General features: G+C 36.8%; 2 protein-coding genes across 2 annotated transcripts in view; both read right to left on the bottom strand.

The window, feature by feature from the left end:
• BDH2 (3-hydroxybutyrate dehydrogenase 2) overlaps positions 1 to 2,686 on the bottom strand; it is a 20,669-nt gene extending 17,983 nt beyond the window's left edge. The window contains exon 1 of the mRNA XM_025384951.1: positions 2,565 to 2,686. The gene's annotated coding sequence lies outside the window, so the exon portion shown is untranslated. The remainder of the gene's footprint in view (positions 1 to 2,564) is intronic.
• Positions 2,687 to 8,616: 5,930 nt separating this feature from the next.
• CENPE (centromere protein E) lies at positions 8,617 to 102,669 on the bottom strand. Its single transcript, XM_025384835.1, has 50 exons — positions 102,525 to 102,669; positions 101,013 to 101,104; positions 100,419 to 100,508; positions 100,176 to 100,294; positions 99,152 to 99,271; positions 98,646 to 98,727; positions 98,422 to 98,489; positions 98,274 to 98,339; positions 94,650 to 94,701; positions 92,029 to 92,116; positions 91,586 to 91,715; positions 90,204 to 90,323; positions 89,198 to 89,356; positions 85,805 to 85,952; positions 84,882 to 84,970; positions 83,654 to 83,821; positions 71,464 to 71,538; positions 71,122 to 71,241; positions 69,325 to 69,447; positions 69,076 to 69,241; positions 68,643 to 68,768; positions 67,665 to 67,681; positions 67,254 to 67,568; positions 66,858 to 67,130; positions 66,436 to 66,594; positions 61,239 to 61,442; positions 59,491 to 59,649; positions 57,391 to 57,681; positions 57,117 to 57,272; positions 55,614 to 55,904; positions 54,082 to 54,360; positions 53,775 to 53,933; positions 53,316 to 53,600; positions 52,598 to 52,885; positions 51,865 to 52,023; positions 50,406 to 50,564; positions 49,470 to 49,760; positions 48,892 to 49,050; positions 48,426 to 48,716; positions 46,974 to 47,069; positions 44,780 to 44,998; positions 42,311 to 42,508; positions 41,312 to 41,515; positions 24,766 to 24,984; positions 22,051 to 22,236; positions 18,186 to 18,298; positions 16,755 to 16,852; positions 13,601 to 13,784; positions 11,584 to 11,870; positions 8,617 to 9,128 (listed from the first exon to the last, which is right to left on the bottom strand). Exons 1-50 carry the CDS (start codon positions 102,578 to 102,580, stop codon positions 9,034 to 9,036), a joined length of 8,091 nt encoding a protein of 2,696 aa, XP_025240620.1. The 5' UTR covers positions 102,581 to 102,669; the 3' UTR covers positions 8,617 to 9,033.
• Between the last annotated feature and the right edge of the window lie 41,510 nt (positions 102,670 to 144,179).

The following is a 144,179-nucleotide window of genomic DNA, read 5'->3' on the forward strand; positions in this document are numbered from 1 at the left end:
CTTCCTGACTCTTTTGCTATGGGAACAGTCCAGCCCACAATGCTGCTGATCCTCTTACAAAGTTTAAGCTTGCAGTAGTAACACATTAACAGGCATAATCAGTAATTTCTAAAAGATTGAGAAACACTGACACAGGGGCTTATATGCATGAGATATTTTGCCAGTGCTTGGATTGTAGATCACAAGGGGAGAGAAAGAGCTAGTGGTGAGGCTGGGGGTGGAGAAGAGTCAAATGACCGTCAAAAGAGGCTCTCTTCAAGGACACAAGCTCAGACTCTTGCCGGGCTCTGTCATTAATGTGTGCCTCTGACCTCATATGAACTCACAAAGTGGCTGCTTTGTCCAAGGCATCATATCCACATTTCAGGCAAAAAGGGAGGAACAAAAGTCAAAAGGCTTTCAGAGAGGCCTCATCTTTCTACTTAAGAAGGAAACCTTCTTAGAAATTCCCATCTGCAGTTCATTCGCCAGATCTATGCTACTTGGCCACTCCTAGCTGCAAAGAGGTTGAGAAGTTGGGACTTTTGTTTCCAGCTTTGATAAAGTGAAGAATAGGGGAAAGTGAGTTGGATGGTGTTGATGAACCAACTTACAGTACATGCACAACTAGCCTACACAATCACTCTGCTCCATTATCTGCCTGATTTTGTACAGGTTGATAGCCTTGCCTGGAGGGCTTCTATTATCTAGTCCATTCTCTTTGAACTTATCACAGTTCTCTCTTTAGCCAAACTTTTTTTTTCTGTTTTTCTTTCTTAATACCCAATATGCTCTTCCACTTCAAACCTCCACACTTGGTCCAGTGTCCACATGGTGAAGGGCAAGTTACTCCTATAGGCAGCAGCCACTGAAGGATTTATAGAAAGGGTGTGACATGATCAGATTCGTATTTTGGAAGGATTGCTGTGGAGAACATACCTGGGCAGGAGCATGGGGTGCCATTAGGAAGCTTCTAGGGTTATCTAGGGGGGCACTGGTGAAATAGCAGGCTGGAGAAAATAGCAGGGATGGAGAGATAGGTGGATTGCAGAAGTGTTTCAGAGATAAGAGATAGGCAGGGCCTGATCACCAATGGGGCTAATTTCAAAGAAATGTGATTTGCCCAGTGTTTTACAGCTATGAATTCAAACCTAGGCCTTCTTGTTGCAGGTCCAAGGGAAGGTCTCATGGAATTGTCTCACGGTACTCAAAGCCCTGAGGGCCTCTCTAAATCCTCACTGTGGCACCATGAGCCTATGCCTTGCAGACTGCTGACCCCAGAAAGTAATGGACAATGAGGCGCAGCTGCTGCTGCATCTCTGCGCTTGTGCTTAGGCCACCTTCTTGGGGCCGTTACAAGGCAGTGCCTGAGCATGCATGCTTACTAAGGCAGACCCATTTCTGGGAGACATAGAGCTCCTCCCCAATGGATGACTGGCTGGAGAAGCTCCTTACTACCTTGCTGAAGTTCTCTTAGACTGCACAGCTGTCTGGGATGCTTCCACTCAACCTGGCTTCCTTCTCTTCCTCCCTCGCAGGTGGATTTGCATCGAGGTCTGATGGCTCTCACAGCCTTACCTAATTCTCTCCTCATTCTCTCTCACACCAGCATTTCCCCTGATAAAATCCATGCATATTTAATTCTATCTTGGAGTCTGCTTCTTGGAGGAGCAGACTAACACAATTATGTAAGAACTGGCTCCAGGGATCACCTTACAGCTCACTGACTTCCTCTGAATTTGTCCACATTTTTTAGGCGATGGGGAAGCTGGGCTTTAACAGTGCCTGACCTACTTTGATGAAATGAATTTTTGCTTTTTTTCTTCTTACACAAAAGAGAAACTTTCGCTTTCAACATGGAATGATATACTTCAGAAAGATATACTTTATCTTTACCCTCCTTGAATCCTAAGCATGGTGTATAAAAAACTATTTTACAACACTGTCATTAGTGATATTGGGTGTATGGCCCTGTAAAACCTCCAGTTAAAGGTTTTGCTAGGAATCTTTGACACCGGAAGAAGCATTTCCAGAACCATTGCTGAAGCACAGAGCAGCCTTTCTACGCACTCTGAAAACCTCCTCTTAGCTGGCCTTCCTGTCTTTCTGGGACCAGATTTTGGGGTCAAAGCCTTAACATTTAATAGACTGTAATCTCAAACTAAAACAGATTTATTTGAGAAAACGAGTGCAAACATGGCCTGAAATGGTAAATCAAGGCATCTCTCAATATATCCAAAGTGAAAACCATACACGTTGGCTTCCTTAGTCCAAAAGTTGGAATCAAAATGTTGATTTTTGATTAGCAGAGACACAAACAGCATATTCAGGAAGTCATTGTTTTCAAGAGCCAGGAAGAAAAATGTTCACTTAGGATACCGTAAGAATCCTTTTTTCTTGGGCTACTTTATAAAACATACATACGACAGAGTTTCAGGCTCGTTAAAAACCCATCTTTACACTGATCCAACTGCTCAGATTAATTTTGAAATAGGCAACGTGCAGAACAAAACAACATCTAAAAATTAAACCTCCCCTGTTTCCTTTCTAAAGTTTCATTTCAAAAGTATTAGAAGAAATCTTACTTTAAGCAGCGAGGTGATGGCGTTCTCCAGAACCCGGTGGGAGCAACAAGCTTGAGACCTTTGTAAAGAAGAAAGTCAAGCGCTTAATAAAGCATGCTGGGATTTGTAGTTTCCCTGCTTTCAGAGTTTAGTGGCTCCATCCGTGCACTTTATAAATGTGTGTGCTGCCATCTAGTGGAGTTCAGGTAGAACTGTAAATTCCAAGTAGAAGGTGAAAAGTGGAAAAGCACCTTACTTAGGATGTGGAAATCATTTCCTTCACTTCAGCCTCTCCACTTCTGTGTTTTGTTTATGCCTACTATGTGCGGTGCCAGGGTAGACAAGATTGGCTGAGCTGGAAACTGTGTGTGGAAGATAGCAGAGCAACAAAATAGAGGGACTCCAGGTCACTGAAAATCCTGGAGCCTTCTTGGCACTTGGCCTGGACTGCTTTAAGGGAGAGAAATAAAAAAAAAATTCCTTTGTGTTTAAGATACAGTTGTGATTTTTATTTTTTTCATACTCAGACTATTCTAACACTAATGCACATTTAGTGGCAGAATGCCAGGAGCCTTACTACACTGGGAATGGGGTCGGGGAGAACGTGAAACTTGGATGACAGGGTGGAGGCTTAAAAGGGAACATGTTGAGTTAACAGCAAAAAACCCCAGTTTGGCTGAAGAGAACAGAGATATAAGGCCAAAAAGAAAGGACTAGATCTCATGAGCCCTCTAGGTTAGAATAGCAACATGTGCTTTATCTGTAGTGCCACTGAGCAGAGTGATTGTGTAGGCTACTTGTATATGTACCGTATAAATTGGTTTCCTCAGCACCCATCCAACTCACTTCCCCCCTTTTTCATTTGTCAAAGTTGGAAAACAAAAGTCTCGACTTCATAGCCTTGTTTGCCGCTAAGGGTGGCCAAGCAGCATAGATCTAGCCAATGAAATGCAGGTGGGAATTTCTGAGGAGGGCTTCCTTCTTAAATAGAAAAGTAAGCCCTTTTGAAAGGCTGTTAGCTTTTGCTCCTCCCTTTCTTTTTGCCTGGAATGAAGATAGGATGCGTGGGACAGAGCAGCCTTTAGTGAGTTCGTCTGAGGTCAGAGGCACACATTAATGACAAGACCCAGCAAGAGAAGGAGCCTGTGTCCTCCATGACAGCCTCAAGGCAACAACTCCTCTGGACTTCTTACGTGAGGACAATAAACTTTAGACTAGTGTTTTTCAGGTTTTTTGTTACATGGAGCTAAGTGATTTCTAACAGTCACAGTGGATAAGAACAAAGACCGTGGTGTCAGAAAGACTAGAGCAAGTCCCATATCTTTCTCTCACTAGCTGAGTGAGTAAATCACTTAAATCTCTGAACCTCTCATGTTTCTCATCTGTAAAATGAAGGTAAAATAGCACGTACCTCAGGGATGTGGTGAGGAGGAACGACTAAGCCTATGAATCCATCAGCACAATGGTTGCCACACAGGTACTTAATACATGTTAGTGATTATTATGATGAATACATTTTTGGAGAAATTTAATTATAATGGATGGTAAAAGTTGCCCTTTTTAGTTCTTTAACAAACTGGACTTTCTGCATGTGTCCATGCAAGGTCTTTGGTAAAATTGTCCCTCCTTGTTCCTTGTTTCAGCAACTTCTAACGCTGGCTCTAACAATCTGTAATCACATAGAGCTTTGTTCCTGCTTTACTAATAATGCCCTTTGACTCTTGAGGCTTTTGGAACAGACTATTCATGAGTTTGAGAGTTCTCTAATCAAAGCCAACTCCAATGCTTTTCTTTTTTTTGAGACGGAGTCTCGCTCTGTCGCCCAGGCTGGAGGGCAGTGGCGCGATCTCCACTCACTGCAAGCTCCGCCTCCCGCGTTCACGCCATTCTCCTGCCTCAGCCTCCCGTGTGGCTGGGACTACAGGCGCCCGCCACCGTGCCCGGCTAATTTTTGTATTTTTAGTAGAGACGGGGTTTCACCGTGTTAGCCAGGATGGTCTCGATCTCCTGACCTCGTGATCCGCCCGTCTCGGCCTCCCAAAGTGCTGGGATTACAGGCGTGAGCCACTGCCCCCGGCTAATGCTTGTTGATGTAGCTTTCTTCAGCCTCCCTCTGTAATCTTCAGCAATAATGCTTACTGGGTGATAACAGCCTAAGTCACATGGTATTGCACATACTTGCTTACCCATTTGTATTGTCAGCAGACTAAATTTCTTCAAGGGTGGGGACTATATATTTTACTCCTTTACATTGTGATTAGGTCGTATTAAAAGAATATTAGTTTCTTGTTTTCTTATCTACAATATGAGTCCCACATTGGTAGTGCCTTTCAGTGCCTAAAACAGTAATTGGCAGAGAGTAGATGCTCATTAAATACTTGCTGAGTGAATGGCAGTTCCTTAAGTTTCCTGAGTATAATTCTGCCAGGCTCTCAAGTCAATGTTTGTGATAGTTAATTTTAGGTGTCAACTTGACTGGATTTACAGATCCCCAGAGAGCTGGTAAGCATTATTTCTGGGACATCCATGAGTGTTTCTGGAAGAGATCGGCATTGGAATCAGTGAACTGGGTAAGGATCTTCACCCAATGTGGGCAGGCACTATCCAATTGGCTGAGGGCCCAGATAAAACACAAAGGCAGAGAAAAGGTGAATTCTCTCTCTTCCAGAACTGGGACATCCATCTTCTCCTGCCCTTGGATACCTGAACTCCAACCAGATTCTCAGGCCTTCTGACTTGGACTGAGCCACACTCCTAGTTTCCCTGGCTCTCCAGCTTGCAGACAGCCTATGGTGGGACTTCTTAGCCTCCCCAATTGTGTAAGCCAATTCCTCTAATAAACATCCTCTCTCTCTCTCTCTCTAAATATATATATATATATATTTAGAATATATATATATATATATTCCTCAACCTTCAATGGGGTTACATCCCAAAATCCCATTGTAAATTGAAAATACTGTCAGTTGAAAAATGTATTTAATATACCTAATTCACTGAACATAGAGCTTAGCCAAGCCTACTTAAATGTGCTCAGAACCCTTGTTAGCCTACAGTTAATACAAAGCCTATTTTATAACAAGGTGTTGACTGACTCTTGGAATTTATTGAACAGAGTACACTGAACAGTGACAGTTGTTTACTCATGATCCATGGCTGACTGAGAGCCGTGTCGTGACGCCACTGCCCATGATCACAGCAGAGTATTGCTATCTTGTGAAGAGATCAGAATTCAAAGTAAACTTTTCACTGAATGCGTATTGTTCTCACACCATCCTAAAGTTGAAACATCACAAGTTGAACCATGATAAGTTGGGGACCATCTGTATATATTCTATTGGTTCTGTCTCTCTGGAAAATCCTAAGACAGATTTTGGTACCAGGAGAGGTTCTAGAGGAACAAAATTTTAAGGATGAGTTTCCTGAGTTGGTTTTGGGGTTCCTGGAATTGGCTCTCTAGTCTGATTAGAATTGAAAATGCTAAAGGCTCTACTTTTTATTTTTGAGATGGGGTCCCACTCTTGAACAGGTTGGAGTGCAGTGGCACCATCACAGCTGACTGCAGCCTTGAATACCTGGGCTCAGGCCATCCTCCTGCCTCAGCCCTCCAAATTATTATTTTTTTGGTAGAGATGAGGTCTCACTATGTTGCCCAGGCTGGTCTCAAACTCCTGGTCTCAAGTGCTCCTCCTGCCTCAGTTTCCCAAAGTGTTGGGATTACAGATATGAGTCACTGTGCTCAGTCTGGCTCTTTCAATAGTACAGAGAGCACTGACTGTCCAAGAAATGAACTGTTCATAGAGGTATGCAAAATATCTGCACTGGATACTCCTTATCAACCACTTGTTAGAGGTGAGGCACTTAAGTGACTCTGTATATATAATACCTTTTTTTTTTTTTTTTCGAGACAGAGTCTTGCTCTGTCGCCCAGGCTGGAGTGCAGTGGCATGATCTTGGCTCGCTGCAACCTCTGCCTCCCGGGTTCAAGCGATTCGTCTGCCTCAGCCTCTCGAGTAGCTGGGATTACAGGCATGCACCACCATGCCCGGCTAATTTTTGTTTTGTTAGTAGAGATGGGGTTTCACCATGTTGGCCAGGCTGGTCTCGAACTCTTGACCTCATGATCCGCCCGCCTTGGCCTCCCTATGTGCTGGGATTACAGGCGTGAACCACTGTGCCCGGCCCTGTAATACTTTCAAATGTTTATGGAAAACTAAGAAATATACCAATGTTGGTTGGCTGCTCCTAATGTTGTTGGGCAAAGTTATTTAAAAAAAAAAAAAAAAAAAAAAAAAAAAAGAATGACTTCAGGGATTCAAATTCCTGGCTCAAGCTCCACATAAGTAACCTAAGAACTTCTAGGCGTGCCCTGAAAGAGGATCTTCTCTCCTGTAGACATGAGGCTAAAATTGCTGAAAATCAAACACCAGTCTTCATCATTTGATTGATGCAATTGCAAAAGGTGAACTCTGCCTCAGTGTGTCTACTGGTAACATGAGCCACAGTGACTGGGAGAGTGAGATTCTGTAAGTTGGGATGGGGACGTGTGGGAAGACCCTGTAGCCAGGAACACTGAGCTACATTTTTCTTCCTTTTCCTTTTCTTTTTTTCAGTTTCACGCTGCCGGCCAGGCTGGAGTACAAAGGCACTCCTGCATTGTCTGAGGAAATAATAATGGCCTCCCCTGAGGCAGCTGCCAAGCAAGACAATGCTGATTCTCCTCAGGACCTACCCCTCCAGCCCTCTATGCTCCTAGACCTGACTAGACTCAAGTCCCAGCAGATCCCTAATGTGAGGTACAAAGTGTGGCCCATGAGGACCTGCGTCACAATCAAAAGAACCACTTGAGTTTTCTAACTTATACAAGCCAAAAAATCTGAGAAAAATGTGTGGGAATAGATATTAAGGGTGTGGGATAATGGTGGCAGCAAAAGGGACACAGCTTATTTGAAGAAATAATGGTCACAAACTTCCCATATTTGAGGAATAAAATGGACACCCAAATTCAAAAGTTAAAAATATTCTACTAGGCTGGCTACCTGACAACTAGTAGATTTTTAATGACTTTAAACTAGTAGATTTTTAATGACTTTAATGTAGTTTTATCATCCAGGTGAACTTAACCACTACTTTGGGTTACTTTTGTTCGGTGGAGAAGCAGACATAAAGAATCAAACCTACAGGTGTGTTAGTGTTTTGTTTGGATAAGGGTGGGAAGCAGAAGACAGACTCTTAAGGTACAGGTCTAGGGGAAAAGATTTTAGGAAGGGATAGTTTCCCCTTAGTCCTAGTTAATTCCTTTGGTGGTATGTTAAGATATGGGAAAAAATGCACTCCACATACTTTAAAATACTAGATATGATGCAATCAATAATCTCTCCCTTTGACTGAATCTTACCAAAGAGCCGAGAATGCCTTGAAATCACTTTACCTCTGTTCTATAACCTAATGCAACTTGTTTTAAGTGTTTTTTCAAAGTCATATGGTATAAAAGTAATATCAAATATCCTCTAAAGCCATAGTTCTTAGATTTTTACAGGATCACGGGCCCCTCTAAGAATCTGACAAAACAAAGTATAAACCCTAGTATCCCCTCCCCCAAAATAAATCCACACAAAAAAGTTCACAAAAAAGTTCAAAAGTTTTACAGATTACAAGAAGCCCATCCATATATGCTTCATCTATCTGTGGGGACTCCAGGTTTAGAAAACTTTACTTTGATAAAAACTCTGGTACTGTTTCCTTATGTCTACAATGAAGAGGTAGAATAAATGATCTATAGGTTCCTCCAGGCTGGGAGTGAGGGGCAATGAAAAACAAAATCTAATAATAAACCAACCAATTTAGAGAGTTTGTATAGGGATTGGGATAGGTAGGTTACCAGGAATGTGAGAAGGAACTTCTGTGGTTATTACAGCAAAAGGAATGTTAGAACTGGAAAGTTAAGAGGACATAGCCTCCGCTATCCTTTAAGAATTTAAATCCAGAAAGCTTGTGTGTATTTTCATAGCAAAATATTGAGTCAACAAGAGAGACTACCTCACCAAGAAACCATTAACATTGCATAGAAAAGTGGTGATTCAGAACTACTAAACATTTATTGAATGTGTAAGGTATTAAAAATGTTTACAATTTTGTTAATAAAATGTTTTATATTAATGTATGTGTTATGCTTTGGAATATGCTAAGTCATGTAGGTAACTTTACATTCCTTTCAATAACTTTATTCTTTATAAAATATACAAATAAATAAAACAATTCAACTTTTAAAAGTATTACCATATGCAAGAAGAAGAAGGTATTGCTATCACCATTCTAAATTACCACAATGCATTCATTTCCTGTTCCCTTATATTTCAACTCTAGTGGCAAAGTAAAGCCTGAATTGAAATTAAGCTGCACTACGACATCATTACCAGGGACAGACACATAAACAAAGTCATTTCCAAACAAGGAATGCTGGACCTCCAGAGAAGTGACGAAGAGGAGTCTACTGAGTTTTGCACTCAGGCACATCTTTTCCTGAGGAGGCGTGCCAAGGACCTGGCTGAGAATCCACGCTCTCTGCTCCTGCATTTTGTACCTCTGAGAAAGAAAATGGAAACATTCATCCTATTACAAAAATACACAAGAACCAAGCACAGCTGGAAGTGGAAAGGATGTTACGACAGGAGAGATGTGAACAATGAAAAAGGGCAACATGGTTCATCATGTTTGGTCATGAAGACGGTGTATTTCACCTTAGAGTTGGAGAAGTTGACTCCCCATTTTGTCCTAAAACAAACTATTAGACAAACCATAGTTAAACTGAGAGATAATAAAGTTTTATTTGGAATTCTTCAATTTGAAATTCAAAGTGAATCAAACATGGACTGATTGAGTTTTCTTTCGTCCTGTTTCTCAAAATAAATGGTGTGCTAAACAAATAGTATTTTAGAGAATATTTAGTCATCTTTGGAAAGCTTTCTGTGAGCCTTTAAAAAGGACTTTAGCTGCATCTATTTGCTTATAAACAATATTTATTTTATAATTATTATATTTATAAAAGTAAATCTAGTATAACTGGTCTTAGCAATTACCTTAGTCTGTTAAGGTAATTTAGATTACCTTTTATAATTAAAAGTAAAAACTCACATTTACTTTTTAAAAGACTGGTATTAATTCAAGCTGGGACTATCTCATTTAATTCTGAATTGGTCAGTTTTTGATTTATGTATTCTTCTAGGCTACTCTTTTATTTATCTAAAAACAGTACCAGAGAGATCCATATATTAAAAAAGGACTCAAACACTTTTATTTGCAGTTTGATGAATTCACATTATGCATACACCTCTGGCACCAGCAGACAAAACCAAAAGGTGATTACAGCTGGGTGCGGTAGCATGCACCTGTAGTCCTTGATGCTTATGATTGCTTGAACCTAGGAGTTCAAGGACAGCCTGGGCAACATAGCGAGACAGTTCCATGCAAGTGTTAGCTAGCTAATAGAAGTCCTTAAATGTTTGTTAAATACTATTTCATGAAGAGAATATTTCAAACTTTTCTTATTCCAAATGTTTCTGTGCCTACCTATCTCCCTAAGAACACTTTTAGACTGTCAACTTGATCTAATTTTGATATAGTTGATGAGAATGGATAGATTTTTTCTTAATCACAAAGTAGAGGTTTATAAACTCTGGCAAATATTGCTAAAGGTTTTAAATGATTTGGCAACTGCCTTTCTTAGTGTACAATTTTGTTGCTTTAGATTTCTACAGTTGCATAACAGGGTACCTCTGGTAGGGTAGGCAGATACACTGTCGCAAAGGGCTGTGCACAATAGATGCTACGTGGTGAGAAAGACTACAAGAAATGCCATGTTACAGTTTCTCCTGCAAGTCCCCCCACTTCTGTGGACAACCTCCATGCAGAGCTGGGGGTGATCCTTGATACCTCCCCACTCCTTTGTTCAATCAGGTGCCTGGTGTTGCTGATTTTACTCCAAAATCTCTCCTGTCGGTCTACTTCTCTCCATCTCTACTCCAAGTCCACACTACCATCATGTCTTATTTAGACAACTGTCAAACTCTTGCTCCTACTATTTGCTGGTCACCTTAGAGACGAGGTGATGTTTTCAAAATGTGTGACTCACATTCTCCTGCCATTGCTTAAGATCTTTCAAAGTCTTCCTCTACACAATAAATGAAAAAATTCCTTTATATAATTTATAAAAGTCCAGCATTTCTGGCTCTTAATTCTCCCTTTGGCCTCACTGACTTCACCCACACAAGCTTGTACTCACCGTGCTCTGACCACACCACATTTCTTTCAACTCTTTCCCTGGTCATGTTCCCACCTACCCTAACGCTGTTGCTGTTCCATCTGCCTGAGATGCTTTTACCTCTGCTCTTTGTTAAGATAACTCATGTTAACCTTTTAGATCTGATCTCAGTTTCCTTCCTCAATATTCCTCAAATACTTATTATATTCCTCATAGTCTTTTGTAGTTGCACGGCTTGAATTTCACTTTTTTTTTTTTTTTTTTTTAAACCACTTGATTACTGTCTGTATCTTCCATCAGAACTAAGCTCTATGAAGGGAGGGACCACGTCTGGTTTTGCTTATCAATGTGCCATCAGGATCTAATCCTTAACACATAGAAAGGGCTCAAAACAATTTTGCTGATTGAATAAATGAATAAGTAAATGATTCATCTATTATCTGGCTTGGGTAAAGTAAATGTAATGCTATTGGATATTCTGGTCCATTGAATTGATAAGACTTTTCAGTAAAAGTTGCTTTTTAGGGTAGTATCTTCATGTCCTTGCGAAAGTTGCTTGCCTCTCTTTGGACAAAACTAAGGGCTTAAAGGGTAGACTGAAGACTTCACTTGGGATAAAAGTGAATTGCACTTCATTGCTATGCCTTGGAGAAACCAACTTTCTTACACAGAGTCAGCAAATGAAGCCTGACATTGTAGCTTACTTGACCAAATCACTAATCGACTAGTAAGTTCCAACTGTTACCTTCTGATTTTAAAGTAACCAGTATATTTACTTACCTGGACAAAGACCTAAATTTGAGTTATCAAAATAGCGAACTGGATGAGGTGATGGTAAAGACTTTGATCGGCTATCAAAAAACCAAGATTTTGGTGATTCCTTTGGCGTAGGATCATGTAAATTCCGTTCCTTGCATTGAGAGGGTGTATTTTGTTTCTTTTTAGAAGCTGTTCCAGTCACTTTAGGAGACTTCGGAGAATTCTCACAAGTTACTTGTTTGTAAGCCTCTCTTTTAAGTGTTCTTTCCTTCCAAGTTTTGACCTCATTGGAAAGATGCTGATTATTGCTTAAATGTGGGGGAAAAAAAGAGACACTGTAAGACTTCTTGATTCTTAAGATGTATTCACATTTATATTTAAAAATTAAATTGTGATGAAATATATATAACATCAAATACACCATTTTATCACATTTACATTTTAATTTCAACCTCATGCTTCCTGTTTTGACTATTTCCAAAGTTCAGAAAACAAAATGGATCTATATCAATTGAATAATGTAGTAAGTTTCCATGATCATGGAGTCTTGAAAAGAAAGCTCTAAGTACAACATTAGGTTTTCAAATAAATCAATGATATAATCCAGAGTGGCTTATCTATTGATGCTTTGCCACAATAATTTGATAAATTAGTCTCCTGGATAGATGAATCTTTGATGTACCTTTCTTACTGTAAAAGAAAGATTACACTGTGCTTTTCTAGTTACAGTGCTGCTTCTTACAGAAGATGCCACCAGCATTTATCCAGTTCCTCCAGAGACAAACCTGGGAAACAATCCTAGAGACCTCACTCTCTTTCATTTTAACAGTCATCCAAGTCTCTTGATACAATCTCATCCTATCTATCAAATTCACTTCCTTGTTTTTATCCCTATTGGAGCCAAGCTAGTCCATGCTAAAATTATGTTTTGCCTGAATTACCATAAACACATTCTAAGATTGGGTCCCTCCATAATGCTCTAGCAGCCAAACATGCTATAAGATCTCATCAGGGCACTAGCTTAAAACCCTCCAGTGCAGGTAATCCTGCCATTACATTTAGGATACCACTCCACATTCTTCAAAATGAACTATAGGGGCCCATGTAATCTGAATCCATTTACCTCTGGCACCTTGTCTTGCACTTTATTCTGTCTCATTCTCTACACCCTGGCCACACTGGATGTCTTTCAGTTCCACCAATTAGTTATTCTTCTTCACTCAAAGACCATGAACACGTTGTCCCCTGGCCTAGAAAACTTACCCTTCTTCTCTCATCTAGCCTAATTCCCATTCATTTTTCATATGTATTCTGATATAGGCATACCTTGGAGATATTGCAGGTTTGGTTATAGATCACTGTAATAAAGCAAACTGCAGAAATCTTTTGGGTTCCCAGTGTATATAGTAGAAAGATTAGTGCAATAAAACGAGGTATGCCTGTTTGTTGGCTTCTTGATCAACCAACCCTCTACCCCTAACACCTAGATAATGTTGGATTTCTCTTTCATAATACAACCCTTTTATAATCTCCTTTTTGTTTTTGTTTCCTTTTTAATAGCTTTCATGGCAAAGAGTCATTCGTAAAATTATTTAACCCTTTTTTTTCCTACTGTATCATAGTAGAGTGCTTGGGGAAAAGATTCTAATCTTCCACTGTGCTAGAAGCCAAATAATTTGTTAGATCTGTTTATAAAGTAAAAAGCCTACAATAATGGATGTAAAGAGTTCCTAAGTAAAGCCTCACTGGCTTGGGTATATGGACTTGTGGTGTATTTCAGCTGCCCCCTCAAAGGTCTTTGTTTCTTCCCTGTTTCTTGGCTTGGTTAGGAATTGTCAGTTGATAGACAGCAAACACTGGAATAGTGTACCCATATTCTCATTTTTTAAAAAAGACACTTATTACATGAGCTCTAAAAATTACTGTCCCCATAATGACTGAAGTGTTACCACCTGCAAAAAATATGTGCATATACCATGTCCCTACATATATGTAATAGCCATAAGCATAATATCTGTATCATGTAAGCAGATCTTACCTTAACAAGTCATTCTTTTGCTTTATTAGCTGTTCATTTTGCTGCTTTAACTTAGAAATTTCCTTTTCTAGCCTTATATGTTCACTTTTCAAAATAAGAGCTTTTGTGTTTTGTACAATGCCGCTGCCACCTCCACAAGTTAAGGGTTTATTTGAAGGCTGAGAATCAGTATGTTCTGATATCACTGTGGGAGGAAAATACACAAATAGGTGATAATTTTAATGGTCTCCAAAGTTCAAAATAAAAGAAATACTATTAAGTACAATAAGCCATTATAGAGACCAAAACACCTCAAGTCTTGTTTCCCTGGAAGTCACCCTTGACTTCAGCCTTCTACCATACTCCCTCTGTTTATTTGACCAACCATCAATTCTATGCCTCTAGAATCCCCCTCCACCAATTTCACTAACATATCCCGATCACCAAGATCTTTCACGGGGACTGCAGCAATAGCAATCCTCTCCACTTACAGCTGTCCTTTGTTGATCTATATTTTCCCCTGGAGGGCTTGTTACAACACAGTGCATGTATGGCGGGGAGGTGAGGTAGGGTGAGAGGGCCACCCCGTCATTCAGTGCATTATATATATTCAATACATATTATTAACTAAATATATGTTAGGATAATATTGAAGCACATATTAAATATTCTACACTATGTGTGTAAAGAGACTGTTTTGTAAATTGTAGGCAAAGTTGCATAAAAATGTGAGATAGTTATGAAGTGGATTAATCCATTAGGTCACTGGGAATTCACAAAAGAGGGATAGTGTGTGTGTGTAGGGCAATTCTTGATGTCTATTTTATTTTGAATTCATCTACACTATGTACCTGAAAGTCATCTACAAATCAACAATAATTATCCTCAACCTTCTGAAACAAAGAATCCTCACTTCTGTTTTTAGCTCTTTAAGTTTCTTGGTAGGTGCTATGGTTATCCTGTAACAGACACTAGGGAAGTTTAAGCTACAATAGGTACTAGACAACACCTTAACACCTTTAGCACCTTTTTTTTTTTTTTATGAAATGATACAATAATACAAGCAAAACAAGCAGATATCTTGTTTTGCTTAGTATTTGAAATTTTCAATGTGCTTTTACCCACAACTTTTGGTTTGATCTTTATGTATGTGTGTGTGTGCGTGCATGCATATAAATAAGTGTATATGTATATATGCTTTTTTAAAAAAGACACTTATTACATGAGCTCTAAAAATTACTTTCCCCATAATGACTGAAGTGTTACCACCTGCCAAAAATATGTGCATATACCATGTCCATATATATGTGTGCGTTTAACTATATATGTGTGCGCGTGTGTATATATATGTACATACACTTATATATATCCTGTAACATGTAATATATGGAATTCAATATATTCTGTAAATATGTATTATATACAAGTAATATATATTGCACATTGAAAATTCCAAATACTAAGCAAAACAAGATATCTGCTTGTATTATATACGCTTATTTATAAGTATATACACTTATATATACATGTGCATGCACAAATATGTATACTTACATATGTATATATGTATATACTTGTATATACTTATACATACATATACTTACATATACACTATATATACTTATAAGTATACTTATGTATAAGTATATATACATACATACATACATACACTTATAAGTATATGTATACATATATACATACATACACATAAGTATATATACACACATATACACACTTATAAGTACATATACACATATAAATACATATACACATATGTATATAAGTGTATATAAAAGTGTATAAGTGTATATAAAAGTGCATATATAAGTGTATATGTACTTACAGGTATATAGAAGTGTGTATATATACTTAAGGATATGTAAGTATATATATGCTTATAAGTATATATAGGTGTATATATAAGTATATATGTATATATGTGTGTGTATATATACACTTATGAGTATATATAAGTGTGCATATATATAAGTATATATTAGCAAATCCTTCACAGTCATTCTGTTTATTCTCCTGTAAAAAAGTATATATAAGGAGGCAATAGGAGATATACCTAATGTAAATGATGAGTTAATGGGTGCAGCACACCAACATGGCACACGTATACATATGTAACCTGCACATTGTGCCCATGTACCCTAGAACATAAAGTATAACAATATCAAAAAAAGAAAGTGAAAAGACAACCACAGAAATGAGATAAAATATTGTCCCATCATATATCTTGTATGTGACCTGCATCCAAAATACATAAAGAATTCTTACTAAATAATAAAAAGACAACCAAATAAAAAAAGTATATGAGTATATAAGTATACTCACATATACATTTAAGTATATATATACTCACATATACATATAAGTATATATACTCACACATACATATAAGTACATAGTATATACACTCACATATACTTGTAAATATATACTATAAGTATATATATAAGCATATATATATACATCTATAAGTTAGAAGATCAGGTGCTAACCCCACGATTTCACATAGCCATTGAGATCTGCACCTGACTTAGTTCAGTACTTGTTCTACTGCACAGCTATCTCAAGTACTGTTAAAGCATTCTTTCTTTTCAAATGGGACCGACAGAATATGAAAAAAGGTAGTTTGAGGATTGCATATATATTGAGAAATTTGACCAACAGATCTAAAAAGCGTATCTCAGATAAATTTCAAAGACCTTTGCAAATAAATATTAACTTGGTATTTTTAGTTTCAAGAACAAACAGAATAGTATTTATTTTTACTGCACACCAATTATAACTTATGAAATGTATACACTTAAAATCTATGAAGATGTGTTTCATTTTATTGGGAAGCATAATTCTACATTAGTACAGTATAAGTCATTCCTTTATTGCCTGAAGGTATCTTCACTAATAGGCAAAGATTTGACAATACAAAAGCAGAGTTAATATTTTTCAAGAATCTATAATGGATAAGCATCTAAGATTACAACAAACTAAGATGTCACAAGATATTTGGAAACACGGTTCCAATAAATTCATTTAAAAATATATTGGTGGTCAACTTCTGTTTATTCTCGACTGTCACATACTACATAATATTAGTCTTCAAAGTCTGTTGTGTGTTGAGAAGTAAAATTTAAAGGATCTGAAAATATCTGCATTTTCTACTTACTTGAGGTATCTTGGGCCTGTTGACTTCTTCTGAGATTTTCTCTCAATAGCCGTATAACTTCCTTTTGATATTCTACAGTGGCTTTTGTAGCACTGATTCTAACAAAAACAATAAAAAGATGTAAAAAGTTCAGCAACTAATTTTTTACAGGAGAATAAACAGAGCTGCTGTGAAGGATTTTCTAATACATCACATTGACGTAATGCCCATAAGTGGCAGTAGATAAGCCCTCATGATACCTCTCTGGTGCCATGTGCCTTATGGCATTAATGCCATCAAATTAGAAGCATTCTGCTTGGGTGCAGGGACAGTCTGGTTTTCTTATATTGAGAAACCCCAGTTCTTTTGAAGCTTCTGGAGGCCTAATTCATTGGATATTGAACAAAATTATAACTACCTAATTATTTTTTACCATGAGGTCCTAGAAATATCTTGAAGGTATAAGGAGCATGAAAGAGAAAGTGCAGCTTTATTGCTATATGGTCAGGAAAGCAAACCCTGACTGCAGCTCTGGTCTAAGATGCTACAAAGGTCAAATTCTGATCACTGTTCTCTGGTAGAAAGAGATATTTTATGAGAGTTGCTAGTTTAGGCATTAATCAGCAATGATAAATTATGACTTTCTGCCTTTCTTAATGACTATGAATGTATCTGTATCTGCTGACCCTATTCTTTTTTTTTTTTTTTTGAGATGAAGTCTCGCTCTTGTACCCCAGGCTGGAGTGCAGTGGCATAATCTCAGCTCATTGCAACCTCTGCCTCCCGAGTTCAAGCGATTCTCCTGCCTCAGCCTGCCGAGTAGCTGCGGTTACAGGCACCTGCCACCATGCCCGACTAATTTTTGTATTTTTAGTAGAGACAGGGTTTCACCATATTGGCCAGGCTGGTCTCAAACTCCTGACCTCAGGTGATCTGCCTGCCTTGGCCTCCCAAAGTACTGGGACTACAGGCGTGAGCCACTGCACCTGGCCCTGCTGACCTTATTCTACAAGTAAAATTGTTTTTATAATTGAGAATCTAATAGATTTATGTTTCACTAAAACCAATAGGCTGCTTAGAGAGCATGAAAATTCCAAGTTACTTCCTGGGCAAAATAAGAAATCATTAAATATTTATTCAAGATCCTTAGGAAGAATGAAAAGTGTTAAAAGACAGGAAGCATCTTAACAAATCCTCTAATATAAAACTTTCTTTACTGAGTATGAATGCGAGGACCAGAGAGAATAAACAGTATAAGGTGATGCATTAGTAAGTGAGAACGTATTTCATTTTTTTTTTTGAGTCTTAAAATCTATGGATGTTTATACTTTTTAAAGAAGAGCAGTAACAATGTTTTCATAACTTTTATTTTAAAAATTTAACTAATGAAAAGTATATGTAGTTTAGGAAGAAAAGCTATTAAAATAACATTAAATTAAGACAAATACGTACTCCTTTTCAAATTCTTTGGCATTTTTCATTTTCTCTAGGTCTATTTTCACAAGCTTCGTTTTGAGATCTTCAATTTCTTCTTTATACGGCTTAGCTCCTAAAGCAACTTTGTCCTAATTTTTTTTTTAGAGAAAATAAAAATAATTATTAGAGGAGCTTCAATTTCTCCAATTTTAAAGAATGGTTAGCTGTCTTTGCTCTAATTAAGGACATTTTAAAATAGCAAACAATTCCAAATATATCAAAAAGCATCAATTTTAACTGAATAACTAGATATTGATATGAAGTCTATTTGAAGCTAATATGCAATTAGAAACACGATTTTCGCAATTAGAAACATGATTTTTGGCCGGGCGCAGTGGCTCAAGCCTGTAATCCCAGCACTTTGGGAGGCCGAGACGGGCGGATCATGAGGTCAGGAGATCGAGACCATCCTGGCTAACACGGTGAAACCCTGTCTCTACTAAAAAATACAAAAAACTAGCCGGGCGAGGTGCCGGGCGCCTGTAGTCCCAGCTACTCGGGAGGTTGAGGCAGGAAAATGGCATAAACCCGGGAGGCGGAGCTTGCAGTGAGCTGAGATCCGGCCACTGCACTCCAGCCTGGGTGACAGAGCAAGACTCCGTCTCAAAAAAAAAAAAAAAAAAAAAAGAAACATGATTTTTATTTCTTAAAATAAATACATTTTTTTCAATTGAAAATACCTACAAAATGAAAAACGTTGGAAATAATGAAAAGGCCAGTGGAAAAAGGTAAATCAGAAAACGAAACAAAAAGATTTTGGAGCAGTGATGTAAACATCAAACTAGAACTAAATTCAAGCCACAAAACAGAGCATTACTAGGTATATTTTGTATTGAAACATAGTTCCATCCAGTGATACAAAACACTATATTTGACAGCAGCAGTTTTAGTTTCCAGAAAAATGGAATGGAAAACACTGGGAGTTCCTACATACCCAGTGTTCCCTATTCCTTTTTCCCCATATTAACATCATGTATTAGTATGGCACATGTTATAAGTGATGAATATTGATACATTATTAAGATCTATAATTTCCATGACAGTTTATTTGTATTGTTCATTAGGTGGGTTTTGACAAATGTAAAATGGCACATGTCCATCATTACAGTATCATACAGAATAGTTTCACTGTCCTAAAAAACCCTGTGCTCTGCCTATTCATCCCTCTCTTCTGCATTATCCCTGGTAACTGTTTATTTTGTTTTTACTGTCTCTTAGTTTTGCCTTTCTAAAAATGTCATATACTTGAAATCATACAGTATGTAGCCTTTTCAGATTGGCTTCTTCCACTAAGCAATGTGTACTAAAGGTCCTATCATTCCTTTCTTTTTTTTTTTTTAAGACAAAGTTTTGCTCTTGTAGCCTAGGCTGGGGTGCAGTGGTGCGATCTTGGCTCACTGCAACCTTCGCCTCCTGGGTTCAAGCGATTCTCCTGCCTCAGCCCCCTCAGTAGGTGGGATTACAGGCACTCACCACCATGCCTGGCTACTTTTTTTGTATTTTTAGTAGAGACAGGGTTTGCCATGTCGGGGAGGATGGTCTTGAAATCCTGATCTCAGGTGATCTGCCTGCCTTGGCCTCCCAAAGTGCTGGGATTACAGGCGTGAGTCACTGCACCCGGCCCTCTCATTTAATTGCTGAAAACTATTCCATTGTATGAATGTACCAGTTTATCCATTTACCCACTGAAAGACAGCTTGGGTGTGTCTAAGTCTTAGCAATTATGAACACAGCTGCTATTAACATACACATGCGGCCTTTTGTGTGTACATACTTTCTCAGCTCATCTGAGTAAATACCAAGGAATACAACTGCTCAATCATACAAGTATGCTTAGTTTTGTAAGAAACTGCCAAACCATCTTCCACAGTGGCTGTAGCATTTTGCATGTCCACCAGCAATTAGTAAGAATTCCTTCTGCTCCATACACCAGCATTTGGTGTTCTTGGTGTTTTGGATTTTGGCTATTCTGGTAGGTTTGTAATTGTCTATTATTTTAATTTGTGATTCTCTAATGACATATGATACGAAGCATCTTTTCATATGGTTATTTGTCATCTGGGTATTTCGCCAATTAAAAGATTGACTGGTTGTTTCTTATTGTTGGTTTTAAGAGTTCTTTGTCTATTTTGTATAACATTCCTTCACCAGATTCATCTTTTGTATATAGTTTCTGCCAGTCTGTGGCTTCTCTTTATTCTCTGGACAGCGTCTTTTGCAAAGCAGAAGTTTGTCTCAAAAAAAATCCAACTTACCAGTTTTTTTTCTTTATGGATTGTACTTCTTGTATTATATCTAAAAAAATCGCCAAACCCAAGGTCACTTAGAACTGCTATGTCATCTTTCTTGAGTTTTCTAGTTTTGCATTTTACATGTATGTCTATGCTCTATTTTGAGTTAATTTTTGTGAAAAGTATAAGTTCTTTGTCTTTTTTTTGCTTGTGGATGGATATTTAGTTATCTAGCATCATTAATTGATCAGACTATCCTTTTCCCATTGAGAAGCCTTTGTTTCCATCTCTCCCAGAATAGAAACGAGAGTTCTGAAAATAGCTTACAGGGCCTTTATGATCTGGTCCTCGGCTACCTCTCACCTTATTTTCTACCTTTATCCTCTTGCTCATTCTGCTCTGGATGCACTACCTTGCTTGTTGTTTTCAGTTTGCTATTTCCTTTGCCTGGAACATTTCTCCCTGGCCACACAGTTTGCCCTATCACTTCCTTCAGATCATCTTACTGGTGTGACATTCTTCAACTCCTCTATATACAATCATCTCCCTTCCCACACATGTCCACCTTCACCCAGAACCATGTACCCCCTTGTCTGGCTTAATTTTTTTCCATTTCACTTTTCACCACTTGAGATATAATATACTTCTTAATATATGTAACATATATAAAAATATACCTTCTATATTTTACATTTTAAGTTAATATTCTGTCTCCTTCAACTAGAATGTAAGTTCTTTGCTGGCATGGGCTTTGTTTTTTCATTGGCCTCTAGAACAGTGAGTGACACATAGATGGTGCTCAGCAAATATTTGTGGAATGAATAAAAATTGTGATCAATATTTGTAATATTAAAAAATTACAACATTCTAAAACTTTATACTTGAATTTTTTAGTTTCTAGCTATAACAATAATTGTCAAAAAAATTAATTTTTTCTTTTGCCTCTCTACTCATGTCTCACTGAATAGACCAGAATTTTTAGAACAATGTTAAATATGAATAAAGCAGGCATTCTTGATGTGTTCCTAATTTTAACTGGAATGAAAAGACACTGGAGCAGAACAGCAAATTTAAATATGCCAATTCGGATCAGACTCGAGTAGAAGAAATGTGAGAAGTGGCTAGAACTAAACCAAAAGGGAGTAGTGATTAATGAGTGTGTGGTTTGTCTAATGACATTCAAGTTGAAAAACGTTTAAATTATGGTTTTTCCCCCCAAAACAGGTCAGATTCAGCCCATGGGACATCAGGTGGGACTCAGTAACAGGGGCAGTAAGTAGAAAGAAAAGAATTTAAAAATATACTTATCTAACAGTATTATATATTTTGATATGCAATTTTTTTGAAAAATGAAAAAAATATACACTTTAAACTGTAAACATGTATGTCTTTTAAAAATTATTTTTCCAACATAATAAAAATTACATTTTACATGACAATACGCTCCTACATTTCACTTATAAGTTAAGTTGCTTCTGCATGAGTATTGAACTTCAGACACACATAGGTAATAGGAAGTTGTCGTGAGACGGAAGAACAGAGCACCAAGAGATTTGCTGAATTCAATATGCTAAACAAACAAACAACTTTTATTTTTATGTTTAAGTTACCTGAAGTACTTGAATTGTCTCTTTTGTTGTTTCAAGGCATTTATTTGATTCATTAACTTTGGCCTGAAGTTTTGCTATTATGTCATTAGTCACCTCAAGTTCTTTCTGCATCTTTATAATCTTGCTTTCCTTATACATAGCACTTTCTTTAGCTTCATGTAGTGAATTTTCCAGTTCTCGAATTTTCTATTAGAAAAAGCACACATTCATAAGCTCTATCATCAAGACAGAATCACAGTATACAAATTTGAGACAGAGATGATCATATTTAGGTATTGTTAACTTTTCACAGATTATATTAACAAAGAGAGGCCAAACATCATTCAATCTATAGACATGTTATTTCCCTCATTTAGATGATGATTTTTGGATTGAAAATGTCAAAGGTTTATATTATAATCTGTCTGCAAATTCTTAAAACATGCAGTAAAAACAGCACAGTGGTTATGTGATTTATTAGTCAGCATAGTGCTAAGCATATTAAACAGGCACTCATAGTTTAAATGAACACTACTTAAACAAACGACATTTGTTAATTGACTCTCTAAAGTAATATATATAACTTATCTTTCCCTTTACTTTTATTAATTTTTATTTATTTATTTATTTTGGAGATGGAGTTTTGCTCCGTTGCCCAGGCTGGAATGCATTGGCACAATCTCGGCTCTCTGCACTCCACCTCCTGGATTCCAGTGATTGTCCTGCCTCAGCCTTCCGAGTAGCTGGGACTACACGTGTGTGCCAACACGCCTGGCTAATTTTTGTACTTTTAGTAGAGATGGTGTTTCACCACGTTGGCCAGGCCAGTATTGAATTCCTGACCTCAGGTGATCTGCCCGCCTTGGCCTCCCAAAGTGCTGGGATTACAGGCATGAACCATCATGCCCACCCTTATTAATCTTAAATAGAAAAACACAAATATGTGGAAAAAAATTCAAAGACATATAATGAAGAGTAAGTCTCTCCTCCTCAGTCCCCAAGTTGACCCTGAAGCAATCACTACTAAACTTTTTCAAGTATATTCTTCCAGAAATTTTCTATCTATAACTAAACATACATGAATATAGTTTCTAAAAATAGTATACACACAATATACTAAATATAGTTCTGCTTTATTTTAAAACTTGAGAACATATTTTTTCCAGATCTTTCCATTATCAACACATAGATTTCTCCTATTTTTTGTCATCATGGACATATAGAATCTCATTTCATAGAGGTATCACATTATTCACACATACACACCACACTCTTTTTTTTTTTTTTTTGGCAAAATGTCTGGATTTTGGGGGGCCCATTTAGAATTCATTTTTGTTTAATGAGTGAGACAGGAATCCAGTCTTATTTTTTTCCAGTTGGCTATCCTGTTGTATCAAAATCATGCATTAAGCAAACCGTCTTTTCTTTCTTTTCTTTTTTTGAGACAATGTCTCACTCTGTTGCCTAGGCTGGTGTGCAGTGGCATGGATCATGGCTCACTGCAGTTTCAATCTCCCAGGCTCAAGTAATCCTTCCAGCTAAGCCTCCCAAGTAGCTGAGACTACAGGTGGACGCCACTGCACCTGGATAACATATTTAAAAAACACTTTTTTTTTGTAGAGACAGGGTCTTACTATGTTGTCCAAGCTCATCTTAAACTCCTAGGCTCAAGTAATCCTCCAACCTTGGCCTCCCAAAGTACTGGGATTACAGACTCACACACCTGGCCAAGTAAAACATCCTTTTTTCCACTGAATTGAATGTTACTGTTATCATACACCTGTACTACATTCTGATACTTAATTGGGTATATTTCTGAACTCTCTATTCTGTTCCACTGCTCTACTTGTCCATTCTTGCATCAAACTTGTCTAATTATAGTAGCATATATTTTATTATCTGCTAGACTATTTTCTTGGGTCATTGAAGATTAACCGGCTTTCCTTTTGTTTCTTTAAATTATTATTTTGGTAGATGGATTTCATCTTTCCTCTATTTTATCTGTACCAGCTGACTGAGGTCTGTAATGCCCTACAAATCAAAACACTGTATACTAGTGATCTAGTTTTCATTAAGCTGGTGGTTGATGTTTTATCATAAGTTTTTGGTGAAAAATGATAAATTTTAATTTACCATTGGGATCCCTACAAAGTCGTTTTGTGTGCCAACAAAATATAACATTTTGCACATGTTGTTAGACTCCTGAGTAAGGGTAGTTAATAAGGTAATTTGATTATTCAAATAATGTACCGGTTCTTAGATACAAGTTAATCTGCATAGCAATCTTGTTATATTTTTAACCTCATATTTTTACTGTGATTACAACATGAAGCAATATTAAATATGCTGGTGATAATGAGAAAAGTTAAATTGCTATTTCTCTCCAAGCTAATATTTGTTCTGCATACCGACATAGATCACAGTTCAATAGAAAGTCACATGATTTGGAAAACTTTTATGGTAATTGTACCTTAAGCGGTAGTAACTTAAACTATATTTTATGAATTTAACAATCAAATGAAGTTACAATTTATGTTTTATAATATCTTACATAATGTCTAGCTTTATAATTAGTTTAGTTAAATGACAGCCAGAGTAGAACTACTAGTAAAAATCAAGCCCATCACTTACAAAAATAAATGTATTCATGTTCGGTAATAAGTAAATACTATAATTTTGCTCTAAACTCTGTGGCGAAGCTGCAAATTGAAGAAAATTTTATAAGAAATTATATACCTCTGTGGTTAACTGTGTAGCTCTTGATGTAACATGAGGATTCTTATTGTCTTGTGTGGTAGGATTAACCTGGGCACCAGATGCCAAGGAGGTCTTTAATGTTTGGTAGTTTTTAAATAGTTTTTCATTTTTCTCTTTCAGTGATTTCAGGTCCTGTTCCCACTCTTTGGATATGGTAGCACTTCTTTCCTCAAACTCTGTTGATTCATTCATTATGGCCTATTGAACAGTAAAATACCATTATAGCTCTAAAACGATTTATAGTAGTCCCCACTTACCTGCGATTTTATTTTCCATGGTTTCAGTTACTCTCAGTCAAAAATGGTCTGAAAATATTAAATGGGAAATTCCAGAAATAAACAATTCACAGGTTTTGAAATGCACACCATTCTGAGTAGCACAGTGAAATTTTGAGTCATCCTGCTCAGTCCTGCCTGGGATGTAAATCATCCTCTTGTCCAGCATACACTACTTGTTCACTTGACAGTCGCCCTGATTATCTGATTGCTGCTGTATTGCAGTACTTGTGTCCAAGTAACCCTTATTTTAATTAATAATGGCCCCAAAGCACAAGAGTAGTAATGCTGGGAATTTAGACATGCCACAGTGAAGCTGTCAAGTGCTTCTTTTAAGTGAAAAGGTAAAAGTTCTCAACTTAATAAGAAAAAAACCATCATATGTTGAGGTTGCTAAGATCTATGGTTAGAATGAATCTTTTATCTGTGAAATTGTGAAGAAGGAAAGAGATATTTATGCTATTTTTGCTGTAGCACTTCAACCTGCAACAGTGTGTGATAAGTGCTTAGTTAAGCTAGAAAAGGCATTAAATTTATGGTGGAAGACAAGAACAGAAATGTGTTCTAGTTGATGACAGTGTGATGACCAGCAAGCATTGAGCATCTATGAAGACTTCAGCAAGGGATCCCCTGAAAAAAGTGACATCAAGCCCTTTACTGCAAGTAAGAATTATTCATGGATTCAGGAATACAGAAGGTCAATAGCAGTCTAAGACTAAATCAAAATGTCTAGGTCATTCATATTTCTTTTTTTTTTTTTTTTTTTTTTTTTTTTTTTTTTTTTTTTTTTTTTTTGAGACGGAGTCTTGCTCTGTGCCCCAGGCTGGAGTGCAGTGGCGCGATCTCGGCTCACTGCAAGCTCCGCCCCCCCGGGTTCACGCCATTCTCCTGCCTCAGCCTCCCAAGTAGCTGGGACTACAGGCGCCCACCACCTCGCCCGGCTAATTTTCTTGTATTTTTAGTAGAGACGGGGTTTCACCGTGTTAGCCAGGATGGTCTCGATCTCCTGACCTCGTGATCCGCCCGTCTCGGCCTCCCAAAGTGCTGGGATTACAGGCTTGAGCCACCGCGCCCGGCCCATTCATATTTCTTCATCTTATCAGGTAGGCACTTATCATCTCACATCGTAAGAAACGAGAGTGCAGTAAAATAACATATTTTGAGAGTCCACATTCATATAACTTTTACTATAGTATATTGTTAAAATTCTATTTTATTAGCTGTTGTTATTAATCTCTTACCGTGTCTTATTTATAAATTAAACTTTATCATAGGTATGTACGTATAGAAAAAAACAGAATACATAGGGTTTGGTACCACCCATGGCATCCACTCGGGGGTGGGGGGTCTTGATATACATATTTTAAAAAAACTTTAAAAAACCCTAGAATTCTAGGACAGTGTATAGGCTGAGGTTCATTATTTAGAACATTCTAAAACAGTACTTTAAAAGAATGTGAATATTCTTTGTAGTTTGCATCAGTTTCTGAAATTTCAGATGTTGGATGTGGATGATGACAACAAAATAAATAATGACTAGAGAGGATTCATATTGATCTGCAAGATGATAATCTCACTTTATTAGATTGTACTAACATATGAAAAGAACATGAAGAATTATGCAGGTTAAAATCATTATACATGCTATGGCTGATAATGAAACATTAACTGATATCTAACAGCAGAGCACAGCTAGAAACTTAACAATTATCTATTTTTCTGCTTCGTTACAAACCTCAATGTTAGCCGGGCATGGTGGCTCATGCCAGTAATCCCAGCACTTTGGGAGGCCAACACAGGCGGATCACAAGGTCAGGAGTTCCAGACCAACCTGGCCAATATGGTGAAACCCCATCTCTACTAAAAACACAAATATTAGTCAGGCCTGGTGGCAGGCACCTGTAGTCCCAGGTACTCGGGAGGCTGAGGCAGGAGAATTGCTTGAACTTGGGGACAGACGTTGCAGTGAACCAAGATTGCGCCACTGCACTCCAGCCTGGGTGACAGAGCGAGACTCTGTCTGAAAACAAAAACAGAAACAAAAACAAAAACAAAACAAACCTCAATGTTAAAAAGGAAAACTCACTGCTTGTTGGCAATTGATCTGAGTATCCTGTATTTCTATACAGGGAATAACAAACAATACTCTTTTATATTGAAGGATAACTAACTTTGAAATTACTAATATCTTTTTTACTTCCTAATTCCTACCGATTGTACTTAGTGTTCTCATCATGAATGCCCCATTGGTATCACCTCATTTGTGGCTTTGTGGTCATTCTACCAGGCTCAGATCTTAAATTCGTTGTGTTCCTGCCACCCTGGACACTCCTTGGCTCTGGACTACAGACCTCACACCATACCAAGTTATTAATGCCGACTCTTATGTACTGGAAGAAGCCACATATACATGCTGATTCACACAGTAGAAATCCCTACTCTCTAGTCACAACTGGGTCCTCAATATTACAACAAAAACATCAAATTACAAATAGAGATGATCTTATCCAAACATCGGTTTTGTGCCTTTCTCTACTGATTGTGGACTTTTTTGTTTTTTCTTCAAATAGCCAACTGCTATTTTGCTAGCTCTGGCTAATCAATAAACAGGATGAACTCTCCATGGGAAAGCTTTCTAAAAAGGGCATGATTCCTTATTTCAACATGATTCCAATATAATTTGCAGATGAAATTAAATTGTCAGAAAAGAACTACCCAAACATATGAACTATAAAATATATTTTGGAAACGATAATATTAATCTAGCTACCATGGCTCCAATTTAATAAAAAGAAGCAATCTTTTGACTATTACATGTTTTACCAATGAAACAGAGAAGGGAGGCCAGCGACACAGAAGACAGGTGATTTCTGCATTATCAACTGAGGTACTGGGTTCATCTCACCGGGGAGTGCCGGACAATCGGTGCTGGTCAGCTGTTGCAGCCCGACCAGCGAGAGCTGAGGCAGGGCGAGGCATTGCCTCACCTGGGAAGCGCAAGGGGGAAGGGAATCCCTTTTCCTAGCCAGGGGAACTGAGACACACAACACCTGGAAAATCGGGTAACTCCCACCCCAATACTGCGCTTTAAGCAAATGGGCACACTAGGAGATTATATCCCACACCTGGCCGGGAGGGTCCTATGCCTGCGGAGCCTTCCTCATGGCTAGCACAGCAGTCTGCGATCTAACAGCAAGGCAGCAGCAAGGCTGGGGGAGGGGTGCCCGCCATTGCTGAGGCTTAAGTAGGTAAACAAAGCCCTGGGAAGATCGAACTGGGTGGAGCTCACAGTAGTTCAAGGAGGCCTGCCAGTCTCTGTAGACTCCACCTCTGGGGACAGGGCACAGCTAAACAACAACAACAACAACAACAAAAAGCAGCAGAAATCTCTGCAGACGCAAGCGACTCTGTCTGACAGCTTTGAAGAGAGCGGTGGATCTCCCAACACGGAGGTTGAGATCTGAGAACGGACAGACTGCCTGCTAAAGTGGGTCCCTGACCCCTGAGTAGCCTAACTGGGAGACATCCCCCACTAGGGGCAGACCTACACCCCACACCTCACACGGTGGAGTACACCCCTGAGAGGAAGCTTCCAAAGCAAGAATCAGACAGGTACACTGGCTGTTCAGCAGTATTCTACCTTCTGCAGCCTCTGCTGCTAACACCCAGGCAAACAGGGTCTGGAGTGGACATCAAGCAATCTCCAACAGAACTACAGCTGAGGGTCCTGACTGTTAGAAGGAAAACTAACAAAGAGGAAGGACACCCACACCAAAACCCCATTAGTACGTCACCATCATCAAAGACCAGAGGCAGATAAAACCACAAAGATGGGGAAAAAGCGGGGCAGAAAAGCTGGAAATTAAAAAAATAAGAGCGCATCTCCCCCTCCAAAGGAACGCAGCTCATCGCCAGCAATGGATCAAAGCTGGACAGAGAATGACTTTGACGAGATGAGAAGAAGGCTTCAGTCCATCAAACTTCGCAGAGCTAAAGGAGGAATTACGTACCCAGCGCAAAGAAACTAAAAATCTTGAAAAAAGAGTGGAAGAATTGATAACCAGAATAATTAATGCAGAGAAGGCCATAAACGAACAGGCAGAGATGAAAACCATGACACGAGAAATACATGACAAATGCACAAGCTTCAGTAACCGACTCGATCAACTGGAAGAAAGAGTATCAGCGATTGAGGATCAAATGAATGAAATGAAGTGAGAAGAGAAATCTAAAGAAAAAAGAAGAAAAAGAAATGAACAAAGCCTGCAAGAAGTATGGGATTATGTAAAAAGACCAAATCTACGTCTGACTGGGGAGCCTGAAAGTGAGGGGGAAAATGGAACCAAGTTGGAAAACACTCTTCAGGATATCATCCAGGAGAACTTCCCCAACCTAGTAGGGCAGGCCAACATTCAAATCCAGGAAATACAGAGAACGCCACAAAGATACTCCTCGAGAAGAGCAACTTCAAGACACATAATTGCCAGATTCACCAAAGTTGAAATGAAGGAAAAAATCTTAAGGGCAGCCAGAGAGAAAGGTCGGGTTACCCACAAAGGGAAGCCCATCAGACTAACAGCAGATCTCTCGGCAGAAACTCTACAAGCGAGAAGAGAGTGGGGGCCAACATTCAGCATTCTTAAAGAAAAGAATTTTAAACCCAGAATTTCATATCCAGCCAAACTAAGTTTCATAAGTGAAGGAGAAATAAAATCCTTTACAGGTAAGCAAATGCTTAGAGATTTTGTCACCACCAGGCCTGCCTTACAAGAGACCCTGAGGAAGCACTAATCATGGAAAGGAACAACCGGTACCAGCCATTGCAAAAACATGCCAAAATGTAAAGACCATCGAGGTTAGGAAGAAACTGCATCAACTAACGAGCAAAATAACCAGTTAATATCATAATGGCAGGATCAAGTTCACACATAACAATATTAACCTTAAATGTAAATAGACTAAATGCTCCAATTAAAAGACACAGACTGGAAAACTGGATAAAGAGTCAAGACCCATCAGTCTGCTGTATTCAGGAGACCCATCTCACACGCAGAGACACACATAGGCTCAAAATAAAGGGATGGAGGAAGATCTACCAAGCAAACGGAGAACAAAAAAAAGCAGGGGTTGCAATACTAGTCTCTGATAAAACAGACTTTAAACCATCAAAGATCAAAAGAGACAAAGAAGGCCATTACATAATGGTAAAGGGATCAATTCAACAGGAAGAGCTAACTATCCTAAATATATATGCACCCAATACAGGAGCACCCAGATTCATAAAGCAAGTCCTTAGAGACTTACAAAGAGACTTAGACTCCCATACAATAATAATGGGAGACTTCAACACCCCACTGTCAACATTAGACAGATCAATGAGACAGAAAGTTAACAAGGATATCCAGGAATTGAACTCATCTCTGCAGCAAGCAGACTTAATAGACATCTATAGAACTCTCCACCCCAAATCAACAGAATATACATTCTTCTCAGCACCACATCGTACTTACTCCAAAATTGACCACGTAATTGGAAGTAAAGCACTCCTCAGCAAATGTACAAGAACAGAAATTATAACAAACTGTCTCTCAGACCACAGTGCCATCAAACTAGAACTCAGGACTAAGAAACTCAATCAAAACCGCTCAACTACACGGAAACTGAATAACCTGCTCCTGAATGACTACTGGGTACACAACGAAATGAAGGCAGAAATAAAGATGTTCTTTGAAACTAATGATAACAAAGATACAACATACCAGAATCTCTGGGACACATTTAAAGCAGTGTGTAGAGGGAAATTTATAGCACTAAATGCCCACAAGAGAAAGCTGGAAAGATCTAAAATTGACACTCTAACATCACAATTAAAAGAACTAGAGAAGCAAGAGCAAACACATTCAAAAGCTAGCAGAAGGCAAGAAATAACTAAGATCAGAGCAGAACTGAAGGAGATAGAGACACAAAAAACTCTCCAAAAAATCAATGAATCCAGGAGTTGGTTTTTTGAAAAGATCAACAAAATTGATAGACCGCTAACAAGACTAATAAAAAAGAAAAGAGAGAAGAATCAAATAGACGCAATAAAAAATGATAAAGGGGATATCACCACTGACCCCACAGAAATACAAACTACCATGAGAGAATACTATAAACCCCTCTATGCAAATAAACTAGAAAATCTAGAAGAAATGGATAATTTCCTGGACACTTACACTCTCCCAAGACTAAACCAAGAAGAAGCTGAATCCCTGAATAGACCAATAGCAGGCTCTGAAATTGAGGCAATAATTAATAGCCTACCAACCAAAAAAAGTCCAGGACCAGATGGATTCACAGCTGAATTCTACCAGAGGTACAAGGAGGAGCTGGTACCATTCCTTCTGAAACTATTCCAATCAATAGAAAAAGAGGGAATGCTCCCTAACTCATTTATATGAGGCCAACATCATCCTGATACCAAAGCCTGGCAGAGACACAACAAAAAAAGAGAATTTTAGACCAATATCCCTGATGAACATTGATGCAAAAATCCTCAATAAAATACTGGCAAACCGGATCCAGCAGCACATCAAAAAGCTTATCCACCATGATCAAGTGGGCTTCATCCCTGGGATGCAAGGCTGGTTCAACAACGCAAATCAATAAACGTAATCCAGCATATAAACAGAACCAAAGACAAAAACCACATAATTATCTCAATAGATGCAGAAAAGGCCTTTGACAAAATTCAACAGCCCTTCAGGCTAAAAACTCTCAATAAATTTGGTATTGATGGAACGTATCTCAAAATCATAAGAGCTATTTATGACAAACCCATAGCCAATAACATACTGAATGGGCAAAAACTGGAAAAATTCCCTTTGAAAACTGGCACAAGACAGGGATGCCCTCTCTCACCACTCCTATTCAACATAGTGTTGGAAGTTCTGGCTAGGGCAATCAGGCAAGAGAAAGAAATCAAGGGTATTCAGTTAGGAAAAGAAGAAGTCAAATTGTCCCTGTTTGCAGATGACATGATTCTGTATTTAGAAAACCCCATTGTCTCAGCCCAAAATCTCCTTAAGCTGATAAGAAACTTCAGCAAAGTCTCAGGATACAAAATTAATGTGCAAAAATCACAAGCATTCTTATACACCAGTAACAGACAGAGAGCCAAATCATGAATGAACTTCCATTCACAATTGCTTCAAGGAGAATAAAATATCTAGGAATCCAACTTACAAGGGATGTAAAGGACCTCTTCAAGGAGAACTACAAACCACTGCTCAGTGAAATAAAAGAGGACATAAACAAATGGAAGAACATACCATGCTCATGGACAGGAAGAATCAATATCGTGAAAATGGCCATAGTGCCCAAGGTAATTTATAGACTCAAAGCCATCCCCATCAAGCTACCAATGAGTTTCTTCACAGAATTGGAAAACACTGCTTTAAAGTTCATATGGAACCAAAAAGGAGCCCGCATCTCCAAGACAATCCTAACTCAAAAGAAGAAAGCTGGAGGCATCACGCTACGTGACTTCAAACTATACTACAAGGCTACAGTAACGAAAACAGCATGGTACTGGTACCGAAACAGAAATATAGACCAATGGAACAGAACAGAGTCCTCAGAAATAATAATACCACACATCTACAGCCATCTGATCTTTGATAAACCTGAGAGAAATAAGAAATGGGGAAAGGATTCCCTATTTAATAAATGGTGCTGGGAAAATTGGCTAGCCATAAGTAGAAAGCTGAAACTGGATCCCTTCCTTACTCCTTATATGAAAATTAATTCGAGATGGATTAGAGACTTAAATGTTAGACCTAAAACCATAGAAACCCTAAAAGAAAACCTAGGTAATACCATTCAGGACATAGGCATGGGCATGGACTTCATGTCTAAAACACCAAAAGCAATGGCAACAAAAGCCAAAATTGACAAATGGGATCTAATTAAACTAAAGAGCTTCTGCATAGCAAAAGAAACTACCATCAGAGTGAACAGGCAACCTACAGAATGGGAGAACATTTTTGCAATCTACTCATCAGACAAAGGGCTAATATCCAGAACCTACAAAGAACTCAAACAAATTTGCAAGAAAAAAAACAAACAACCCCATCAAAAAGTGGGCAAAGGATATGAATAGACATTTCTCAAAAGAGGACATTCATACAGCCAACAGACACATGAAAAAATGCTCATCATCACTGGCCATCAGAGAAATGCAAATCAAAACCACAATGAGATACCATCTCACACCAGTTAGAATGGCGATCATTAAAAAGTCAGGAAACAACAGGTGCTGGAGAGGATGTGGAGAAATAGGAACACTTTTACACTGTTGGTGGGGCTGTAAACTAGTTCAACCATTATGGAAAACAGTATGGCAATTCCTCAAGGATCTAGAACTAGAAGTACTATATGACCCAGCCATCCCATTACTGGGTATATACCCAAAGGATTATAAATCATGCTGCTATAAAGACACATGCACACGTATGTTCATTGCGGCACTATTCACAATAGCAAAGACTTGGAATCAACCCAAATGTCCATCAGTGACAGAGTGGATTAAGAAAATGTGGCACATATACACCATGGAATACTATGCAGCCCTAAAAAAGGATGAGTTTGTGTCCTTTGTAGGGACATGGATGCAGCTGGAAACCATCATTCTCAGCAAACCATCACAAGAACAGAAAACCAAACACCGCATGTTCTCACTCATAGGTGGGAACTGAGCAATGAGATCACTTGGACTCAGGAAGGGGAACATCACACACCGGGGCCTATCATGGGGAGGGGGGCGGGGGGAGAGATTGCATTGGGAGTTATACCTGATGTAAATGACGAGTTGATGGGTGCTGACGAGTTGATGGGTGCAGCACACCAACATGGCACAAGTATACATATGTAACAAACCTGCATGTTATGCACATGTACCCTAGAACTTAAAATATAATTAAAAAAAAAAAAAGAGAAACAGAGAAGGGATTACTTCTGAAAGCAGGATGAATACTGCAATTACTTTTGGACTCACCAAATACCAATCAGTGAAATGTAAAACAAGTTAACAAACTGGTCTTAAGCAATGTTAGTGCTTATGACTCAGTACATTTGGGCTGATTACCTTGGGAACAATGATTAAAAAAAAAAAAATCACAATTTTGAAGTTTCTAGTTTAGCATTTTAGGTGTTTAGAAGTTGCCAGTCCAGGACATATGCAGTGGCTCATGCCTGTAATCCCAGCACTTTGGGAGGCTGAGGCGGGTGGATCACAAGGTCTAGAGATCGAGACTATTCTGGTCAACATGGTGAAACCCCGTCTCTACTAAAAAATATACAAAAATTAGCTGGGCCTGGTGGTGTGCGCCTGTAGTCCCAGTTACTCGGGAGGCTGAGGCAAGAGAATCGCTTGAACCCAGGAGGCGGAAGTTGCAGTAAGCTGAGATTGAGCCACTGCACTCCAGCCTGGGTGAGAGTGAGACTCCGTCTCAAAAAAAAAAAAAAAAAAAAAAAAAGAAGTTACCAGTCCATCCTAACAACAAGGAAAAAGCAAAACAAATGAGAAAAAATCTACAAATCTGCTTAGATCCACCAGAGAAGTGAGGTTGCAGGCAAAGGGATGCTCCCCAAACTGGAGAGGCAGAGAGGGAGACATAGAGAATCATAACAGAGCAGAAACCTTTGCAGGAACCAGTTATGGGGTAGGAAACCCTGAATTGCAATGATGAACTATTGGAGCTCAGTGTTAACTCTGAAAGTTAAAAACTTTGGGGGACCTAGTCATACAGTGGCTGCCACACTTTTGTGTTTTACCTTCAGGAGATCTACCAAGTCATCACAGTTAACATTGGGGAAATCCCTTTGTGAGTCTGGCAGGAGAGGAGAAAAGGAACCATTTTGAAATAAAACAGAGCATTTTTATTTTTTCTTAAGGTCTGCCCTCAGCAGAAACTATTTTACCAGAGCCTAACATACTGGGGTTTTATCAGGGCCTAATATATCTGGAGGAGGGGGAAATACTAAGTTTCAGCTGGCTCTTGCCTTCCATGTGAAGTCAGGGAAATATACTCCACCTGCCACACACCACACATACCTTGCCACTACACTACTAAAGGCCTATTTGCTACAGTTACTTTTACCCAGTAAATCATGCCTGCTTTTCAGCAAAAAAAAATTACAAGACATACTAGAGGGTAAAAAACACAGTTTGAAGACACTGAATAAGCATCAGAACCAGAGTCAGAAATGCCAGGAACATTAGAGTTACCAGACCAGAAATTTTTAAAAACTTGATTAATATGCTAGGGGCTTTAGTGGAAAAAGTAAACGACATGCAAGAACAAATAATGTAAGAAGAGACACAGAAATTTTGAGAAAAAAAATAAAGAGATGCTAGAGATCAAAAATGCTGTTAACAGAAATGAAGAATGCCCTTGAAGAGTTCATCAGTAGACTGGCTGAAGAAAGAAACTCAACTTGGAAATATGACAATGGAAACTTCCAAAACTGAAAAGCAAAGAGTAAAAATACTGAAAAAAACCCTAAACAACATCCTAGAACTGTGGGGTAATTATAAAAGGTGTAATGTATACATAATGGGAACACCAGAAGGTGAACAGAAAAAGAAAGAGCTGGAATATGTGAAGTAATAATGATTAAGAATTTCCACAGATTAACAATGTACACCAAACCAGGAATCGAGGAAACTCATAATGCTAAACGGGACAAATACCAAACCAAACAAAACAAAAACTACATCTAAGCATATCATATTCAAACTTCGGAAAAATCAAAGTTTTAATATTTGAAGAAGCTGGAAGGGAAAAAACACCTTACCTATAGGGGAGTGAAGGTAAGAATTACATCTGACTTTTCTGAAGCTATTCAAGCTAGAAGACAGTGGAGTGAGAAAACATACCAACCTATAATTCTATACCATGTAAAATTATTCTTCAAAAGTGAAGTAGACATAAAGACTTTCTGAGACAAACAAAAATTGAGGGAATTTGTTGTCAGTAGACTGGCCTTGCAAGAAATGTTAAAAAGAAGTTCTTCAGAGGAAAGGAAAATGATATAGTCAGAAACTCAGATCTACATATAGAAAGGAAGAGCACAAGAGAAGGAATAAGTGAAGGTAAAACAAAAACTTATTTTCTTATGCCTAACTGAGCTAACTTATGTATGCTTACCAATAAGTGAGATGAATGATGGCAATGATACAATGGATGGGAGGGAGAAATGATAAATACGTTGTTATTATAAGGTACTTATATTATCTGTGAGGTGGAAAGTGTTATTTGAAATTGGACTCAATTAGTTGTAAATGGATATATTGCAAACTCTAGAGCAACCACTAAAACAAGATAGAAGTGTACTTGTATGCTAAGCAGAGAAAATGGAATCATAAAATAATTAAAATCACAAAAGGCGGAAAAAATGTGGAAGACAAAAATAGGTACAAAGAATAAGGACAAAAAATAGAAAACAGAAACAATATAGCAGATATTAATCCAATTATATCAATAAACACCTTAAATGTCAATGGTCTAAATACACCAATTAAAAGACTGTCAAAGCAGATCAAAAAACAAGAGCTGACTGTATGTTGTCTACAAGAAACCCATCTTCAATATAAGGACACATAGAGTAGAAAGTAAAGGGATGGAGAAAGATACACCATGTTAAAACTAGTCAAAAGAGATGAAGTAGCAATACTAATTTCACACATAGCAGAGTTCAGAGCAAGGAAAACTATCAGGGATAAAGGGACATAGTGATAAAGACATCAATACCCCAAGAAGACATAGCAATTTTTATTTTGCATGCACCGAGCAAAAACGCATTAAAATACTTGAGGCAAAAAATGACAAAACTACAAGGAGAAATAGATCAATCTATTACAGTTGGAGACTTTAATGCCTCTCCATCAGAAGTGAGAAAAATCAGTAAGGACATAGCTGAATTTAACAGTACCATCTATCAACTGGATGCAATTGACATCTATTGACTACTTCATCCAACAACAGCATATTATATATTCTTCTCAAACTCACATTGAATATTTGTGAAGACAGACCACATTCTGGACCCATCATACCATGTCTGCTCTCAGACTATAATGGAATTAAACTAGAAATCCAAAACAGCTGAAAAATCCCCAGATAATTAGATATTTAAATAATACACTTCTAAACAACATATGGGTCACAGGAGAAATAAAGAGAAATTAAAATGTATTTTGAACTAAATGAAAATGAAAATGAAAATATGACTTATCAGTATCTGTGGAATGCAGTAAAAGCACTGCTTAGAGGAAAATTTGTAGCATTGAATACATGTATTAGAAAAGAGGAAAGACCTAAAAATCAATAAATGAGGCTTTAACCTTAGGAAACTAAAAATGAGCAGCAAATTAAATCCAAAGTAAGCAGAAGAAATAATAAAAGTTAAAGTAGAAATCAATGAAACTGAAATGGAAAAATTAATAGAGAAAATAAATATCCTAAAAACCGGTTCTTTGAAAAGATCAATAAAGTTAATAAACCTCTAGCTAGGCAAACTAAGAAAAAGAAAAATAATACAAATTACTAATATCAGAAATGGATAAGAGGACATCACTATAGAGCCCACGGACATTAAAAAATATTATGAACAACTCAATTATTACAACCCACAATTATGAACAACCCACAAATTTGATAATTTAAATGAAATGGACCAATTCTTTGAAAGATACAATCTACCAATACACAAGAAAGGCAGTTTGATTAGGCCTATATCTATCAAAGAAATGGCGTCAGTAATTAAAAACTTTCTAAAATAGAAAGAACCAGGTCTAGATGAGTTCAATGGTGAATTCTACCAAATATTTAAGAAATTTAAGGAAAAACTACAGCCATTCTCTATAATCTACAATCTCTTCCTGAAGATAGAAACAGAAACTCATTCTATGATGCCAGCATTATTCTAATACTAAAACCAGATGATGGATGACATTATACAAGAAAACTACAGACCAATATCTCTCATAAAAATAGATGTAAAAGCTGGGGGCAGTGGCTCATGCCTGTAATCCCAGCACTTTGGGAGGCCGAGGTGGGTGGATCACGAGGTCAGGAGTTCGAGACCAGCCTGACCAACATGGTGAAACCCTGTCTCTACTAAAAATACGAAAATTAGTCAGGCATGGTGATGCATGCCTGTAATCCCAGCTATTCAGGAGGTTGAGGCAGGAGAATCGCTTGAACCTGGGAGGCGGAGGTTGCAGTTAGCTGAGATCGCGCCATTGCACTCCAGCCTGGGAGACAGAGTGAGACTCCATCTCAAAAAAAAAAAAAAAAAAAAGATGTAAAAAAAGATGTGAAAACCGCAACAAAATATTAGGAAGTCAAATCCAATCGTGTAAAAAAGATTATACATAACCAAATGGGATTTATCCCAGGTATGAAAGGCTGGTTTAACATTCAAAAATCAATTAACGTATTCCATCACAGGCTAAAGAAGAAAAATCACATGATCATATCAATAGATGCAGAAAAAATTTTTGTCAAAATCCAATACCCATTCATAATTTAAAACTCTCAGCAATAGAGATGAACCTCTACAACTTGATAAAGAATGTCTACAAAAAACTACAGCTAACATCATAGTTAATCATGAGAAACTAGAAGTCTTCCTGCTGTGATCAGAAACAAGGCAAGGATGTCCCCTCTCACCTCTGGTTTTCAACACTGTGCTAGAAGTCCAAACTAATGCCATAAAACAAGTAAAGGAAATACAAGGCACACAAATCTGTAAAGAAGAAATAAAATAAAACTCTCTTTGTTTACACATGACGTGATCATCTACATAGAAAATCTGAAGGCATCAACAAAAATACTCCTGGAACTAATAAGCAACTATAGCAAAGTTGCAGGATAATAAGTCAATATACAAAAGTCAATAGCTTTCCTGTATACCAGCAATTTACAAGTGTAATTTGAAATTAAAAATACATTACCATTTTACTAGCACCCCCCAAAATAAAATACATATGCAAATCTAACAAATATATACAAGATCTATATGAAAAAAACTACCAAACTCTTGATAAAAAAGTAGAAGAATCAAATAAATGGAGAAATATTCCATATTCATGGATAAAAAGACATGATATTGTTAAGATGTCAGTTCTTTCCATCTATAAATTAGAAGCAATTCCAGCAAAACCATAGGAAGTCATTTTGTGAATAGGGACAAACTAATTCCAAATTTTATATGGAGAGGCAAAGGACCCAGAATAACCAACACAATGTTGAAGAACGTCAGAGAACTGACATTACTTGACTCCCAGATTTACTATAAAAATCAGCAGTTTCCAGATTTGCTATCAATGAAAGAACAAATAGATCAATGGAATAGAATAGAGAGCTCAGAAATAGATCCCACGTGGTCAAATCATCATTGACAAAGGAGCAAAGACAATATAATGGTGCTGAATCTGAATCTGGACATCCACAAGCAAAAAAAAAAAAAAAAAAGACCTTAAGCACTTCAGAAAAATTAACTCAAGATGGATCATAGGTTTAAATGTAAAACAAAAACTATGGAAGACAGCATAGGAGAAAATCTAGATGATCTTGGGTTTGGTGATATTTTAGACACAAACTCAAAGGCATAATCTATGACAGAAATAATTGATAAGCTAGACTTTTTTTTTTAACATTAAAAATCTGCACTATGAAATACAATGCCAAGAAAATGAGAAGACAAGCTACAGACTGGTAGAATATATTTCCAAGACACATCAGATAAAGGACCAATATTCAAAGTATACAAACAATTCTTAAACCTTAACAATGAGAAAACAAATAACCTGACTAAAATAGGGGCAACAGACCTGAAGAGACATTTCACCAGAAAAGATACACAGATGACAAATAACTATAAAAAATGTTCAACATCATATGTTATTAGAGAATTGGAGATTGAATGAGATACTACTACATACTTACTAGAATGGTCAAAATCCCAAACTGACAACACCAAATGCTGATGAGAATGTGGAGCAACAGGATTTTTTCATTGCTGGTGGGAGTGCAAAATGGTACAGCCCCTTTGGAAGACTGTCTGGCAGTTTCTTACAAAACTAAACAAATTTTTACTATATGATCTAGAAATTGCATTCCTTGGTATTTACTCAAGTAAGCTGAAAATGTATGTCCACACAAAAATATATACATGTATGTTTATAGCAGCTGAATCCATAATTGCCAAAACATACAAGCCACCAAAATATCCTTTGGTAGGTGAGTAGATAAACAAACAGGTACATACAGACAATGGAATATTATTCAGCATTAAAAAGAAATAAGCTATGAAGCCATGAAAAGACATGGAGAAAACGTAAATAAATATTACTAAGTGAAAGTTGTCAACCTGAAAAGGCTATATATACTGTACAATTCCAACATATGACATTCTGGAAAAGGTGTTACTATGGAGACGGTAAAAAGATTAGCAGCTGCCAGGGTTTAGGAAGGTGAAGTGATGAATATAGGTGGAACACAGGGGATTTTTATGGCAGGATAGTAAAATTACTCTGTATGACACTGTAATGACGGATACATGTCATTTTACACTTGTAACTCATAGAATGTACTATGCCAAGTGTGAACCCTAATGTAAGCTACAGACTTTGGGTGATAATGATGTATCAATGTAGGTTTATTGATTGTGCCAAATGTGCCACTCTGATGTGGGCTGTTGATAGGGGAGATTGTTTGTGGAGATGGGATATAAGGGAACTCTCTGTACTTTCTGCTCAATTTTGCTGTGAACCTAAAACTGCTCTTAAAAAAAGTTTATTAAAGCACATGAGGCCCAACTAAAGTAGCTAACCAGGCTTGTCTATGACTTTACCACAGTTGCTGCCCATAGCCTTGAAACAGACTCATGTCTTAAGATCTCTAAGGCTACTTGTGTAAAAGGCTCAGTTCTTACAGAAGCAGTGAGAAGAAGAAAAAGAGAATAGTAAGAGGATTCAAGATTTCACAAGTGGAAACTAAATATTATACAACAAGATTTTGTTACCTTGATCAGTATGAATTGATAAGGATACATTAGAGGAAGAACACGTTTTACCAAATCAATTTTTTTAAAGCATATACAAATAAAGAAAATATACATAAGTTGCTCTTTTAAGAATGAGTTAGGACAATTAAAGCAAACAGCAACAAAAAAGAAGTAGTACAGCAAAAAGTAATACTTACAATTATTCTGTTATTAAAGAAGTTATTCATTTGACAAATCCTATCATTTTCTTTCTGGATGCCATTTTTAAGCTTTTCTATATCAAAACGAGTATTTAACCACTCTTCCAAAAACTGTGTCATTTCTTTCCTATTACTTAGTATTTGCTGAAATTCAGTCTTTATGGTAGGGAACTCACTTTCTGAGAAATCTTTGAGAATTTCCTGTGTGAAAAATAAGTGTCAAATTGTTTAAACACTAGGAAAGTTTTGATCCAAATATCATATATATGTATCTACACACACACCACAAAAAGAGGGCCATACCTACTGGACTCTTGCTTTTCTTCCTTTTTACATCACTTCTTAATATTTTAAAGTAAACTAAGAAATATAATTGTAAGTTAAAACTTCATTCTAGTTATTTGCATAATATAATTTTGGCAGTATATGTGATGTAACAGATTGTACCTATTAGAATAAAAACTTGTAAAAATGACAATTTTGTGACTAATTGCTACAATACCTGAAGTGCATCTTAATTTTTATATTTTGAGATGGTCTCACTATGTTGCCCAGGCTAGTCTTGAATTCTTGGAGACAAGTGATCCTCCTGCCTGAGCCTCTTAAGTGGCTGGAATTATAGGCATGCCACTGGGGCTGGCTTCATGAAGTGTTTCTAAATGTAGCTTTTTGCTACATTTAGCAGACCTTACATACATGTTGGGAACTGGATGCCAGCCTCACACAGATGAATAAAAGTAACACATTCCATGTGGAGTTGTTGCAATAAAGAGGTTTCTGACTCCCAGCACAGACGTAAGAAGTTTTCCTGTATCTGTGGAGGTCTGAAGGGAGGTTAGTTCATTATTTGCCAGTCTTTATGTCTGGCCAGGTATCACTCTGTAACCTATTTTCAATTTCTGGTAAATGAAAATAGCTTTAAGCACATGAAAAAGTACCTTTCTACTTGATAAAAAGGCTTAAAATCTAATTAAATCCATTTAAAATAAATTATACCTCAATATGTAGATCCATATTCTGGTTCAATTTGAGATCCCTTAATTCTCTGGATGGTACATCACAATCTTGTTGAAGGTGCTGTATTTTAATTAGCAATTCCTTTTGCTTTTCCACTTCATCAATAAAATCCATTTCAAATTTATTGATGGACTCATGTTGTTCTTCTTTTATTTTTGTAACATAGCTTAACACATACTTGCAGAAAAAATTAAACAAATTGGAAAATGAAAATTTTGTCACATTTACAGGAAGTTTTAATCCTTGAGACTGAGGTAGGATGACATCTCTTATTTACCTATATCCTCTCACAAGTGAGGAAAAGGGAAAGAGCTTCTCTCTATCCCCATTTTTTTCCTCTTAGTATCTTAGGAGAATAACTAACTCCCAGACCTATACTTCCTTATTTCTGACTTCTTATTACATATACTTCTTGGATGTCTTACAAGTACTTCAAATTCAACATGTTTAAAATGTAACATGATCCCTTTTTCTACAAGCCCTCCTTTTTCTATTGCCCCGTTTTTGGCTAATTACATTGTCAATCACCTGGGTTTCCCAGTTAAACTCATGAGACTCATTTTCAACATCCTATCCTGCCAACCCTGATTGGGTAACCCTGATTGGGTAACCAAGAAGATAATGTTACATGTCTCAAGACTTCCTTGTTGGCCGGACACGGTGGCTCATGCCTGTAATCCCAGCACTTCGGGAGGCCGAGGCGGGTGAATCACAAGGTCAGGAGATGGAGACCATCCTGGCTAATGTGGTGAAACCCCGTCTCTACTAAAAATACAAAAAGTGGTGGGCACCTGCAGTCCCAGCTACTTGGGAGGCTGAGGCAGGAGAATGGTGTGAACCCAGGAGGCAGGGCTTGCAGTGAGCTGAGATCGTACCACTACACTCCAGCCTGGGCAACACAGCAAGGCTCCATCTCAAAAAAAAAAAAAAAAAAAAAAAAAAGACTTCCTTGTCAAGCATATTTAGATATTTGGCTTCAAGGAGACAATAATTTGAATGCCATATGTCTCATGGACTTCATGAATAATTCTAGATGTCTGATTACCAGGATTTGTGGAAGAATTACCAGGGCCTGAAGGGCAATCTACTCACGTAGGGCAGATAACAGCTTCCTTATTCCTCAACTTCCACCATTCCTTAACCTGTTATAATCTGGTCTCTTCCTTAACTACTCAATTGAAACTGTTCTGACAATGATCACTAATGAGTTCTATTATCACCACATTGAGAGAATATCTTCAGTCCATATTCTGACTCTCTGAAGTATTTGCCACTCATAACTTGATCTCTGACATACTTTTCTCCACTGATTTGGGTAGCAGCACTTTTGCTAGGTTCTCTCCTGTATCTTTGACTTTTCCAACCTTTAACCCATGTGTTGCTCACTTTTCTGCTACTGACTCTTAGACATTTATCTTTTCCAGAGTTCTGTTTCTATCCTAAGGCTCTTACTCTTCAATATGCTTTCTGGAGGATCTTACAAATGTATTATCTATCACCTATATGCTGATCAGTCTCAAATGTTAGTCCTTATTTTCCTCCTGCCAAACCTCAAACTCACATCTAAATGTCTACTTGGTTTCTCTTCTTGGATGTTCCATCATACGTATTTCAGACCCCAAACATCTCAAATTAAACAATCTCCTGCCTCATCTACCTTGTTTGTCTATTTTTGAATCTTAGTTAATGGTACCACTATCCACAAACCTGACTAAGCCCAAATCCAAGAACTCCATCTAAACTTCTCTGCCTTACGTCCACTATCAATTATGTAGACCTGCTATTTTAAGCTGCTAAATATTTCTTTAACCTTGTTTGTCCTCTCTTGCCCTATGAAACCTTTCCTAGTAGTACAGTCACATATAAAATCTCATCTGGACCACTGTAACTGCCTCTTATTGCTTTCTGCCACTAGGCTTATCTCCTTCAAACTCATTTCTTCTTTATTCTTTAGTTTAGTACCTAAATGGTAATCAGATCCTGTTACCACCACCACTTAAAATAACTGTCTAATGATTCCCCATCTACAAAAAGGACTCCAAGCTTTGTTACTGAGTCTGGCTTCCACTACAGGTTCATCTTCTGTAACTTTATTTAGTACGTCATATAACTTGCATGCACTTCTATCGTTGCACTTAATACCTGTTTATATGTCTGTCTCACCCCAGACCATGAGATCTTTGAGACGTTAACTCTCATCTGCCTCCTGAGCACCCTGACATAATGTCTAGGCCCACAGGCAGAGTTCAGGTGTTGTTGAATGACCAGGTGATAGGTGTATTGACTATCCTACATATTACTGTGCTCAGACTCACATAATCTTTAATTTGGTAGTAAGAATACTAAATAGTAAATATGCCGGCACCCGAAGCAGGACTTAAATACATTGATGTTTATAACTGAAATTTATAGCAATATTTACAAGGATATTACTAAAAAAGATGGTACCTTAAGTTTCTTCATGATTCTGTGGAATTCCATGGAACATCTCTGGTTTGCAGTAAAAAGTTTTTCAATGTGTTTAGTTTGTAAATAGGGAAGTGAGAGGTTTGCTTTAACTCTCATTGAAAGCCCTTTTTGGATTTCAATTTCCTTCTCCAAGTCAAGAGACAATCTATTCAAGCACTCATAATGATCATCCATCTCTGAGTATCTCTTCAAAAGCTCCTAAAGGAAATGAGGATTCACTCAATTTATAACAATTCATTCTAATATAACAATAAGTAGTTACAACTCTAGAATTGTAGCAAAACTCACGCTTTAACATTTTCTGTAGGACAGAAATAAAGATCTTTGTATTTAAAAACAAAAGGAAACTCTTGTTGTCATTTTGGATTACAGAAATAATAGATAATTATTATGGCAATTTAAAAAATTTAAGCAAATATAACAAAGAAAGCCAGGACCAACCATTCTTAACATTTTGATGCATTTTCTTTTAGTTTTTTGAATATTCATGATTTGAATCAACATTGACAAAGTCTGATGAGAAATTTGAGTAAATTCAATTAAGTATGTATTGTAGTTCATGGTTGAGTGCTGGTTTGTTTACAGTAGGCAGTCGGAGTTAGCAGATAAAACAAGTGATTAAGAATCAAACCACCTATTTGTCAGCTTGGTATAGACACTTCACACAATCCTACTATCTTCCTACAGTCTGTTTTCTGTCCCTTTATCAGATGTAGAGTTCAGGTTCCAGCTGTGCCACTTCTTGACTGGGGAAGTCACTGAGCCATTTTCACAACAGGAAGACCACAGTAATTACCACAAAGTTTTCTGGGGTCAACTAAAATATTTGATCTATACCTATATATCTATGTAATCTATAAAACAGACACAGTCATTTAGCTTGAAGGAGACAAAATTATATTTATAAAAATGTTTCTATACCCAAGTTTTGAAATAAGTCAGATACAAGTCTGACTTAGTGTAAAACTGAGATTCTACCAATTTACTAGCTGTGTAACCTTGGGCAACTGCTAACCTTCCTTTCTGAGCCACAGTTTCCTTGTTTATGAATGGAGCAATAAAGCCTATATCATGAGGTAAAACACCCAGTATGGTACGTGGCACACAGTAGACATGCAATAAACCTGGGCCCATAAACTCAAGTGACTTGAGGCTATGCAGGTGACACACTGGTCAGAGCACAGGGAGAGAAACATGTAAAATTCAAGTTGCTGTAATCATGTAGTGGTTAACATGTTTAGTTCAGGGTGCTAAACAATAAAACAAGGGCGTTCTCACAAGAATGAGCCCTTTATTTTTAATAATTTAAGAAAAGCTAGATGTTAATCAATCTGGAGTGTTGGAGAAGGGATTCCTGTTTTTGGTTTTAGGATGAATCAGCTACGGTATACAGCAGCATATTGAACACTGACTTATGTCAGGAATGTGCTAAATGATACAGTCATAAACAAAACAAAAATGTCCTTAGAGATCTTGCATTCCAACAGGTGTGACTGCAAATCCTGTTGGCTTTCCCTTCAATGTATATTCAGAATCTCAACACTTCTCACTACCTCTATTGCTCCCTCTCGGGACAGGCCAGGATGATCTCTGCCTGGGTGACTGAAATTAGTCTTTATAATGGTCTTCCTGCTTCCACTCTATTTTCAATATAACAATTAAGAGTCATCCCTTTAAAATGTAAGTCAGATTATGTTTCTCTTGCGGTAAAAATTCACCAGTGGATCTCCATCTCACTTAATAAAACTCAAAGTCTTTTTTCGTGTCCCACAGCTTGCCTCTTCCCTGATAACTCTCTGAACTCATTTGTTAGCAGCTTGCCCCTTTTCGATGTTCCTTGAACCACCACGGAGTCTTCTGCCTCAGGAACTTTGTACTCGCTGTTCCCTTTGCCTATAAGGGTCTTTTCAGACATCTGTATGGCCTGACCCTTTACCTCGTTCAGGTATTTGCTCTATTATTACTCTTCTGGTGAGGACTTAAATTCACAAGCTCCCATTGTTGTTCGTGTATGTGTGCATTACACATACACACCTGTACTAGGTTACAATGTTTAGAAAAATACTGAGCACTATCTATTCATTCCAGAGGTTCCTTCAATTCCACTTTAGGTTTCAGTAAGCCTTTGGAAGGGAACCAATAATGATTTGTCGTTTTAACAGGAGGTACTTACTTTTATTCTAGAGCACTTTTCTCTCAGGCTTTCTGTAAGGTGCTGTTGTCCATTACTTAACCTTTTTTCAGGTTTTACTTGGTGGTTCTGTTGGTCCTGCTTTGGTAAAAAGAAAATAAAATAAACAGGGCTTTTGTCATGACTATATTCACATATAATGTCTAACTGGACACTTAAATTACACGACATTTTAATAATGGAATTAAGTGTTACACTTGTAACTCAAAAGCAATGTTAAAATGATCAGAAAATAAATAATAGTACCAGTAAGTTTTATAGGGAGTGACCTCAACTCATTGGGAAAAAAGTAGAAAAACCATATAATTTTTGGAGACAGGATTTGTTTTCACAGCTACAAATTAGGTTTTCGGGCCAGGCATGGTAGCTCACGCCTGTAATCCTAGCACTCTGGGAGGCCGAGGCAGGAGGATCACTTGAGTTCAGGAGCCCAAAACCAGCCTGGGATACATAGTGAGACCCTGTCTCTATAAAAATAAATACATAAATAAATAAACGAACAAATAACCAGGAAAACAAACAAATTAGATTTTAATTTCAGATTCCTACTCTTCCAAATCTCTGCATTATTCACTTGTAGTTTTAACAGGGGCACTTACTTTTATCCTAAAGCACCTTATTGCCACCAATCAACTATACTTAAAATCACCTGTACTGTCTATTGTGTTTCAAACCCTAGTCATATATTCTTCCCAGCCTCTTGGAAAAGTTCACATTCTGTGTACATTTTGCATTTCTGATTAAAAAGTATAAAGTGAAACAAAAACATTTTCTCCCACTTATTTATTTTGTTCACTAAAGTACCTAGAAGAATATTTGTTGAATCAATTAAATCTCTTTATAAACTTAGTTAAGGCCCATATAAAGAAATGAGAATAAAAAATATTTGTACAGATTTTAATCATCTTATTTGTCTGAACTTTGTTACTTTTAAAAAGAGGATTTAATTAGATATTTTAAGATATATAATTCCGAATATCTAAAAATAATCATACCAGAGGAACTTAATTTTTATATTTATCTTGCCTTTTTTTCCTTTTAACTTCACCAATAAGAGCCCAACTCTAGAACTCCAGCATGTATAGGTAGAGAAATGGGAATATTTGCTCTCTTACAAATCTAATCCTTCAAATATTTCTCCATTTAGAATAATGCTATCTCTTGATTTAAAAAAAAACTTTAAAATGTTATATTAAGGGAAATAGTCTGCTTTAACACACTTTATAAAAATAAAGAATTAAATGTTATTTTCTGAAAATATTTTTGCTTCTTTTAAAACTGTCTTCTATTGTGTGAAAATTATAGTAACCATTTCCCACTATCCTTTACTGTTCATAGAAATTTCCAGAAAGAGAAATAAAAACATTGTAATTCTTTTCAAAAAAGCTTAATTCTTATTAATAGTTACTACACAGCAGAAGATTCTGAACTCACTCTAGCTATCATTTCCCTTAAGGTTGCTACGAATTGGTCCCTTTCTATTTTGAGAGATTCTTTTATCCTCCTTAGCTCATCTCTTTCTTTAGCTACAATTCTAATTTCTTCAAGGCTTTCATGAAGTTTCTTAGTCAACTGGAAGTTATCCATTCTCACATTTTGCATAGATAAGTTTTGGGCCTCAAATTGCTTCTTCAACTGTTCCATCTCATTAATTTTTTTATGACTCATATTGACATCTTCTTTCATTCTAAGCAGATGAAGTTCTTTTTTCCGAAGTTCTTGGATCTTGAGATAATTGTAAAACAAGTTAGAATGTAAGCAGTTTCTTCAAGGAAGGAAAATAGTGTCTACTTGTGTTCTATACGCACATGTATATCTACATATCTGTATCTATATCTTTTTAATTTCACGAATAATTTGGACAAAGTTACTTCCAAAAGAAGAACAAAACAACACATACCTTTTTCTGTAATTCATCTTTTGATTTATCTAAATCCTTTTGAATGTTTGAAATTTGAGTTGTCTTTTCTAAAATTTTTTCTCTAAGTTTATCAATAGTTTCCTTGTGTTCTTTTGATAGCATATGAGCAGTTTTTAGTTCCTGTTGTATTTCCAGATCCTTTATTGTTAGAAGAAATCAAGAAATGTAATGACATAAAAGCACATTACCTTTACTTAATAATTAATGATTTTAAACAAAATCTTAAAAACTATACACTCACAGTTAAAAACAAGCATTATACAACCTCCCAAATTAGAACAGTAAAGTAAAATTTCCTGCTGGTAGCCTCCTCCATAGCCTTCTCCTTTCACACCACTTGGACATCTTTCTAAATCAGTATCACATAAAGAGTACATCATTCTTATGCTTAGTTTTCCATTCTTATGCTTAGTTATCCATTATACGGATGGTGCCTTATTGGTGGACAGTTAGATTACTTCTAGGTTTTGGTCACCACACACAGTGCTGCAGTGAAGACTGTATTTTTGCCCAAATATGTGAATATAATGGTAGGGTAAAGAGAGAACACAACTCACTCTAGCTTTGGTTTCTTGTAGGCTTTCCATGAGTTGGTCTCTCTCCAGTTTGAGTGTTTCCTCTACTCTTCTTAGATTATCTCTTTCTTTCATTACAGATTTCATTTCTTCAAGGTTTTCGTGAAGTTTCTGAGCCAAATTTAAGTTCTCCGTTTCTATCTTACTCAGAGTTAAGCTTTGGTCTTTTATTTGTTTCTTTAGTTGCTCCATTTCGGACACTTTTTTCTGTGTCTCATTGACATCTTTTTTTAACTTAAAAAGTTGATGTTCATTTGCCTTAAGTTCTTGAATCTTAAGATAATCATAAAATAATATGTTAGGTGGCTTTTTAGGGACAGATAAATAATAGTTTCTAAATTGATTAAGACAACTGTCTACCCCTGTTACTCTCACTGATATCCTGCACAATTCCACATAGAATTTTACTTTCTTTTGAGGTATAACATATATAAAGCATGCTAATCTTCAATGTATAACTTAATTTATTCTTGACACAGGAATAAATCTATGAAACTACAACCCAGATTAAAACAGAGAATATTTCCAGCACTTCATAAAGTTTCTGCATGCCCCTTCCTAGAGACAGCCACTATTCTGACCTTTATCATCCTGGTTCAGTTTTGCCTGCTTTTGAACTTATATATCAAAATGTATGTATCCAGTTTCCTGCTGATGAACATTTGAGTTTTCAGTTTTTTGCTAGTTTGAATAAGGCTGCTATGAACATTCTTGTGTCTTTTTATAGAAGTATGTATGTACTCTTTTCTCTGAGGTACCTACCCAGTAAGTGGAAATGTGGGCCTCAGACAGGTTACATCCAGCATTAGTAAATACTGCCAACGTGTCTTCCAATGTGGTTGAACCATTTTATATCCCCAACAATTTTAGGCACAGACAAATCAGATATCCAATCAAACAATCCCCCCACAAAAATACCTTTTCTTGTAATTTAGCATTTGAATTTTCTAAATCTTTTTGCATATTTGATATTTTATCTGTCTTCTCAGAAACAATTCCTCTGAGTTTGTCAATAGTTTCCTGGTGCTCTTTCAGATGCATGTGAGCAATTCTTAGTTCCTCTTGTTTTTTCAGATCCTTTATCATTAGAGAAATTTTAAAAACAGTGACATATCTTAATATTAGGTTTTTAAAAATAAAGTGATGTATTTTCTTAGTAAAAATAATAACAGCATTACTCTATATCTTTGCTGTTGTTTTTAAGTTACAGGCTTTCTCTTCCCCGTCCTCATCTCTTTACACTCGACTTCCGCTTTTCAGAGGCAAACACATTACACATATATTACTTTTTTTAAGTGTTGCATAGTATTTTGACATACTGTTTATATTTACTGTTTCCTTCCGAGGAACATTTAGATTGTTTCACATTTTTAATTTTAAAATCACTATAATAAATAACCTGTGGTATATGTATATGTTGTGTTTGTATATACACACACACACAGTCCTTTAACAGTACATATGTAGGCTAAAGTCCATAAAGAAAATGCTAATTGCAGACTTGAACATTTTCAAGAACAGTACCAAATTAAAAGGCTATATCATTTTATTCTTGCCAACAGTCATACTTGGTTCAAAGAACGGTTCATTGCTGTAAGAAGACAATACATTGAATTGCTAGAGAGAGGAATGAGCTTATTTTAGGTTCTATTTCCCTAAGACCTTCCCTAACTTGGTCTCGCTCAATTTTAAAGGTTTCTTCTACTCTTCTTAGGCCATCATTTTCCTTAGTAACAGATCTTACATCCTTAAGGTTTTCATGAAGCTTCTGAGTCAATCTTAATTTCTCCATTTCTACACTTTCCAGAGTTACATTCCAAGCCTCTAGTCGCTTCTTTAACTGACCTGTTTGATACATAATTTCCCTAAGATAATTTTTTACTTTAAGAAGTTGAGGCCGGGCCTGGTGGCTCATGCCTGCAATCCCAGCACTTTGGGAGGCCGAGGCAGGTGGATCATGAGGTCAGGAGATCGAGACCATCCTGGCCAACACGGTGAAATCCTGTCTCTACTAAAAATACAAAAATTAGCTGGGTTTGATGACATGCATCTGTAATCCTAGCTACTTGGGAGGCTGAGGCAGGAGAATCGCTTGAATCCGAGATCATGCTCCTGCACTCCAGGCGACACAGAGAGACTTTGTCTCAAAAAACAAACAAAAAAAATGTTCTTTCTTCTGAAGTTCTTTTATCTTGAGATAATCACACAATAAGTCAGGATATCAGCAGACACAAAAAGATCAATGATAGTTTCTAAAATGAGTAGGCAAGTAAGTCTTCACTTGCCTTCAATTTTAGGGCACTTCATATCTTGTTTCATTACACAAAAAGATTTGATTCAAACTCTCAGTAACTGAAATAACTTAAAAAAAAAATACCTGTGCTTTTAAGGCAGCATTTGAGTTTTCTAAGTCCTTTTGCATATTTGATATTTCATTTGTTTTCTCTGAAACAATCCCTCTGAGTTCATCAATAGTTTCTTGGTGCTCCTTCAGATGCATGTGAACAATTTTTAGCTCCTCTTGTTTTTCTAGGTCCTTTATTAATAGAAAAATAAAAATAATAAAAATAATACATTGAGAATAATACCATTCACACGGTATAGAAAGGTATAAGGCAGGAGGTAAAAAATCTTCCACCTTCTAAGCTACTTTTAGATGTCAATACATTCTACATACATTACTCCTGAACTTCTATTCCCTAACAGGACACTTCACACTTCAAATCAGCACTACAGCTCTACCACATTCTTTATTTGTGGCATAGTATTCCATGATGTGAATGTGCTGCACTTATTTAACCAGTCCCCTACCAATGGATGGTTAGAATTTTCCCTGTTTTTGTTTGTGTTATTTCATTAATACAACTTGTTGCAAAGAATATCCTACAAATATCTTTATACAGTTGTGCAAATGTGTGGAGGATAGTTACAATTTGACTTGTGGATCAATGAATAAACCTTTTGAAAAAATTGGAAGGTATTACCAAATATATCACCACCAACTTTCCTCAATATTGGACCAATTTTATACTCCCACCAACCCTATGACAGATTTTTCTCTTAGGACACAATGCCATAGTTACTAGAGGAATAGAGAGATGGTAACTCACTCTAGTTATAGTTTCTCTAAGGTTTTCCTTGAGCTGGTCTCTCTCTACTTTGAGTGTCTCCTCCACACTCCTAAGGTCATCTCTTTCTTTTGTTACAGATCTCATTTCTTCAAGGTTTTCATGTAGTATCTGAGTCAACCTTATATTCTCCGTTTCTATGTTTTCCAGGTTTAACTTCTGGGTCTCAAATTGCTCCTTCAAGTGTTCTATTTCACACATTTTTTCCTGAGTCTCATTGACAGCTGTCATCTTAAGAAATTGATATTCTTTTTCTTGAGATTCTTGCATCTGAGAAAGTTATAAAGTAAGTTACAACATAGGCAGAATTTTTTTAGGAAAAGGAAGAATTGTCCCTAAAATAAGGCAATCATTTTTACATTGTAATCTAAAGTATATACTGCTTTCTTTCATAAGGGATATGAGTAACAATAATTAGATGTCATTTTCCAATTTAACAAAACAAGTCCCACTTCTTCCTATAATTCACCATCAGAATTTCCTAAATCCCAATGAATATTTGCTACTTGAGCTGTCTTCTCTGAAATATTCTGTCTACTAACAGTTTATTGGTACTAAGTTGAATATAAGCAGTTTTTGATTCCTCTTTTATTTCCAGTCCCTTTATGATTAGAGGAAAATCAATAAAACATCACAAGAACACCATCATTATCACCTTAACACTACTTCTGTATCCAAAAAAAGTAAGATGGAAACTTACTTTAGCTATAATTTCTTTAGTGTTTTCTTGCAGTTGGTCTCTCTCTATCTGAAGGGCCTCCTGTACTCTTTTCATTTCCTCTTTTTCCTTAATCATAATTTGTATTTCTTCTTGACTTTCTTGAAGTCTGCTAGTCAACTCGAGCATCTTACTTTCTATACTTTGTAGTGTTGAATCCTTGGCTTTGAGATGTTCCTTGAATTGTTTCAGTTCATTCACTTTTTCCTGAGTCTCACTAATTCGTTTTATATTAAGTTGTCCCTCTTTCTTATAAATCTCCTGGATCTTAAACATAATTATAAAATAAGTTAATAGTAAAAAAAAATGTAAACACACACACACGGGGAAAAAGGTTGTCTTCCAAAACAATTAAGTATGCTAAACAGCAGTCTTCATAATCCAGTTAGCTACTCCACCCCCACCCATTTTCCTCCCACTGTTTCTTCATCCCCAATTTACCTTGTTCTGTAATTTATCATTGATTGCTTCTAATTCTTTTTGAATGGCTGATATTTCAGTTTCCTTCTCTGAAATATTCACTCTTAACTCATCAATAGTTTCCTTTTGTTCTTTCAGGCAACAATGAACAACTTTAAGTTCCTCTTCAGTTTCCAGGTGCTTTATTATTAGAGGAAATTCCAATAAATTTACAGAAACATTATAACTATGATGCTGTAATCAACTCCCTTTTCCAAATATTTAGGGTTTATACAAATATTTGGTTACAAAATATTTTTTAATAACATGGTGAAAAGATGAAACCTACTTTAGCTGCAATTTCTTTTATATTTTCTTTGAGCTGGTCACTTTCAGACTGAAGAACTTCTTGCAGCCTCTGTAGGTCATCTTTCTCCTTAGCTACAGATTTCATTTCATCATGACTTTCTTGAAGTCTTTTGGACAATCTGAGCATTTCTATTTCTATCCTTAGTAGTGCTGAATCTTTGGGTTTGAATTCCTCCATCTCACTCAGAATTTTAGTAGTCTCATTGTCTTTTTCTTTCATATTTAAGGACTGTTCTTGTTTGCTTTGAGACTCTTGGATCTTAAGAGAATCATAAAACAGTATAGTTGATATCCAGAGATATTGTGTTTTAGGGGAAAATAAATCAGGATGCTTTCTAAAACAATTAAGGCAGGATTCAATGTCTCATTTACAGAGCAATCTCTCCATTCTCCCACTCTTCCATTACTCAGGCATTTAACGCCTTTTAAAAATTGAGGTCTCACTGTGTTGTCAGCATCTTATTTGAGGCTGGAGATAAAATGATGAGACTTACAGGATCTCTCTCTTTTTGACACTTATACTTTAAGGACAAAGATAGATATGATGTCGAATCTTACCAAACAGAGATGTTGACTTCTCCTAGGGCTCAAGTGTCAAATATAATCTATTGTGAATGATTAGAAAGGGCTTCCTAGAGGAGAGAAAGCTTTAACTGAGATCTGAAGGATGAGAGCATTAGTTAGGCTAAAAGGAGTATGGAAGTACTGCAGGTAGAGAGACTTGAGAATCTGAAAGCCATGAGCTGAGGAAGAGCAATACATGAGTGTGGTTGGAGAACAAAGAATAGGAAGAAGAGTAAATTGAAATAAGACCGGTAAGATCTGCACCTTGGGCCTCATAGGCCACATAGAGAATCCTGGTCTTTATTTAAAAAGTAGCAATAAGGTATTAAAATAATGTAAGAAAGGATCATTTAGGCCCAGCGTAGAAAGTGGATTAGAGAAGTGTAAGAATGAGTATGGGAAGACAAGTTAGGAGGCTACTGCAGATACCCAGGGAAAGAAATGATGTTGAGTTGGATTAGGGTGGTGGCAGTGTAGAGAGAAAAGCAGGATGATTTTTAAAACACACACTAAAATCAACAAGATTTGGAAACTGGATTATAAAATAAGCAGAGAGGAGGAGATATTAATAGGGATACCTCCCAGATTTCTGACTAAAACAATGAGAAAAGACAGTAGTGCCTTAAGAAACATTAAAGGAACAGGTTTAAAGAAGAAAATAAAACAATCTCATATTTGGTTTCACCCTTTCTTGTAATTTAGAATTTTTTTTCTAAATTTTTTTTTTAATATTTAAGAAAACAGTTCTTTTCTCTGAAACATCTCTGTTTCAATAGGTTGTTGGTATTTATAAGCAATTTTTAATTGTTCTATTCTAGTCATTTCATGATTAAGAGAAATTAAAAAACTGGTAACACAATTATAAAACAAACATTATAACTATAACACAAAACAAGCCTTGATTCTTATAAGACACTTATTAAAATGAGAGGAAAATACAAAACTTACTTTAGCCAAAGTTTCTCTAATGTGTTCTTTCAGCTGGTCATGTTTAACTTCAAGGGCTTCTTTTATCATTTTAAGGTTGTCTCTTTCCTTGGTTAGAGATTTTATCTCTTCCTGACTTTCTTGAAATTTTTCATTCAACTTGAGCCTTTCCATTTCTATGCTTGCCAGTGTTGTTGAGTCCTTGATTGTGGACTGTTCTTTTAATAACTCCAGTTCATTCACTGTTTCCTGAGTCTCACTGACTTCTTTCACATTAGGAAGTAACTCCCGTTCCTCATTAAGCACTGGGATCTTAGGACATTCATAAAATACCAAGGTTACTATCTGCAGATTATTATCATATATATATATATATATATATATATTTTTTTTTTAGATGGCGTCTCACTCTGTTGCCCAGGTGGGAGTGCAGTGGCGCGATCTCAGCTCACTGCAACCTCCGCCTCCTGTGTTCAAGAAATTCTCCTGTCTCCGTCTCCTGAGTAGCTGGGATTACAGGTGTGTGCTACTATGCCTGGCTAATTTTTGCATTTTTAGTAGAGACGGGGTTTCACCATGTTGGCCAGGCTGGTCTCAAACTCCTGACTTCAGGTGATCTGCCTACCTTGGCCTCCCAAAGTGCTGGGATTACAGGTGTGAGCCACCGCATCCGGCTGGCTATTATAAATGTTTAAAGGGAAAAGATCAGGATACTTTTCACGGTAAGGAAAGTCATTTTGAACCCTAAGGCCTACCTTGGATCACAAACTCCTCATTACTCATTTTCCCTGAATTCCTGCTAAAGCTATTCGTCACTTTTCTGGTAGTCATATTCTGTCATAATTTTCCTTCTTTCTAGCTCAGACCCAAAGTGAACCAATCCTTATACTTTACTAGCAGTCTGTTGCATACTTCTTATTTCTCCACTAGTTTCCAAATGCTATAAGAGAAAAACCATAGTTGAGCAACCTATATCTCAATAAGTGTATGATTTCCATTTTTCAGATGGGCTCCAATGCTATGTCTTAATTTTTCTATGTGTATAGATTGATTTCTCTTTCCATGATAAATTAGTGGTACCATGTAATTTTGCACATTTCTGCATTTACCATATTGGAATTAAGGGATTTTTTTCTAGCTTATAATGGGGTGAAAGACCAATGTCTTATTTATATCCACAATCTCAATGTCTGGCATGGAGTAGACGTAATATAGGTTGGCCCTGTTATCCCAATGTTTCACTTTCTCCATAGCATTTACCACTATTTGATGTTTTCTCGTTCATTTGAGTGCTTATTTATCAGCCTTCTTTCACTACAAATGGATCGGAGGGATTTTAGGGGTTTTGTCCACCTTGTTCTCATTGTATTTCTGTATCCCAGGAGTATGCCTGCCACATTAGACACTCAGCAAATACCCATGCAATTAACAAACCACATCCTAGCCACTTCTTACTGCTTATTTTTCCCTCAAAGCAGAAAGGAAGGAAGAAGTGACAAAGGATGAAAGGAATAAAAGACTTACCTCTTCTTGTAATTTGGTATAGGATTTTTCTAAGTCCTGAATATTTATTATTTGAGCTGTCTTCTCAGATACACTTCTTCTTAGTTCATCAATAGTTTCTTGGTGTTCTTTTAGGTGAATGTGAGCAATTTTTAGTTCTTCTTTTGTTTGTAGGCCCTTGCCAAGTGAAATTTAAAGAATATTGTAACATTATTCCAACATTGCTCTCCTCTTTCCAAGTGGCTCAGATTTTGAAAGAAACACTTAATAGATGAAGGAAAAGGGTATAACTTACTGTAGCTTCAATTTCTCTTATATATCCTCTAAGTTGGTCTCTCTCTGTTTCAAATGACTCCTGTAATTCCTTTAGAACTTTTCTTTCTTTGGTTATAGATTTCATTTCCTCATAATTTTCATTAAGTTTCTGAGCCAACCCAAGTCTCTCTGTTTCCCTATGTTCCAATGTCAATTCTTTGTTCTTTAATTCATTCTTTAAATTCTCCATTTCATTAATCTTTTTCTGCATCTCACTCATCTCTTCTTGTACATTAAGAAGTTGTTGCTGTTTTTCTTGGAGTTGCTGGCTCTTAAAATGCACAATTTTTATAATTACCATTTTATCTATATTCTCAAAATTCTTACATAAAATCATTAACAGCCCTGCCTCCTATCACCATATAAATAGACAAGTAGCATTAAAAGTAAACAAAACTCACAGGCATAAATGTCTGTAGTGGATTGAATATTGTCCCACCCAAAATTCATGTTTCCTAGGAACCTCAGAATGTGAATTTATTTGGAAACAGAGTCTTTGCAAATGCAATTGGATTAGGATTGAGATATGATCCTACTGGTGTAGGTCTTGATTCTAAAGAGTGTATTTATAAGAGACATAAAAGCACATAGAGAGGCACAGAGAAGGAGGTCATGTGAAACAGTTACAAGCCAAGGAATGCGAAGGGTAGCTGGGAGACACTGGAAGCTAGGAAGAAGCAAGGAATGATTCTTCCTCAGAGCCTTCAGAGGGAATATGGTATTGCTGACACTTCAAATTTGGACTTCTAGGACTCAGAACTGTGACAGAATATGTCTCTATTGTAAGCCATCAAGTTTACAGCAATTTGCTATGGCAGCCCTAGGAAATTGATACAGGCTGATTAAGCAGATAAAATAAACTGATTAAAGAGATAAGGGGAAGATGAGATAAAGTAAAAAAGCAAAGACACTAATTAAATATACAAATACAGCTACCAAATAACTGTAATTCCTCATCCTCTTAAAAACTTTTGGAGAATTTATTTTCACTTCCAATGAGATGCTTATGGGTGGCTCCCCAAAATACCGAGACATTAACCTTCATAGGCTGATTTTACCTTTTTTATAGGAGTATGACATAGACATAAGGTCTTACTAAATTTAGTTAGGTGAGATAGTGAAAGGGATCAGAATTAAAAGAAAACACACATTCAGGAAAAAAAACAGGCTGGTCATGATGGTTCACACCTGTAATCCTAGCACTTTGGGAGGCTGAGGCAGGAGGACTGCTTGAGCCCAGGAATTCGAGACCAGCCTGGGCAACATAGTGAGACCTCGTTTCTACCAAAAATACAAAAATTAGCTGGGTGTTGTGGCACAGCTAATTTAGTCCCAGCTACTTGGGAGGCTGAAGTGGGAGGACTGCCTGAACCCAGGGGGGTTGAGGCTACAGTGAGCTGTGATCATGCCACTGCACTCCAGCCTGGCTGACAGAGTGAGACCCTGTTTCAAAAAAAAAGGAAAGAAAAAGGAAAAAATATTCCACAGAATAATAATAGAACCACAGTATATTATCTATTATGCAAGTGGCACTGCCCTTAGCTTGTATAGAAAGATTTCTGTGGGTGCATTTTAGAATCTCTTGGGAACTACAGCTGTTACAGGGGTCTTAGCTCTTACACAAATATCCCAGTAACGCCTAACTTCTATATAAGAAATGATTTGGGAGACTGCAAACATCTAAGAGATGGTAACAGTGATAAATCTTACATTTCAGAGAATGGCTAATGATCTCTGCAAGGAAAGAATCTTTGTTTTGTTGACTAATATATCTCAAGTGCCCAGAACAGTGCCTGGCCCATGACAGTGCTCAGCAAATATTTGATGAATGAATACATCATATGATTTGTTTAAATGATACAAAGCCCTCTCTCACCTAAAGACTCTAGAATAATATAATCCTCACAAGGTATGTTAGTTTAGATCTCAGTGTAAGTTGAAACCGTCCAAAATGCTAGCATTGAAATATGTTCATTTGGGAGGTATGTGCTATTTCTGGATTTAGGTCTACAGAAATAAAAATTAGCAAAAAAAAGTTTAGTTAGGAAAAATGGCCAGGGAAATAATTTTAAAAATTCACCTTTTCCTTTAGTTTTTCTTCAACTTCTGCCAGTCTGTCACAGGTCCTAGAAAGCTCTTCTTCTTTCTTTATGGTATGGTTCTTTTCTTGTGCAACTATCTCTTGCTGCTTTTTAAGTTCATCTCCAAGAATTCTTAATTCTTCCTGGTTTTCAATGGTCTAGAAAGAAAAACAAGTTGAGATTAAAGTTAAATATTAGCTAACATTTATGAAATCAGGTAAAATATCAGCATTTCCCTTGGTCTGCAAATGAAGAAATCAGGGAAAACTATATAGGAAAAGACAAATTTCAAAAAAGAGAAGTCCTTAATTTAATAGTACAAGATGCCAAGAATCTGCTTTTTATACTGTTTCTTTACTGCTCAATTTACATTCCTACCATGAGAATTAGAATTGGATTAAACATTTTATCATGAGAGCTTAGCTCATTTCTGCCTTTAAGCCAAAAGAGACTTTTTCTGAGCTATCACTGAGTAATAATAAGACTATAGCTATGGTTTTTTCAAATACTGGGATGGCTTCAGTTTTAGCACTGATAACTGCCAGCAAGCTCAAAATGGTAGCCACCCTCTGCTAGCATGACTTGGGCTGATCCTAGTTATTAGGCTCACACAGTGATATTCTCAGGTATCAAGACCACAAAAACATAACAAGCCAGAGACTGAGAAGAAAATACCATTGTTTGTTAGCATGTTTATTTACATTCTGCTCTTTTGACAAAGCAGACATCCCCAAAACTTACAAAATTAAAACAATACAAATGGTCACATTCTACTATGATCCACAGTGAACTTCTCCAAGTATTTATTTCAACCAATACACATTATATCACCCCTAAACATAGAAAAACTAAAGTGTGAAAATATTGGCAGACATCAACAACAAACAATTAAAAATAAAATTTAAAAATTATGACAGCAAAAAATAAAAGATACACAATGGTCTATAAACACAAGAAAAAATGTTCAACATCTTTAGTCATCAGGGAAAGGCAAATTAAAATAACAATCTACACACCCATTAGAACTGCTAAAATTAAAAGCACCAATAAATATGAAGTGTTGATGAAGAAGGATGTTTGAGCCACCAGAATTCTCTTAATTTGCTAATGGCAATGTAAAATGATATAATTACTTTGGAAATCAGTCTAGCAAATTCTCATCAGGTTAAACATATTCTTCCCTATGACACAGCAATTCCATTTAGATATTTACCTTATATAAATAAAGATATGTAAATAAAAAGAGTTGTACAAGAATGTTTATAGCAGTTTTATTCAAAATAGCCAAATACTGAACATAACCCAAATTTCCATCAATAGGAAAAAGAATAAAAAAATTACGGTGTATTAATGCAATGAACTATTCCTTGGCAGTAAAAGGGAGTGTAGAAAGTCAAACATAACAGATGACACACTGTATGATTCTATTTGTATAAAGCTTTAGAAGAGACAAATGATTTAAGGTGAACATATCATGACTGATAATCTGGTGGGGAGGAGGTGATGAGCGCCTGTGACAGGGGTGTGAGGAAACTTTCTGGGGGTGACGGAACGTCTTCTATCTTGACTGGGGTGAAGAGAAAATGGGTAGAGACATTTGTTAAAAGTTGTCAGACCATACACTTCCATCAGATACATTTATTGCATATAATTTTATTGCATATAAATTATACCTCAATAAAGTTGATAAAAATCTGAAACAAAGAAGACAAAAAGGTATTGCCAAGTATACAGTGCTAAATCCTACCATTTCAATATTTTCCTTTAGGTCAGTCTTCAATTGTTCCTTTTCTGCTATAACACTCTCTAACACTTGTTGGAGTTCATTCTTCTCCTGTATTAAAGAAAATATCTTCCTCTGTTGCTCAATTATCTCATCATCCTTAACATCTGCAGTTAGTGTTTGGGTATTTTTAGCTTCCAAATCCTGTTTTTTATCTATGCCAACCATCTAAAACATAAACACATTACAGAAGAATCTCTTAAGTAGTTAACAACAACTTTAAAAATAATAAAAATAGCCAACACATCTCTTATGTGCCAGGTACTATTCTCATATCTTAACACATTTAATCTTGACTGTAACTTTATGAGGCAGGTATTACTGTAATCCTCATTTGACAGATGAGGAAACTGAACTCGAGAGAGGTAAAGTCACTTGCCAAGGTCACTCAGAGGCTTAGCCAGGTTTTGAATCCAAGTGGTCTGGCTCCAAGTTTGTGCTCTTATGTCTGTTCACTAATCAGAACAATATGGACAACTATAAATATTAATAATTGTCTTCATGTATGATAGGTTAACATGATTCGCATCTTTACTTACTTCAAAATAATGACATTAATACACAAAGGATATCTGACTTTAGTTTGTACATATCTTCCATAAATATTTTCCAAGTTTCATTCGAGTAGCAGTTTGTTTATTTACTACTAAAGGAGTAAACAATCTTGAACTCTATTGCTTTATCTATATTTCCTCGTAAAAGCTGGGAATCATTCCGTCTCCCACTCCCTGCAAATCTTTATTTTCAGAGGCAGTACTACTTACAAAAGGCTGGAGTTTTATTATATGTAGAGGGCTAAATAATTTTGATAGAGACCTATTTCATCAGGGCGAAATTCATCTTTTCTTAATGTATGTATATTTTATATACTGCTTAAGAAAAATACGTTATATAAATTCATTTATCCATAAATAAGTCATGACCAAAGGTAACCTAATGCATGAACTCATTGGTAAAGGGAGACAGAGACTGAAATTACTACTGCTGGTATAAATTTAGGGTATTATTATATAACATTACTCTAGTTCAGCAAACAGTCAGCTCCATATTGCCTACACAGGTATTTAAAAGTTTTTATAATAATTTATAATCACATTAGAAAACAAGAGAAAAATAAAGGATAAAAATCATCCATTGTCACCAACTTCACATAACAAACTATTAGAATTCTGGTAAATTTACTTCTGGAGTTTTTGCCATTAAAAGTGTTTTTTTTTTTTTTTTTTAAACATAGCTATTATAATTAATTTATATATGTGATTCTTTTTAGTTTTTATCTTTTCCACTTAGATCATATGTATTTTCACATGCTGTTATGTAACCTACAAATAATTTTTAGTAGCTGCTTAATTCTCTAGACATAAACCATACTTTATTTAGCAACCCCCTTATCGTTGGTAATGTGCATGAGCTTCTGATAATGGTGAACACAGAGCTAACTACAAGAGAAATTAAGGTGGGGAACACATAGTCTTTTGGAAGTGGTCTGTTAGATACTATAATTCAGAATCTCATATCTTTCAAATACAAAGCAGATTGAGACAAAATGTTCTGTAATGATAATCAAGGTTTATTTCAAATCTGAACTCAGCCTAGAAGGTACTTCGACTATCACAGTAATAAAATCTAATAGATCTAAATAAAAAATTGTTAGAACATGTGAAAAAGGAAAAAAAATGTCCTTTATATAAGTTTACTAATCATAAAATATTTTTGTTGAGATACATTGAAGATACTGCATTTCCAGAAACAGACACATCAAGTAGGATTGAAAATGAGCATTCCAAGGAGATTCATGATAGACCTGCTAGTGCAGCTCTCTGGTGCCCAGATGAACAGGGGAGCACTTGAAATTCCCCATTTCCACTCTTATTCCCAGGCCAGATTCCAGCATGAGCACGATACAAGACCAAACTGATCTCAGCCTTCTGTCCCAGACTTTAGGATCCCTGATGAACAGAATGGCCTCAGAAAAGCCCCAGTTACATCCTTTTATCAACATGGATAAATGATTCCAGCATAAACTTGGAAACACAGGATCTTAGCTGTTCCCAGTGAGTATAACTCTACTCTTCCCTTCATCTTCTATTTTCTCTATAATTGCATTTTAGATTTTTAAAAAACAGTTATTAATTGCCATATATTGTCAAAAGTCTACTAAAAAAACCTTCCCATCATAAAAGTGGAAGTTATTATTTCTTTCTTTCTTTTTTTTTAGACAGGGTCTCACTCTGTTGCCCACGCTGGAGTGCTGTGGAGTGATCTGGGCTCACTGCAGCCTCAATCTTCCTGGGTTCAGGAGATTCTCCTACCTCAGCCTCCTGAGTGGCTGAGACTACAGGAGTGTTGCTACCAGGCCTGGCTAATTTTTGTGTTTTTTTTGTAGAGACAGGGTTTCACTATATTGCCTAGGCTGGTCTTGAACTCCTGGAATCAAGCAATCTGCCCACCTTGGCCTCTGAAAGTGCTAGGGTTACAGGCATGAGCCATTGGTGCTGGGGGTAAATTTCAAATTGAGGTCAAATGCCTTTGGCCTATGGTTATTCCAAATTATAAATATGCTGAGAACATAAGATACAGAACAAGTGAGAGAGAAGAACTAAAGCATAAGGAGATGGAAATAAAAAAAAAGTTCCTTTTTCCAAGGCAGTATTTTGCCCCGGAGTAAATGGGGGAAAATGCAGCTCATTTTATAGAAGTAATATATAAATGTACAGAGATTTTTTTATATCAATTGGATCTTACTGAATTACTTTGAAATATGTATTTGCTTTTATTTAATAATGTATTCTGTTAAAAATGCATGACCGTACAAACATCAGTTGCATTTCTGTACACTAACAATGAACAATCCAAAGAAGAAATTAAGACAATTTTACATATAATAGCATCAAAAAAGAATAAAATACTAAGAATAAACTTAACCAAGGAGGTGAAAGACTTATCTGCTGAAAACTGTAAATGTTGCTGAGAAGAAATTAAAGAAGACACAAACGGAAAGACATCCCACATTCATGGGTTAGAAGACAATATTTTTAAGACATCAATACTACCGCACAATCTACAGATTTAATGTAATCCCTATCAAAATCCCAATGGCATCTTTTGCAGAATTAGAAAAATCTATCCTAAGATTCATATAGAATCTTAAAGGATCCCAAATAGAGAAAAGAATCTTGAAAAAGAAGAATGAAGTTGAAGGTCTTATACTTCCTGATTACAAAACTTATAAAGCTACAATAATCAAAACAGTGTGGTGCTATCATAAAGACAGACACATAAACCACTGGAACAGAATAGAAAGCCTAGAAATTAACGCTCGTGTATATGGTCCACTATCTTCAACAAGGATGCCAAGACTACTCAATGGGGACAGGATGATCTTTTCAAAAAATGGTGTTGGGAAAACAATAGCCACACACAAAAGAACGAAGTTGTGCCCTGACCTTACACTATATATACAAATAAATGCAAAATGTATTACAGGCCTAAACATAAGAGCGAAAATCACAAAACTCTTACAAAAAAACATAGGGGAATAGATTCATGAGAAAGGTCTTGGCAATGATATCTTGGATATGACACCAAAACACAGGCAACAAGAGTAAAAATAAATAAACTTGACTACATTGAAATTAAAAACTTCTGTATATCAAAGGATACAATCAACAGAGTGAAAAGACAACCTAAGGAACGGGAGAAAATTTCTGCAATATTGCATATAACTGATATATTGCATATAACTTCTTCAGAAGTATAAGGAACTCCTACAACCCAACGACAAAAATCAAACAACCCAACACAAAAACGGGCAAAAGACTTAAACAGACATTTCTGCAAGGAAGATAAACAAATGGCCAAAAAGCACACGAAGACAATCGACATCACTAATCATTAGGAAAATGCAACTCAAAACCATGATGAGATACTGCCTCACATCCATTAGGATGGCTACTATCAAAAAAAACAGAAAATAGTGTGTTGGCAAAGGTGCATATAAACCAGAATATTTATGTCCTTTTGGTGGGAAGTAAAATGGTACACCTGTTATGGAAAACACTATGGTGCTTTCTCAAAAAATTAGAAATAGAATTACCATATAACCTAGCAATTCCACTTCTGGATATATACATATCCAAAATAATTGAAAGCAGGGTTTTGAAGAGGTATTTGTTCACCTATGTTCATAGGAGCATTATTCACAATAGTCAATAATGGGTAGAAGCAACCCAAGTATCCATGATGGATGCATAGATAAGCAAAATGTAGCATATACATATAATGGAAATTTACCCATAAAAAGGAAGGGAATTCTAACACATGCTACAACATGGATGAAGACGTTATGCAAAATGAGATAGGTCAGTTACAAAAAGACAATACTTTTTTTAAGTGGAATACTGCATGAGTCCACTTACATGAGGTACTCAGAGTAGTCAAATTCATAAAGACAGAAAAGTAAAATGGTGGTAGCCAGGGTCTGTGGGGAAGGAAAATGGGGAGTTGTTGCCCAGTGGGTATAGTTTTGGTTTTTGCAAGATGAAAAGAATTCTGGAAATTGGTGTTATCACAATGTGAATGAACTTTACACTAGTGAAGTATATACTTAAAATGGTTAAGGTGGTAAATTTTATATTATGTGTATTTCACTACCAATTTAAAAGATATATACTACTATATACTATTCCAAGCTATAGATTTACAAAAGATTATTTCACCAGTCTCCTACTGAAGAATATTTTAAAATTCTAGCAGTAAATACTCTGGATAAAATAATATGAACTATAATAAAAATGATATATTATTTAAAAATTACTGTTACCAATATACCTTAGAGGTGTTTTAGACAAGTAGAAAAGAATGCTATTAATGAATGAAACCCTGGTATAACATTATAAGGCAGTCCCCCCTGCAATGGACTGAATTGTAAACTCTAAGCAAGTTTAGTATAGAAAATCTGACATAAAATAAGTATCAGCTATGCAAAATTTGGACTAACACTTTTTTGGGCCCTTTCCTTTTCTAATTGGATAAGTTTGTCAAATTGTTAGTTATTACCATTGTGAATAACAAATAAAATTGAGAATATTATGTTTAAGTATTTGAGGTTAAAGTGTATATATACAAGTATATGAAAACTTTGAAAATAAACACCCTTTACCTTCTGCTGAAATTCATCTTTAGTTTCTCCTGTACTTTCCTCCATATGCAAATTCCTGGAAACTTCCTCAGAAATTTTCAATTTTAGTGTATTAATTGTTTCTTGATGTTGTTTCAAAGATTCAAGAGCATTTCGTAATTGTTCTTGAGTATCTATGTTCTTGGTTAGAGAAATATAAAAACAATTTCCATTAGAATATGAAACAAAATTATTTTATAACTACATAATCATAAATAATAAATGATGGCGCGGAGCTTGCAGTGAGCTGAGATCCGGCCACTGCACTCCAGCCCGGGCGACAGAGCGAGACTCCGTCTCACAAAAAAAAAAAAAAAAAAAAAAAATAATAATAATAAATGATGGCCTCTGCAATGTTTTTAAGAGTCTCCAATTTTTCAAAGTTTAATCAATCAAAACCTTACCATGTTTACAGTATCGTGAATATCACTTTTGAGTTGGTCCCTCTCAATTTGCAAGCTCTCTTGGAGTTGTTTTAGGTCATCTTTTTCTTGAGTTAAAGTTTTTACTTCTTCTAAAGTTTGCTGCAGTTTCTCAGTAATCAGTGTTTTCTCCCTTTCTACAGTTTGCAGTGTAGAATCTCTATTTTCTAATTGTTCCTTCAGCTCTTCCATCTCATTTAGTCTTTCTTGAACCTCACATGTTTTCTTCTGAAGTTCTTGGGTCTTATAAGAAAGCTTTAAAAAAGAAAAAGTTAATGTCACACAGTAAAAGCAGAGCAGTCTGAGGCATACATATACACAGAAACCAAAACCCCAGGAGACTAAGGAGCATTTCTCAAAATAGCATCTTGTACCAACCTCGGTCTTCAAAGCATCCAAACTTGAATCAAATTTTTGTGCTTCTTTAGAGAGATTAACTATTTCCTGATTCATTCTCGCATTCTCCTCAAGGACCATCTTATACTTTTGCTCAAAGTCCATATGAAGGCTTTTGAAATTTTGGAATTCTTGATCAGTGCTTTTATAATTTGACTGGGTAGTTGCTAGGTCATCTTTTGTTTTCCCAATTTCTTCAAGTAAACCTTGAACTCTACTCTCCTTGTGAACTACTTCAGAAAATAATTTATCTTTTTCTGATGTTAATATATAGAGCTCTTCAGATTTGTCATGTATCTATGGAAAAGAAATAAAATTCAGGGATGTTAGCAACATATCTGAAGCAATTTTTAGGGAAAAAAAGCTTTCTCTGCAAAAAAAGAAGTTATTTACATTGAGCAAAAATTTGACTGAGGAAAGGCAATATAGTAGTACTCTTATTGTCACTTTTCTCTAACTCAGCTTGTTTAACTCTACCTTCGATGTTTTATTTTCTAATCTCTTTGAATTCTAGAAAGTAAGGCCTGCATGGAGAACAGTCAGTAAAGGCACATAATCAGATTGTCTTTATTTCATTACCCATCATTCTAAAGTGTTTTCTAACTTTATCATGCGGCAGGCATTTCTCAGAATTTGACATTTTTTTCCCTAAAGGCTTTGAATGCGTCTCAGGTTTCCAAAAACTTAATCAATGAACAATTTAAGTAATGTTTAATCATTTAAAGTTGTTATTTAAGAAGTATCTTAAGTATCAGGTATAGTCCATGAAAAAAATAAAAAATAATAAGTATTACTTAATATGTAAATAATTACATAATTTAAATAACCCATATCTTGTATATTAACAGTTTAATCACTGTGAAATATAAGGGCAGAGGAAGATGAGAAAAAGAGATAAAGGAGGGACAAAGTAAAGGGGGCAATACAGCATAGTAGCTACAATCATGGGTTTAAGAGGCAGATTTGTGCGGCTCAACTATTAGTTTGATAATGGGTTATTGGGGATAAAAGACTACCTACTTTTGAAGAGTTTATAAGTAAATTAAATAATGTTTTTGAAATTCTTTAGCATGATGTTTGCCGTATAGTAAGTACTCACATTTTTGCCATTTTTCTTTTAGGCAAGTAGAAAGAAAAACTGGCAGGCCATGGATTTACAGAAACATTCACCAGCCTGAAAGATTTGCATTAACCTCTAAAACTTTATCAGTGCAACTTCTTTTCCCTCATTACCGTCTTTTATTCAACATAACGATACTACTACTACCAAAAAAATGGTAAAGACTAAGGGTGGGCCATAATATTGAATAAATGCAACATTTGAGGAATGGCTGCTACATGGATTATACTACTAAGTATACAGTTAAATACACAAAGATTTCAATTCTGAAAGCAAATTGACTTCTTTCTGCAAAGCTTCATTTTCTTCAACTTCTTTATTTAGTTCTTTCTGAAGATCAGTAATCTTTCCTTCCAATTCCAAATTATAGAGCAAATCTAGAAAGTTTTGGTAAATTGTATAAAGATCCAATGTTGGAAAACAGGTAATTTAATTTTTAATAGTCTTTGAATCACCTTTTTCAGGATCAGCTAAAGTTTATTTGAAAAATAATCCTTTATGATTTGAAATCCATGGAAATCTTTATAAATATTAATAAGAAATGACACTAAAGCATAATAATTGAGTTTTTAAAAAATCAGAGTATAATGAATTTTTAATCATTGAAATATGCTTGAAAAATTGTTTAGGTACATTTCTAGAAGAAGTCAGATTTGAAAAAAGATGTTTAAAATTACAAAATACCTTTTGGAACTTTGCCATCTATAAGGGAGGTGAGTTTTGTTATCTCATTAAAAGCAGATTGTAATTCTTTCTCCAGATCTACTTGCATTTTCTTTTTTGCCTCCAATTGGCTTTGATATAACTGAATATCATTTTCCATTTGCTTGTATGTACTTGCAAGTTCTTGCTATTGAGAAAAACATTACAAATGCACAAAAATGCACTGATCATTACAACTACTTTACTATAAATATTACAAAAAATACTTACCATTTTCTCCTTCAGCTCCAGATTTTCACTTCTAAGAAAGGCTGATTCTCTCTTGGCATCAAGGGCTACAGTTTCAGCATCAAACAGCGTCTGTTTCATTTGTTTTTGGTCTTCAATGCTTTCCTAAACAGATGACAAAAGGGGTTCAGTGAAACCTAATTTTCAGAGTTGGAAAATTCTTAAGAGAATATGTATATAAATGTTAACTCTAGCTAACCAAAAAGCGTACAAATATGCTAGTTACCAAATATATAAAAAGAAATCACGTTTTCCTAATAAAAATATTTTTTAAAAATTCTGGTCATATTTTTCAAATTATATAAGCAATATATCAAATTATATAAGCTACATATCATAATTTAGATCTGTTTTGTTTAAAAGTTAACACAATTGTTGTTCAGCGAGGCTGTTTTCTATGTATTTTTATTTTGAGTTATTCTCTTCAACACATGATAGGTAAGTAGTTAACAGTTATATTAAAGATATTAACCCACAAATTGAAAAGGAAAAAGACAAATGATCTAATAGAAAAACAGAGAAAAGATATGAACAAGAAATTCACAGATGAAAAAATGCAAATGAAAAATAAATGAAAAAAATCTACAACCTCATTTCTAAAGAGAAGTGGTATTTTAACATGACTTTAGCTTATATGAAATCAATGATATGTTCTTGGAAAAAAATTAATAAATTAATACATGAATAAATAAGGAAAAAGAAACAGTAATTTTTAAAAAGTGGGCAGTTCTGCTTGCCACCCTATGAACAGACACTCCAGAATATATAAAAGTGCCTTGCTATCCAGGGCCTCAGAATAGGATGATATAAAATGGTATGAATCCCTTTAAAAAGAATCATTTGTCACAAATAAAAGGCAACAAAAGAATAGAAGGTAACAAAAACTAAAAAACTCAATTGAAAACAGAAGAACAGAATCTAGTCTTTTAAAAGTTCCAGCTAGAAACTGTTACTATAAAAAAAAAAAAAGTACTAAAAACTGGAATCAAACATACTTTCTTGAAGCAATCAGGTATATTGAAAGCAAACTGAAGAGATTAAATGACATCAACATCAGATTCAATGTTATTTAATGCCAAGATCTTCTATCAACTAAAATCATCTAGAACTATAAAATTATGAAAAAATATACAAGTTTAGATATTTAAGATTTTGACTATATACTACTGCATGCATTTGTATAAAACTACTGAAAAAAAATTCAGAATTTTAAAAATTTACTTTTTTTTTTTTTTTTTTTCCTGGAGACAGAGTCTTGCTCTGTTGCCCAGGCTGGAGTACAATGGCATGATCTCGGCTCATTGCAGCAAGCTCAAGCAATCCTGCCATCTCAGTTACCCAAGTAGCTGGCAGTATATGCCAGGCTTATTTTCACATATTTTGTAGAGACCAGGTCTCATTATGTTGCCCAGGCTGGTCTTGAACTCCTGGGCTCGAGTGATCATCCCACCTCAGCCTCCCAAAGTACTGGCATCACAGGGATTAGCCAGCATGCCTGGCCTAAAACTTAGTGATTCTTAATGGGAGCCTGTCCTTAACTTCTTTATATTTACTCAGAGGATGATATGATCAACTTTCTACAAACGTAACTTTATCTCTAAAATGGCAAATATACTAACAGTCCCTATGTCATAGGGTTATTGACAGACTTAATAAAATACATACAAATCTATTACAACAATACCCAGCACAAAGTAGGTCCAGTATAAGCATTTGCTAAGATGATGGTGTGCTATATATATTTATGTGATTACGTAACAAAATAAGTCTGATTTTTACCAATGAGTATGACAAGTCCATTTTTATATTTTCTAGCTTTTGAGAGTCGATGTATTCCTGTAGCTTCTTAATCTGGTCTTCCTTTTCTCTAAGCAGCTCTACTTTTGAACTTAGTTCATTCTAAAAGAATCAAAGGAGAGAGTAACAATTTAGAATCTGATCTGAAGTCTACGGGATAAAAACAGAACTTATATATATTAGTTTAAATCCATAGTAAAATTCAAAGTCACTAATATTTTAAAAACATAATTCCCTTATTTCTGACATTATGATCAGTTACATATGTTGCATGTTTTATAGTTCTAATTGTTTATCAATAGAAATACCCACATGAATGCTCACCTCAAGATCTTGATTATATACTTCTGCATGCTTAACTAAATTCTTTAAGTTCGAAATTTCATGAATTAGTTGCATCTGTAAGAGCATGTGAACAGGTAACAGAGCAAACCAATAGTTAATAAAGCAAAGCAAAGCAAAACAAAAAACAAAAAACAAAAAAAACAAAAGGCATTGGTTCACTGCTTCAGAATCACCCAACAGTTAGAAAGGACTGAGATCAATTGTTCAAGCTATTGCAACAAAGCACCTCATTATTTAAAAATACTAGAAATATCACCCAAAACATATCAAACAAATGAGGAAAAAACCTTAGCATGACCCCACCAAGTAGCTGGATCATCTGTTAATAAAGCTACAATAATGTCAATAGCAAATTAGTCTGCACCACTTGGAGGAAAGATTTAAAAAGTGGTAATCAAACCTTGAAAAATACACATTTAGTAGATTTTTGTTTTCAGTCAGTTAAGTACAGAAATGTATTAATACTTATAAAGTTTTTTTTTTTTCCTTCCCATAAAGTATCCATCTGGCTCTACATTGGTGTACTACATTGTAATAAGCTCTGATTTAGAATCTAGGTTTGGTTTAGGGTTGTTTCATGCAGTGCCTTTACAATATTATTACTTTCCACCAATGTTACACAGGTATGGAATGATCAACTATTACCTTGATTTATTCCAGAGGAAATATTGTACTCCATTATACTGTTCAACCATGTAAAAGTATAAAGGTAGAAGTATTTTTATTGAGGTTTCCTTTCTACCAAAATATCTGTAGCATTAAATATCCGAGTACTAAAAAGTTTGTTGAAAACAAGTAAACCACACATAACCAAGATAAACATTTTCCCTGTAATTATTTAATCTTCATAATCAGATGAGCACTTACAAAGTAAAAGCACATTCTAATACTACGTAAGGGGCTTGAAAATAGTATCTTAGGCCGGGCGTGGTGGCTCAAGCCTGTAATCCCAGCACTTTGGGAGGCCGAGACGTGCGGATCACGAGGTCAGGAGATCGAGACCATCCTGGCTAACGTGGTGAAACCCCGTCTCTACTAAAAAATACAAAACACTAGCCAGGTGAGGTGGCGGGCGCCTGTAGTCCCAGCTACTTGGGAGGCTGAGGCAGGAAAATGGCGTAAACCCGGGAGGCAGAGCTTGCAGTGAGCTGAGATCCGGCCACTGCACTCCAGCCTGGGCGACACAGCAAGACTTCATCTCAAAAAAAAAAAAAAAAAAAAAAAGTATCTTATTTAAATATTTTCTGGATGTTTAACTGAGTCCTGACTAGTTTTAAATTTCAGACTAGTGCAAGTGTTGACATGACTATTTCAGGTCAGCGCTATCCAAGAGAAACATAATGTCAGACACATATGTAATTTAAAATGTCCTAGTAGGCACATTAAACATAAAAAGAAAAAGGCAGAATTCACTGTGATAACATATTTTATTTAATTGAATATATCAAAAAAATTTCTTCCAAAATGTTTTTTCAGGTAATCTATCCGACATGTTTCTTTAGGTAATCAATATAAAAAAATGAATGATTTTACATTCTTTTTTATACACTTAGGCCAATTCAGACTGGTCCCATTTCAAGTGCTTAATTGCCACATATGGTTAGTGGCTACCCCACTGTAGAGCACAGTCTTAGACATTTGTACTGCTTTTAATTTAAACTGGTTCCATCTTTTACCTTTTCTTCCCTATTTTTAACTTCTGTGAAAGAAAATCACATTTACCAATAAGGAAGAATCAAAAATCAATCCTAACTTTTAAAAATAACTTAAAAGAGATTGGGTACATTCAGGGTAGTACAGCCATAGAAAATGAAAGCATTTAAAGAATACTCATTTAGAAAAGAAAATTTTCCTACTTCTTATTTGAAATAGCACTTTATCTTAGGTACTGGTTCTTATACACAGAAAATAATTAGCTTTTGTAAAAATAAAAACATATGATCTGATCTATAGTTAATACATTGCTACCATTTAAATTGCATAAATACTATTTACATTGCAGATTTAAATGGTAATTGTCAGTAGGTAAAATGAAATATTTAACTTAAATCTCCAAGCAGTAAAAAGTATAAAATTAAATACACCAAGTTAAAATACATAGATGGTAAAGATTTTTCTTATTCCTTGAGTATTGTGACATTTCCCATTCTCCCTCTAAAACATACTATTTAAGCATCTCACGTTACTACTATATTCCCACTAGAAAATTATATACAACTTGGGTGATTTTTTTTTTTTTTTTTTTTTGAGACAGAGTCTCGCTTAGTCGCCCAGGCTGGAGTGCAGTGGCGCGATCTCGGCTCACTGCAAGCTCCGCCTCCCGGGTTCACGCCATTCTCCTGCCTCAGCCCCCCGAGTAGCTGGGACTACAGGCGCCCGCCGCTTCGCCCGGCTAATTTTTTGCATTTTTAGTAGAGACGGGGTTTCACCATGTTAGCCAGGATGGTCTCGATCTCCTGACCTCGTGATCCGCCCGCCTCGGCCTCCCAAAGTGCTGGGATTACAGGCTTGAGCCACCGCGCCCGGCCAACTTGGGTGATTTTTGATAAAAGCTTTAGGAAAACCAGGGAAATGACTCCATGTTCTAAGGCCATAATTTGACTTTTATTCCCTTTTAGCTACACCTTTCCCCAACATGTAGGTTTTGGAACATATTTTGCTACATACACATAGACTTATATTTTTAACATGGACTAGATACTGCAAAACTGTTTTTGAACAGGATAAGTTTTTATTACATAATCTTTTAAGTAACCTTAAAATTTGTGTCTAATTAAAAATAAAAGGCCTAGAGCAGTGGCTCACACATGTAATCCTAGCACTTTGGGAGGCCGAGGTGAGCAGATCACTTGAGCCCGGGAGTGTGAGACTAGCCTGGCCAACATGGCAAGACCCCCGTCTCTATAAAGAAAAAGTTTTTTAATTATATATTTTTTAGATTAGAAAGCTGAGTGTTTTGTTAAAAAGAAAAAAAAAGAAAAATAAATTTAAAAAGAAGGGGCCGGGCGCGGTGGCTCAAGCCTGTAATCCCAGCACTTTGGGAGGCCGAGACGGGCGGATCACGAGGTCAGGAGATCGAGACCATCCTGGCTAACACGGTGAAACCCCGTCTCTATTAAGAAATACAAAAAATTAGCTGGGCGCGGTGGCGGGCGCCTGTAGTCCCAGCTACTCGGGAGGCTGAGGCCAGAGAATGGCGTGAACCCGGGAGGCGGAGCTTGCAGTGAGCTGAGATCCGGCCACTGCACCCCAGCCTGGGCGACAGAGAGAGACTCCGTCTCAAAAAAAAAAAAAAAAAAAAAAAAGAAGGGAGTAGAATTTTTTCTCCCTCAACTGTGGTTAAAATGGAAGAAAAACTGCAGTGTGATACATGTCATATATTCTGTGGTATTTTTGTAATCCTTCTCTGTGTTGACTCAATTCAATAAGCTTCAATTTTTCTTATTAATATATTAATGATGTGAGAAAAATATTAGAGAAATTACTGCCATTTATCCTAAAAGTTAGTTTTATGTCATGTTATTATTATATATAAAAAACATATAAAAATTAGATGAAATTTTAAAGTCAGAAGGGACCTTGGTGAGCACCTGGTCTCTACTTCAAGGGTGGAGAAATACAGGAAGCCCTGAGATTCAATGACTTGCCCAAGGCCTTGGCAATAATTCGTAATAGGATTGGATCTGCGATGAGTTTATAAGTGGCAAAACTGGGGCTTAAATCCAGGCAATTTCACTCTGGAGACCATGTTCTTAATAATGACACTAAGCCAGTCCCTTTGATAAAACCTAGTTTTATTGATTAAAGTCCAATGGTTTTGTCATGCATGACATTTTGCACTTCATTAATATGCATTTTAAAACAAGTTAAATGAAACCCTGTGGAGAAGTTAGACTTTTACCTCTTTGAATATAATACCTATGAAATGAAGAAATAATTTTAATTTGTAGGTAGAATGGAAATAATAGCTTTGGCATAGAATTCTTTTTTCCTTTAAAAAAGAAAAGAGATTGAGAAACTGAACAATGATATTAAGGAAAAAGGATCGTGGCCTTTTGGGCTAGCCACATAGAAGTCTGAAAAGTAGCTGCAAATTAATTCATCTTTTAACTACATAAAACACTGGGTCTTATTTTTTTTTTGAAGGGGGGCATTCACGAATCATTTCGCAAGCCTGATAACAACTACAGATTCTTGTTCCAGAAAAATGAAAATGCATTGAAAAATTCTGCAAAATAATTTCACAGCATCTGTGGCCTCTAGGTTAAGGACACTTTGCACTAATAACTCCTTTTAATCTTTTGGACAATTTCTGAGTCCCTAAAGTCTAATGGTTTCTGGATTAAGTTCTCGTAACATGTAGTCTAATATTTTATACTTAGAAAATGAGTGATCTGTTTCTAAAAATTCCATTAAAACTAGTATTAGTTATACTAATTTTCATATAACTCTCTTAGATGGAGAAGGAAAAGCAAAACGTATAAAATTAGCTTCTCTATCTATTCTAATGTTTTAATTATTTAGAAACATACTTTCTAAAGAAAAAGAAATCCATTAATATGTAGCATCCATATATAAAACAGTCATCTAGATATTAAAATTCATACTGATCTCAGTAGGAAACGGCTATGCTCTAGGTAGCATTTATGTATGCTCAATAAAATGTAATATACAAACTATAAGGAAACAATTTCAAGACAAATCCATCAAGAGGCAGACACACCAAACCTTCCCACAGATGCTTTTAATTCCTTCTTCTCTTGCATAAGCACCAGGGAAACAAATATGATTTAACTATTTTTAAAATATAAATGAAGAAAATATTTCTTAAATTTTCTAAATTATATATACATATGAAAAATGGTTAGATCTTCAACACCTCAATCTTAGAAAAAAAATATCTTTAAGACAATACTTCTGAGTGATGTCAAGAAGATGACAGAATAGGAGGTCACCTGTTCATATCCCCCCAAAACAACAAGAATTCTGTACCTATTACAGACAAGTCTTTTTGTGGGAGCCTTTGGATTCAGGTAGGAGGTTGCAAAACCCCAGTAGAACTCAAGACTTAGAAGTGTTGTTTTTGAGAGTGTATACCAACACCCAGGTGGGAGTCCTGCTAATTGTGCTCCCAGGTTTATATGCAGAAATGGTCCCATTCCTTGAAGGACTTAGCTACAGCCCTGTTTGGCCCAGAGCCTGCAACCAAAACTCTCTGTCAAGGGGTCCGGGAGGAATCACACACTCTAGGGTCTCAGCAGATGGGCTCTTTTGCCTGTTGACATTGGTCTTGGCAGTGGACCCAAATGTTAGCCTGTCACTTGGCTCCTGCCCTCTTCAAGCTGTAGTCCTAGCTTAGTACTGCTTGCACAAGGACCCAGAAGGGAACATGCCCATCTGAGCCACCAGGATAGGCTTGTCGGCCTCTGTCCCATAGCAGATTCTGAAGGAGACATGTATTGGTTCCAGTCCTTCCCTGTTGCAGCCTCTCTGCTCCCACTCACACAGAGAACTGCCAAGAGATGAACCTGTCTAAGCCACTGGGACAGGCTTGTAGTCCTCCATCCCACAATAGATCCTGAACGGGCCCTGTCTCAGCTTCAATGCCTCTTTTGTGCAGTCAGGAAGCTATCTCGACTGTTTTGGGAACTGCTGGGTGAAGCACCTGCCCCAGCCACCAGGATAGGCTTGATGCATCTTTTCCATAATAGATCCTAAAGGGGTCTTGTCTTGACTGCAGTCCCTCTCTACTGCAGCCTGGCAGTTATCCTTCCTGTGTAGGACAGGCCTGCTGGCTTCCATCACATAGCAGTTCTGGAAAGAACCTTGACTGCCCCAGCTACAGAATGCAAGCAATCCTCCCTGCATAAGGAACTGCTGGGAGTCTTGTCAGCTCTTGCTACCAGGTTAAGCTTACCAACATTGGTTCTATAGCACATTCTGAATTAACTCTGAAGCTTGGTTTCAGTTTCTCCTAGCGATAGTCTGAGAATGGTTTCACTAAGCCAGAATCCTACCGGGAGACAGATGTATCCAAGTCCCTGTGGCAGGTTTTGCAACCCTTGTCCATCAGCAAATTCTCAAATGGCCCTGGATCTTGATACTGACCCCTGTCATCTGTAGAATAAGAACAGCTCTGCCTACCTGGGGACCTATAGAGAAAGGTGTCCAGTAGTGCCTCAGCAGGATAACACGCTGACCTCAGTCATACTATGGATCTTGAAAAGACCTTATAAAGATGGTGAAGACTAAAATAAACAGCTAAATTTGTCTTAAATGTGCAGACACTGCTGCGTGACCACAAGTATCATGATCAGGGAAAAATGATGTCACCAAATGCACAAGGTAAGGTACTGGTGACTGATCCTAAAAGATGGAGATGTATAATCTGCCAAAGAATTCAAAAGAGTTATTTTAAGCGAGCTCAGCAAACTTCAAGAAAACGTAGAGAAACAATCCAGAAATTTATCAGGGAGACTGAAATAATAAAAAAACCAAACAGAAATCCTAGAGCAAGAAAATACAATGAACAAAATGAAAAATGCAATAAAGAACATCAACAGCAGAATCGATCATGGAGAAGAATTTGTGAGTTTGAGACAGGCTATTTGAAAATATAGAGTCAGAAAGCAAAAAAAAAAAAAAAAAAAAGATGAAAAGAAATGAAGCTTATGGGACAAAATCAAAAAACAAATATTTGGGTCACTGCAGTTCAAGTTGAGAAAGACAACAGGACAGAAAGCTTATTTAAAGAAATAATAGCAGAAAATTCCCAAACCTGAAGAAAGCAATACATATTCACATATAGGAAGGTCAAAGGTTACCAATCAGATTCAATCTAAATGACCCTGCCCTAAGATGTATTATATTCAAACTCAAAAGTCAAAGACAAAGAGAAAATCCTAAAAGCAGCAAAGTAGCAAGAGTAAAGAGGCAAATAACATAGAAAGGAGTTCCATTATGGTTAGGAGCAGACTTCTAAGCAGAAATCTCACAGGCTAGGATCACTAAAAAGTCAAGAAACAACAGATGCTGGAGAGGATGTGGAGAAATAGGAATACTTTTACACTGTTGGTGGCAGTGTAAATTAGTTCAACATTGTGGAACACAGTGTGGCAATTCCTCAAGGATCTAGAACTAGAAATAACATTTGACTCAGCAAGCCCATTACTGAGTATATACCCAAAGGATTATAAATCATTCTACTATAAAGACACATGCACACATACATTTATTGCAGCATTGTTCACAATAGCAAAGACTTGGAACCAACCCAAATGCCCATCAATGATAGACTGGATAAAGGAAATGTGTCACATATATACCATGGAATATTATGCAGCCATAAAAAAGGATGAGTTCATGTCCTTTGTAGGGACATGGATGAAGCTAGAAACCATCATTCTCAGCAAACTAACACAAGAACAGAAAACCAAACACCACACGTTCTCACTCATAAGTGGGAGTTAAACAATGAGAACACATGGACACAGGGAGGGGAACATCACACACTGGGGCCTATTGGGGACTGGGGGGCTAGGGGAGGGATAGCATTAGGAGAAATACCTAATGTAATTGACAGGTTGATGGGTGCAGCAAACCACCATGGCATGCATATACCTATGTAACAAACCTGCATGTTCTGCACATGTACCCCAGAACTTAAAGTATAATTAACAACAACAACAACAACAAAAAGGAATCTCACAGGCCAGGAGGGAGTGCAATGATCCAGTCAAAGTACTGAAGGAAAACAGTTGTGACATCGAAACATAGAACATCAAATATTCAGAAGGTGGAAGGAGATCAAGTGTGGAGTTTGTTTATTAATCAATGATAATCTGTTATCAGTTTAAAATAACCTGCCATAACTGTAAGACTTTTTCTTGTAAGCCTGATGGTAACCACAAAGGAAAAAAGTCTATAATAAATACACTAAAAATAAAAAGGTGTCAAAACATACTATCAGAGACAATAATTTAACCAATAAGGAAGACAGTAAAATAAGATAAAAGGATCTAAAAAACAAATAGAAAACAATTAGCAAAACGGAAGTAGTAATTTCCTACCTATCAATAGTTCCTACCTATCAATGTAAATGGATTGATTCTCCAATTATAAGACAGAGTAGTTAAATGGACTACAAAATCCAATTATATGCTGCCTGAAAGAGATTAACTTCACCTATAAGGATACAAATAGATGGAAAGGAAGGGGTGGAAAAAGATATTTCATGCAAACTGAAATTGTAAGACAGCAGGAGAAGCTATACTTATATCAGCTAACATAGACTTTACATCAAAAAGTGTAAAAGGAGACAAGGTCATTACATAATGATAAAGGGGTCAACTCAGCAAGACGTTACAACAATTGTAAATACATATGCACACTGAACATGGCAGAAAATATATAAAGCAAATAACAATAATCTGAAGGAAGAGAGACTGCAACACAATAATAATAGAGGATTTCGAAACTACACTTTCAGCAATGGACAGATTATTCAGACAGAAAATCAACAAAGAAATAGCAGATTTAAACTGCAGTCTAGACCAAAGAGACCTAACAGATGTTTACAGAACATTCCATTTAACAGCTGCAGAAAACACATTCTCATCAACTGCACATGGAACATTCTCTAAGACAGATAATACATTAGGCCACAAAAACAGTCTTAAAAAATTTAAAATCAAAATTATATCAAGTATCTTTTCTGACTACAATGACATAAAACTAGAAATCAATAATAGCAGAAACTATGGAAATATTAATTAAACATGCTTCTGAACAAGCACTGGGTTAATGAATTAAAAGAGTAATTTAAAAAAGTTAAGACAAATGAAAATGGAAACACAATATACCAAAACGTATAGGATGCAGCAAAAGCAGTTCTAAAAGAGAAATTTATAGTAATAAACACCAAAAAAGAGGAAAGATCTCAAACTACCTAAACTATTACCTCGAAGAATTAGAAAAACAAGAACAAACTAAACCCTAAATTAGCAAATGGAAAGAATAAAGATGAGAGCTGAAATAAACAAAATAGGGTCATAAAAAAAATCCACAAAATAAAGAGTTGGGTTTTTTTTTTTTTTTAAATAAACAGAATCAACAAATCTTTAGCTAGACTAGGTAAAAAAGCTGACTCAAATAAATAAAATCAGAGATAAAAAAGGTGACATAACAATTGATAACACAGAAATACAAAGAATCATGAGACTAGTACGAACAATTATATGCCAATAAATTGAAAAATCTAGAAGAAATGAATTCCTGTACCAATTACCTCGCAAGATTGAATTATGAATAAATAGAAAACCTGAACAGGCCAGTAATGAGAAAGGAGACTTGAATCAGTAATAAAAAGTCTCCTATCAAAGAAAGGCCCTGGACCTGATCGCATCACTGCTGAATTCTACCAATAGTTACAGAAGAACTAATACCAATTCTTCTCAAAGTATTTCAAAAAATTGAAGAGGAAGGAATTTTTCCTAACTTATTCTATGAGGCCAGCATTACACTGATACCAGAAATAGACAAAAAAGGAAAACTACAGGCCAATATCACTGAAGAACAGATGGAAAAACCGTGAACAAAATACTACAAAACTGAATTTAACAGCACATTTAAAAGATAATTCACCATGATAAAGTGGGATTTATCCCAGGAATACAAGAATGGTTCAACATAAACAAATCAACAAACATGACATACCACATTAACAAAACAATGAAAAAAAGTCATACAATCACTTCAACAGATACAGAAAAATCATGAGAGTTCAATACCTCTTCATGATAAAAACTCTTAATTAGGTATAGAAGGCCACATACAATGAACCCACTGCTAACGTAATACCAAATGGGGAAAAGCTGAACGCTTTTTACTCTAAGATCAGGAACAGGATAAGGATGTTCCCTTTTGCCACTTTTATTCAACATAGTACTGGAAGTTCTAGCTAGAGCTATTCAGCAAAAGAGAAAAATAAAACATAATAGGAAAGGAGGAAGTTAAATTGTCTCTATTTGTAGATGATATGATCCTATATACAGAAAACCATAAGGAATCCATCCAAAACTGTTACAACTAATAAGAAACTCAGTAAAGTTGCAGGGTACAAAATCAGCATAAAAAAACAGTAGTATCACTATATGTTAATAGCAAACTATCTAGAAATGACACAAAGAAAAAAATCTCATTTATTACCAAAAAAATACCTAGAAATAAATGTAACCAAGGAGGTGTCAGAAAATGAAATTAATTTGAGGTGTCTCTCAAATGAAAACTATAAATCATTAATGAAAGAAATTGAAGAAGACACAAATGGAAAGATATGCATGTTCATGGACTGGAAGAATATTGTTATGATGTCCATATTGTCCAAAGTGATCCACAGATGTAATGCGATATCTATCAAAATACCAAGGACATTCTTCGCAAAAGTAGATTAAAAACAATCCTCACATTCGTATGGAACCCCAAAAGACCCTGTATAGCCAAAGCAATCTTGAGCAAAAAGAGCAAATCTGGAGGCATCATACCATCTGCCTCCAAAATATATTACAAAAGTATAGTAACCAAAATAACATGCTACTGGCATAGAAACAGACAACAGGCCAATAGAACAGAGAACCCAGAAATAAATCCACGCATATACAGCCAACTGATTTTTGACAAAAGTACCAAGAACATATGTTGCGGAAAGGATAGTCTTTCTTCAATAGTGGTGCTGGGAAAACTGAATGAATATCTATATGTTGAAGGAAGAAACTAGGTCTCCTGTCTCTCATGATATATAAGAATCAATTCAGAATGAGTTAAGGACGTAAATATTAAGACTTGAAACTATGAAACTACTAGAAAACAAGATAGGGGAAATGCTTCATAACATTGGTCAGGACAAGGAATTTTTGGATAAGACCTCAAAAGCACAACCAAAAAGACCAAAAATAAATAAATGGAACTACAACTAAAGTAAAAGGAAATCATCAATAAAGAGACAACCTACAGAATGGCAGAAATATTTGCAAACTATACATCTGACATATGGTTAATATCCAAAATATATAAGAAACTCAAACAACTCAATAGCAAAAAAACCCCCAAACAACTCAATTAAAATACAGGCAAAAGACCTGAACAGACATTTCTCTAAAGAAGACATACACATAGCCAACAGATAGATGAAAAAAAAGTTCAATATTACTAATAATCAAGGATATGCAAATCAAAACCACAGTGAGGTATTGCCTCATCCCAATCAGAATGGCTTACCAAGAAGGCAGAAAAGAACTTCTTGGCAAGGATGTGGACAAAAGGGAATCCTTTTACACTGTTGGTGGAAATATACAGAAAAGAGTATGAGGGTTCCTCAACAAAGCAAAAATAGAACTACCATAAGATCCAGCAGTCCTACCACTGGGTATATACCCAAAGGAAATTAAATGAGTATGTCCAAGAAATATCTGCATTCCCATATTTACTGCAGCACCTTCCACAACAGCCAAGATATGGAACCAACCTAAAAGTCTACCAACAGAGGAACGGATAAAGAAAATTTGGTATAAAGTCACAATGGAATATTCTTCAGCTATTTAAAAAAAAAAAAAGAAAGAAAGAAATCCCAGCATCCTACCATTTGGAACAACATGGATGAACCCAAAGGACATTATAAACCAGGCACAGAAAGACAAATACTGCATGATTTCATATGCAGAATCTTAAAAAGCTGATCTCTTAGAAGTAGAAAGCATAATGGTGGTTATCAGAGGCTGGGGTATTTAGCAGAGAGAAGGAAATGGGGAAATCTTGGTCAGATGACATAATGACAGATAGCAGGAATAAACTTCAACAGCTCTATTGTACAGCAAGGTGACTATAGTTAAAGACAAGGTATTGTACTCTTAAAAAACATAAAATTTGTGGATATTATGTGCTATCACCACAAAAACAATTTAACTATGTGACGTAGTACATTTGATAGCTAGATTTAACCATTCCACAATGTATATATACTTCAAAACATCATACATCATGTTGTATACAATAAACACATAAAATGTTATCTGTACATTTAAAAAAATATAAAAAAGCTTACATTATAGAAAAAAGAGAATACTACTTTTAAAAGTAGGCTTTTAGTTTAGTTTTACATTTCTGTCTCTCTTACCTCTTGATCTTTTTTAGTTTTTCTTTCTAGAGCCTCAAATTCATCCAAATCATTCTTTTCTTTTAATTTCAATTCCATTTCTTCTTTTTCTGTTCGTAGTTGTTCATAGTCTAATACCAGATTATCATAGTCAGCACGAAGTGAGTTCAATTCACTTTCTATATTCTCCTATTATAAACAAGAACAGATTTTCCAATCAGAAAATTCATATATTTTTTGTTTCCTTAACAAAATTTGGATTATTTAAATAACTAATTTAACTTTGATTTGATATCTTTCTAAAGGTCTACATTTTGGCAAACTAGCTAAGTTAGAATAGATTATTTTGAAAGAAGGAGAATTTTAAAAATATATCAATAAATTGTATGTTTGCCTGTGCCTGACAGGAAATTTTGATCATAAATCCTCAAGCTCCTCAGTAATAAAACTGATAATTTAATTCCCCAATCTAACTAAATCCTATTTTATGTCTCAGATGCTTCTGAATTCAAGAACGGAAACAGAGATATTATTTATTGACTTCTAAAGCTAATGATAACTGTTTTACTATACTTAAAGAGACCTATTTCTATTTTCTATATTATAAGAAAAGAGATAAACCATGAGTTAAAAAGATACTTTTCTACACCAGAGATTGTAAAAAAAACCCAAGAAACTTCTAATGTATGTCTTAGGAACACAAAAACACTTTGTCAATAATACTTCATAGGAATTAACTAACAATAATAAGGAGCACTGCAATTATATTCTAAAATTCAAATGAAAATTTCTTTACTACTTTATACAACTATACATCTTTAAACACAAGCAATATACAAAGTAAACAAGGAATCTAAACTTACTGATGTATTCACCAAAATTACCTCTCCCTGATGTATTATTCTAAACAGTATAAATGCCTGACAATTGACACTTTTAAAATCAGTCTTGTCAGCCTCATGAAGTTTACCAAGGCAAAACAGAAACTTTACAAACATCATGAATACTAAGATCTGCTAGTAAAGAGCTAGAAGCAAAGGTTTAGCTGCTAGCACATGTCTGCCTTATGAAATTTTTAGTCTTCCTCTAGGTGCCTGATGGTTATAGAGTAGAAATGTAAAGAGAGAAGCCTTCATTAGAGCCAAAATCATTACTGAAATTAAATGAGAACAAGTAACAAGAATATCTAATAACAAAAGAATTTTAAAAAGAGTAAAAGCATTATATGCTGTAAAATACATTAAGTTACCTGATTTAGTAGCTTTGTTGCTGGATTCCATTCTATCTCATTTAATGTATCAAGAGTGTTACTGAAAACATCAGACTCTGAACAGACAGCTATAATTAGAGAAAAAAAAATTTGTCCATAAACATGTTTACCAAATTTCCTAAGTCAAATTAAAGATTACTAAAAAAATTCTTATCAGAGATACTAAGAACTTCAAATTAACTAATATGTGCTCAGAGTATGAATACCAAAAGTACATTAATAGATACGGTGATTTATATTATTGTATGAATTAAGATGACCACTGGTTGGAATTAGTGACACAATTCAGGATCCTTAATGAAATACAGGTTAAAAGGACAAATTCTGAATTTGAGATTTGATCATTGTAAGCAGATTTTAAATGCCCCCCCAACAGACTGTACTATTGAAGAAATAATTTTGAAACAGATTCCTATGTCAATGTCACTCTTTTAAGATTAGCAAAGGCAGATGCCATATAACTAATAATTTAATTGAATAATTAGAACAAAAATAAAAACACCTGTCTCACGTGTGTTTCAACTAGTGCATCATTCTTAAGAGAATCAGAGTAAAGAACTTATGATTATATTTATTTATTTATTTTTGAGACAGTTTCACTCTTGTCGCCCAGGCTGGAGTGCAATGGATCTTGGCTCACTGCAAGCTCCGCCTCCCAGTTTCAAGTGATTCTCCTGCCTCAGCCTCCCAAGTAGCTGGGATTACAGGTGCCTGCAACCACGCACAGCTAATTTTTTTGTATTTTTATAATTACTTATTTTAAATAATAATCTCCATGTAATCACATGTGAAATACACAGTATTTAAACATGTTTATCACATTAACTGAGCTATAAACATAGTTTCCCTTTATAAAGATGCTTTTATAATCAAACATAGTTCCACTTGAAAAAAGCACTCACATTCATCAATTTCTCCTAATAAATTTATAGACAGCTTGTGTGTTTTTGTTGTTATATTTGTTGGCATATTAAATTGATCTACATAGTTTGAGTTCTTCATTTTGTTAATTTTGCCAAGACACCAAGTAACTCTTCGTTTTCTTTTAGCCTAGGAAGAAATTAAAATTATGTCATATAGATTTGTATTCAAACATAATAAAACAAAGGAACTAGTTTCTATTTTTGAAAACCATTGACTTGGTAGAATTCTTATTAAGCCTAGTTTAAATTTTTACTAGTCTAAGGATATTGCTTTAAAAAAAAAATCAAACTCTTGACTCTTTACTTCACTCTAACTACAGTTTTCTTTATTTCCTACTTTGTCCTCATGATTTATCCACTCCTTCCTCAGCACTTCAGGGACCCATCTCCTGGTTCTTTCCTTACCCAGCTGCTTATACTTACTACTCATTCTGGTTTCTCTTCCTGTGCCTGCCTCTTAAGTAGTTTTTCCAGGTTTCATAGTCACCATTCTTTTCGTCTCTTTACTCAGTGCAAGTATCATCTCATCTTATTTGACTCTCTCAGCAACCCTAGGGTTGTAATCACATCTGAAATACACAACCCTAAGGTTGTTGAGAGTCAAATAAGATGAGATGATACTTGTATCGAGTATCAACCTTACTACATCTTTTTAACAGATGAGCTGGGTGCCCAACAAGTTTGGAGAAGTTGTGTGAGGTTGTATAGCCAATTGGTGGCTGAGCCCATGTCTATTACTTCAGAGCCTTTCCATGCAACCATTCCATCACATTGCCTCTTAAGATTACTTGTTGTCCCCAGAATATACTGCATACTGTCATGCCTGAGTGCTGTTCTGCTTGACATGGCCAGCCCTTTCCACGTCCTGCTCTGCAAAAGCCCCATCATATATAAATCCTCCAATAACCTTCAGTTTAATGCTAGTTGCTACCAAAGTCACACCTGGACCTTATCATTATCTGAAAGTCATAAACCTAGACCTCTTGCTCTTATCGCTGTTGTTATCCTTCCAAATCATTAATTTAATTAATCCCACTATAGCTATTTAGCTTATCAGGGGCTATTTAGCTTTGTTCCCTTGTTGCGTGACTTTTTTTTTTTTTTTTTTGCCATCTCTCTCTTGGTTCTCACCCTATCATCTTAGATTCCATAGATCACTGTAATCACGTTGGAAATTTGAGGTTAACGTTCTCAAATTATTTGACCCATTCTCTGTTTCTTACATGTACCCCACATGGCACACTCAAATGACACTGTGTTCAAGACCTTTATCAGCCTCCTGAGCACTGCCAGAGCCACACAGCCAGAAGACTGGCTGACAAGATAAACACGATCTTTAATGCTGCTTGGCAATATTCCCTTCCCCCTTGTCAGCTTTCTTTTTCATTACCTACAAAGGCTAGCCTATTTCAAACCCTTAGTATCTCTGTAAACTTATGACTGTACCATCACCTGCCATCTCAGCAGAAAAATTAAACCTATTTCACAAAGAAAGTATAAACCTAAACTCCTAAGAGTACTACCTGCACAGAGGCCTGTCCTTTCCTCTGTGTTTGTTCCAATTCAAGAGGTGTTTCTCCTATGGTAGTCCAATTCTTTCTACTATATTCAAGATCCCATCCATCTAGGCCACCTCAATACACTACAAGATGGCTTTCACAACCCTACTATTTAATAACTCAAATCACGTTTGCAAATAAGCTGTGTTTCCAAATGCAAATAATTTTTCGTCCATCTTTATCTTATTTAACTTCTTAGCAGAATATTACACCACTGAACACTACCTCCCTGAAATATTCTCTCCCCTTAGCTACTATATTCACTAGGTCTTATTCTTAACTCTAGAGCTAAACCTGGGCTTCTTTACAGATTCTTTTTTCTCTGCCTTACCCAATTGGAGTTTTGCCTTCTGTTACTTTGCCTTCTGTTGCCTTCTCTCAATATGCAACCAGAACAAACTTTAATTTGGATCTGTAGTAGTTAATGCCCAAATTGATATTTATATCTCAAATCTTCTACCTAAAATTCACACATTTGCATTTTCAACTGCCTGACATCTCAAACAACAGAAATCTCAAATAAAACACCCACCATTTCCACTGCTCTTTATTCAGTGTTCCTTAACTTAACCAATATTGTTACCAGCTACCCAGGAGCCAGGAATTGCTTGCAAGTCATTCTGGACACCTCCTCCTCCCTTTCTCTACCCTCAACATCCAAACAACCACAAAGTCCTGCTAAGTTTACTTTCCAAACACTTCTCCAATTTATCCAATTCACTCCAACTCCAGAGTCAGTCTTTGCAGGCCCAAGCAGTCTGACGTGCACAGCAGCTACATCTTTCTTAACTATAATTCTGATGTCACATGCAAGGCTGTTCTTTGTTGTTAGCAAAACGTCACATTCAAATCCCTCAAGGGGGTTTAAAATGCCCCTGCTACTAGAACATCTTAAGTGCAAGGAATGCATCATGTTTCTTCACAACTCCAAGCTTTTGCGCATGTAGGTCTCTTTTGAAACATTCTTCTCTAGGTCCTTCATTGGGCTATTTCCTGCTCACCACTCAACCAATAGTTCTTGATTGTCTTCTGTACACCAATGTACATAATGCTTATTCATATTAATAACGTACATTAGTTGAGAATATGCGGTGTGGCAAGTGCTGTGTTGAGCTAATTCTACCTATTATCTCATTTAATTCTCACACAACACTTATGAGGTGAGTATTAAGCTCTTCCACACTGCTACTTCCACAGGAAAAAGCAGCAAAGTAATTCAAGAAATTGTCTAAGGCCAAGAGGTAGGAAATGAGAGATTTAAATCCAGGCAGTCTAGCTCCAGAGATCATCCTCTTATCCATGACACCCTCACACCCCCAAAAGTCTATTCAATAAATTCCTACTCAATTAAAGACAGACAAAAAAACCCCACATAAACAACGTCAGAATTTTGTTCACTATGTTGTTTTTATTTTCTTTCAGCAGACTCTACATTGACACAATTATGTTGTTTTATATTCTACACCAATTTTCCTGAGATTAATATTTCTGTTTAAGTATAAAATAATATTTCCACATATTCTAGAAACCTGTGGCTTCCAATCACCCAGTTTCTTTAGAATTTATTAAGCAGCATATTGCAAATAAATTATTTAAATAAACTCCAAACTTGTTGAACTAGAATCTCTACAAGTGAGAATCAGAAATTGGTATTTTTAATGAATCTCTTAGGTACTGTGAAAACACAAAATCTTCTGGGTTTCTTGAAAATATTGTATCAAAGGATAGAAAGTGCATACTACATAATAAACATATAGAAATAACAATTCTATTCTCTGTACATCAAGTTTAAGCTGTCATCTTTTAATTTTACCTTTAATTCCTGTTGTGATGTGAGGGAAGAAGAGGTCACCAGCATCCGTGTTAAGTTTTCAATTTTCTCATTCTGTACTTTCTGAAGCAAATCTTTTTCTTCCAAAAGTTGGGCCAATTGGTCTTTTTCCATTGCCTGAGCTCGCGTCTCTAAAGAAACCTATAGAATGCAACATTGGATTATGTTAATAATACATGTGGTTAAGTTTTAAAACCTTAAAAGTAGCATAAAAGAATAAAATATTACATTTGTATATGAACTATAAGAATTTTAATTTCAGTGAAATAAAATTTACTCTAACTGCAGAACATCAAAATGCAGTTACCATAATCAATAATTTCTCAGACTTACAATAAAATACACATTTCTTCTCATGTAACTATTCTATATACCATGTATAAGACAACAATGCTGTTATAATAACTGTATTGTCTAAGAAGATATGAATAGTCAGAAGTCATAAAATAAAGACTTGAATTCCGATAGTAAAGATAGAGATGTTCTCATAAGATTACCATTTGATATTTCAGCTCATTTTAAAAAAGATCACTAATGCATGATTTTTTACAAAATATGGGACCATGATGGTTAAAACAAATGAGAAATTATGCTATATTATTAGATTGCAATCTAAGGGTTAGAAGAGGAATTCAGGATAACATGAAAATACAGAAAGTGGTTCTAAGTAACTCTGTAGTTTCTCTTTTTAACCGAATTCATATGTATTTGTGAAAAATTTTAAGAAATACCTCTACTTGGCCCATTTGATAATCTCAGATTTTGAAATAAAAAACAAAATCTAAAATAATTTCAAGAACCAAATCGTACAATTTATAGTAAATTAAACTAAAATTTTTATGAGTGGATTTGTTCTTGTTTAAAAATGATTTAAAACTTAAGTTGTAGCAACTCAGATATTCAGGAATGAATTGTCTCTGAGTATTTGGGCAGGTCTCCATTCTAAATTGATTCTTTCTATTTAATGAAATAAATGATTCATACATACCTCCTCTAATTGTTTTTTAAGATCCATTATTTCTTTTCTATACCTTTTCAGGAGAGCTTCATCAGTTGATACCTCATTAACATAAGGAGTATTCTTCATATATTTAGCAGTACTGGCAAACTGGAAAAAAAATACAAAAGTGCTAAGTGTTCAACACTTAAAAAAATTCAAATTTAATTAGTAATATTTAGCTTTCTTATATTCAAGTTTAAGAAACATCAATACTCTTTCCAGTTGGCTTAATACTTTTGAACAAAGGGAACATTCTATGTCCTTATAACAATGCTCTGTAACTTACCCTGGCTGATAGTCTTCAGGAGAATAAAAGAAGATATATTGAGAGAACTTAAAAACATCAGCTTATTGGAATCCCATTTACCCCTCAAGGTCCAGTGCTAACGCTTCCTCTACTCTGAAGTTTTGCTTCTAGCCAAAGATAACTCTCCTTCCTTTAAACTCTATACTAGTTATTAACCACTTAACTACTAAAATTATGTTGCAAGACAAGTGTTATGTGCCTTGTCACAGAATTCATTAATTCTGTTAAGCCAGGGACTCTAGTTTCTCTTTGCACCTGATAGTACCTTGATCTGGTGCTCAACATCTATTTAAAGCAATGTTTCTCAGAGTACAAGTACCATAAGTAACTTTAGGTGGGTACATGAAGGTGACCATTAGATAACATTGAATCGTTCATTGAGAAAGCTACCCTGCTGACATTTCTCATTTTTCTTGAGACATAGTTTCGCCCTTGTTGCCTAGGCTGGAGTGCAATGGCACGATCTCGGCTCACTGCAACCTCCGCCTCCTGGGTTCAAGCGATTCTCCTGCCTCAGCCTCCGCAGTAGCTGGAATTACAGGCATGTGCTACCACACCTGGCTAATTTTGTATTTTTAGTAGAGAAAGGGTTTCTCTATGTTGGTCAGGCTGGTTCCTTTCCTTTTTAAAATAGAAAATGTAGGCCTTAGGTTCAGAGCAAATGAAGGCAACAGTTAACTACCAGGAATTTCAGATTTTGTTATACAGACAGACACACAATTTTTTTGTTACCTTCTATTTGTGGCAAGTAATAATAGTTTCCTATTGATAGGACTAATATTAAAGTTTCCTTTTACAATAAATTAAGTACACAAAGTGAGTCATTTAAAAAAATATCAAGTCAATTTCAGTAAACTAGTGTTGGATGTGGCAAAAATTGTGAAGGTAAGATACAAATAATTGAAGTCTGGCAAAATTAAATTAAGAAATGCTATTTAGTAGATAACATATTGATTATAACAGGTGTGTTAATTTAAAAAACTTTGCTTAATTTTAGTAGGTAATTTTTTCTGCTTCAAGTTGATCTTCCCCCATATTAAGTTGAGATAAAAATCAAACTCACCTGGAGAGTAGTAAGGGTTTCATCAAAAGATACTGGAGTAATTGTGCAGATAATACGTGTCTTTGCGTTTCCTCCCAAGGAATTCTGGAGAATTCGTGTTAACTTGCTATCTCGATAATTTATGAAACCACTTAGCAAGGAATAAGTTTATGGGAGAAAAAGATTGAGAATGTTTATATAACAAAGTAGTTGGTTTTTAACGCAGAACTCTTAAATCAGCCACAGTTTCAAAAATTAGTTTACAGGTTATATGAGGCAGATTAAAACTACTAACTAAAAAATATTTAAAACAGAAAGTAAATTCAATAGATTATAGTTGTATGTACAAGCTTTTGAATATATGGAAAAAATCAGTACATTTGAGTGTCATTGAAATATTGCAATGTTCAACCTAATGAAAAAGGTAAGAATTAGTAGGTAAGTACACAACGGGATAAACTTACCCAACCTGTTCATCACTAAGTTTCTTGATCACTTGTCCCAAAATAAATAAGCTTCGATTTATATTACAGCCTTCCTTGAGCCGCACACCTGAATTTATTAAACAAATACGAAAACCAAACTTGACTCCTTTTCCAGATGATAAACTTATTTATCACTAAGTTAATGAGAGAAATTGGAGGGCAGATGCTAAAGTCTATGCTCTGGTTTAGACATGAGCCCATCTTTAATATCAGTGGTAGAAGGAGCTCTTTCCCTATTGGTCCCACTTCAAGTGAATCAGAAAGGTTATTACCTGAGAAAAATAGTAAAAAGAAAAAAATGAAGAGGGAGGGAAGAATGTAGGGGAAAAAAAACCTGTTTCCTGAAAGAGCTTCTGTAGCTCTTCGGTTCAAATCAATTTTTTTTTCCAACATCTAAATATAGGCAACTATGAACTTACAACCAAATTAACCTCTAATTTCTCATTTTTAAATTGTTAATATGCTTACATGGTTCAAAAAGTTTTTTTAAAAAAAGTACACTTTGAAAAAGCTCCCTTCCACTTTTATCCCATATTCGACCAGTTCCTATACCTCTACCAGGACACCACTGTTATTAGTTTATTCTTTAGAGATTTTTTAAAATACAAGTTCATATATATTTATTTCCTTCTTTCTTCACCGATATCAATAGTAACAGACCATACCTACTATTTTGCACTTTGCTTTTTTTCACTTGGCAACATATCTTAGAAAAATTTCCATATCGGTAAACACTGATCTTTTTCATTCTTTTTTGAAGTATAAAATTCCATTTTACGGCTGCATCAGACTTCATTCACCCACCCCATCCCCTGTTGAAGGACATGTAGGTTTTCAATCTACTGCCTATACAAAAAAAATTGCAAAAAATAACTTTGAACAGATGTTATTTCACAGGTGCATTAATTAGCTACTGCTGTAACATTACTACCTAACCAACCAGCTAACACAAGCATTTATTTTTTGTTCACAGGTCTGAGGATGGACTGGTTTGGAGGAAGTAGGCTAGGCTCAGTTGAGTGCCTCTACAATAGGCTGCAGAATGAGCTCAAGTCTGTTGAACAAACTTCTAATCTTCCTTGGATCAGCAGCTCTTCTAATGGCAAGAGTGCAGGTGCAAGCTAAACCATTTAAGCCTTATGAACTACTCACTTTTATCTTTGCCCAGTTTTTTGTTGCTTTTAAACTTTTAAGGCATCCGGACTTTGTATCAGTTACAAAAGGGTTTTCTGACTGTAAGTTGACTTCCAATACTTTTTATAGTTTTTTTAATACTGAAATTTTTGAGCCACTTACAACACATTCCTTGGTATATGATATATGGATAATTTTTTTTCCCCAAATGGCCATCAATTAATGAATAATCTATCTTTTCTTCACATATTTGAAGGACCATTTTTATTGTATTCTAACTTCTGTATGTATTCAGGACTCTTGATGGATTTTCTATTCTATTCCACTGGGCTGACAATTCACATAGTTTTATTACTATGGGTTTATAATATGTTTTACTATCTTATAGTAAGATAGTAAAATCTTAAATTCCATTTTCTGCTTTTTGGAATTTTTCCGGCTACTCTTGTCTGTTATGTTTCCATACAAATTTTAAAATCATCTTACCTAGTTTAAACATGAAAATGTACTCTTGATATTTTTATTAGGATTGTGTTAAATCTAGAAATTAACCCAGAGGCCTGATATCCTTGTGATTTTGAATCTTCTACATCTAAGTATGCTTTTCCATTTTTTCAAGTATTTGTTTGTGTCCTTCAAGTCTGATTTACAAGTTTTCTTAGGCCGGGTGTGGTGGCTCACCCCTGTAATCCCAGAACTTTGGGAGGCCGAGGTGGCGGATCACTTGAGGCCAAGAGTTCGAGATCAGCCCAGCCAACATGGCGAAACTCTGTCTCTACCAAAAATACAAAAATTAGCTGGGCGTGGTGATGCATGTCTGTAATCCCAGCTACTTGGGTGGCTGAGGCACGAGAACTGCTTGAGCCCAGGAGGTGGAGGTTGCATTGAGCTGAGATCATGCCACTGCAGTCCAGCCTGGGAGACACAGTGAGAGTCTGCCTCAAAAAAATTAAAAAAACAAAAACAAAAACAAAACGTTTTCTTTATATCAGTCTTGTACAAATCTTTGTTGAGTTTCTTCCTAGGTATCACATCTTTTAGGTTATTATAAATAACCTACTAAAATATTTTACTAAATATTTTAACTGGTTTTTGTTTATTAATATTTTAACTTTCTAAAATTAGTATCTGTATATTAATTTTATACCCCACTATCTTTCTTAATTTTCTTATTTTGAAAGTTTAAATGGCTTTTAAGGAATTCTCATGGGCTTTCCTGCTGTACAATACCATCAATTGTATAATTTTCATTTTTTAATTGATGCTATTGTAGACTAAAATAAAAATTAACCAGATACAGATGCTGATTTCTATGTTAAAGACTTTTATCAGAAAATCATCATTAATGAATATTATTAATAATGAATATAATTACTTTATCAATTTCTAAAAATGCCTGGTAGTACTTTTTAATCCTATAAAATAGGAAGACATTAAGACTAACATATTTCATGAGTTTTAATTACCTTCAGCTCCTGTTTGAGCAGCTCTTTCACTGCCTGCAAGATCAACCAAATTCTGTAAGATAGATAAAAACAAATCTTTAGGGCAGATAATTTGAAATAATAAAATTCAAACTACTGAAAGAATATTTTTAATACATGGTATATCTGAATATTCTATCTGTATCCATGTCTCCCATGCTACTGTTTAGGCATTTCCTTTTTTCTCTGAGTCAAACTGTTCTCTATCTGTTCCTTTCTTTATATCTTCCATAATGCTGCCAGTATAGGTTCTGTTTCCTATACAAAGTCTAAAAACTTACTATGGCAAATATAATTCTTTATAAGCTGGCACTTGCATTGCTCCAACTTTGTATCTATCTATCCCTTACTCTTATCTCTAGTTGAACTACTCACTATTCCCCAAACACCCCATGTACTTCTACACCTTCAAGCACAAGCTTTTTGCTATTTCCTTTATTCAGTTAGTTCTAATGTTCTAGTCTGTCCTTATTCTTTATTTAAGAACCAGGCACAAAGATTATCTCCTCGATGTAGCTTTGCCTACTTTATCCTTCCTCCCTGCCAGATCTCAGATGAACTGCTCCTTGAACTGCATAACCAGAACTCTTTATAAACATGACTTATAGACACAACTTAACAGTTATAACACTTATTTTGTTGGGCTAGTCATGTATGCTAGCTGTACTATGCTGTAGCAATACCATGACTTTACTGTGGCATCTTTAAGAGCTGGACCTCTCTTTCATTTCACAAATATTATTGAAAAGAAGTGGCTACTTATCATGCTCCCGGAAGTGCATCAGGTGCTAGGGCTACAAATAAATAAGATCTCTGCTCTCATGGAGCTTACATTCTACATAGAGGAGGAGGCTGGTGAGAAGAGATAAAAAGACAAATAAGAAACATGTTGTGGGGATTGGCCAGCAGTGTAAGGCTTGTCGTTAAGCTAAGATCTGAATGACCAGAGAAGAGGGAGCTGGTCCCAAAAAGATCAAGGGAAACAGTAGTCTAGACAAAAAGAAGAGCCAAAACATTTAAGTCACAAAGCAGAATGTGCTCAGTGTGTTCAAAAAAATAGAAAAGGCAGTGTGGAACAGTTGGTGAAGTGAAGACAGGAAAAGATAGAATAAGAGAAGCAGACAGGGGCCAGATTATGCAGGACTTTTTTAAGTAAGATAAAAAACTCCGAAATGTTTAAATTCAATGAGAAGCCATTGCAGGGCTTTATGCAAGGGAGTAATAGAACCCTGCATAAAGCCCAGCAATGGCTTCCACAATGGATCCACTACGACTACTGGGTGGAGGATGGATTGGGAAGGGGCAAGAGCAGCCGCAGGCAGCCCCATCAGGCAGCTGGGGCAGGAATCTGGGTGAGAGATAATACCAGCTTGGGTTAGGGAGGCGGCAGAGGAAACTGCTTGTAAGAGAAGCAGTGGAGGGATGTCTTGTTTATTTATTTTTTTAGTCTCAGAGCCCAACACCATGCTCAGAACACAATAACGACTTAGTAAATATTGTGAGTGATATGAAAGAAAGTCAAACCTTTGTTATTTCTCTCTGTGGAGATTTTTGAGACTAGGCAGGTAAATATGTATTACCAGTTGAGTCTGATTTTTCTTGCATAGTGTCCACTACAGATGACACAGATACATAATAAAAGGGCAAAGTGGTAATGAAGGCAGCATGAGTGAAGGTTAAAGATGAGAACAAGCATTCATATTCAAAGATACTCAGAGGCCCAACCTGTGAGGGAGGAGTTCATTGAAGCAGAAGGAAATAAAGTTAGATTGGTTAAGAGTGTCCAAATCTTGCCCCGGGAAGTGACATACAAAAGCAGTGGTTAGTATATTAGAAATCCTTATTATGACTTCAAGAAACAAAAACAAGAGTCATGGAGACAAGGTTGCAGGAGACTGATGTAATTCAAGAGATGAAAAAGTAAATGAGTGTAGCACCCACAGGAATGTTCAAAGGTGGGATCAATAAGAAATGGGACAAGTGGACAAAGAGAAAGGCAGAAAAAGATGAGTCAAAATTGACTTGGGTGTCCACCTTAGGCAGCTAGGATAATGCTGCTTTTACTGGAAATAAGGAATATTCACTATGGTAGGAAGAAAATAGTTTCGTTTTAGACATATTAAAGTTTGAGATATTGATGGGACACAATTATAACTATCTTTAGGAAGACATGAATTAGAATTCAGAGACTATACATAAAATATTTGGCAGTTATCAACATGGAAATGATGACAGAATGTTTGAGAGCAAGAATTAAGTAAGAGAGGCCACAGGATACCTCCAAGTTTTTTTTTTTTTTTTTAATTTTTTAAATTTTTTTAGGAGGGTAGAGAAAAAGAAGCCAGGGTAGAAAACAGAGGAGTACAGCTAAGAGAAACTGGATATTATCATCCCACCAAGGCCAGGAGATAATCAGAAAAGAGCCACCTCTAAAGAGCCAGAGATGACTCCTTAGAGGAGATTTCTTTCCAAGAAGATTCTTAGTGTAAGTGGGTAGGCTGGAGGGTTGGAACAGATAGAACACCGATGACAAAGCATCAAGTAACATGAGGAAAATCATCAAGGAGATCACTGAATATGCCAAGAGTATTAAAGCTAAACTATTAAAAGTTAAAATTATATGAAATATCACAGTCTTGGATGAGAGAACAAAAGAGGTTAGGTTTTGGTTTTTTATTGTTAAATTAAAACAAGATTAAAGTCTACTAAAAATAAGTTATACAATTTTATAGCAAAATAGCTAAGGTGAAATTAGGATTGAATATTAAGTAATCAATAATCTAACTTTATAAAATCTGAAAATGAATAAACGTCATAGATTGCTTTTTTCCCTGAAGTTTTCTACTCAAATAATCTTAAATCATATCCCACATCAAGCTAAAGAATTTAGGCCCTAAAGGTGCAGAATAAAGCAATATGGTAAAGGGTAGAAAAGGAGCAAGAAACAGACAGCAATAATTTAGTGTGGCAAGAAGGAAGTGAAGGTTTACTTATGTGCTATATAAGAATGTTTGCATAATGCTTACATTTACTTATTCAACAAATCTATATTATACATAAAATAGGTACAATGTGTTGGGGCTACAAGGATGAATGCAGTATCACTCCTCAATGGATTTACAGTCTAAAATACTATGTTTATAATACAAAACGTATTTTCTTATTGTACTTAAGTAAAACCTAAAATAATGTGATTACTTTTTAACCATCCAACCTAGATTTTTGTTGATCACCTAAATTACATTGGCTGAGATTTTAAAAAAAGACCCTCAAATTCTAAGATGACTTAAATTGTTAAATGTGTATAGAAAAAAATTCTACTTCATTAATGGTTAGAAAAAACATCAATCCCTATAACCCTATAGCCCTGAAATTTAAATTTTAGGAGATGGCAACCATGACATAACAGGAAGAAAGATCCTCTGAATTTTTCCTACAACATTTTAGCTAGGAATTTGATGATACTGACAAGACTAAGCAGACAAGTTGTAGACTTCCTCCCACATTTAGTTCAGTTAACAGTTCTTATTAAACCAAACATCCAGCAGCTAAATTAAATTTTGTTTTGGCTCATACAGTACATTATTATGGTTCATTAATACTCACCAAATGGGATACCTTAACAGATCCTTCACAATTAGAAGGTTCACCCTTCTCTCTACTTTCCAAAATCTAGATAGAAAAAGCGAGCTGTAGAAAAATTAGTGCATTCTTACTTGGAAGATCTAATAGATAGACAGAGAGAATTACCTACCATCCTAAAGATGGTATGAGAACGACTGCTTCTTTGATTCATTTTTGTTTCTCCATAATGCCTGTTCTCTGTAAAAATGAGTTATATTTCAGCTGCATATATATTAAAATCCACAGAAACACAATAATTTTTAACTTAAAGAAGTGTGATTTGAAGCCTAAACGTGCTTGATTGAAAAGATAGTTTTTACAAGTGTTTTAAAGAAACACAGCATAAAGTCTTACTTTCTCCCTTTGTAATCCATTTCAAAGCCATTTCTGATGTATATACAACTTCTTCTGTGAGATCAGCAACATACACATTCCTCTGAAACAAGTTTAATTACAGAAAGATTAGAGAAATAGAAGTCACAAGTTTGCTTTTCAAAACAAGGTGCAAACTATTATAGAATTCATTTGTGAAAGTTAAAAGTGGCAAATGGAACCATAATTCTGTAGAAATGTAACAAGTAATTCTATGAATACCCACAATTTATTTCATATACCAAAGCACACAAATTCTAACCTGATACTTCCATCTTGCTACTTTTACACTTAAACCAAAATATTAGAGCTGTATTTGAAAACTATTCATGTTGTTTAACAGATGAATATAAATACTTCAAAAAACCCCTCACATACTATAGAAATAGGAGACACTTTAAAAACTATAGAAATTACAGGTAAACATTCAAGAACAATAAACCCAATAAGTAAGTCAATTTTAAAGCTCCCTTAAGTCTGCTACTCACATTGACATCTTCTCGAATAATTAGAGGTTTCATTTTTTGAGTGCCACAGAGTAAATCTGTAATGGTTTCATTGTATATTTCCATGTAAGATACACGTAAGAGAAATTCCCTATCAGGAAACTAGAAGAAAAAAATTATATAAAAACACCAGGAAGCATCCAATTGTGAAAACCTAATACTAAATGCTCATGTGCTTAAAGAGGTAAAATGTCTGTAAAACAAACTAAGAAAACCCTTGGTTCTAATGTTGACAAAATAATAAACACAAAAATATAAAAGCATTGCTACAGAAATAATGAAAAGTGAAGTACCATAAAGCTGGGAGAACACCAACTCTAGGCTCAAACTCTAGGCTCAAAATAAAACCCTATCAACAGATGCTCTTATTTTTTTTTTTCATTTTTGATATAAACATTTAATAAAATAGGGATGGGTAGATTTTTCTCTAATAAGATGGAGTACATCTGTCTCAGCAAAAAAGTCAATATCATGTTTAATGAGAAGACACCAGAAGTATCCCCACTAAAGTTTCCCCACTGAAATCAGGAGCAAGACAAGAATATCTGCTATCACACTACAAGATGTTCTTATTTTAATAAAAATGCTAATTTAAAACCATCTCTTAACTAACTAGGGTGCCTATTCTGGCTTTCTGCTTCCCTTCTTTTTTTTTTTTTTTTTAACCTACATCTACTTTCTACTGTTCCTTTATAATCACTGATAGTTAAATGGTTAGGTGGAGCTAACCATGATAAAATTTTCTTGTTCCTTAATGCCTACTTTTTGTTCAGAGTATTATTGTTGCAGAATTCAAGGGAAAGAATAAAAGAAATTTAAGTTTTACAAAGTAAATTGTGGAGATAAAAGTGAATCTATGCTATGTCTTTCTTCTTTCACCATGGATAATCAAACAATAACTGTAAATCTACTTCCTTTCATCTTTATAAGAGAAATACACTAAGACTCGTACCCAGTTTTTACTAGTTTTACCTGTACGTACTAGAAATCCAGTTAAGTTACTTACCTTCTTAATTTTTTGGAAAATGTCATGAATTGCCCTGGGTGTAACTCCCAAATGATCTTCTGAACCCATCATGGTATATGTTTTTCCTGAAGCGGTCTGTCCATAGGCAAATATAGTACCTGCAAAAAACAAAACACACATATGCAAAGATTAAAAACAAACCTATAACGGGTAAAACTATGCATGCTTGTTGCACAGACGCCCAAGACTAAAATGTTTCTGCAACATTGAGTGAATACAAACCATTGTAGCCTTGTATGGCAGAATCGATGATTGGTGCTGCTATTTCTTCATACACATTTTTGGTAGTTTCATTACCATGAAAGACACGATCTAAACAACAACAGCAACAACAACAACACAGAAGTTAAACCAAATGAATCAACTGCGTTTTCATTCCAAATCAGTAATTATTCCTAAAAGTAAAACTGTCAGAATGTAGGATGGTCAAGTATTTAATACAGTATTTTCTTCAACTTTTTGGTTCTTTGAAAATACCCTTCCCTAAGGTGAAATGAGTTCATTTACACACACAAAAAATACACTACAAATCAACTTTTCTATGTTCTTTCCAGAGTCAGTAAGGCATAGTGTTTGCACATGGGGGTCTGGAATCTACCTAGATGAAAATTAGGTAACTGTGATTACAACTGTTTTAAATACCAGTTGGTTACCTTACTTAAACACATGATGTATAAACAATTTTGTTTCCAGTGAAGCAGTTTGTAGAAGGCTTAATCTAATCTTTAGTGACAACTCTAATATTATTGATTAACCTTTTGTAGTTTTAATAGCAAAAGGATAATACGGTAACTTTTTATGCTATTATAAGCTTACCAAAATTGAAGGATTTACTTCCATCAACTTGATAAATGGTATTATTGTCAGTTTTCCAGTAAAGTTGGGCAGTTTCTCCAAGTGATTCTTCTCTAAAAGAATAAAAACACTGCATTTTAACCAGTCATAAAAGTCATGTCATAGGAGAGATAATTTAAAAGATTTCACTTTCTAAAGGATATTTTGGAAGATAATAATATAAGAGAATGACAGAAAGTCCATCTTTGAGGATTCAAGTCTTAAATGGAGCTTCAGTGACCTCCTGCCCCCTCAAAAGTGTTTTCTTGTGAAGGCTTTCATTCTCACCCTCTCCCCCAGTACTGGTAAATGAAGGGATGGTTCAAAATGCAACTCTGATTGTGTCTGTCTTGCTTAAAATTCTTAAAACCTTTTAGAAACTTATGAAATCCTCAGCATGGTACGAGTCCTAGATCATGTCTTTTCTCTCTTCCATTTTCCTCTGAATTCCTAGATACTTCCTAAGCTCTACCTGAAGGTCTTCCCCAAATGACAGATGTAACCTCTCTGTGCCTGGAATACTCTGACTTTCCTTTTCATTAAGTAACATAGCCATTATTTCACTCTTGAAAAGTGTCAAGACTTTCCTGACACCAGTTCACCCCACGGAAGCTGTCTTCTCTCTGATGGGCTAATGACTCCTCTAGCAAACATTCTCCACCCGCCCATCATTAACACTTGTCACAAAGTATCTTAATGGTTTCTTTATGCAGCGGTTCAAGGCATTAGATAACAAGCTCCTCAAAAATAGGAAATTCCTGATCTTGGTATTTACATTTATTAAACCCCGTGTTCAATAAAAATTTCACACTCACACAAAGTGTTAGCATTTTGGGTCGAAGGCCAGAAGCCAGCGAAGCAAACTGACTTCATTTATTCCTCTTCCTGCTTTTTCTCCATAGCATTTATTAAGTACATATCACCACATAACATCTTACATTTTCAACTTTACTTTCTGTCTCGCCCCATTAGAATGGAAGAGCCACTGGGCAATGACAGGAGTGTCTGTGTAGTACAAAGGTACTAAAAAAATTGATAAATACTTGTGGAATGAATGAAGTCTTGAGTGACGACTGAACTCAATGTGACAAGACAGACTAGCTCTTGTCTTCAGGGGGTCTGAAGACAGCAGTTACGTGCAAAATGACTAACTGTGATGAGAGCTAGGAAGGCACGGTCCCATACGACTTCTCTAGGGCGGGGAATGGGGCAGGGAGGAGCAGACGCGGCAAGGCAGAGCAGCACAGAAGGGAAGGTCTGTAATGTCAGCGAGACTGAGTTAAATTTAAGTGAATCTCTCAGCTGGAAAGTATCTTCTAGATCTCTGATCCTCCCCCGTCACTTTACAGACCCTGAAACGGTGGCCAGCGGCCGAGTTACTAGACAGCAGAGCCGGGAAGCAGCTGCTCCTGGAAACGCCGCAGGCCTGGCTCCTCCGGCTCAGGGCGGCGCCGCAGGCCCAGCGGGCACCGGGCCGTGGTGTGGGCCCCCTACCTGCTGTTCAGCGGCCGCACTCGCACGCAGACGGCCACAGCTCCTTCCTCCGCCATCGTGTTAGGCTGAACAGGCCCCAGAAAAATGGCCAGGACCCTCCGCGGCCGACGCTTCAGGGCGCACGGGCCGCCCCGCCTTTAAATTTAAAATTTCCCAAACGCTGCATCTGATTGAGCCGTGGCCTCGTGACGTCATGGGCCATTCCACCTGCGGGGCAGCGCGGGGGACGCAAGGCGGGCGGCGGGACTACAGCTAAACACGAGAGGGGATTTAAAGGGCCTGGCGGAGAGTCGCAGAAGAGGGTCGGAGGGAGGGGCGCCCGGGAGTCGGCGGAGAGCGGTGGTCCTGGAATACCAGAATACTATAATCTGCCAAAAGCCAGCAAACATCATCCTCCACCCCATCCTTAAAGAGTTTGGAACCCGTAGACGAAACCAGGTAGAGATACATGTATTTTTCATTACCCAAACAGAATTGCTGTCCTTTAAAGAAACTGCACCAACAGTTTAAAATAAACTTCAAACAGCAAGAGTTGAAACTCACTGTGCAGTCCAGAAACGTGACAAGCCTGTTGTGCGCCTTAGAAAATCTGAGTTTAGGCTTTTTTCCTGTTTCTTTCTCTCTTTCTGTAACTCGTTTCCATTAGCTGTGGCTTCCTAAGAGGTTGAATTAGGGAAAATAATTACTGAGGACTGAAAAACTGAATGGATGGATACTTTTTTTTGGAGACTGAGTCTCGCCCTGTCACCGCAGGCTGGAGTGCAGTGGTGCCATCTCGGCTCACTGCAACCTCCACCTCCTGCTTTCAAGCGATTCTCCTGCCTCAGCCTCCGGAGTAGCTGGGATTACTGGCACTTGCCACCACGCTCAGCTAATTTTTGTATTTTTAGTAGAGAGGGGGCTTCGCCGTGTTGGCCAAGCTGGTCTCAAACTCCTGACCTCCGGTGATCCACCCACCTCAGTCTCCCAAAGTGCTGGGATTATAGGCGTGAGCCACCCCTCCTGGCCTGGGTTGTTAACTTTTATTAACTGAGAGGGAAATCTATTCTAAATACAGTATTTTTTTCCCCAAAAATAGTGCTTGTCTTCCTTTTGTCTCTCTCTCTCTCTTTTTAATAGACATGAGTTCTTGCTCTGTCACCTAGGCTAGAGTGCAGTGGCCTGAACACAGCTCACTGAAGTCTCAACTCCTGGCCTCAGCTCAAGAGGGGTTCCCGCCTCAACCTCCTGAGTAGCTTGGATTACAGGCACATCACTAGCCCAGATGATTTTTAATTTTTTTGTGGAGACGGGGTGGGGTGGGGATTAGGGTAGGGAGTGGGGTCTCACAGTGTTGCCCAGGCGTTTCTTGAACTTCTAGGCTCAAACGATCCTCCTGCCTCGGCCTCCCAAAGTGCTGGGATTACAAGCATGAGCCACTGTGCCTGGCCTAGCTCTTTAAGTGTACTTTAGAAACTTATCCAAGATGTTTCATTTATTAAGAGAAATTCAAGGTGCACAGTTATGTACACAGAATATGTCTGGATATACATACATAATTTCTGGAAAGATACACAGAATATGCCTAATTTCCTTGCAGAGTGAGGACTGAGTTAGATGGTAGACTGAGTTAGATGAAAGTAGTTTCTTTCAATTTAAAGAAACTAGTTAATAGATAAGAACAGTAAAGAAAACTGAGTCAATTCATTCAACATTTGTTTAAATATTGGTTATTTAAATGTTGGTTAACCAGCTGTGAGGTAGTATAAACAACTCTTTTTTATTGCTAGACTGTAAAGATACTTGGCTATATCTAGTAAGAAAATACAGAGTTAAGGAAGGTATATTTTAACTGTAGTTTTTATTTTTAATGGTGGGCAAATATGCCACATAGCTGAAGGCAAGGAACCTATGAAGAAGGAGAAGGGAGATGTGATTAATCAAAATTTCTAATGAGACAAGAGGAGATTGGTTTGCGAGTAAAGAGAAGGCATCAGCCTTTCATAGTTGTGCTTATGATAGTTGCTATGACTGTCTTTTTGTTGTCATCATCACAGCAGGTGACATTTATTGAATATTTACTATATGCCAGGCTTTCTATTATATACTCTATATCCAATTTTTCATCTGACTTTCCAAATTGTTCATCAAGAAATATTCATTGAACAACTATTATGTGCCAGATACGGTTCTAGGGTCAGGAAGCATAACAGTGAATATAATAGACAAAGCACTTGTTGTTGTAGAGTTGTTATTCTCTTAGGGGAGATGGATACTGAAAAATCTCAATCTCTGTCTCTCTCTCTCTACACACACACACACACACACACACACACACACACACACAATGTAATGATTAGTAGGGTCAGGAGACAGAGAAAGAGTGATAAGGTGGGATAAGAGTGCTAGTTTCTTACGAAACACATTCTTGTGGGAAGCAGCAGACAATACATAACAAATATATAGTAAAATAACATGTTAGAAGGAAGGTTTACTTTAGATGAGATGTTCAAGAAAGACCTGAGGAGGTGACCTTTGAAGTGAAACCTATGTGATAAGAATGAGCCAGACTTGGGAGGACAAGAGAAAGGGCGTACCAGACAGAGGAACAAGTAAGTCAAAGAAGCCAAGGCTTGATCGAGTTTGTCGTCTGCCTGAGACACAAAGGGGAGGGCCCTGTGACTGAAGCATTTATGGCAACGGAGAGAGGTCGGCAGGTCCAGGTCCAGGCCCCGTGGGGCCTTGTGGACTGTGATAAAATGTTTGGATCTTATTCTCAAGGGTGAGGGGAAGCCTATGGAGTGTTTTAAGCAAGGGAGTAAAAAGGGATTCATTAATTCCTTCAAACAAGACATTCTTCATTTCACTATGAAAATAGAAACTTCCAGAAAAGACTTTGCCTTAGCTCCTGTCAGCCTGACTACTCACTATGTGCATTTGTGCTTGCATACTCGCCTTCCAGACTGTAACTTGATAAACACCTGTGTGTTTTCCACTCTGGAAACTCTCCATGTGTGCACTGGATCCAGTTCTCTCCTTCTCACTCTCTGTCCTGCGTTGTCATTTTCTCCTGCTCTAGTAAACCAGTCTTAACAGTAAACGTATGCCTTAATTTCTCCCATATTGAGTGTCTAATATATGTGGCAAACTTAAAATGTCTAGTACCAAATTCATGCTCTTCCCCTCAAAATCTGCTCAATCAGCAGTTTTCTGCTTCTCAGTTGATGGCAAGTCCATCCTTCCGGTTATCCAGGTGCAAACTCTGGAGCCATACTGCTCAGCTTCTCACCTGAAAATTCTGTCAGGGCCACCTTGAGAATATTTCAGAATATGACAGTTTGTCACAACTTACGCTTCAGCTACCTGGTCCAAAATACCATCATCTAGCATTGAGCTCATCTCAGTGTTTCTACCCTTGCCCACCCTCACTGCCAGTCTGTTCTCAACACAGCAATTTGAGTGATTCTTTGAAAATGTGTCAGATCATGATACTCCTCTCTCAAGACCCCCAGTGCCACACCTTCATCCCCACCCTCTGATTTCTCTCAGAACAAAACCCAATGTCTTTCAGTTGTCTCCAAACCTCACATGATCTTGCCCTTTGTTTGCCCTCTGGCCTTACCTCCTACCACTGTCCCTCCCCTTTGCTCTCCCTACTCCAGCCACACCGGTCATGGGCAGTTTCCTGAATCCCAGACAAACCCCCTCTTAAGACCTTTGCACTGGCTGTTGTGTCTGGATGGAAGGCTCTCTCTCCAGATATCCATGTTTCCCTCCTTCCCACTGATTCCAGCGTCTATTCAAATGTCACCCTCTCATAGCTCTCTCTGTATAAAATAGCAATTCCATTGTATGTTACTTCTATTTCTTAAATCTTCTTCTTAGTTATAAGATTACTTGTAACTTTTAGACGTAATATGTGTATGAGTGTTAATTTATGTATATATGTCTCCTCTCACTAGAGTGACATAATTTTTGTTTACTCCTTATCCCCTGTGCATACAAAGGTGCTTGACATAGAGTAAACATTCAATTAAAAAATACTTATTACTTAAGTATTACTCAAATACTTATTGGCGTAATTTCTGGGAAGATACACAGAATACACCTAGCTTTCTTTGGAGGGAAAGGACTGAGTTGGAAAATAGATTCATCTTTCATTTCATAATATTATTTCATAACTATTAACATTTTAACCACATGAATATTAGTTTCTCTCAAGTTAAATAAATTAGTTGAGATAAATCAGTGTATAAAATAGAGTCTACTCATTCAGATTTGTTTTGGTTATCTAGCTATGAGCTCATAGGGATTACCCTTTTTCATGACTAAATTGTGAAGAGGCAGGGCTGCTTCCAATAAGATAATCCAGAGTATCATGATGTATACATACCATGGAATACTACTCAGCCATAAAAAGGAATAAAATAATGGGATTCACAGCAACCTGGATGGAATTAGAGACCGTTATTCTAAGTGAAGTAACTCAGGAATGGAAAACCAAACGTCATATGTTCTCATAAGTGGGAGCTAAGCTATAAGGACTCAAAGGCATAAGAATGATACAATGAACTTTGGGGACTTGGGGGGAAGGATGGAAGGGGGTGAGAGATGAAAGTCTACACATTGGGTACAGTGTACACTGCTTGGGTGATGGGTGCACCAGAATCTCAGAAATCACCACTAAAGAACTTATTCATGAAATAAATAAGTTAAAAATAAATAAATAAAATAAAAGAATAATAACCAACATGCATGGAGCTGGAGGGCATTGTCCCAAGTGAAATGACTCAGAAACAGGAAGTCAAAAACTGCATGTTGTCACTTATAAGTGAGAGCTAATCAATGGGTACACATGGACATTGTATTAGTCTGTTCTCATGGTACTTATAAAGAAATACCTGAGACTAGGTAACTTATGAAGAGGTTTTAATTGATTTACAGTTCTGCATGGCTAGGGAGGCTTCAGGAAACACAATCATGGTGGGAGGCAAAGCAGAAGCAGGCACCTTCCTCGCAAGGAGGCAGGAGAGTGAGTGGGAGCAGGGGAAATGCCAGATGCTTATAAAACCATCAGATCTCTTGAGAACTCACTCAGTAATAGAGAATAGAGAACAGCATGAGAGAAACCATCTCCATGATCCAATCACTTCCCACCAGGTCCTTCCCATGAGACATGGGGATTATGGGGATTAAAATTCAAGATGAGATGTGGTGGGGACACAGCTAAACCATATCAGACATATAGAGTGAATATAGACACTGGCAACTCCAAAAGGTGGGAGAGTGCTAGGGGACTGAGGGATGGAATACTACCAATTTGGTACAATGTTCACTGTTCGGGTTATGGGAACACTAAAAACCCAAATTCCATCACTACGCAATATATCCATGTAACACAACTGCATGACATGCACAGATGTACCCCCTAAAACTAAAAAAAAATTCAAAAAGAGGAAAAAGAAATAAACGTGTTCTAATAAAAAAGAGATGGACCGAGTAAATCCAACTAAAAAAAGTTTAAAAATATAAAAATAAAAATAGATTGAGTGGTCAGGGAAAGCATAAAGATTAAATAAGCTATCTAAAGTGATAGAACTTCTGGACAGAGAGGCTTAACATTTGGATGCCTATCATTTCTCTCATAGGCAATCAAAATTTTTGTTAACTTTTTTTTTACCTGAAAGATTAATACCTGCACATGATCAAAAGAGTCAAATGAACAGAAGATTCACAGCGAAAAACAAATCTTCCTACATTGACTCCTAAGGTGTCATTTCACCTCTCTAGAGGCACCTGTGCCATTTCCTAAAGTATTCTCCTCAAAATAATTTACAGATATGCACACTTATAGATCTTTTTCTATATTGCCTATCTTTTACATAAAAAGGTACCTGTCATACATGCTGTAGTGAACTGTGCTTAAATATGATCTTTATGTAAGTATTTTCATTCAGTTTAAGAAGAAAAGTGAATTTCTGAGGTATATTAATTGCATACACGTTTATCTTGATGTTTCAATTACTGTTTTTTTCCCCAACTGTGTTATTTATGCTGAAGCTGCAGAGGGCACTGTAATATTTCCCAAAGCAGGGCATCGCCTTGAATGGTGTTTTGAAGAGTGTGAATATGGTGCAAACTGTAGGATCTGGAGAAGCTACTGATATTAAAAATATACATCAATTCAAATTACTCACCTGTTCTCACTTATTTTAATGCATTTCATATAAAAGTAATTGTAATATACTTATTACATACAATTGCCTTTAATGGGGTAATTTTTTATTTCAAATTTTATTTTAGGTACAGGAAGTACATGTGCAGATTTGTCACATGGGAATATTGTGTGATGCTGAAGTTTGGGATATGGGTGTCATCCATAGTGAGCATGGTGCCTGATAGGTAGTTATTCAACCCCCTCCCTCCCTATCCTTTCTATTGTTCCCATATTTACATCCATATGTGGTCAATGTTTAGCTCCGCTTGTAAGTAAGAACATGTAGTATTTTACTTTCTGTTCCTGCATTAAGTTGCTTAGGATTATGGCCTAAATAGGAGTAATTTTTGTTTAATAGAGAGAATGCCTAATTTTCAAAGCATAATTCTTATTTTTAATTCGGAGACATCTATTTGTAATGATCACAGACATAGTATCTCTTACCTTTTAATCACAGTAACAGGCTATTTGTATTTGTATGGCATCATGATAACTGCTCTGACCTGGGTCAGTCCAAAGACTATTTCTAAGCTATGCCGTACTGGAAAATCATTTATCTCTGTGTGTCACCATTTTCTAATCCATACAATGAGAGAATTGGATGAGAAAATTTCTAAGGTTTTTCTTCAGCTTCAGTAATTCTATAATGTCTTCATTAAAAAAAGAAAATTGAATTGCTAGGAGAATAGATTTTAAGTTACACAAAAATATGTGAGGTAATGCATATATTAATTACCTTGATTTAGCCATTCCACAATATATACATACTACAAAACATCATATTGTACCCCATAAATAGAAGTACTTTTTGTCAGTTAAAAAATAATAAAAATTTTTTAAAGGGAAACTTGTTCAAATTGAGTATGGATGAGTGTAAAATTGAATATAGATTTGTGAGGGAGTAGGAAAAGTGATCTATGTTACTGAGAAAATCTAAGATAGTCACAATGTGGCAGAGGATGATGGCAGCCCACCAAAATCTATTCTCTTCTTTCTGGCCAGAAGGCAAAGTTGCATTCCCAGCCTGTCTTGCAGTTAAAGGCCACTTCTAGGCCTATATAAAACTCCAAGGGTGCACTTTTCCTGCCTTATCCTTGGTGAACATCCTTTCTTCTTTTCTTCATTGATTCTTCCAAATCCTGACTACTCTCTTCAAGCCCGGGTTTCATCCTCATCTTTATTGAGAAATCAGGACCATTAGGCAAGATGTCTCAACTCCCAGGTTTCCCACCCTACCTCCTGCACCCCTACTGATCTATATCTCCCCCAACTCTTCCCTCTTTTCATGCACATGCAGAGTGAAGGGTCTATGGTGTCTGAGATGAGCCTTTCCATGTATGTCCTTGGCTCTTTTCTCTCCAGTCTCCTCCACATCCTTGCTCCAGCAGTTATTTGCTCTCCTATTTCAGAAAAATGCTAGAAAATAACAAAAAGAATCATCTGTAATTTCATCTTAAAAATTATCTAAATTGTATAGAGGAATGTTCGTTCTATTACCCAATCATCAAATTTCATCTTCCCTAAGGTAATCTAAGTTAATTAAATTTATCTTTCTTGAATATATGCAATACATCTATATGGATAAATAATCAGATGTTTTCATATTTTCAAGAATAAAATTATTCTGTAATTGAAAATTTGCTTTTTATACTAACAAATCAATATATAGATCTGCCTTTTATATTGGCTGCATGATATTCAATTATATGGTAGCATTAGAGTTTATTCAATCATTTCTTTCTTTTTTCTTTTCTTTTTTTTTTTAGATAGAGTCTTGCTCTGTTACCCAGGCTAGAGTGTAGTGGTGCGGTATCAGCTCACTGCAACCTCTGCCTGCTGGGTTCAAGTGATTCTCCTGCCTCAGCCTCCTGAGTAGCGGGGATTACAGGCACCTGACACCATGCCCAGCTAATTTCTTTATTTTTAATAGAAACAGTGTTTCACCATGTTGGCCAGGCTGGTCTTGAACTCCTGACCTCAGGCAATCCACGTGCCTCGGCCTCCCAAAGTGCTGGGATTACCATGCCCGGCCTCAATCATTTCTTTATGTATATTTAGATTATTTCTAATTTTCAATATTGCTTATAATACAAAAATCCATCTGCATATATCCTTCCATACTTATGCTTTTAGTTTCATAAATTAGATTGCTAGAAGCTAAAATGCTGACTCAAATGATATGCTTGTTTTGAATTATAACGAGTACCACGAAATTACTTCTCAAATAATTTGTACCAATTATATTACAACCAAGAGTCTGTGAGTGTCCACTTCGCCATTTATTCGTCATCACTGGGTACTAATCAATATTTCTAATTTTTGTCAATTTTATAGGAAAAAGATATTTTATTTTCATGTGCAATTTCCTGATTACTGGTAGGATTGAGCATCTCGTCATTGCTTATTAGAAATATTTGTCTTATTTTTTGCATTGTACATTTGTACTGTATAGTCCTTTGCTCCTTTGCCCAGTTTTTTTTTTCATATGAATTGTCTTTCTAATTGACATGTTATAAGTCTTTAAGTATTACAGATTACCTATCTAGCAAATATTTCCATTTGGTCAGTCATTCATCTTCTAAATTGTCTTTGTGTAAGGTTTCTTTATAGCATCCTTATTTTTGTCCATTTGGGAAGTACTTCCCTACTTTGAGGTTATAAACATGTTTTATTACTTTTTCTTTTAACTTATGTTATTTCATTTCTTTCATTTACAAGTTTAATTCTTGTAGTTTTTGTTTTTAACTCTCTTGATGGGTCTGTCCACTCAGTTAATAAAAATTTTAGTTTTTTTTTTTTCCATAATTTGAAAGCTTTTCTTTGTGTTAACCTGCATGTATCTGGAAGCCTTTCTCATTTCTTTTTTTTAGTCTATGAAGTAATTATATTCACTGTCTCACTTCTTTGTTTTCCAATCAGTCTTCATATATTTATAATTTGGCTTACAATCCTACTGTCATGTTAATAAAATTAATCTATGGGCACCACAGTGAGTAAATTTCTGAACAAAGTGGACATTTTTCAGTGCTTTGGGGCATTTTTAGTGCCTCTGGGCATTAGGTAGTCTCCAAAGATGGCTGCTCTAATTTTCTCCCCTTGCTGTTGTGCATCCATCACTCCACCCATCAAAAGATAGATTCGATTTACCCTCGTCTTTAATCTGGTCCTCTTTCTTCCTTGCACAGTAGTCTCAGGATAGCTAAACTTCTTACATGATGGCTGGCCTTGCAGAATAAGATGGAAGCTGCCAGGCCTCTTAAAGTTTAGGCCCAGAGCTGGCAGAGTCATTCCCACCATAATCTCTTGGGCTAACTTCACAAGCCCAAGCTAACCATAGGAAGAGGCCACATGGAGGAGCTCCAACATGCCAGACACGAGTGAAGCCTCTTTGACCTTCCAGGTTAGCCCAGTTTCTGATCAATGCCGCCTTGTAAATTTCCCTGGCTAATGCAGCATAGAGCCAAAGAAGCATCCGACTAACTCCAGTTGATCCCCTAAATTGTGAGAAATAATAAAATTCAGTCTTTGATGTATAGTTCTAATGAAGTTTGACAAATAAGTGGAATTGTGTGACTCTCACCGAAACAGTTCCATCATCCTCCAAAATTCTTTTGTGCTACTCTTTTGTAGTCAACCCTCCCTCACACCCAAGATTTGGAAACCACTGCTCTGTTTTGTGTGCTACTTTTGCCTTCTCCAGAATGACATAAATGGAATTTTACAGTTTATAGCTTTTTGAGCCTGATTTCTTTCACTTACATTAATGGATTTCAGATTCATTGTGTGATTGTATCAGTACTTTGTTCCTTTTAATTGGTAAGTAGCATTCTGTTTTTTGGATGTATCGCAGTTTGTTTTATTCAATCACCAGGACATTTGGGACATTTGTTTTCAGTGTTTGGCAATTTCGAATAAAGCTGCTAGAAATATTTATACAACGTATTTTGTGTGAACATCACTTTTTATTTCTCTTGGATAAAATACCTAAAATTTAATTTTATGAGAAATTGCCAAACTGTTTTCCAAAGTGGCCATACCTTACATTCTCACCGGTAGTGAGTGAGTTCCAATTGCTTCACACGTCCTCGTTTGAGCTTGGTATTGTCATTAAAGAAAACCCCTAGACAGTCTAATAGGTATATAGTAGTATATCATTGTGGTATTAACTTGCATTTCCTTAATAATTAACGATGTTGAACTTATTTACATGTGCTTATTTGCCATATATATATCTTCTTGGTGAAGTACCTGTTCAGATATTTTGCTCACTTTAAAAAATTTGATTGTTTTCTTACTTTTGAGTCTTGAGAGTTCTCAATAAATTCTGGATTCAAGTCCTTTACTAAATATAGAATTTGCAAACATATTCTCTCAGTTTGTGGTTTTTCTTAACAGTACTTTTCTCTTAACAGTGGCTTACACACAACAAATGTTCATAATTTTTATGAAGCCCAGATTGTAGTTTTTTTCTTTTATGAATTGTACTTTTGGTGTAATATCTAAGAACTCTTGGCACGACCCAGAGTTACAAAAATTTTCTCCTACGTTTACTTTCAAAGGTTTATAGGTTTACGTTTTAAAGTAGATCTATAGTCTATCTTGTGTTAATTTTTATGTAAGGTGTGAGATATAGGTTGATATTTACTTTGGGGCATATGGATAGTCATTTGTTCTAGCACCATTTGTTGAAAAAATTGTCTTTACTCCATTGAATTACCTGTGTACCATTGTAAAAAAATTATTTGATACTACTTATCTGGATATATTTCTGGACTCTCTATTCCATTTCATTGATGTGTATGTCTGTCTTTAGTTGTTACTGTTTTAAGCCATTAAATTTCGTATTTGTTTATTATACAGCAAAATGTAACAATATGTGACAGAGTCACTGTTAAGAACTTTGAAAAGGCTGAAATTTTACTCCTCTTGAAAGCTAACAAGTTAGCCTGCCACAGTTTCATGAATCCTGGTGGAAGACCCAAGACTTCTGGGTCAAGGATGAAGAAAAATTTACTAATCAAACCAATAGCTGTAGCCAGAGTATTTGCATTTTTTTATGCTGGTTTTCTAAACCGCAATTCCCACAAGATGATGCAAAGAGGGCCAGGTGACACCTGTACACACAGGTATAATTTAATCACTGATGCACAAGAGATATAATAATACCACTATTACTATAAGTGGTAAGTGACATAGTAGTACCACTGATGTATTTCAGCCTCCTCTTCTTTTTGTGGCTTTTTTTTTTTCCCAGAATCAGGTCAGACATTATCTTCCAAGCAACCTCTGGTTCTTTATCCTCTGAGTTCCTGTAGCATCATATTGTAGAATTATGACTTCCAGTATTATGTCTTCCTTATTAGGCAGTGAACTCTTTGAGAGTAGGCTCTAACTCATTTTCCTTATACTCCAGTTTGTCAAACTATTAAAATGGTGTACTTCCTTTTGAAGTATCTATTGATACAGTTACCATGTCTTCAATATCTTGATGTTTTCACAAGAATTGGAACAAATGGAATACTTGTAATAAAAGGCCCTATTTTTCTTGATGATTGTTTCCCAAAGAAGTTACTTCTGTACTGAAGGAAGTAGCTGAAAATACCTATGAAGTAACTGCTTTCCTGAAAATAGTACTTGTTATAGTATAAGTAGAAGGGGCCTTAACATACAATTTTTAAAAGGCTTATAGCTGTGGGTAATATGAAGTCTCTAAAATATGTGCGTGCCAGTAATATTGAGAACAATGCCATTTTATTCCAGGATCCAAGAAGGGCATTGCATGATTAGCAGAACAAATTGACAAGCAGGGCACATAGTTTACATTTCCATGGTAGATAAGAATGACTATTTTGATTACAATTTCATATGTTTTGTTTACTTTTTTTTGGTGGGGGGTCAGAGTTTCGCTCTTGTTGCCCAGGCTGGAGTGCAATGGTGTGATATTGGTTCACCACAATCTCTGCCTCCCAGGTTCAAGTGATTCTCCTGCCTCAGCTTCCCGAGTAGCTGGGACTACAGGCATGTGCCACCATGCCCGGCTAATTTTGTATTTTTACTAGAGATGGTGTTTCTCCATGTTGGTCAGGCTGGTCTCGAACTCCCGACTTCAGGTAATCTGCCTGCCTCAGCCTCCCAAAGTGCTGGGATTACAGGCATGAGCCACTGCACCCAGCCTCCTTTGACTTTTACAGCCTTCAATGTCTTCATCCTAGCACGAGAAGACACAGTGAATTTTTATAATAAAACATTTATTAAATTTGGTGAAGTATGAGGTCTGCTCACCAGTAAAACACCCTGGTTTAACTTTATTATTACTTATAGTTTTATAAGTTTTAAGCATAACTGGTTTGGTTTTTGAAAGTTATTTTCTGAATATTTTGGCAAATGAATGTGCACCAACATCATGAGTTTTCTTGGTGCACAAAATAATAATGCTATGGGTTTATCTGGGAACCTATTAGTAAAGCTTGCCATAGCGTAACATGGAGCTCTTTGCTGGAGTGCACTTTCTGTTGTTAATTTTTCAGTTTCTTCTAAACAGGTTTGTAATTTGATTTTTCTATTTCTGAGAAAATCTGTCATCTTAAAAGAAACTTTTGGAGAGTTAACTGAAAGTGAAAGCAAGTTCCAAGGAACCCCCAAAGAAATATCATAACTCATCCCTTTATCCTACCACCAACTTTTGCTGCTTCACACAGAAAAAACCCAGTAATAACTCAACCTTGTAGGAATTTATGCATCTACTATTTGGAAACATAGAGTTAAATGTACATAATCTATAGCTAAGAGATTTGAAAGAGGTTGCCTCTGAGTGGGGGCGGGTGGGGGGTGTGGGTAGTAGATGTGGAGTAGGGATTGTAAAGTATGGTTTTTTGTTTTCAGCCATAAAACAACTTATAAAAATAAAACATAAAAAGAAATGATCAATCCGCAAACTGGACTTAGTTCTTACATTATTTCTTATAGGCTGGATATAGACCCACACAAAGGAGGCTGGATTGACCCTCCTTTAATGGAGGTTTCCCCAAAGACCCTCCTGGAATGAAGGGTCCCCAGAGGAGAGTGAAACACAGGAGTTAGGTGGTTGAGGCACGAGTTGGTCATAAGCAAACAGTGAGGGTAAGAGAGGATTACTTGTCCCAAGAGAATCACAGATGAGAGAATCTTCCAACACCCCCAAATAAAAAAAGTCAACACAGTTGCTTCCCAATGCAGTCTACTCCATCCTGCTTTCCAAAGTCTGATGTTCCCTGTTTAAAAGGTAATCTAACTAAAAAGCCTGCAGTTTTGGGACCCTTTGACATGTGGCTCCTTCACTAAATCCTGGTATCATCACTGTGAGAAACGTGAGAGCAGAATCCACTTGCATCATCAAATGTCCTGGGTCTTCTTTGCTTGTCAATTGAAAAAATAGATAAAATGAAAGTATCTCAAATCAGGCTACAATGTCATTCTTACCAATCTTTGTACCTTGACCAAACTTTGTCATTTGAATTAGAGTGTTCTATATTGGGAACAAAGTTGGCCAGAATGACTTAATGGCTTATGATGGGAGCTAGGAAAGATGGGACAAGGATTGCTGCTCACTACATAGGTATGACTTGCCATGGTCCATTCCCTTTGGAGGCATTGAGCTCTGGGTTCTCATCAGTGATATTTTTCTGGTTATCCAGAGAACCCAGAGGAGGTCTCCACGTAGAGTAAAAGGGAAAAGGAAAATAGAGCTTTGGTGGACTTTCCTGCATTGTAGGGAGGAGTCAGTCAGATAGAGGGCAACTCGTGGAGCTAAATATCCCGTTAGAGCAAGTGCCTCCAGGCAGATCGTATCAGCTTTTCCAGGCAGATGGCTATAAATGACATTTTTTTCTGTCTCTACCAGAATCAGGTTGTCTAAAGCTATTATTTTATTTTCATTTCCCTTCAGGATCACTTCAGTTCACTAATGATCAAACAATAAGAAAGACCATGAACTAACAATTAGCCCACCTAATTGTACCACTTAGCCAGTCTTATTTCTTTAATTGTTCCCCCCAAAAGAAGAGCCTTCTCAACTGAATTAATGAAGGCAAGATACATTATGTCAACTACATAACGCTGATTGATTATTGAGTATCTCTTTACGTCAGGAACTAGGCACTTGGGATGCATCTTTGAACAAAACAGGTAATAATGTTTTGCTCTAATTATGCATTTTTCATTTTAATCAAATTTAGTAATAGCTTAGACCAAGAGATTAAAAATTCGAAGTGCATCTCCATTCCTTGTAGACCTTTGTGCTCTACACACACACACACACACACACACACACACACACACAAACCCTTAACATTTGAGGTATTTAATGGTAAATGTTGGAGTACAAATGTGCTTTTAACTTTATTGTTTTTCTACCACTCTTATTTTTTTCTGCTAATGGCCATAAAGTACATTCTTTCTGAATCTTAGTTATATTTGCTTCTTTTTTTGCTAAGATATTTTTTAACCACTGGATAGCAAAAGTCAAATAATCATGTACAAGTTTTTAATTTTATCTCTCTCAAACATGTTTTTGGTTTTGAAGCATTGTGCATACTGTTTTATTTCTTTAAGTAGCAGTTAAATTCATAAAGTTAGATTTTGTCTTATATAGTAATAAAGATGGTTTCCTTACTCCACTTCCTGTATTCAAACTTATTATCAATGATAGATAATATATAGGAGAGAAAATTAAAATAAAGTAAGAATTTTTATGAAAAAGAAATGGCACAACAGTATAAAGTGAAAAGGCTAAAGCCAAGGATCTGCTGGGAGTTTAGTCCCTTTGAATTAAAGGGTCGGGCAAGAAAACAAAGCCAGATTTGAGTTTGAATTCAGGGACTACAATAGAACTTTTCTATTCGGCAGAGGAGACTGATAAAATTTACTATCAGTATCTGCCTGGAGCTGTGGTTTAAGTCTATGAAGGTTTCCGGATATAGTGTTTTGAACAGATGTTGAGCCAAGCTTCCTTCTGGTGTGGCAGATTGATTTCTTTTATGTTCAATATTACTGACAGGCAGGAGCTCAGACCAACCAATATGAGATTTGGTTCTGGACTGTAAAACTACTGGGAAAAACAGAGGTGAGCAGAAACAAGAGAACATCAATAAGAACCTTCAATTAGAGAAAAAAAAAAAATCCAAATCTCAAAACACGTGGAAAATTAAATTTAGGAAACATATCCAACAAAATCAATAAGTGAAAGGTCAATGTATCCTAGAGGAATGAAGATAAAAGCATGATCTGAAGGGTCTTTTAAAATATGTTGAGGCCCTTCAAACATACAAATGAAGGGATAATTCACAACAAGAAAAAAACAAAAACAAAAATGAAGAATATATGCATATGAAAAAATGAAATCTTGGAAATGGAAAGCATAATAATTGAATTTAAAAAATCTTTAACATTATCTGACTTCGAATTGTACTATGGAGCTATAGTAATCAAAATAGCATGTAACTGGCACAAAAACAGACACACAGACCAATGGAAGAGAATTGAGGACCCAGAAACAAGTCCACACACCTACAATGAACTCATTTTCAATAAAGGTACCAAGAACATACACTGGGGAAAAGAGAGTCCCTTCAATAAATGGTGCTGGAAAAACTGGATATCCACATGCAGAAGAATGAAACTAGACCCCCTATCTCTCTCCATATAGAATCATCCAATCAAAAAGGACTAAAGACTTAAGTCTAAGACCATAAATTGTGGAACAATTACAAGAAAACATTGAGGGAAAATCTCCAGGACATTGGTCTGGGTAAAAATTTTTTGAGCAACACCCCACAAGCACAGCCAACCAAAGCAAAATGGACGAATAGGATCATATAAAGTTAAAAAGCTTCTTCACAGCAAAGGAAACAAACAACAAAGTGAAGAGACAACCCACAGAATGAGAGAAAATATTTGTAAACTACCCATCTGACAAAAGGTTAATAACCACAGTGTATAAGGAGCTCAAACAGCTCTATAGGAAAAAAATCAAAAATACTCTGATCAAAAAAATGGGCAAAAAGATATGAATAGTCATTTCTCAAAGGAAGACATACAAATGGCAAACAGACATGTGAAAAGGTGCTTAAACATCATGAGTCATCAGAGAAATGCAAATGAAAAGTATACTGACATGTTATCTCACCCCCGTTAAAATGGCTTATATCCTAAAGACAGGCAATAACAAATGCTAGTGAAAATGTGGAGAAAAGGGAATCCTTGTACACTGTAAATGTAAATTAGTACAACCACCATGGAGAACAGTTTGGAGGTTCCTCAAAAAACTAAAAGTGGAGCTACCATATAATCCAGCAATCCCACTGCTGGGCATATGCCAAAAAGAAATCAAAGAGGTATCTGCACTCCTATGTTTGTTGCAGCACTGTTTATAATAGCTAAGATTTGGAAGCAACCTAACTGTCCATCAACAGATGACTGGCTAAAGAAAGTGTGGTACATATACACAATGGAGTACTGTTCAGCCATAAAATGGAATGAAATCCAGTCATTTGCAAAACATGAATCGAACTAGAAATCATCATGTTACGTGAAATAAGCCAGGCACAGACAGACAAACATCACAAGTTCTCACTTATTTGTGGGATCTAAAAATCAAAACAATTTGAACTCATGGACATAGAGAGTAGAAGGATGGTTACCAGAGACTGGAAAAAGTAGAAGGGGGCTAGGGAAGAGGTAGGGATGGTTAATGGGTACAAAAAAATAATAGAATGAATAAGACCTCTATTTGGTAGTATAGCAGGGTGAGTATAGTCAATAATAACTTAATTGTACATTTTAAAATAACTTAAATGGTATAATTCGATTGTAACTCAAAGAATAAATGCTTGAGGGAATGGATACCCCATTCTTCTTGATGCACTTATTTTACATTGCATACCTGTATCAGAACATGTCACTTATCCCATAAATATATACACCTACTATGTAACTACAATAATTAAAAATTTAAAGAATCTTTAGATTGGGGGAAAAAACTATAATGTCTGCTGATGGATGTCCTACATACTGGAAATGTAGTGAAAATGGGGATGGTGATGTAGAATGAGGAACTGGTGGATTGTGAAGCAAGTTCACTGTGCACTGCTTGCGACTTCAGCATATAGCATCCTGGGCTGCACTTTTACTATGTACCTGAGTCTTGTGAGATAAAAAAACTCTCACACACATGAATTACATAAAGTGGTTTTGTTACTTATAGATGGGCAGAAAGGGACAACAGAAGCCTAGGAGTTATGATGAGATAGTCCCCCAGGGCTCAGGAAATCTGCTCAGGGCAGATGGAGTCTCTTCTGAGTGCCTTATTGCTCCCAGAGTAAAAAACCCAGGGTGGGCTGCTTTCCAGGGTCCGTTGCACCACAGCTGAGGCACCCTAGAAAGCAGCCCACCCTTGGTTTTTCACCCTGGGAGCAATAAGACACGCTGGGCTAAAGCAATGAAGGATATACTGTTTCTAGGGGGAACAAGGACAGACTCTGGGCTCTTCTGACCAACTCCTCCTTATCTCAGGATGTTGCATGTCCAACCCATTCTACAGTTAATTCTGCAGAACTACAAATAAAAACTGGGGGAGAACTGGGTTGGTTCAATGCCACCCATGGAACTGTCCTGCAGTAATGTCATGTGTGGAAGAATATATGGGTATGTGAAAAATTAGTAGAAAGAGAGAAAAAAGAGCTTGTTAGCACATAGGATAAACTCTAGACAGGTCAAAATCAAATAGAAAATTAGTAAATTGGAAGATAATATTTAGAAATGTGCTCAGAATGCAGCCCGGACAAACAAAAAGTGATTTAAAAATATGAAAGATTCATTAAAAGAAATGAAGGATAGCTGCAACGACTGCAACATACGTACTTATAGACACTCTATGAAACCCTACAAGTTCCAGGAGATGCAAGTAAAGGAAATAAAGAAGCAATATTCAAAGAGATCATTTCCGAGGAATTTTCAAAATTTGAGAAAGATGTGATTTCTTAGATTGAAAGTGTACCCCAGAAAGCTTGTAGGATCATTAAAAGTAACTCCATACCTAGTCACAAATTTGTGAAACTAGAGAATATCAAGAATAAAGAGAAAGGTCTTAAAATCTTCCTGAAAGAAAAAAGAGAAAAGATTACCTAAAAGGACTGACAATTAGAATGAGAGCAGACTTCTCACTAGTAATAGTATGTGCCAGAAGATATTTGTTAATTATCTGCAAATTGCTGCGGTAAGATTACTGTCACCTAGAATTTTATATCCAGCTAACCTATCACAACAGTGAGGGTAAAATATAGACATTCAGAGACATAGAAATAAGATAACTTAACTAAAGCATACTCCCTAAAGAGAGGAAGAATGAAATTTTTAAAAATGATAAATGCAGGAAGTGGCAAAATATGGTGATGAATTTTACTAACTTAAAAAGAAGATTGAGGGAGGCTGGCTAAGATTGCCAACTAGAAGCAGCTAGTGTGCCGTACTCTCACAAAGAGAAATAGAAGGGGCAAGTAAATACAGCACCTTCAGTTGAAACATCCAGGTACACACAATGGGACTCGTCAGGAAAACAGCTAAAACCATTGGGAACAGAGAAAGGCAAGGCAGGATTACAGCCCACCTGAGAGTGACAGGGAGCTAGGGCAGCCTCCCTCTTTCAGTGAAGTGGTGAGTGAGTGAGTGACCCCTGGGACCCATGCTTCTCCCATGGATCTTTGCAACCCTTGGGTCAAGAAAGCCCCTTGTGAACCTCTCTACCAGGGCCTTCAGTCTGACACACAGAGCTACGTGGAGTCTTGGCAGAGCAGCCACTCAGGTACGTGTGGAGCCTGGAGAGCCTTAGATACATGGGCTTCCCACCAAAAGTGGCTGCAAGTCCAGCAAAGCATAAGGTTAGACTGCTATACATATCCATAGGAAAGGGGATGAATCCAGGGGCTGAGAAGTGACAGTTTGCAGGCCCTGCTTCTACAGCACCTTGCAGGACAAGACCCACTGGCTTGGATCCTGTTTCTCTTCACTAGCCAGAATCTATTGACTGAGGTCTACAACCACCCTCACCAGTGTTTTCCAGGAGGCATCAGTTCCAAACTTCCCTGGGATGGAGCTTCCAGAGGGAGGGGCAGGCCACCATCTTTGCTGTTTTGCAGCCTTAGGCATTGTTGCCTTCATGCTTTGGAGAGTTCAAGGTGACTGGGGGCTGAAGCAGACCCCCAGTACAGCACAGCTGCTCTATGAAAAAGTGGCCAGACTGCTTTTATGCAGTAAGTCCCTGATCCTTTTCCTCCTCACTGGGTGGGACCTCCTGAACAGGGTCCCCTGCCACCTCTGCCAGTGTGTTTGGGTTGGAAATATCCATACCTCCCTGTGATGGAGCTTCCAGTGAAAGGGACAGGCTGACATCTTTGTTGTTTTGCAGACTTCACTGTTGATACCTTTAGGTAATAATAGAAAATCCAAGGTGACTAGGGACTGGAGCAGAACCCCAGCATTCTGCAACAGCTCTATGGAAAAGTGGCCAGACTGTTTTCCATGCATGTCCTGCTCCTTACTTCTCTTCACTGGGCAGGGCTGCCTGACCTGAGACACCACCACAGCCACCCTGCCATTGCCTGACCACTTAAATCAGAGGCAGCCCAGCATTTCTCTTAGGAGAAAATCCTAAAGTCAACCCACAGCCCTCTGCCACTACAGTTGCAGTGGTACTGCCCTAATAGCCCACAGGCTGGGGAAAGAATAAAGGCCTAGTCACTTCCTGGTACCTCCAGCATACCACATCCACTATATGGAGAGGAGTCCAGCCCCTCTGCCCTAGGAATCTACCGCCTACACTCTTCACCAGTCAGGGCCCCCACCTTATAACTGCAGAAACGTCCCCCCTATGATGGAGCATACCCACTAGCAGTGGCTTGGAGTTTTCTTGTGAGGAGGCTCCCAGAGGCATCCCACAGCCATTCTGCCACTGCCACAGCAGCAGTTCTATTCTCGCTGCCCTTGGTCTGGGGAAGAAGCAAAGAGCCTGAGGGCTACACCTGAGCTTACAGTATACCACAGTCACCATATGGGGAGACCAGTATCTCCTCCCAGTGAGCCCTTAATCCCTTACTCCCCAACAACAGATTCTAAACTCATACCACCAGTCCTGCTGTCCCACCCCACTGGCTGAACACTCCCAGTAACAGCAGCTCTGCATTGCTTGCAGGTGGGGCCCCCAGAGGCAACCCAAAGCCCCTCTGCCACTGCCTCTGCAGTGGTACTACCCCTTCTACCCTTGGACTAACAGGAGCAAAAGCCCTAAGTACCTTATCCACACCTTCAACAAGCTGCAGTTGCCCCAAGGAGAGGAGGCCAGTTCATCTTCCATGAGTCCCACCCACCCACCTCCCTAGTGATGAGCTAGTGATGATGCCTATACTAGGCAGGGAACCCCCAGCTTGGTCCCACAGCACAGATCCCTAACTTGGGCTGATTGCACTGAGAGATAGCTGACCCTCATCTCTCTGGAGCAAAGCCCCCAGGAGACAAGTAAAAGACCCTCGTCACAACCACTGTGAAGTTCCCGTCCTCTGCTGCCTCCAAGTTGGGAAGGAAGCATTAACCTTGAGATTACCCCAGAACTGTGATGGGCAGCCTGGGAGTGCCAAGCTGTGATCTACAGCCAGTGCTGAAGTGGGAGAGGAGCCCACATTTTCGGAGCATTGAGAAGCAGCATGGCTACAGCTGTAAGGAAATATGGGAGAGCCACAGGACTGAGAAAGAGCCTCCTACTGACCACTATGCCTAAGTGCCACCCACTGGATGACATCCCAAAACTTCAATACCAAAAGTACCTCACTAACATACCCCACTGTGAAACCAAAGACAAGAAATTACAAATAATGACCCCGCACAAAGCCTTGGTCCTGTGAAAACATCCAGAAAAGAAGTCAAGAAGTCTAGTGACTTTACTCAATCTTCACTGCAGTTAAAGGAACACCCACATGCAGAGATGAAAAGGAACCACCACAAGAACCCTGGTAACTCAAATAGCCACTGTCTTATGTCCTCCAGATGACTGCACTAGTTCTCAGACAAGGGTTCTTAACCAACTAATTGGCTGAAATGACAGAAGTAGATGGTTAGGAATGAAGATCATTGAAATTCAGCAGAACAGCAAAACCCAATCCAAAGAAACTAAGAATCGCCATAAAATGATACCTGTGCTGACAAGATAAACTAGCCAGTATAAAAAAGAATGTAACTGATCTGATAGAGCTGAAAAAGACACTGCAATAATTTCACAATGCAATCACAAGTATTAACAGCAGAATAGATGAAGCTGAGAACAGGATCCTGGAACTTGAAGACTAGCTCTCTGAAATAAGATAGTTAGACAAAAATAAACAAGAACGAAGAGGAATGAACAAAACCTTTGAGAAATGTGGGATTACATAAAGAGGCCAAATCTACAAATCATTGGCATCTTTGACAGGGATGGGGAGACAGCAGACAACTCGGAAAACATATTTCAGGATATCGTCCATGAAAACTTTTCCAGCCTCACTAGAGGGGCCAAGAATCAAATTCAGGAAACACAGAGAACCCCTGCAGGATTCTATACGAGAGATCACCTCCAGGACACATAATCATCAGATTTTTCAAAGTTGAAGTGAAAGAAAGAATATTAAAGGCAGCTACAGAGAAAGGGGCAGTTCACTTACGAAGGAAACCACATCAGGCTAACAGTTGACCTCTCAGCAGAAACCTTACAAGACGGAAGAGATTGGGTGCCTATATTCAACATTCTTAAAGAAAAAAAATCTTCAACCAAGAATGTCATATTCAGCCAAAGTAAGCTTCCTCAGCAAAGGAGAAATAAGGTCCTTTTCATATGAACAAATGCTGAGGGAGTTCATTACCATGGAGTTTTGTATTGTTACTACCCAATAAAAAACACACTTAAGTACACAGACCAGTGACACTATAAAGCAACCACACAAACAAGCTAGCATAATCAGCTAACAACACAATTACAATATCAAATCTATACATCTTAATACTAACCTTGAATATAAATGGGCTAAATGCCCCATTTAAAAGGCACAGAATAGCAATGTGGTTAAAAAGCAAGACCTAATAGTATGCTGTTTTCAAGAGATCCATCTCACATGCAGTTACACCCATAGGCTCAAAATAAAAGCATGAAGGAAAATCTACTAAGCAAATAGAAATCAGAAAAAAGCAGGGGCTGTAATCCTGTTTTTAGACAAAACAGACTTTAAACAATTAAAGATCAAAATAGACAAAGAAGGGCATTATATTAATATAATGATAAAGAGTTCGAGAATACCTAACTATCCCAAATATATATGCACCCAACACAGGAGCACCAAGATTCATACAGCATGTTCTTAGAGACCTCCAAAAAGACATAGTCTCACACACAATAAAAGTGGGAGACTTCAGCACTCCACTGACGGTATCAGACCAATCATTGAGGCAGAAAGTTAACAAAGATATTCAAGAACTAAACTCAGTACTGGATCAATGGACCTGATAGACATCTACAGAACTCTCTACCCCCAAAACAACAGAATATACCTTCTTCTTATTGCTACATGGCACATACTCTAAAATCAACTACATAAACAGACATAAAAGAATCCTCATCAAATGCAAAAGGACTGAATTATAACATCCATTCTGTTGGACCACAGTACATTAAGATTAGAAATGAAGAGTAAGAAAATTACTCAAAACCACAAAATTACATGGAAATTGAATAACCTGCTCCTGAATGACTTTTGAGTAAATCATGAAATTAAAACAGAAATCAAAAAGTTATTTGAAACTAATGAGACCCACAATACAACATACCAGAATCTCTAGGACACAGCTATGGTAATGTTAAGAGGGAAATTTATTGCACTAAATGCCCACAACAGAAGGTAAGAAAGATATCAAATTAACAACCTAACATCACATTGAAAAGAAATAGTGAAGCAAGAGCAAACCAAACACAAAGCTAGCAGAAGGCAAGAAATAACCAAAATTGGAGCTGAACTGGAAACTGAGACAGAAAACCCATTCAAAGGATCAATAAATCTAGGAGTTGTTTTTTGGGAAAAAAAAAAAAAGATAAATAGACCACTATTTATCTTATTATTGTAATAAGACTAATAAAGAAGAAAAGAGAGATGAGCCAGATAAACACAATTGGAAATGACAAAGGGAATATTAACACTGACTCCACATAAATACAAATAACCATCAGAGACGGCTACAAATAGGTTTATGCACACAAACTAGAAAACCCAGAGGAGAAGAATAAATTCCTGGGCATGTACACTCTCTCAAGACTGAACTAGAAGAAATTAAAACCCCGCACGGACCAATGATGAGATCCAAATTGAATCAGTAATGAATAGGCTACCAACCATAAAAAACCCAGGACCAGATGAATTCACAGCCAAATTATACCAGATGTACAAAGAAGAGCTGGTACCATTCCTACTGAAATTATTCCAAAAAATTGAGGGGAGGGACTTCTCAATTCATTCTACGAGCCCAGCATCATCCTGATACCAAAATCTGTCAAAGACACAACAAAAAATAAAACTTCAGACCAATATCCTTGACAAACATTGATGCAAAAATCCTCAGCAAAACACTGGCAAATCAAATGCAGAAGCACATCAAAAAGCTAATTCACCATGACCAAGTAGGCTTTATCCCTGGGATGCAATGTTGGTTCCACATATGCAAATCAAAAAATGTGATTCATCACATAAACAGAACTAAAGACAAAAATCACATGATTATCTCAATAGTTGCAGAAAAGACTTTCTATAAAATTCAATGTCTCTTCATGTTAAAAACCCTCAACAAACTAGGCAGTGGGGGAACAGACCTCAACATAATAAGAGCTATTTATGACAAACCCACAGCCAAAACCATAGTGACAGAGCAAAAACTGGAAGCATTCCCTTTGAAAACCAGTGCTAGACAAGGATGCTCTCTTACTTTTCCTATTTAACATAGTATTGGAAGTCCTGGCCCGAACAATCAGGCAAGAGAAAGAAATAAAGGGCATCCATATAGGAAGAGAGGAAGTCAAATTATCATTGTTTGCAGACTACATGATTATATACCTAGAAAACCCAATAGTCTTGGCCCAAAAGCTTATTAAGATAATAAACAACTTCAGCAAAGTTTCAGGATACAAAATCAATATACAAAAATCACTAACAGTCTTATACATCAGCAGCAGCCAAGTGAAGAGCGAAGTCAGGAACACAATCCCATTCACAATAGCCACAAAAGGAATAAATAACCTGGGAATATAGCTATCCAGAGAGGTGAAAGATCTCTACAATGAGAAGTAAAAAAACAATTCTGAAAGAAATCAGAGATGACACAAACAAATGAAAAAACATTCCATGTTCATAAATCAGAAGAATCGGTATAATTAAAATGACCATAGCACCCAAACAATTTACAGAATCAATGCTAATTGTACCCAACTTTTAAAGACATTCTCCATAGAACTAGAAAAAATTATTTTAAAATTCATATGGAACCAAAAAGGAGCCCAAATAGCTGAGACAATCCTAAGCAAAAAGAGCAAAACTGAAGGCTTCATGCTACCAGATTTCAAACTATACTCCAGGGCTAGAGTAATCAAAACAGCATTGTACTGGTACAAAAACATACACATAGAGCTATAGAACAGAAAAGAGAATCCAAAAATAAGGCCAAACACCTGCAACCATTTGCTCTTTGACAAAGTTGGCAAAAACAAGCAATGGGGAAAGGAATCCCTATTCAATAAATGGTGCTGGGATAACTGGCTAGCCATATGCAGGAGATTGAAATTGGACCCCTTCCTTACACCATATACAAAAATTAACACAAGGTGGATCAAAGACTTAAATGTAAAACCCAGAACTATAGAAACCCTGTAAGACAACCTGGACAATATCATTCTAGACACAAGAACTGGCAAATATTTCATGACAAAGATGCCAAAAGCAATCTCAACATAAGGGAGAGACCACCTCTAATATTGTCTTATGCCCAATTTCTGCCTCCAAAGAAAGAAGAAGTAAAAACGAAAAGGCAGAAATGAAATCCACAGGCAGAGAGCCTGGCGCTGCGCCCTGGGCCTGGTTAAAGATCAACCGCTGACCTAACCGGTTATGTTATCCATAGATTCCAGACATTGTATGGAAAAGCATTGTGAAAATCCCTGTCCTGTTCTGTTCCGTTCTGATTACTGGTGCATGCAGCCCCCAGTCATGTACCCCCTGCTTGCTCAATCGATCACAGCCCTCTCACGTGGACCTCCTTAGAGTTGTAAGCCCTTAAAAGGGACGGGAATTGCTCACTCAGAGAGCTCAGTTTTTGGAGATGTGAGTCTTGCCAAAGCTCCTGGCCGAATGAAGCCATTCCTTCTTTAACTCAGTGTCTGAGGGGTTTTGTCTGCAGCTTGTCCTGCTACATTTCTTGGTTCTGTGACCAGGAAGTGAGGTGATTAACAGATGGATGGTCAAGGCAGCCCTTTAGGTGGCTTAGGCCTGCCCTGTGGAGCATCCCTGTGGGAGACTCCCGCCAGCTTTAGCAATGCAGATCCTGAGAGCGCTCCCGGGTGAGCATTTGCCTCACTGGAACACCTCATCAGAGAGGTGCATGGCAGGCCCCCACAGAGGATCAACACAGTGACTGAACACTGGGAAAGAACTGGTACCTGGAGTCTGGACATCTGAAACTTCGTAAGACTGGTCTTTGGAACCTGTCCACTCCATCTGAGTGGAAGCATGGCCTGATCACCCACGACGTGCTTGTAGCAGTACTTTGGTCTTTGTTTTTGACTTGAATTGGATTGCTTGATGCTTTGGTTTTGGTTTTGACCTGGCTTGAATTTCTTGATACTCTGATTTTGGTTTTGATTCTGGTTTGGTGTAAACTGTAAAAGTGTGTGTGTGCCCTTTTTACCCATTCTTGTTTTGTGGTGTGCGTGTGGTGTGAGCGTGGTGTTTTGTCTCGAGAAAGCATGGTTCAGGCACAAAGTAAGCCCACCCCACCAGGAACTATGTTGAAAATTTTCAAGAAAGGATTTAAGGGAGACTATGGAGTACTATGACACCAGGAAAACTTAAAACTTTGTGTAAGATAGACTGGCCAACATTAGAGGTGCATTGGCTGTCAGAAGGAAGCCTGGACAGGTCCCTTGTTTCAAAGGGACAAGGTAACCCGTAAGCCAGGGTACCCAGACCAGTTCCCGTATATAGAAACTTGGTTGCAGCTGGTTTTAGATGCTCCCCCCGCCCATTCCCCTCCCCTCCCTACACACACAGTGGTTGAGAGAACAACAGCATAAGTGGCTGTCAGAGGCATGGAAAGACCAGCAGAGATAGAGAGAGGAAAGAGAGAGAAAAATAGGCAAGGAGAGAGGGGAAAAGACAGAGGAAGAGACAGAGAGACAAAGAGGGAGTCAAGAAGAGAGAGAGAAAGAGAGAGACAGAGAAAGAGGAAGAGACAGAAGCAAAAGGAAAGTCAAAGAGAGAGACAGAAAGTCAAAGAGAAAGAAAGAGAGAAATATATAAGTAGTTAAGAAAAAAACAGTGTACCCTATTCCTTTAAAAGCCAGGGTAAATTTAAAACCTATAATTGATAATTAAAGGTCTTCTCCATGACCCTACAACACTCCAATACCACCTTGTTGTAAGTATAAACAAGGACGTAGCCTGAAAGCACTGAGGCCACTGACAACCTGTAGCCTCCCTATCAAAAATCCTTAACCCGGTAACCCGTGGATGGCCCAAATGCATTCAGTCTGTAGCGGCAACTGCTTTGCTAACAGAAGAAAGTAGAAAAATAACTTTTAGAGGAAACCTCATTGTGAGCATACCTCACCAGTTAGAAGTATCCTAAGTTTAAAAAAAAAAAAAAGATGAATTAACATTAACCACTGAAAATTCCCTTAACCCAGCAAGTTTCCTAACAGGGGATCTAAATCTTAATCACAGTACAAAAGTCCGACCAGACCTAGAAGGAACTTCCTTCAGGACAGGAGGATAGATGGTTCCTCCCAGGTAATTGAAGGAAGAAAAAAAAGCCGTCTGTACCAATTCTAAGTTAATTTGGACTAAACAAGTTCCTATTAATAGCAAAGGACAATCGAAATTCCAAACTTACAAGGTTTTCAACAAAAGTAAAGTTTGCTAAAAGTTAACAGTGTAACATGTATTATAGTAACTTCTAATCTTGTGGCCTTAGATAGTCTAGTCCACAGACATAAAGGAAGTTCGCTTTGGAAAAGAATGGTTATCATCTTCGGAAAAAAAAAAAAAAGGGAAAAAAAGTGGGAGCAGAATTTATGTAAAAAGAATGTTATATGGTAAATTCTTGTCCTGAAATAAATTAACTGGTTGTTTAAAGAAAAAAATGTTTGTAATAAGTCAGAAAGTTGAGGCATGTCAAAGAATTGTCTGTGAAAGTTGTGAAAAAAAGTTATAAAAAAGAATTTATACCAGAAATATTATATAATTTAAAAATCATAAGGCCTCCTGAGTACTACTGAAGAAACAGTTTGTGTGCAAGCTGCATAAGGAAAGTAAAATATACCTTTTGTAAAAAGGTTATAAGGAGGCATAAGAATGTAAATTTTTACCTACATTAAAAGGTTAAAAAAATTTTGTTTTGAAGGTTTAAGCAAATTTTAAAATGTTAATTATAAAGAAAGTTCTGTGTGTAAACATATTAGCTAAAGTTAAAAGGGGATCATCCAGTTTTTCTGTGAACTGGACATTAAAGTAAAAGCACAATGGATTTTTCTTAAAGCACTAACCTGCTCTTTAACAAAGATTATAAAAGGTTAGAAAGAGTCTATAAAAATCTTACCTTATGGTCTGACATTAAAAATTAAATAAATATGTCTACAAGTTTTATTAAAACTTGGTTTTACATTAATAGCACACTAATATAAAGGTAAAAGTTAGCTTATCTGGTATAAAAATCATACAGGAAGCATTGTCAGATATAAAATGGTGTTTGGCTTCTTTGGTCTAAAAACTAACAAGAATAGGTACTAAAGGAAATTTCTCAGTAGAAAGGTACCAAGGACTATAAAGTCTACTGCCGATGTCGCCACATTTTAAGCAAAATGTCAATTTCTTAAAAATTATATATTTGGTTTATCTTACACTTTCCTTTCCCTCAAAACTAAAAGTCTTTTAGCACATGTACCACCCCTAGAATTTCCAGTAAACCAGCACCAGCCGGGAGATCACATTCTCATCAAAAGGTGAAAAGAAGGGAAACTTGAGCCAGTCTAGGAAGGACCCTACCTTGTGCTGCTAACCACCGAGACTGCTATTTGTACAGCGAAAAAAGGATGGACTCATCACATCTGAGTCAAGAAAGTACCACCCCCTTCAGAGTCGTGGGCCATAGTCCCAGGGGAAAACCCTACCAAACTAAAACTAAGAAAAATTGAACTCTTTTGTCTATTCTATTACTCTTTCTTCTTTCCTTGCTCTATTATTGACCATCTAGTTATTAACATAACCAAGTCAATTTTGCTTCAAACTGTTGCATTTAATGCTTGCCTTGTTAGACCCTGTGGGGACTTGCCAAGTCAAAGACAGCTCTCTACTTCAGAAAAGTACCTCTGTCCCTCCTGACTCTCCTCAGACTGGGCATTAGTAAATTAGGACCATTTAATCTGGGGAAATTTCGATAAAGACTTGAGTGTCAACCAGGAGTCTTGCCCCCCAATGTAGAGCTTTTATGCTGTAGTTAGTCCAACATTCTGTGGACAACTAAAGAGCAAGGATGGATGGCCCCAACATGTTTTTATAATTTCCTAAAATCATACATTCATTTTACTAGAAGATCATAGAAGTTAAAGATTTAAAAGAAACTTTGGCAATTAAGACAGGATACCAAGATACAAATGCCTGGTTGAAATGGATCAAATATTCCATCTGCATGTTAAACAAAAGCAATTGTTAAGCTTGTGCACATGGCAGACCAGAGGCCCAGATTGTCCCTTTTCCACTAAGGTGGTCCTCCAGTCGACCAGGCATGGGCTGCATGGTAGCTCTTTTCCAGGATTCTTCAGCCTGGAGTAATAAGTTGTGCCAAGCTCTTTGTGCTATATCCCAAAGTCCGGCACCCTGCGGGTCAGCCCCCGAGGACCATCCAGCTTCCATCTCCCAACACTAAGTTCACTTCCTGTCTCTCACAACAGGGAGGAAACTTAGCGTTCCTTGGAGACCTGAAAGGATGCAGTGAGCTTAAGAATTTTCAAGAGCTTATCAATCAGTCAGCCCTTGTTCATCCCAGAGTGGATGTGTGGTGGTATTGTGGTGGACCTTTACTGGGCACTCTGCCGAATAACTGGAGTGGCACTTGTGCTTTTGTCCAATTGGCTGTCCCTTTCACCCTGGCATTTCATCAACTAGAGGGAGGAAAAATAAGAGATCGTAAAGCAAGAGAAGCCCCTTATGGGTCTTTCGACTCTCACGTCTATTTAGATGCAATTGGAGTCCCACAGGGAATACCAGATCAATTTAAAGTTTGAAATCAAATAGCTGCAGGATTTTAAGTCAATATTTTGGTGGGTGACAGTTAATAAAAATGTAGATTGGATAAACTACGTCTGTTACAACCAAGAGCAATGAGCTTTTCATGAGTTAAAAGAAAAACTCATGTCAGCCTCAGCCCTGGGGCTACCTGACCTGACAGAACCCTTTACACTCTATGTGTTAGAAAGAGAAAAAATGGCAGTTGGAGTTTTAACCCAGACTGTGGGGCCCCGGTCAAGGCCAGTGGCCTAGCTCTCAAAACAACTAGACAGGGTTTCCAAAGGCTGGCCTCCATGTCTAAGGGCCCTGGCAGCAGTGGCCCTGTTAGCACAAGAAGCAGATAAACTAACCCTTGGGCAAAACATGAATATAAAGGCCCCCCATGCTGTGGTAACTTTGATGAATACCAAAGGACATCATTGGCTAACAAATGCTAGATTAACCAATTACCAAAGCTAGCTATGTGAAAACCCCCACATAACCATTCAAGTTTGCAACACCCTAAACCCCACCACCTTGCTCCCAGTATCAGAGAGCTCAGTTGAACATAACTGTATAGAGGTATTGTATCAGGGGAACCTGCCCCTGATAGTTAACGTTGGTTCTTTTCTATTTCCTTAAGTGTCTCAGTTGGTCTGAGAAATAAAGGGAAAGAGTACAAAAGAGAGAAATTTTAAAGCTGGGTTTCTAGGGGAGACATCACATGTTGGCAGGTTCCATGATGCTCCCTGAGCCGTAAAACCAGCAAGTTTTTATTAGTGATTTTCAAAAGGGAGGGAGTGCACAAATAGAGTGTGGGTCACAGAGATCACATGCTTCACAAGGTAACAGAATATCACAAAGCAAGTGGAGGCAGGGCGAGATCACAGGACCACAGGATGGGGCGAAATTAAAATTGTTAATGAAGTTTAGGGCATGCATTGTCATTGATAGCATCTTATCAGGAGACAGGGTTTGAGAGCAGACAACCTGTGTGACCAAAATTTATTAGGCGGGAATTTCCTCATCCTAATAAGCCTGGGAGTGCTACAGGAGACCGGGGCTTATTTCATCCTTTTGGCTTCGACCATAAAAGACGGCCACCTCCAAGGGGGCCATTCATAGACCTACCCTCAGGGGCACATTCTCTTTCTCAGGGATGTTCCTTGCTGAGGAAAAGAATTCAGCAATATTTCTCCTATTTGCTTTTCAAAGAAGAGAAATATGGCTCTGTTTCATCCGACTCACCAGCAGTCAGTCTAAGGCCATCTCCCTTGTTCCTTGAACATTGCTGTTATCCTCTTCCTTTTTCAAGGTGCCTAGATTTCATATTGTTCAAACACACATGCTCTACAAACAATTTGTGCAGTTAACACAATCATCACAGGGTCCTGAGACGACATACATCCTCCTCAGCTTACGAAGATGAGGGGATTAAGAGATTAAAGACAGGCATAGGAAATCACAAAGGTATTGATTGGGGAAGTGATAGGTGTCCATGAAATCTTCACAATTTATATTCAGAGATTGCAGTAAAGACAGGCATAAGAAATTATAAAAGTATTAATTTGGGGAACTAATAAATGTCCATGAAATCTTCACAATTTATATTCTTCTGTCATAGCTTCAGCTGGTCCCTCTGTTCATGGTCCCTGACTTCCCACACAGTATTGGACTCAGTTTATTCTACTGGGCCCAACCTCCAAGACCATCCTTGAGCATCAGTAAACTGCGAGCTGTACATGGATGGAAGCAGCTTCACCAACCCCTGCAAAGTGACTCTGAAGAAGACGACAAGCCCTGCTCCAGTCACACCCGGAAGTTACGAATAGGATGTCATTCTCTTAATTAGAAAAGAGGATATATGGCAGAAAATAAGTACATTTGTCATGAATTAGGACTGTGTGGAAATGAATGTGCATACTGGTCTTGTGCTACTTGGATAAAAAATGAAAAAAATCCTGTCTACCTTCAGAAAGGGAAAAGTGGCCCTTTCTTTACCAGCGGTCAGTGTAATCCCTTAGAACTAGTAATAACCAATCCCCTTAATCTTCACTGGAAAATAAGGGAATGTGTAACCCTAGGAATTGATGGGGCGGGACTGGATCCTTGAGTAAATATTGTGGTTTAAAGAGGAGTTTATAAACGCTCTCACTAGACAGTATTTCAAACTTTCTATGATGAACTGAATGTGCCAGTACTAGAAATTCCAGGGAAAACAAGATATTTGTTTTTGCAATTAGCCAAGCATGTAGCCCAGTCTCTCCATGTCACTTCACGTTATGTATGTGGAGAAACTGTAATAGGATATCAATGGTCATGGGGAGCCTGAGAATTAGTACCTACAGACCCAGTTCCTGATGAATTCCTGGCTCAAAAGAATCACCCTGATAACTTCTGGGTCCTAAAAGCCTCAATCATTAGACAATACTGTATAGCAAGAGTAGGGAAGGACTTCACCCTTCCTGTGGGAAAACTCAGCTGCCTTGGGGAAAAGCTGTATAATAGTACTACAAAAGCAGCCACCTAGTGGAGTTCAAACCACACTAAATTCCCAAAGTAATTTAGTAAATTCCCAAAGTTGCAAACCATGTGGACCCACCCGGAGTCCCACTGGGACTAGACAACCCCCACTGCATTATACTGGATATGTGGGCATAGAGCTTATGCCAAATTACCTGACCAGGGGGCAGGTAGTTGTGTTATTGGCACTGTTGAGCCATCTTTCTTTCTACTGCCCATAAAGACAGGCAAACTCCTGGGCTTCCCTGTCTATGCTTCTTGCAAAAAAAGAAGCATAGCTATAGGAAATTGGAAAGATGATGAATGGCCCCCTTAGAGAATCATACAATATTATGGGCCTCCTACTTAGGCACAAGATGGCTCATGGGGATACCATACCCCCATTTATGTGCTCAACTGAATCATACAGTTACAAGCTGTCTTAATCACTAATGATAAAAAGCTTCATCACTACTTTAGTTCACCAAAATGCTTCAGCACAAGTGTACTATATGAATCACTATCGATCTGTCTTGCAAGAAGACATGGGTAGTGAGAATAAAAGTGAGAACTCCCACTAATGAGTGAAATTCTCAAAGCGGGGGAGTAAGGGAGGAGATCACCTCTCATATTGTCTTATGCCCAATATCTGCCTCCAAAAAAAGAAGAAGTGAAAAATAAAAGGCAGAAATTAAATCCACAGGCAGACAGCCTGGTGCTGCACCGCTGCACCCTGGGCCTGGTTAAAGATTGACTCCTGACCTAACTGGTTATCTATAGATTGCAGACATTGTATGAAAAAGCATTGTGAAAATCCCTGACCTGTTCTGTTCTGTTCTGTTCTGATTACCAGTGCATGCAGCCCCCAGTCACGTATCCCCTGCTTGCTCAATTGATCATGACCCTCTCACGTGGACCCCCTTAGAGTTGTAAGCCCTTAAAAGGGACAGGAATTGCTTACTTGGAGAGCTTGGTTTTTGGAGACGTGAGTCTTACCGAAGCTCCTGGCCGAATAAAACCCTTCCTTCTTTAACTCGTTGTCTGAGGGGTTTTGTCTGCAGCTTGTCTTGCTACAAACAAAAGCAAAAATTGACAAATGGGATCTAAGTAAGCTCATCACAGCAAAGGAAACTATCAACAGAGTAAACAACCTACAGAATGGAAAAAATTTTTTGCAAACTATCCATCTGACAAAAGTCTAATGTCTAACACCTATAAGAAACTTAAACAAATTTACAAGAAAAAAATCCATAAAAAAGTGGGCAAAAGACATGAACAGACACTTTTCAAAAGAAGACTTACATGGAAACAGAGCATAAAAGTTCAGAACATTTGCAGCCTGACAATGTCATAGAAAAGAAAATCCCATTTTCTGAGGTGAAATTCAAGCTGGCTGCAGGAATTTGCATAAGCAATGAGGAGTTGAATGTTAATCCCCAAGACACCAGGGAAAATGTCTCCAGTGCACATGGGAGGTCATCACAGCAGGACTCCCATCACAGCCTGGAGGCCTAGGAGGAAAAAGTAGTTTCATGGGCCCAGGGTCCACATGCTGTGTGCAACCTAGGGACTTGGTGCCCTGTGTCCCAGCTGCTCCAGCCATGGCAGAAAGGGGCCAATGTAGAGCTTGGTCCATGGCTTCAGAGGATGTGAGCCCCAAGCTTTGGCACCTTCCATGTGGTACTGATCCTGTGAGTGCGCAGAAGGCAAGAATTGGGGTTTGGGAACCTCCACCTAGATTTCAGAAGATGTATGGAAATGCCTGGATGCCCAGGCAGAAGTTTGTTGCTGGGACAAGGCCCTCATGGAAAACTTCTGCAAGGGCAGTTTGGAAGGGAAATGTCAGAGCCCCCACATAGTGTCCCTATTGGGGCAGTGCCTAGTAGAGGTGTGAGAAGAGGGCCACCATCCTCCAGACCTTAGAATGGTAGATCTACTGACAGCTTGCACTGTGCACCTGGAAAAACTGCAGACATTCAATGCCAGCCTGTGAAAGCAGCTGGGAGGGAGGCTGTATCCTGCAAAGCCACAGGGGTGGAGCTGCCCAAGACCATGGGAACCCACCTCTTGCATCAGCGTGACCCAGATGTGAGACATGAAGTCAAAAGAGATCATTTTGGAGCTTTAAGATTTGATGGCCCTGCTGGATTTTGGACTTGTATGAGGCCTGTAGCCCTGTAGTTTTGGCCAATTTTTCTCATTTGGAACAGCTGTATTTACACAATTCCTGCACCCCCACTGTATCTAGGAAGTAACTAACTTATATTTTGTTTTACAGGCTCATAGGTGGAAGGGACTTGCCTTGTCTCAGATGAGACTTTGGACTGTAGCCTTTTGAATTAATTCTGAAATGAGTTTAGACTTTGGGTGACTGTTGGGAAGGCATGATTGCTTTTGAAATGTGAGGACATGAGATTTGGGAGGGGCCAGGGTTGAAATGATATGGTTTGGCTGTATTCCCACCCAAATATAGTCTTGAATTTCCACGTGTTGTGAGAGGGACCTCGTAGGAGGTAATTGAATCATAGGGGCAGGCCTTTCCCATGCTGTTCTCATGATAGCAAGTAAGTCTCACGAGATCTGATGGTTGTGAAAGAGGGAGTTGCCCCTCACAAGCTCCTCTTCTCTTGTCCACCACTCTGTGAGACTTGCCTCTGCCTTCCACCATGATTGTGAGCTGTCACCAGCCACATGGAACTGTAAGTCCATTACATCTCTTTCTTTTCCAAATTGCCCTGTCTCGGGTATGTCTTTATCAGCTGTGTGAAAACAGATGAATACACTGGGTATATACCGAGAGGAATATAAATCATTCTACCGTAAAGACACATGCATGTGAATGTTCACTGCAGCACTATTCACAATAGCAAAGATGTGAAATCAACCTAAATAACCATCAATGGTAGGCTGGATAAAGAAAATGTGGTACCTTTACACCATGGAATATGATACAGCCATTAAAAAAGAATGAGATCATATTCTTTGCAGAAACATGAATGGAGCTAGAGGCCATCATCCATGGCAAACTAACACAGGAACAGAAAACCAAATACCACATGTTCTTGCTTATAGGTGGGAGCTAAATGATAGGAACACGTGGACACAAAGAGGAGAACAACCAACACCAGGTTATACTTAAGGGTGGAGGGTAGGGGATGGGAAAGGATCAGAAAAAATAATATATTGGGTCCAAGGCTTAGTATCTGGGTGATGGAATAATCTGTACAACAAACCCCTGTGATACAAGTTTACCTATGTAACAAACATGCACATGTACCCCTGAACCTAAAATAAAAGTTAAAACAAAAGATTATAAAAATAACTCGGCTTTTAGAATGTGTTTGTTTGTAAGAGATAACAAAACTCTAGCAAAAACAATAAGGAATACAGGATAGTAGTAGTGTTCAAAGGATAGTTGAAGCATGTTAAAGATTTTGCTTGCTTTGGAGGAAATAAGATATCTCCAATAATGCCCTCAGATTTTGTTAGAAAAACTTAGAGTCAAGTATGCACTAGTTAGGTTCTATAGATGAGCTATAATCTCCTTTATCATGATACCTAAATGTCTGTGTATAAATTTCACTTCCTGAATTCAGAAATATGCTTGGGTGAGGCTTTCATTGGTGAGGTTGAACGTGACAAGTCAGGGCTGTGGTTGTGTCTGAGTGTGCTGTGCTATTCTATACCCTGCCATATTACATAGTTCATGACTCCAGATTGTCATCCACCTGTACCTTGTCAACCCGCATCCACATATCCTGAATGGCATATGAGCATATGGACCAGGATAGTGGTTTCTTTGGGGAAAGGGGCCTTACGGGGACTTCTAGGGTACTGGTTATATTTTATTTCTTGAAATTCATGGAGGTTACAAAAGTATGTTCACTTTGTGAATGTTCATTGCATTCGTATATTATGTATTAGAGTATACATAGTTGGTATATTAATTATAATAGCTAGTTTATAGTTTGTGTATTATTTATATCGTACTTCAGTTACATCCTTTTTTTTTTTTTTTTTTTTTTTTTTTTTTTTTTTTTTTTTTTTTTTGAGATGGAGTCTCGCTCTGTCACCCAGGCTGGAGTGCAGTGGCCGGATCTCAGCTCACTGCAAGCTCCGCCTCCCGGGTTCACGCCATTCTCCTGCCTCAGCCTCCCGAGTAGCTGGGACTACAGGCGCCCGCCGCCACGCCCGGCTAAGTTTTTGTATTTTTAGTAGAGACGGGGTTTCACCGTGTTAGCCAGGATGGTCTCGATCTCCTGACCTCGTGATCCGCCCGTCTCGGCCTCCCAAAGTGCTGGGATTACAGGCTTGAGCCACCGCGCCCGGCCTACATCCTTTCTTTTTAGAAAGGTGAGTTAAGTATTCTCATTTCTATTTCTTAATTGTGCAAATTAGCTTAGAAGATTGATTTATTTGGCATTGAATCAGCTGTGGAACACAGGTCTAGTGCTTCTGTACCACTGCTACAGCTTTCAAAAAGATTTTACTTAAATTAAGATCCATTTAGATAATTAAACTTTTCCTAACATTCTTCACCTTTTACTTTCTCTTTAAAAGACCATATAGTAGATATTTTGGGCTTTAAGGGTCATATGGTCTCTGTCGTAACTACTCAACTTTGCCAGTGTAGTGCAGAATCAGCCATAGACAATACATAAAAGAATGAATGTGATGTTGTTTCAACATAAATTTATTTATAGGCAGTAAAATTTGAATTTTATATAATTTTTACATATATGAAATAGTATCCTTCTTTTGTTTTCTTTTCAACCATTCAAAAATATGAAAACCAAAACCATTCTTAGTTCTTGAGCCATACATAAATGGGTGACAGACTGGATTTGTCCATGAGCCTCAGTTTGCCAACCCCTGTTTAAGGAGGTTTATTCGCAGTGTTGACATTAGTTATAATTTATATCAATAACTTATGTATTTCCTTATATGCATGGGCAAAGGAGCAGCACCCCACCCTCCATACTGTCAAAATCTTTAAATTGTAACATTTTCAGCTTATTTAGTATATCACTAATTTCATGGCTCATAGGTTAAGCCAGAAAGTTTCCTGAAAAACATTTCTGTTTGCAAGTTCTCTCCTGTGTTTTCTTTCATTTCTTCCGTTTGCATTTAATGAGAATAAACAAAATGTTCTGGGATAAGAACAAGTAGATTCATCAAATGTCAACAGCTGTTGAACCAGCTGTTATTGAAAAAGTGTTTGATTAGCAGCCTAGGGCAATCAAGCCACTTTAGCTGCGGGTGTACTAAGTGAAAGAGGAAATAGAAGGCACAGCTAACTAACGATGGGTTTCACTATTGATGAGAGCCCATCATTTGGAAAAAGATGCACATAACAAAGGAGTAGTAACTAAAAGACTGCTAAAAAACTATCCTTCATAAGAACTCATGTTTATTTTGGTAAAAATATTAAAGAAAGTCAAGGAATGTGAAAAGAAAGAGCTGAAAAAGTTACCTGTTAATATGTAAAATCAAAATCTGATGGTCTATATGTCATTGATTCTCAGTTGATTTCCTGGGGCTTGAATGCTAGAGATTTCCCACAAATGTGGTACCAGATTTTGCTCATCGAGTTTTGGCTACAGCTGAGAATGAAAGCTATTTTAGAAATGTCTGGCAGACTGAACTCACAGCCCTGAGTGTCATAAGATATGTGGTGTAGTTGATCCTACCTCCATAGAGCTGGAAAAAAGATGTGGTGAAGAGTGGAGCAAAAATTGCTGCAAGGAGCATAGAAGAGGTGGCATACATCCACAAACTTAGCACCTAGGAAAGACTTGGGTTTACTGAAACAAATGAGAATTTGGCCTGGGGAGATTATGGGATGGAATTCAAGGCAGTAAACACACTTCTATTCAAACAGCAAGACAGTGCTGAAGGTCATCCAAGGAAATGCAGTAATATATGGCTACAATTGCATTTCTTTGAATGTGCATCCAAAAATTCTGGTATTTTGTGTAAAGTGTGCCATGAACACAATCATGGTTTAACTAAGTGTTTCTCAACATGAACACTACTGGGACAATGGGCAGGGTAAGTTTTTTTGTTGTAAGAATAGTCTTACATGCTTTGTAGGGTGTTTTTCATTCCTGGTGCCACCCACTAAATTACGACCATATCCCCCAGCTATTGTGACAACTAAAACATCTTTACGTCTTCACACTCTTCCAAATGCCTATTAGATATATAGTACAACCAATCCTGGTTCAGAAACGCTGGTTTAAGTAATACACTTGTTCTATGTCGTGAATCTTATTCACACTGGAACTTTTTCAGGCTGTTTGATGGACAGGTATCTTATACACTACTAGAGTTTGCAAAAATAGATACCTTGGCAATAATACATAGATATATGAAGTGCTTCTTTCGCCCTTCAGATGAACAAAGTAAAAAGGACACGTTAAATAAAAGATGTTCATCCCTAAAATTAAAGTATATTGTTCTTTATTCTCTCTATTTTATATATGTATATAAGGGTGGCATATTAAACTTTGTATATGGCCATTTCTAAAAAGCAGGACTTAAAAAAAATTCAATAGATTTAGGGATACAAGTTGTTTTTGGTTACATGACTTAATTGTATAGTAGTGAAGTCTGGGCTTTTAGTGTATCCATCACCCAAATAGTGTACATTTTACCCAATAGGTAGGTTTTCATCCCCTCCCCACTCCAACCCTCCCTGCTCCAGTGTTCATTATACCAGTCCATTTGCCTTTGCATACACATAGCTTAGCTCCCACTTATAAGGGAGAACATGCGGTATTTGGTTTTCCATTCTTGAGTTACTTCACTCAGGATAATGGCCTCCAGTTCTATCCAAGTTGCTGCATGTGACATTATTTTGTTCTTTTTTATGGCTGAGTAATATTCCATGATATATATACATATATGTGTATATGTTTGTGTGTCTGTATATATAAAATATGTATATATAAAACAATCACTTTTAGTTACATGAACTAATGCCTCATATAAAATAAAATGTATATATTATATACATACATATATGTATATATATCATGGAATTCTGGTGTGTATATATGTGTGGTATGTATGTATATGTAGTATACATGTGTGGTGTGTGTGTATATATATGTGTGGGGGGTGTGTGTGTGTATATATATGTGGTATATATACACGCATGCGCACACACACCCCCCCCACACCCCACATTTTTGTTATCCACTTATCAGTTGTTGGGAACTTAGGTTGATTCCTTATTTTTGCAATTGTGCTGCAATCAACATACATGTGCAGGTGTCTTTTTGATATAGTGAATTCTTTTCTTTTGGGTAGATACCCAGTAGTGGGATGTTGAATTGAATGGTAGATCTACTTTTAGTTCTTTGAGAAATCTCCATACTGTTTTCCATAGAAAATAATTGTTAATTTTTAAAAGAGTGATAATCTTTTAAATAAAAAGAATCCTTTTCTTTTAGACATATACTGAAATATTTATGAATTAAATGGGATGTTTAGTATTTGCTCTTCATTGGAGAGTATCCTGTCCCATTGACCCTCCAGGATTGTTTAGAATTTGTGGTGATATCTGAACAGCTCAGGCAAGCTTTAGGGTAACATAGTTATAAAGATTGTACCTCTTGGAGAAAATGAAAATGAAATTGCTTAATAGATCATTCAGCCATCTCTTTATCATCCATTAACATTTCATTATCTACCTCTAGCAGAGAAACAGGCATTGCTTGTTTATTGCTTCCCTGAAATTAGATAAAAATGTCCCACTTGTTTTCAGGTTTTCCACAATTTCAGCACGGTCTTGGCTTAAGTCTTTTGAGAGCTATCTTCAGACTTTATGTCACTTCTGTATCATTTCTGTTAAAAACTTTGAGATCATCATATTTTTCTCTCCTTTCTCAATACATTTTAAATTTGTTGTTTGGCTATGTTTGACTATGTCTAGTAGTTTTTCTGCTATTATTTATTCCAAATTGAAGAGGTCATTTCCTATCTAAATTTCTGTCATGCTCATATTACAAACTAGTCCAAAATAACATGTTAAAATAGCAGTTAAATATGTTTATTCAAGCTTGTGCATGGGAATATTATCAGAAAGGGAAGCATGAGGATATTATCAGAAAGGGAAGAAGTAATGACCAAAAAATAAAAATAAAAGAGGGAGAGAAGACTAGAATATATCTGAGGCAGTTTTTTTAAGCAAGATTTGGCTTCTAGTAGATATTCAGATAATCGAAAGTCCTCATCACTACCATCTCTTGCCTGTGCTGAATTTGTCACCTGTGTTAGGGATGATTCATTCCTGTTTTCTATGTGGAAATCTGTAATAACATTATTATTTCCCTTTCTTTCTCATCTGAATGCTCTCCACTAGATTGGCACAGTAAGGCTTATGAATCAATATGTTTTATTCTTGTATCATATCTATGTAGCCACTGTTGAGTTATTTCCAAAATCATGATCTTTAATAGAAGCAGAAGGAGAAACACTACGTGTGCCCCCGAACCACCTAAGTTTCCTAAGTAGTGCTTCAAGGTTGCTCAAGTTAAATTCTGCCTATATTGTTTCTCACAGTGAATCAGCAGAAATGAGTCCACATCCAATATGGTTACATGTTTTGCCTGACTCACTTCAACGCAATTACATCTCTATCAAAGTTTTTAAAATAATTATTGTTATCTCCATAATAAATCTTATTCAGTAATATCTCAATAACCTAACTAATGGGAGTCACTTGGTTTCTTGTGTCAAAATTTTGAGTTATTTTTAATAAGATTTTAATAATGCTTAATCCATACGCTGCTACGTAGTGGTACCATACCTTAGTAGAAAGAACATCAGAATGGGTGTAAAAAATAAATCCTAATATAATGACTGTAGAGTTTGTCAGCAGTATGACTTACTAGTATACCCTAAACTTTTCTAATGCTGTAAGGGAGAAATGACGATACCTGAGATTTTTGTAATACATGTAAAAGTACTTCACAAACATTTCATGTACACATGCAACTATAAGTTAGTGTGATTGATACTTCAACCCTTGAGTCCATGTGTTTTTTTTTTTTTGGTTGATGTTCTTTTCTCTTGTTTCCTTCTGTATCTGATTAGAGATCATCTCTGTTACTTTCTTTCTATATCATACTTCTATCTTAGAGGCAGTGTACTGAGACAGAGTGTTAAAACCCCAGGTCTTCTTTTTTTTTTTCCTCTGTAATTTACTGATTTGTTCCTTATTTGTAAAGTTAGGATAATAATACAATCTCATTAAATTGTTGTCAGGGTTAAATAGAAACGTGATAGAAAAATCAAGAGTTCTTGTGTTGAATTCTTTCCCGAACCCAAATATCCAACTATGTAGTAGATAGTCCCTCACTGCTTTTCACTATTTCTTCTAAC

Source organism: Theropithecus gelada, chromosome 5 (assembly GCF_003255815.1).
Source record: "Theropithecus gelada isolate Dixy chromosome 5, Tgel_1.0, whole genome shotgun sequence".
Lineage (NCBI taxonomy): Eukaryota > Metazoa > Chordata > Mammalia > Primates > Cercopithecidae > Theropithecus > Theropithecus gelada.

Excerpts from the sequence above, each read along its gene's own strand:
- CENPE (XM_025384835.1), bottom strand. The coding sequence starts at position 102,580 with ATGGCGGAGGAAGGAGCTGTGGCCGTCTGCGTGCGAGTGCGGCCGCTG. Across the intron at positions 100,295-100,418 it reads TGCCATACAAGGCTACAATG|GTACTATATTTGCCTATGGA; the intron begins GTTTGTATTCAC and ends TGTTTTTTGCAG. Across the intron at positions 71,539-83,653 it reads AAACTAAAAAAGATCAAGAG|ATGCAACTAATTCATGAAAT; the intron begins GTAAGAGAGACA and ends ATGCTCTTACAG.